This window comes from Odocoileus virginianus, chromosome 4 (assembly GCF_023699985.2).
Source record: "Odocoileus virginianus isolate 20LAN1187 ecotype Illinois chromosome 4, Ovbor_1.2, whole genome shotgun sequence".
Taxonomy (NCBI): Eukaryota; Metazoa; Chordata; class Mammalia; order Artiodactyla; family Cervidae; genus Odocoileus; species Odocoileus virginianus.
Window position 1 is genome coordinate 93397662 of NC_069677.1, and position 144179 is coordinate 93541840.

Genomic DNA, 144179 nt, shown 5'->3' on the forward strand with positions numbered 1-144179 from the left:
TCTCTTGTATTTCTTGACTATATAAGTCCCTTTAACATTTGTTGTAAAGCTGGTTTGGTGGTGGTGAATTCTCCTAACTTTTGCTTGTCTGAAAAACTTTTGATTTCTCCATCAATTTGAATGTGATCTTTGCTGGGTACAGTAATCTTGGTTGCAGAGTTTTCCCTTTCAGTACTTTAAATATATCCTGCCATTCCCTTCTGGCCTGCAGAGTTTCTGCTGAAAGATCAGCTGGTAAACATATGGAGCTTCCCTTGTATGTTACTTTTTGCTTTTCCCTTGCTGCTTTTAATATTCTTTCTTTGTGTTTAGTCTTTGTTAGTTTGATTAGTATGTGTCTTGCCATGTTTCTCCTTAGGTTTATCCTGCTTGGGACTCTTTCTGCCTCTTGGACTTGATTGACTATTTCCTTTTCCATGTTGGGGAAATTTCCAACTATAATCTCTTCAAAAATTTTCTCATACCCTTTCTTTTTCTCTTCTTCTTCTGGAACTCCTATAATTCAAATGTTCGTGTGTTTGATATTGTCCCAGAGGTCTCTAAGACTATCTTCAGTTCTTTTCATTCTTTTTACTTTATTCTGCTCTTCAGAAGTTATTTCCACCATTTTATCTTCCAGCTCACAGATTCATTCTTCTGCTTCAGATATTCTGCTATTGATTCCTTCTAGAGTATTTTTAATTTCAGTAATTGCATTGTTTCTGTATGTTTATTCTTTAATTCTTCTAGGTCTTTGTTAATTGATTCTTGCATTTTCTCCATTCTGTTTTCAAGGTGGTTTTTTTTTATCATCTTTACTATCATTATTCTGAATTCTTTTTCAGGTAGTTTGCCTATTTCCTCTTCATTTATTTGGACTCTGTATTACTAGTTTGTTCCCTCATTTTTGTAGTATTTCTCTGCCTTTTCACTACTTTTTAAACTTACTGTGTTTGAGGTCTCCTTTTCCCAGGTTGCAAGGTTGCATTCTTTCTTCCTTTTGGCTTCTGCCCTTCTGAGGTTGGTGCAGTGGTTTGTATAAGCTTCGTATAGGGTGAGATGTGTGCTGAGTTTTTTGTTAGTTAGTTTTCCCTCTGATGGGCAGGGCTGAGTGAGGTGGTACTCCTGTCTGCTGATGACTGGGTTTGTATTTTTGTCTTGTTTGTTACTTAGATGACGTGTCCTGCACAGGGTGCTACTGGTGGCTGGGTGATGCTGGGTCTTGTATTCAGATGGTTTCCTTTGTGTGAGTTCTCACTGTGTGATGCTCCCTGGGGTTGGTTCTCTGGTTGTCTACAGTCTTGGAGTCAGCTCTCCCACTCCAAAGGCTCAGGCCTTGATCTCTCGTCAGGAATGAAGATTCCACAAGTGGTTTGTTATGGCATTGAGTGATATTAAAACAAATACCCAAAAATAAGAAACCAAAGATAAACCCCAGACAAGTGGCAGTTCCAAAATCAGGCAAATAATAATCAAAATAATGGAATATACACATATACATAGACATCCATAAGCAAAATCAAAACAGTCCAACAAAAATAAAGTACAATAGACCCAGTGAACACAAGAAACCAAAAATTGTATCTACCAGTTAAGACCAAAACTACCTAAACAACAAACTAAAAAACAAAACTAAAGCAAGGTGCCAAGTGCAGAATAAAGCAATGAAAACAAAACTAACAAATATGTTGAGAGGAAAGGAAACAAAGAAAAGAAAGAAAGGATATGCAAAGTTAAACAGAGGTAGATAAAGCAGATTTATATACATTATAGATTAACTGCAAGGGGAAAAGAACAACAGGAAAAGCAAAGAAAGGAAGAAATGTAGAAAAATAATAATTGCTTAAAAAAATAAAATTTTTAAAAAAAAATTTTTTTAAAGGAAAACTCCACAGAACTGCAAAAGCCCAATGCAGAGGCAGAGGTTTATAACAATAAAACATGTGACTTAGAAAAAAAAGCTCAATAGTTTAACTGGATTTCATAGTGCCAATAAAATCTATAACAACCACAACAGTGGAGGGGGAAAGGAAAAAAGTAAAAAAATAAAGTAAAATCCAAAAGAATCTACAGAACAAGTCAAAAGATAAGAATGTAAATGTTTTTCCCGAGTCGCTGCCGTCAGAGTCCTGTCCCTCGCCGGGAGTCACTGTCCACCTCGCCTCCCTGGATGCCCTCCGACACTGCTGCTCTCTGGACCTGCTGCGGGGGCAGCTCAGACTCTAACCTGGTCCCACTCCTGTGTGTTCTGGCCTCCAAGGTCCACAGCTATCAGAGCTGGTGTCTTTCTTTCGTGGGAGCTCTCAATGTCCTTTTATAGATACCATAGACACTGGGTCTGCCTAGTTGATCATGTGGATTTAATCTGCAGCTTGTGCAGCTGGTGGGAAGGTTTTGGTCTTCTTCCTTAGTCACACTGCCCCTGGGTTTCAGTTGTGGTTTTATTCCCAGCTCTGCATGTGGGTCGTCACTGGGGTTTGCTCCTGAGGCTTCCCTGGAGGACTCGGGTCTGCCCCAGTGAGGGCCAGGTGTGGAGGTGGGGCAGCTGCCTGGGTCGCAGGGGTTCTGGCAGCACCAGGTACTCAGAGGGGTTGGCAGATAGGGCAGCAGGAAATGTAGTGTCCTAGAAGGGTAATGCAACCAATACATTCCAGTATTCTTGCCTGGAAAACCCCTTCCCTGACAGAGAAGCCTGGCAGGCCACAGTCCACAGGGTCGCAGAGCTGGACATCACCAAAGGGGCCCTGCGTGCCCAGACGCAAGACTTCTTCCGCCTGCGGCAGCCCTGCCCCTCAAGGGTTGAGCGTGAAGGTGGCCCCGCTGCTTGGCTTGCAGGGACCCTGGCGGCTCCAAGCGAGCAGGGACACAGACTGCCTCCACCACAAGCTCTCTCAGCGTCTTTTCTTGAGCCTCTTGTAGCTGGCGATCAGAAGGCCTTTTCGGCCAGTTTCTCCGTGGCTCCGCCATCCAGGCGCGTAGAGGCTCCTTGCCCGGGGTCCTCCTCCTCAGAGCGGCGCATCAGTCCCTGGAAGGGGCACCCGGGTGTGGCCCTACTCTGTAGTGCAGGGCGTCAGCGTTTGAAGGGCCAGCCTCTCTACTGTTCAGCGGCCGCCGCTGCATGTGGGGAGAGAGACCTATGGTGACGGCTCCACCCCCCACGCGTGACTCAGCCTTGCCGCCTTGCTTCCGTGATTGCCTGGCTTTCCTCCAGGCATTTCCCACCACAGTCTGCTCCCTCACGTCCCCTCCATCCGTCCCTCCGCAGTCAGCAGCAGCCCTGGCCCTGGGACTGCTCCACAGTCCCTAAACCAGCTCCCAGCCACCGCGCTTCCAGGAGACCCGCGTTCCTGCCCATCGTGTGTATGGCTGCGGCACGGACTGTCTCATTCTCCTTCCACTCAGGCTGCCGCAGCGCAGCTGTTCCACTCTCAGCCTTAAATGTTTCTCCTCTGACTCAGACAGTTGCCCCGATGGGGGGATCAGACCCCTGCTTCCGTTCCCCCACCTGCCGAAGGCAGGCGCAGTCCTACCAACACTCCTGTGTTTCCCCCTAGCTCCTTTGTCCTACTGAGTTTTGCGTGGTTCTATATATTCTTTTCCGCTGGCCAGGTCCTCCTGTCCACTCTCAGCTGGTGTTCTGCATGCACTTCTGTGCCTGAAGATGTATTCCTGATGTATCCACAGAGAGAGAGGTACTCCATATCCACCTACTCCTTTGCCATCTTGTTCCTATTTCAGTTCTCTTTTGCTACCTAGTAAGTTGAGTGCGAAGAATTGCTGCTTTTGAGCTGTGGTGTTGGAGAAGACCCTTGAGAGTCCCTTGGACTGCAAGGGATCCAACCAGTCCATCCTAAAGGAGATCAGTCCTGGGTATTCATTGGAAGGACTGATGCTGAAGCTGAAACTCCAATACTTTGGCCACCTCATGCCAAGAGTTGACTCGTTGGAAAAGACCCTGATGCTGGGAGGGATTGGGGGCAGGAGGAGAAGGGGACGACAGAGGATGAGATGGCTGGATGGTATCACTGACTCGATGGACATGAGTTTAAGTAGACTCCAGGAGTTGGTGATGAACAGGGAGGCCTGGTGTGCTGCGATTCATGGGGTTGCAAAGAATCAGACACGACTGAGCGACTGAACTGAACTGAAGTTACTCAAAAACTTGGTTGGTAAAAAAAAAAATTAATGGTGCATTTTTCCTCAGGATTCAGTGGGCTGACTAAGCTCAGCTGGGAGGTTTCTCTGCTTCACGTGCTCTCAGCTGCATCACTCATGTGACTGCTTTCAGCTAGGAGCTGGGCTGGGCTGCCTTGACATTCCTCCACAAGCTTTATTGCTCGGTGAGGTTTCTCCTCCTCTGGGCATTCTCCAAATGCACTCTCAACTGCGGCAGTGTATCCTGGACATTCAGCTTGGCAGCTGGGTTTCAGAAGAGAGAAATGCAAACACTAATGGTAGCCACATGGTCAAACTCAGGCTCACTGCGGGAGGGGAAACAGAGAACACGAATGCTGGAGCTGGGGTTCATTTAAGCCACTGTGTGTCATCTACTCACTGGCTTACTTGCCTCCCCTTCTTATCTCTTTGAATGTGAACTAGTCCAAAAGCCTGTTGTTGTAAAAGTCAGGATACTTTTAATAGACATAAGAAAAACTTGACTCAGAGAAACTAAAGCAAAAGCGAAACAAACTGACTCCTGTGACTGTAATCAGGCATAGTTGGATCTAGGTGCTCAAATATTGTATTCAGGACTCTCTCTCTAACTCTCGGCTCTATTTGATTCCATGTTAGCTTTATTTCCCAAAAGGCAATCACTGTGTAATGAAAAAAATCACCAACAGTACGTAGTTAAGTCGTCTTCACACCTTACGAACTCAAGAGGTTAGAGCTCTCCCCTGACTTTAATTTCCCAAAAGAGACTATTTGCCCGGAGTCTCCAGACAGGAGACATCTCCAGACACATCCGTGGCTCTGTGGGAAGGATCCTTTTAGTCTTTTTCACTAAGAGAACGGCTGTCCAGTGTCATTAACACTGCATAACAAACGGCTAAATTTTAAGTGACTTAAAATAACATAAATGATCGTTTTATTATATCATGGTTTCTGTGGGTCAGAAACTTGAGGCTGGCTCTGTCGGGCGGATCTGACTCAGGAGGGCTCAAGAAGCTGGGGTGTCCAGTGACTGGAGCCGGAATGGGGAGGGGAAGGAGGAGCGGGCGGGCGCCAGGGTCCCTCTTGGTGCGGTTCCAGGGCCCCTGCCTGCGGTCCCTCCACCTGGGATAACTGGGCTGCTTCATAGCACGGTGCCTCAGGGCATGTGGCTTCCTTGGCAACAGGCCCCCAGTGAGAGTGCTCCCACAAACAGGTAAAAACGCATTCCATTTTCTGACCAAGACATGGAGAGCACGCAGCATCGCTTCCACGGGCCAATGTTCTCGGTTACAGGGGAGACAGAGAGGCCCAAGGAAGAGGAATCGGACTCTGCCTGTGACGGAGGAGGGGGCACGTCCACAAAGCCATGTAGACGGAGAGGTAGTCTTTCATTTATTTATTTTTAATTGAAGAGTAATTGCTTGACAATGTCGTGTTGGTCTGTGCCGCACGTCAACGTGGATCAGCCATAGGGAGCACACGTCCCCGCCTTCCTGGCCGTCCCTCTCCTCTCCCAGCTCAGCCCACCCCTCCGGCGCTCACCAAGCCCCAGTCCGAGCTCCCCGGGGCATACGGCAAACCCCCACTGGCCTCTGTCCCACACACGGTCGTGTGTGTGTCTCCCCTGACCCCTCCGAGCGTCCTGCCCTCTCCCCCCACCCCCAGCCCCAGCCCCCGTGGCCACAAGTCTGTTCTCTACGGGGAAATCCTTTTTGGCCATCTTTGGAAAACGCAATCTGTCACAGCAACCCTCACGGGGCCCGGGCTGGATGTATGAGCTTCATTTCTGACGTGTACCCTACAGAAGCCCAGGTCATCAGGATAGCATGCTGCAAACGTGTTTCTCTGACTTCAGATGACCTTTATGTGAAGCGCCCGTGGATCTCCATGTCTAGGCTGATTTAGTTCTGTTGCTGTTGTCGTATTTCATCCTTCAGGCCTATGTGCTAGCAGTGGGATGAAAAACACTGTCGGTCCATTCTTCATGCCCCACACCAGATTTCAGCCCTGTTCCTTATCTCTGAAACTGCAGTCTGATTTGGCAAAAATCTCCACCAAAATCTAAATCAGTTTATTCTTAATTTTGTAACTTGAGAGAATAAAGCTTAAGAAACTCTTGGGCTTTCTTTTTAGTTCGCTTGTCAAAAGTGAATCCAAACAAAAAGAATAGATAAGTTTTAAGCAAAATAGAGTCACAAAAACTAGGAGCAAGTCTAGAAAGCAAGAAGAGAGAAAAGACACGTGGCATACAGATAAACAGTAATTAGTCAGAAGGCAGTTGTTTCTAAAGTAACAGTGTAAACTGAAGTACAGAGAATACTGCCAACATGCTGAGTGACAATAATTATCAAACTGCCAAGAAAACGTCCACATCCAACTAAAACATATGACTGAAAATAAAATGTGATTGAGGGGATGCCCAAGACAGCAGAGTAGGAAGACCCCGAACTCATCTCCTCCCACGGGCACACAAAATTACAACTTACAGAGCAAGTGTCTATGAGAACAGCCTGAGTACTAGCAGAAAAGATTTTCCAAGACCAAAGATAGAATGGAGGAGCCTCACCCACCCGTGAGGTGACGGGTGGGGGGCTGACGCAGAGACACAGGGTAGTCAGGACGCACACCCCCTGAGCTGGTGACCCCGAAACAGGAGGAACAGCACAGTTGCGGAGGCTCGCCCCGAGAAGCAGGGAGCCACAGCCCCTCACTGGACTCCCTGGCTGGGGTCCTACACCAGGAGGACAAGCCCCCAGAAAATCTGGCTTTGAAAGCTAGTAGGGCTGAAGGAACTCCCCGGTTGCACAGTGGTTAAGGCTCTACATTTCACTGCAAGGGTTCAATTCCTGGTCAGGGAACTAAGATCCCACATGCTACTTGGAAAAAATATATTTAAAATAAAAGATCCTACATGCTTCTGCAGCCAGAAAATCATCTACTTTTGCAAACCAGCAGGGCTCATGTTTGGGAGCCAAGGGCTACAGGACCCACGTACAGAACCTCACATGCTCTGAGTCCCCAGGCGGAGGCGGTAACTGGGAAGGAGCCTGGGTCAGACCCACCAGCGGATCTCGGAGATCCCACTGGAGAGACGGGAGGCAACTGGGGCCTGCCCTGGGGATGACGACGCTGGGGGCAGGCACATCAGGGAGCTTATTCTACTGCGACACCAGCATCCGCACATGCCATTCTGGACGCCTCCATCCAACCTGTGAGCGCCAGAGGCATACTCGCCTACCCACGAACCAGCCTAGCCTCACGGCCCTCTGGGACAGGCAGACAGCCTCCTAGAAACCCACCCACCCATCCATAGGCCCTCAGTCACCGCACGGGGGACCTCGGCACCCGGGTTTTCACTGTGGCATGGGTGGTTACAAACAGGCAAGGAACAGAGTCAGAATGATCCATACAGTGATGGAATAGCATCAGAGACCTCAACACAAACTCAAGCTTAGCTTAACATAGACATGAATGTTTACACACAGAAATATTTGTAGATGTGTGTATATACGCAGGTTAATATGCATGCCTGCTCCGTCAGCTAAGAGGGCACAGAAGCAAAGGAACCCCCTGCAGCTCGCATAATTAGCGCCCAGAAGTTGGTTTCTGGAAGCGTTCTCTATCAGGAGGGCTTGTTAGGGCTCTTTGGAGAAATGGCTTATTCTATGACTAGGGCAAGAACAGACAAGACGAGGGACTTCCTTGGTGGTCCGGTGGTTAAGACCGCCTGCCATCGGCGGGGACGTGGGTCTGAGCCCCGGTCTGGGAAGATCCCACGTGCCGAGGGGGCGCCTGAGCCCGCACGGCACGGCCTGGGAGCCACAGCGCTGGAGCCGGTGAGCCTGGAGCCCACGCTCCGCAAGAGAAGCCGCCGCAGTGGGAATCCGCTCACCACGACCAGAGGAGCCCCCACCCCCGCAACTAGACAAAGCCGAGCCCCACAGCGAAGACCCAGGGCATCCAAAAGTGAATGACTAAAAAAAAAAAAGAAAACATACCAGATGAGCCCAGAGCATCTTATAGTGCCAGAAAACTTAAAAGTGCTAAAAAAAAAGACACAAAACACTTGGAAAACTTGAATGACAGAATTAAGTAGTATGAGGTTATAACCCAGAGTATAAAATAAATATGATATAAATAAATAACGAAATAGACATATAAATGGGGGAAATATGCAAATCTCCCATGCAGAACTGCAAATAATTTATGGAGGCACCCCACCCTCAGAGAGGTAGAATATAAGTTTTAAGTGTGGGCTTCACATGGTGCCTGCCTGCCATAGACAAGTAATCCTGGCCAACAACAACAGTGATCAGTAATCTTAACAGCATGGTCCTTAGATGTGATGAGGATAAACTTTTACCTCCTGTGGTCTTCCCACCCAGAACATATAACTCCCAGAACATTTAATCACAAGGGGAAAAAAATCAGACAATTCTCAACTGAGGGATAGTCTACAAAATACCTGACCAGCACTCCTCAAAACTGTCGTTTTCAGAAACAAGGTCCTGTCTGGGAAACTATCTTAGCCAAGCAGACCCTAAGGGTACGTGACAGCTGAATGGAGCTGGTGTCCCGGGTGGGGAAAGGGTATTAGGTGAAGACTAAGGAGACACGGGGAGGCAGAAAGTCCCACACAACTGAGCGACTGAACAAGGACATCTGAGCAAAGTGGGGACTTTGGTTAATAATAATGTACCAGTATTGGTTCATTCCTTGTAACTGTTGTTGCTGTTGTTCGGGTGCTAAGTCGTGTCCCACTCTTTCTGACCCCGTGAACTGCAGCACGCCAGGCTTCCCTGTCCTTCACTATCTCCTAGAGTTTGCTCAGATTCATGTCCATTGAGTCAGTGATGCTATCCAACCATCTCATCCTCTGTCATCCCCTTCTCCTCCTGCCTTCAATCTTTCCCAGCATCAGGGTCTTTTCCAACGAGTCAGGTCTTCGCATCAGGAGGCCAAAGTATTAGGGCTTCAGCTTTAGCATCAGTCCTTCCAAGGAATATGCAGGGTTGATTTCCTTTAGGATGGACTGGTTTGATCTCCTTGCAGTCCAAGGGACTCTCAAGAATCTACTCCAGCACCACAATTCAAAGCATCAATTCTTTGGCCTTTTATTGTTCAACTCGTACATTTGTAAATGACTACCAGAAAAAGCATGGCTTTGACTATGGACCTTTGTCAGCAAAGTGCTGTCTCTTCTCTTTTAATACGCTGTCTAGGTTTGTCAGATCTTGTAATTTCTTGTAATGGTTTTTAATTTTTAAAAGTTAATACTAAGGGAAACAGTGTGGAGGGACTATCTTCACAATTTTTCTGTAAACCTAAAACGGTTCTAAACTTAAAATGTTATTTTTAAAACTGAAGTGGATGCTACCCAGAGAGAGGGAATGCGTGCACGCCTGATAAGAGAGCAGGTGGGTGAACAGTCAGAGCGATACCAACCAGCAGGGTGACTAACGGAAGAACTGGCCTGCATCGAGCCACGAATTACCGGAAAGCTTAAAGCTTTGTCATTCCAAGAGGGATCGCTAACAAGCAACATTGTATCACCTGGAAACATTAGAAATGCAGAGTCTCAAGCCCACCCCAACCTACCTACAAAAAGAATTTGCATTTTAACAAGCTCTATATAGGTGATGCATATGCATCAAATATGCATTGCCTATTCATCTTCTGTCCTCCCCAACTCCACCCCAGCAAAATTCTTCTACCTATAAATCTCAGTAATTCAGTTTTTCTTTTTTAATTTTATTTTTATCTTTTTAACTTTGTCAAGATTTTTAGGGATGTCCCTGGTGGTCCAGTGGTGAAGAATCCACCAAAGGTGAAGGACACAGGTTCGATCCCTGGTCTGAGGAGACCCCACAGGTCCCAGGGCAGCGAAGCCTGCACACCACTGCAAGGGAACCCCCCACACCGGAGATCAGCCCTGCTCCCTGCCGCTGGAGAGAGCCCGTGTAGCAGCAAAGACCCAGGGGGCCATAAACTAACTAATTAATTTAAAATGAAATACATGTTATACAATTTTTAAAGACTACTTCTCATATATTGTTATTACAGAATATTGATTACACCCTCTCCCATGTTGCATGAAGCTTGACTGACACCCGAGAGTTTGCACACCACCCCCCACTCTGATACTGCCCCCACGCACTGGTGACCACTAGCTTGTTCTCTCCATATATGAGTCTGCCTCTTTCTTGTTACGTTCACTAGCTTGTGGTCTTTTTTAGATTCTACATATAAGTGCTCTCACACAGTTCAATAATTCAGTTTTTCTGATAGACATCACTTAACTACGAAAGCTGATGAGCTCCCGAGAAGCTCACACCCGCGCTCTGTGACAAGCTAGAGATGAGATGGGGTGGGAGGTAAGCCTTCAAGAGGGAGGGGACATACATGCCCCCACAGCTGATTCATGCCGATGTGTGGCAGAAACCGACACAATATTGTAAAGCAAGCATCCTCTAATTAGAAATATATATTTTTTAAAAACCTGATGAACTTACCAGGGATTCTAATTGTGAAAATGTTTCTAACGGGACAAATTACAGGCTGGATTTCTGGACAGCACTTTCAGACTTAATTTAAATTTTGTACTAGTTAACTATCCCTCAAATGGTTGGGAGAGTTAGTGTGGGGAGCTCTCCTTTTAAAAGGTAAGTGTTTATTGATCAGTTTGAAGTACTGGTATTAATAAATGTAAACTTACTCCCCTGGTGGCTCCGTGGTAGAGAATCCACCTGCTAATGCAGGAGATGCAGGTTCGATCCCTGGGTCTGGAAGATCCCCTGGAGAAGGAAATGGCAACCCACTCCAGTGTTCTTGCCTAGGATATCCCACGGACAGAGGAGCCTGGTGGGCTATAGTCCATGGGGTCACAAAGAGTCTGAAATGACTTAGCTGCTAAAACAAAGAAACCCAGGAGAGAAAGAAAAAAACTTTCCTGCTGCCCAGATGAAGGTGTATTCACCTCTATCTACAGAGTGGAAAATCAGGTAATTACAAATGGAATAAGGACTGTAAGCTCTAGATTACTCCCAGGAAACATTTTCTGAGTCTAAATGCACTTTTTAATTAGCTCTTCCAATAGCATCATGCTAATTGGCTAATTTGGAAATGATATGAGACCCCATGTGCTTTAAAGAAAATCTGTTTGTTGATGTATTTATTTGCACCTGAGACTGTCTTATTGCTGGCAGGACAGATATTATTAAAACAGAATCACCTGCTTATTTTAACCAGATTTTTTTCCTCAAACAAACATGAATTGGATTATCCCTAGTGTTTCAGGAGTAAGTATTAGCATTTTGAGTGATGGGAAATTGCCACTTAGCCAGGAAATAAATGAGCTTTAAAAAGATCCCATTATTTTTTACAAGGTTATTATTGTAAATGTTTCATAATAGAAGGAACGCCCTTCAGGTTTACCCTCATTGTTGGTTTATGACCAGGGTGCTAACCTCCGAGCAGCCCAGCTCTTCACATCAAGCCACAGTGAGTTTTCATCAGTGGTTATTACATAAAACAAAATCACCTTTGATTGGTCCACACAATATTTTCAACAAGTTTCACCGTGTGTCATTAACAGCTATTTTGGGAGGAAATCTATTGAGTTTACCTGGGCTAGGAAACTGGCTTTTTAAAGCTTTTACGAGTTAAACATACTGTACTATTAACAAGAGCATCCTGAACTCCGCAGAAACATGACTTAGGTGAGAACGTGGTGATATATTTGGGTTTATGCATACCTCACCCGAGTGTTTCATCCTGCTGCACCTGTCTCACGGAGAGATGGCACTCACTCCAAACAGACCTCCCCGCTAGCTTACTATTGAAAATGTTCCTTTACAGTCTGATTGCTGCCACTAAATAAGTAGAGGAGACACTACGGATCACCCCGGATTTCACAAAGTGCGGGAGTCACCGTCTGCCCCGTCCAACGAACCGCCTTTTCCCTGCAAGCGTAGCCGAGCGTCGGCGCCAGGTTTGGAGATGCTCGGGCGCCCCCTGCCGCTGCCGGCGCGGAAGCACGCGTCTCGGCTCTGCCGTTCGAGGACAGGACTCTCAAAGGGACTGAAGCCAAGTTCAGAGGCGTTAGCCAGGCGGAAGGAAGCAGCGAAGGGACAAAGGCAGACAAGATGGAGGGAGGGGGGTGATCCCCCTGTCTGAGGGTAAGTTTAAGGTTTTGGAGCAGAGCCACTTTCATCTTCAGCCTGGTCCAGGTACCCCTCATGAGGGGTTGGGTACACAACCAAAAGTATGTGTGTCTGCACTTTCCTAAAATGCTATGTACCCCCGTTCACTGCAGCACTATTTACAATAGCCAAGACATGGAAGCAGCCTCGGTGACAGCCGACAGATGAATGGGAAAAGATGTGGCATATATATATGTATATCATGGGTATTATTACACATAATGGAATATTAGCCATTAAAATGAATGAGATAATTCCATTTGCAGCAACATGGATGGACGTACAGATTGTCATACTGAGTGAAGTAAGCCAGACAAAGAAAGAGAAATATCATATGGCATCCCTTATATGCGGACTCTAAAAAGAAATAATACAAATGAACTTAGAGGCTCACGGGCTTAGAAAACGAGCTTATGGTTGTTGCGGGGGGCGCGGAGAATAGTCAGGGAGTCTGGGAAAGTCAAGTTAGGGTTAGGGTTTGAAAAACGGATAACCAACAAGGACCTGTTGTATACCACATGGAACTCCGCTCAATATGTGCCAGCCTGGATGGAAGGGGGTTTGTGGGAGAATGGATACATGTGTATGTATGCCTGCGTCCCTTTGCTGTCCATCTGAAATTATCACATTTTTAATTGGCTATACTCCAATACAGAATAAAATGAGAGTGTGTAGCTTTCATCATGATTTCAAAGGTACATGTAACCAGTATCTCTCTCTCTGCCACCTTCCATGTTCCTTTTTTGGTAACATCAACATTCCTGAAGGCGGTCCTCCTCCTTAACTCCAGACTTCCCACATTTTGAGCGCCTCTCCTTCAATAATCTTATTATCCGCCAATTTCAGTCACCCATGCCCACTATCACATACCAAACATCATTACCAACTCCACCACCTCCAGGATCTCAGATGCAAGCGTTCCACTCTCAGATCCCCACCTCCTATCTTTCTAGATTTTGTGTGTGTGTGATACTTCTCCACAACTCTTTGACCCACTAGAATGGTCCAATCCATTGACTCTGCCATTTTTCACCACTCTTTCATTTCTGAACATCCTCTTTACTCATCTTAGTTTGCATGGTAGTCACTACAATCACATCCTTGCATGCACTCAGCTCATTTCTTCTAGCACCATCTTATTCACCAGGTGAAATTCCTACCCTCGCTAAATCCAGAGCTCCACTTACTCCAGATCTGAAGTTCAGTGCCTACATATAAAGAAACTAATTGAACATAAACACAAAACCAAGTGATCTCACCTTACATTTGTAATCTCCAAATTCAAGAAGGCTGGCAACTTTAGTATATTATTGATAAAACTGGACCTCATCAAAATTTAAAACTTCTTTTTTAAATTTAAAAATATAAAAACACAAAACTGATAAGGAGCTTATATCCAGAATGCATTTTAAAAACTCTCAAAATTAATAATAAGAAAATAAGTCAATTTTTAAAGAAAAATAAAGACAACATATTAGAATAGACACTTCACCAAAGAAGGTATTGGCGTGAACAATGAGGATGAAAGATGCTTAATATCATTAAGTTATCACAGAAATGTAAGCTAAAACCACAATGTGCTATTACTGTGCACCAAATTGGATGACTAAAACTTACAAAGAAAAAAACTGACACTACAGGATGCACTAAAAGTCCTTAAACTGCTGGTGATAACACACAATGACACAGCCATTCTGGAAAACAGAGTTTCAGTTTCTCATAAAATTAAACATGTACTTACCATATGGCCCAGCAACCTGACCCACAGGTATTTCTCCAAGAGAAATGAAAACTTATCTCTGGGAAAAACCTATACATGATTATTCATGGCAGCTTTTTTCAGACTTGCCAAAAACTGGAAACAACTCAAGCCATGTCTTTAACTGGTGAATGGATAGACAAATTGTGGTCTATTCACACAGTGGGAACCCACTCAGGACTGAGAAGAATGCAGTGCTGATCCACGCAGCGACGCGGATGGATCTCAGAAGCATTTTACTAAGTGAAGCAAGCTGGTCTCAAAGGGCTAGCTACAATCTCCATGATTCCACCGATAGGACATTTTGAAAAAGGTGAAACTACAGGACAGAAAGCAGATGAGCTGTTGTCGGAGCCAGAGTAAGAAGGGAAAGTGACAAAATTCTGGGAAGCGGCACAACATTCTTACGATTTGTTTGTGATGGCGGTTACACACCTGCATGCCTTTGCCAACACTCACAGATTCTCACACTTTAACAGAATAGATTTTAATGTATGAAATATATGTCAACAAGTCTATTTAAAAGTTGATAGAATTTATCACAGTATTAAAACAAAAAATACAGAAACAAATCTGACAGAAGATGTGAACTATCTCAACATGGAAGGTTGGAATTTGTTGCTTTCATTGCCAGGGTCTGGGTTCAATTCCTGGTTGGGGAACTAAGATCCCACAATTTCACAGTGTGTCCCCCCAAAATATATATGAAAAACTAAAAACTGTTTACTGAGACAAAGAAAAGCTAAGTAAATGCATGGATATACTGTATTTATTGTTTGGGAGTCACAACATTATCATGAAAAACTAAAACTAAAACCATGAAATGATAGGGGGAATAGATGGAATAAAACTAGCAAAGTGTTAAAAATATTTTAATCTACGAAATAGGTATATAGGGTTTTTACAATTTTTTTACTTTTATAAATTCTTGAAAATTTTAATAAAAAATTAAAAAATCTTTAAAAATGGAAAACTAGAAAGTGTTTACTGAAATAAACAAAAGCTAAATAAATGCATGGATGGATCATATTTATTGTTTGGAAGTCACAACATTATCAAAATGTCAGTTCCCCCAGTTAATCTTTAGAGTCAATATGATCACAACAAAAAAATCCCAGCAGATTGTGTGGATGTGCATATTAAAAAAAAAAAAAATAGAATGAGGAGCTCTGCTCAAAGCATATAGAAAAGTGATAGACTGGCCATGATAGGTACTCTGAATTACCTAGAGCAGTAGGCCAAGAGGAATTGTTGAATCTGCCAAAATCAAATCATCCTTCAATAAAAAATAAATTAATAAAAAAACAAAAAATACAAAAAGTAAAGCATGGACGCCTAGTTAAGGAAAACAAGAACCAGGAGGATGTACACAGAGCCGAGAGGCCGCCATAAGGAGCCCGTGAACAGGTGGGGAACAGAGGCTGCTTACAAGTGGATGAGATGAGCTACAACCGAAACGCAGGCCTTTTGATGATACTTCCTGAGCTAAGACCGTGCCTAAGATCTGCATAACCATCGAAACCAGCTGACAGGCTGATAGGGAAGCCCTTGGAATTTCCCTTCTGTAAGTAAGAACACGACAGCTTTGTAAGGGTAGGTAGCTGTCTTTCCCAGGCACAGATGTAGTGGATGACAGACTTATTATTCACACCAATCATGTCTAACGCTCCCAATTTGCTCCTCAGAAGGGGAATGATTGATGAACCAAAATTGCTAAGCTTTAAAACACTTTTCAGGGGCTTCCCCGGTGGCTCAGTGGTAAAGAATCTGCCTGCCAAGGAAGAAGACCCGGGTTTCATCCCTCCTCCAGGAAGATTCCACGTGTTGCGGAGGCCTGCACTCTAGATCCCAGGGGCTGCAACTACTGAGGCCTGCACTCTAGGGCCCAGGGGCTGCAACTACTGAGGCCTGCACTCTAGGCCCAGGGGCTGCAACTACTGAGGCCTGCACTCTAGGCCCAGGCCTGCAACTACTGAGGCCTGCACTCTAGGCCCAGGCCTGCAACTACTGAGGCCTGCACTCTAGGCCCAGGCCTGCAACTACTGAGGCCTGCACTCTAGGCCCAGGGGCTGCAACTACTGAGGCCTGCACTCTAGGCCCAGGCCTGCAAGTACTGAGGCCTGCACTCTAGGCCCAGGGGCTGCAACTACTGAGGCCTGCACTCTAGGCCCAGGCCTGCAAGTACTGAGGCCTGCACTCTAGGCCCAGGGGCTGCAACTACTGAGGCCTGCACTCTAGGCCCAGGGGCTGCAACTACTGAGGCCTGCACTCTAGGGCCCAGGCCTGCAACTACTGAGGCCTGCACTCTAGGCCCAGGGGCTGCAACTACTGAGGCCTGCACTCTAGGCCCAGGCCTGCAACTACTGAGGCCTGCACGTACTGAGGCCTGCACTCTAGGCCCAGGCCTGCAACTACTGAGGCCTGCATGTACTGAGGCCTGCACTCTAGGCCCAGGCCTGCAACTACTGAGGCCTGCACGTACTGAGGCCTGCACTCTAGGCCCAGGCCTGCAACTACTGAGGCCTGCATGTACTGAGGCCTGCACTCTAGGCCCAGGCCTGCAACTACTGAGGCCTGCACGTACTGAGGCCTGCACTCTAGGCCCAGGCCTGCAACTACTGAGGCCTGCATTCTAGGCCCAGGGGCTGCAACTACTGAGGCCTGCACTCTAGGCCCAGGCCTGCAACTACTGAGGCCTGCACTCTAGGCCCAGGGGCTGCAACTACTGAGGCCTGCACTCTAGGCCCAGGGGCTGCAACTACTGAGGCCTGCACTCTAGGCCCAGGCCTGCAACTACTGAGGCCTGCACTCTAGGCCCAGGCCTGCAACTACTGAGGCCTGCACTCTAGGCCCAGGCCTGCAACTACTGAGGCCCAAGCACCTAGAGCCTGCGCTCTGCAACAAGAGAAGCCCCCGCAATGAGAAGCCCGCTCACCACGACAAAGAGTAGCCCCCGCTCAGCAATGGAGACCCAGCACAGACAAAAATAAATATATACATAAAAAATAAAACATGTAAATCCATGGCTAATTCATTTCAATGTATGACAAAAACTACTGCAATGTTGTAAAGTAATTAGCCTCCAACTAATAAAAATAAATGGAAAAAATAAAAAAATTAAAAAAATAAAAATAAAAATAAAACGCTTTGTAGTCAGAGAAGCGTAAGGGCGTGAAGAGTATGTCATACTAGGGACCACAATCTCTGCAAATGGGAATCAAGAAATCAGCTCTCAATACCCGATGCAATACAATTTAGGAAATGTGTCACTGTAGCAAAAGGCAGAAAAGACATTAACAATGAATTAGAAATCATGAAGGCATGAAACTTGATTGAGGTTACAGTTCTTCATACCTTCTTATTCTAGCCAAAGATAAGAAATGTAACTTACCATCACTGCGCATGGTGACTGCAGCCATGAAATTAGAAGACAATTGCTCCTTGAAAGAAAAGCTATGAACAAACGTAGACAGGGTGTTAAAAAGCAAAGACATCACTTTGCTGACAAAGGTCTGTATAGTCAAAGCTATGGTTTTCCAGGAGTCACATACGGATGTGAGAGCTGGACAATAAAGAAGGCTGAGTGCTGAAGAATTGATGTTTTTGAACTAGAGAAGACTCTTCAGAGCCCCTTGAACTGCAAGGAGATCAAACCAGTCAGTTGTAAAAGAAACCAACCCTGAATATGCATTGGAAGGACTGATGCTGAAGCTGAAGCTCCACTACTTCCGTCACCTGGTGTGAAGAGCTGACTCACTGGAAAAGACCCTGATGCTGGGAAAGATTGAGGGCAGAATGAGAAGAGGGTGACAGAGGATGAGATGGTCAGGTAGCATCACCAACTCAATGGACAAGAATTTGAGCAAACTCCAGGAGATAGGGGAGGACAGGGAAGCCTGGCGTGCACACACAGTCCGTGGGGCTGCAAAGAGTCCAACGTGACTGAGCAACGGAACAGCACCGCAGACTACAGCATGAGCACAAGGTCTGAGTTAGAGAGTGAGGGTTCAGACTAACAGACAAAGCAGCAAGCGACACAGGTCAAGGCAGACCACGTTATTGATCATTCAACTCATCAAGTGATATTACTGAGAGAGCCTCTGTCATGGGTTCCACCCACCTGACGCAGAGGGCACACCCAGCCCGGGTCACACCCATCCCCACCTGGAGCTCATCCAGGCTCCCGCATCACACCTGCGTATCAGAGAGCCAAAGCGAACAGCTCTGGTGGCGCCAGTGCAGGGGACACGGGTTCAACCCCTGGCCCAGGAAGATTCGATACGCCAGTAGCAGCTAAGCCCCTGGGCCACCACCCCGAAGCACGCACTCTGGGACCCACAGCCGCAACGACAGAGCCCCCAAGTGCACTCTAGATCCCTCTCACTGCACAGAGGCCACACGCACCCAACTAGAGGGCAGCCCATGATCACAGCTGGAGAAACTCGTGCAGAGCGAGGAAGACTCAGCATCGCCAAACACTAATTAACCAATAAAAACTGAAAAAATAGATGAGGCATAAGGGAGGGAATGATTCTGCGCAGTTTGCTACTAACAATTCTCTAGAGCTACATATCTAACACTGTGGTCAGCTGTGTCCTCTTCAGATACTTCAAGGACAATATGCTTTTCTAGACATAGATGTGAAAAGCCACCAGCCATTGTCTTTGCTGAAGTCAAGTTTTTTCTCCCTGAATCCACTCCTTGTAATTAAATCTGTTTTCCTTAGATGCTGACAGAGACATAAAAGCCCATCAAGCTTCAGCTGTGTCATAGTGACGCCTACAGAGAAAAATAACAAAATGCTGAGGGCAAAATTTTGTGAACCTGGTATCACAAACAAGACTTTGAATCTCAGACCACCCACTAAAATGCTGAGAATTCTTAACCATACTAAACATGGACAAACTTCCAATATATTCTGAGCTACACCTCGGGTGCGTTAAAGGTTAACTCCTAGTGCTTGTCAAGTTGTTTGGTGCTTTATAGGAAACAAGAAAATAAACTTTAAAATTCAAAATCGAATTTATTAGCAATGCATCCAGGCATATGAGCCCTACCACAGTGATTGCTGAATTATAATATCTAAAACCAGAATGGACTGAACATATTAGGTGAACACAGATTTAGCAATTCTTCAATCTAGATGAATGAACTCCACAAAGATCATGTGGCCGTTTTACACTTGGTTCGATCTGCATGTTTTAACTCATCCAGAACATTTCTGACGCTCTCAACACAAACTTCTCCTCTGTGGTGTTTTTTTGATGCAAGATTCCATACATTTTCAAATTCATCCTCAGAAAGCTTGACACCAATGTTACATAATATCTCTGAAATCTGGGGGGAAAAAACACTGAAGTCAGACCAAGATTTATGGGTATTTTTGTCTGTATTTTTTAAAACATCTTTGAAATATCTAAGACTATGAACGTTTATCCCTTAAGAAGTGTGTGAATGTGTGTGTGGATATGTGTCTGTGTGTGCTCTTATTGCATATAATAAGCACATACCAAAATTCCAGGCCTCTCAGTTTAGGAGTCATTTGGTAAACGTGAATGAATATGAGGGTGTTCAGCTGTACTAGCCAATACACAAAGCTCCTTTCGACTCTAAGTGTTTATGATTAAAAGGAGGCAGCCAGGGACTTCTCTGACATCCCAGTGGTTAAGACTCTGAGCTTCCAATGCAGGGGATGTGGGTTCAATCCACAGGGAAAATTAGATAAATAAACAACAAATTTAAAAAATGTTAAATAAAGAGAGACAGCCAAATTCAAGGAGAAAGAGTAAGAGTTGAAGACGGCAGCCTCGCTAGGTTTGACTTCTATCCCGGTGAGACAGCCAAATTCCAGGAGAAAGAGTAAAAGAGTTGAAGACGGCAGCCTCGCTAGATTTGACTTCTATCCCGGCCACCCTTTATGTGTGTTATCTAAACCCCTAGCATATTAGTTTCTCTTCTTTAAAATAACATTTATGAAACATCTCTAACTGTCCTGTTGTAAACTTTAACCACACTTGTGGGTATGCAAATGTCAGAGAGACAGTGTCAGCTTGAGCAAGTGAGCGGACTCAAACCTGAGCATGTTGGAACTCCCTGGCAGTCCAGTAGTTAGGACTCAGGCCTGGGTTCCATCCCTGGTCTGCGGACTAAGACCCTACAAGCCAAGGAGCATGGCCAAAAAAAAAAAAAAAAAAACCTGAGTAAGCTGAAAACCAGCAAACTTTATTAGTCATCTCTCTGCAGTGATAAATAGTAAAAGAGAGAAGGGAGGGGGAGAAACATGGTTTATATGTCCCAGGGAAAATAAAGAAGGGAGAGAGAAGAACAAGTAGTGGGAAGAAACATTAGGATGAGTGGAGAGGAGAAAAGATCTGGGGGGGAAATGAAACCAAAAGAGGAAAAGCATTTATATAAAGTCAACAGGAGGGAAGCAAAGAAGGAAACGGAAAGAACGGTTAGACGGTGAACAGGAAAACCAAAGAAGTGGCACAGCTGCCAAACACACCTCCTGAACGGAACCCTAACAACTGAAGGCCCCCTGGACGTGATGTGTCTTGTGGGAAACTAGCAGTAAAATCGACCAGCCTCGAGACTCGGAAGAGCAGGGCTGCCGGCAGCGGCGGCTACAGCAGAGGCGACTCGAGGCCCGGCACAGCCTCTGTGCCCGCCCAGTGTCGGGAGAGGATGTCCCTGCAGAGTGCACCCAGGAGGGGGCCTCGGGCTTCCTCCCCTGCTCCTTGGGAGGCATTTCTACTCCATCCTGTGTACTGACAAGCGAACAGAAACAGAAACCCATCCATTCTAAGGGCTTCCCAGGTGGCGCTAGTGGTCAAGAATCTGCCTGCCCATGCAGGAGATGCAGCAGACTCAGGTTCGATCCCTGGGTCGGGAAGATCCCCTGGAGAAGGAAATGGCAACCGGTTCCAGTATTCTTGCTTGGAGAATCCCATGGACACAGGAGTCTGGCAGGCTACAGTCCAGGGGTCACAGAGAGTCAGACATGACTGAGCTGAGTGACTGAGCACACACATCTATTCTCAGGGTGATGTTCTCCAACCAGGCCTCGAGGTCCTTTTTTTTTTTAAATAAACTTTTCTTAGAGCAGTTTTAGGTTTCTAGAAAAACTGAGCAGAAATTACAGAGAGCTCCCATATGCTCTATCACTTGCACCCCCATTTCCCTTATTACTGATTCTTCTTAAAAGTTGGTTTGAGGCCGTGCTGGGTCTTCATTGCTGTGCAAGGGCTTTCTCTGCTTGCGGTGTGCTGGCTTCTCAGCGAGGGGATCTCTCTTGTGGTGGAGGTCGGGCTGCAGGGTGCGTGGGCTTCAGTAGCTGTGACACGTGAGTCCAGTAGGTGCAGCCCCAGCCTCCGGGGCACAGGCTCAGGAGCCGTGGCTCTCGGGCTCCGGGGCACAGGCTCAGGGGCCGTGGCTCTCGGGCTCCGGGGCCCAGGCTCAGGAGCCGTGGCTCTCGGGCTCCGGGCACAGGCTCAGGGGCCGTGGCTCTCGGGCTCCGGGGCACAGGCTCAGGGGCCGTGGCTCTCGGGCTCCGGGGCACAGGCTCAGGGGCCGTGGCTCTCGGGCTCCGGGGCACAGGCTCAGTAGTTGTGGCCGAGGCTCCGGGGCACAGGCTCAGGAGCCATGGCTCTCAGGCTCCGGGCCCAGGCTCAGGGGCCGTGGCTCTCGGGCTCCGGGCCCAGGCTCAGGGGCCGTGGCTCTCGGGCTCCGGGGCACAGGCTCAGGGGCCGTGGCTCTCGGGCTCCGGGGCACAGGCTCAGTAGTTGTGGCCGAGGCTCCGGGGCACAGGCTCAGGAGCCATGGCTCTCAGGCTCCGGGCCCAGGCTCAGGGGCCGTGGCTCTCGGGCTCCGGGGCACAGGCTCAGGAGCCGTGGCTCTCGGGCTCCGGGGCACAGGCTCAGGGGCCGTGGCTCTCGGGCTCCGGGGCCCAGGCTCAGGAGCCGTGGCTCTCGGGCTCCGGGCACAGGCTCAGGGGCCGTGGCTCTCGGGCTCCGGGGCACAGGCTCAGGGGCCGTGGCTCTCGGGCTCCGGGGCACAGGCTCAGGGGCCGTGGCTCTCGGGCTCCGGGGCACAGGCTCAGTAGTTGTGGCCGAGGCTCCGGGGCACAGGCTCAGGAGCCATGGCTCTCAGGCTCCGGGCCCAGGCTCAGGGGCCGTGGCTCTCGGGCTCCGGGGCACAGGCTCAGGAGCCGTGGCTCTCGGGCTCCGGGGCACAGGCTCAGGGGCCGTGGCTCTCGGGCTCCGGGGCCCAGGCTCAGGAGCCGTGGCTCTCGGGCTCCGGGCACAGGCTCAGGGGCCGTGGCTCTCGGGCTCCGGGGCACAGGCTCAGGGGCCGTGGCTCTCGGGCTCCGGGGCACAGGCTCAGGGGCCGTGGCTCTCGGGCTCCGGGGCACAGGCTCAGTAGTTGTGGCCGAGGCTCCGGGGCACAGGCTCAGGAGCCATGGCTCTCAGGCTCCGGGCCCAGGCTCAGGGGCCGTGGCTCTCGGGCTCCGGGGCACAGGCTCAGGGGCCGTGGCTCTCGGGCTCCGGGGCACAGGCTCAGGGGCCGTGGCTCTCGGGCTCCGGGGCACAGGCTCAGTAGTTGTGGCCGAGGCTCCGGGGCACAGGCTCAGGAGCCATGGCTCTCAGGCTCCGGGCACAGGCTCAGGGGCCGTGGCTCTCGGGCTCCGGGGCACAGGCTCAGGAGCCGTGGCTCTCGGGCTCCGGGGCACAGGCTCAGGGGCCGTGGCTCTCGGGCTCCGGGGCCCAGGCTCAGGAGCCGTGGCTCTCGGGCTCCGGGCACAGGCTCAGGGGCCGTGGCTCTCGGGCTCCGGGGCACAGGCTCAGGGGCCGTGGCTCTCGGGCTCCGGGGCACAGGCTCAGGGGCCGTGGCTCTCGGGCTCCGGGGCACAGGCTCAGTAGTTGTGGCCGAGGCTCCGGGGCACAGGCTCAGGAGCCATGGCTCTCAGGCTCCGGGCCCAGGCTCAGGGGCCGTGGCTCTCGGGCTCCGGGGCACAGGCTCAGGGGCCGTGGCTCTCGGGCTCCGGGGCACAGGCTCAGGGGCCGTGGCTCTCGGGCTCCGGGGCACAGGCTCAGTAGTTGTGGCCGAGGCTCCGGGGCACAGGCTCAGGAGCCATGGCTCTCAGGCTCCGGGCACAGGCTCAGGAGCCGTGGCTCTCAGGCTCCGGGCACAGGCTCAGTAGTCGTAGCCCTTGGGCTTAGCTGCTCGCCACATGTGGGATCTTCCTGAACCAGGAATTGAATCCCTGTCCTCTGCGTTGGCAGGTGGATTCTTAACCACTGGAACACTAGGGAAGCCCCTTTTAATATCTCTTTCTTTTTTTGGCTGTGCCACAGGACATGTGGGATTTTATTTCCCAGAGATCAAACCCCTGGTGCATTGAAAGTGCAGAGTCTTAACCACTGGACTACCAGAAACGTTGCATTAAGTGTAGTATATCTGTTACAAGCAATGAGCCAGGATTGATACAGTATTATTAACTGAAGTCCACAGTTCATGTCAAGGTTCACTCTCTGTGTTGCATAAGCCATGGATTTTGACAAATGTATAATGATGTGCATCCACCATTAGGTGGCGGTAGTGTAAAGAACTCGCCAGCCAATGCAGGAGACATAAGAGGTGAGAGTTCGATCCCTGGGTCCTGAAGATCCCCTGGAGAAGGGAATGGGAACCCACTCCAGGATATTGCTTGGAGAATCCCATGGACAGAGGAGTCTGGCGAACAGCAGTGCATAGAGTTGCAGAGTGGGACACAGCTGAAGCGATGGAGCACACACCGTTACGGTATCACACAGGACGGTTTCACGGCCTCAGAGACCCTCTGTGCTACAGCTATTTATCCCCATCTTCCCGCCAAGCCTCTGGCACACCGGCCTGTCTCCATGGCTCTGCCTTTTCTAGAATATCGTTTGGTTGGAATACTATATGTGCAAGCCTCTGGGTTCTTTCTACCCAGAATCATGAGATAAACAATGACTTACTGGTTAAAAGAATTTTGGGGTTTTTTTAGTTAAAAGAATTTTAAGCATCAGGAAACAAGCAGGAGATTTTAATTTCTTTTATCAGCCCCACCAGCCTATTTCATAGGCCCTTTGGAGTGACTGAGGGAAGAGAAAAATACAGTCTGGGGGTGTCTCCTCTCCACCTGCTCTGTGATGGATCGAGGGTCCCTTCTTTGGGACCAGCCAGCAGGCATCGTCCTCTGTCTTTCTGCCCACCCCCATGCAGTGAGGATGAATCGCTGCAATGAATCTGTGACTAAGTCTGCAAGTTTGTAAGTGAGGGACTCTTTGTCTGAAGTCCTGGAAAGCATCCTAGGTCTGTTCACATCATTCCCAGCTCTGGATCTGAGAGTTCAAAGAAAGAGTTGCTCCCTAGATCACAACTTGCCTTCCACAATGGCAGATTCAGACAGGCTGCTCTGACCCAGACCTACTATTTCTTCTCAGCCCTCAGAACCCCAGCGGCTATTCTGGCCTAGCCGGTTGCACCTGCTTGAAACACAACATAGGAAGAAAATCACCTGGGGTGTGACGACCGAGTTTTCCAAGTGAAAAAACGAGACACGTGTGGGGCTGACACATGAAAACAGGGCAGAACATTTTACATCAGGGCTTGCTGCCATCACCTGAGCTAACAGCTCACGGAGAAGGCAGAGGGGCCCTCCTCACACGTACTCTGTGGTTTTGGGGATGACCACAGGGAGACTCACACAAGGAAGGAACTGAGCATGTTGGCTTTTATAAAAACATTATCTTCAGCTGTGCTGGGTCTTTGCTGCTGCATGCGGGCTTTCTCCAGGTGTGGTGAGCAGGTCTTCTCTCCAGTCGCGGTGGGGGCTTCTGACTGCAGGGGCTTCTCTCGTCACGGAGCGTGGGCTCCAGAGCACAGGCGGTAGCTGCAGTGTGCGGGCTTAGATGCCTCCTGGCATGTGGACTCTCCCCACCAGGGACCGAACCCATGTCCCCTGCATTGGCGGGCGGATTCTTAACCACTGGGCCACCAGGGAAGTCCTGAGCCTCTTTGCTTTTACTCAGCAAAGAAGAGTGTTGAATGTTAGGAAAACATTTTTCTTTTTAGACATAGGTCATGGTGAATATATGACATGAGTGAAATGCCTCTTATCAGAGTAAGCTCTACTTGAAGAATTGTACCAAATATCACAACCAAATTGCACATGATCCTCGGGAATCCTAATTTGAGGGGCTCCTGATGACTTCTGTAATGTAAGAGCTCAAGTAAATAAACCTTTCCATCTTTGTGTGCCAATGTGAAGTTGGCCTCTCTTTCAACACTTTTGAGATCCCATGCGGTACCTCTTGTTTGGATCTGGTCTTGAAGAAGTCCCTTTCAAACACCCCTTTCTGGGCAAAGATGGTAGGATGCAGCAGCGAGTAGGCATTTCCCTCCTCACCGTAACTGGTCCTGTTACTGACTCGGCGAATTTGGGGGGCAGGAATATCGGACCGAATGGTTGGAACACCACACGTGGGGTAACCTAGGACATCAATCAAGGGGGAAAACAGACATTCTAAATATAGCAGCTGCCAGCCACAGGGCCACTGAGCACCAGAAATGTGGCCACTCCAAACTGAGATGTGCTGTGAGTGTGGTATACACAATTTCAAAGATTTAGTTAGTACCCAAAGAAAGAATGTGAAACATTTAATGAGTCATCTTATATTGATTCCTTGTTGAGATGACAATGCTTTGGAGATGCATATTGTGTATTATATATACATACAATAGTACAAATATGTACTATTTAAAAGAAAACTTTTGGCTGCCCCATGTGGCTCTCAGGATCTTAGTTCCCTAACCAGGTATTGAATCTGGGCCACAGCTGTGAAAGCACGGAGTCCTAGCCACTGGACTGCCAGGGAATTCCCAATATACTATTCAAGTTAATTGCACTTGTTTCTTCTTCTTAACGTGACTACTAAAAAAATGTTAAATACATATGAAAACGACTGTATTTCTGTTGGACAGGACTATTCCACAGAGAACAGCAAGATCTCATCACAACAGAATATTAAGTGTGTCTATGAAATCCAGTAAAGAAAAACATGTAAATCCTTAATCATGGCCTTACTCCAAAAAAGGGATCTTGACCAACATAAAAGAGCCTTTCTAAATAACGAGCATTCCTCATGATTGGTACTGAGATTTTGGGGTCTATGAGTTGAATTGTATCGTCCCCAGACTCTTTATGTTAAAGTCCTAACCCTAGTACCTCAAGAGGTGGACTTATTTGGAAATAGGGTCATTGCAGGAATAATTAAAATGTCGTCATACTGGAGAAGGATGGACCCTCAGTCCAATACGCCTGGAGTTCTTATAAATAGGGGACACGGGGGCATGAACACTCACACGGGAGAAAACCACATGAAGGTGAAGGCAGAGATCGGGCTGATGCAGCAGAAAGCGGGCAGCACCAAAGACTGCCAACAAACACCCAGAAGCCAGGATGGGCCTGGGGAAAAGTCCCCCTCACAGCCTCAGAAGGAAGCCAGCCTGCCAACACCCTGATCTCAGACTTCCAGCCATTGTGGAATCATCAATTTCTTTTTTTCAAATTTTATTTGTTTTAGTTTTTATTGCAATACAGTTGCTTTACAACGCTCTGTTAGTTTCTACTGCAACAGCAAAGTGAATCTGAGTGGTGACCTAAATAGGAAGGAAATCCAAAAAAGAGATGATCAATTTCCGCTGTTTAACCATTCAGTTTGTGGTATTTGTTGCGACAGCTCTAGCAGACTAACAGATGGAGAATGAAACTGAAGGCGCTCTTCTCTAACAGCTCCTCAAATATTTGAGGGAAAATCTATTTCTAGCTAAGAATCACTTGATTTAAGTCTCCTACCACTTGGGACTTCCCTGGTGGTCCAGGGGTTAAAACTCCAGGCTCTCAATGCAGGGGGCATCAGTTTGATCCCTAGTCGGGAAACTAAGATCCCAAATGCTTCATGGTGCAGCCAAAAGGAGTCTCCTACCACTTGGTGAATTCTGAATTATGACAATATCTAACATTCGGGGTTCTGAGCTATAGTGGTTTCAATTTCATTAACACACAGAGAATCCTTTTACTTGGGTCACCATGAACACTAGCTCAATTCAGCCTCTATCAAGTAAGCCCCCCTGGCCGCTCAGAACACAAGGTTGAACGAAAGGTCCTAGGCTTTGAGAACGCTAAGGGTCTAATGGAGGCTGGGTACAATACAAGGGCACTCCCCTTCTGCGTTTGCTGCTCCTTTTAAAGCTCAGCATATAAGGTGACAAACTTACAAGTAGAAGGAACAGCGCCTACAACCGCACTGATCTCGGAAGAAGTCGTCTTGTAGTGATTAGAAACTTTATCGCTTGGCCTCAGAAGTGTCCGCAGAGTCTTTTCTGAGCTCCCTGGTTCTTTTAAGACAATATCTTCAGGCTTTAACAGGAGAGCTGGTTCAGATTCTTCTACATTAGCCTCATCAGGGTTTGCACAATCCGGTTTTCTACCTTCAAACAAAGAGGGAAACGGGAGGGGTTGGGGGTAGTACAGGACAAAGTTACAACCCAGAGCTCGCCCTGTGGCAAGGTGAGTTTTCGCAGCTGGTCTCTTCTTGCTGGTGGAACGGGAGCCTGAGCTGGTGCAGACGCGTCACTGACACCAAAACTCGCTGCGGAAGCCCAAGTTCATACATCAGGAAATGGGAACAACGTCTACTATTTCTAGTCACCACTCTGCTCACTTCACTCTAGAATAAAGCTTTTCAGCCTGAAACACCAAAAGAAAACAGAAAACTTGCTTTTTCCTTCTTCTCTTTTAAAATTGGAGCTCATTTTCACATGTGACTTGAATACAGGATTACCAGAGCTGTTCCTAGGGCTATGCCCTGGGGAAGGTAAGAGAAGATGTATTTGGAGTTACAAACCACACAAACCCTGGATCGCGGCGGGGGGGCGCCACGCACTGCGACATTTGGAGAAGTGAGGAGACTCGCTGGGCGCGCCCAGTTCCATAAATAGCCCCCTCCAAGTCAGCGTACAAAAGAAAACCCTGAGGGGCGGCTGCCTTGCTTCGACTCGGCCCTCCCCCGCAGCCGCGCTTCGCCGAGGCAGCCGCGCGGCCGAGGACTCAGCCCTGCCGCAGCGTCTCCCGCACCGGAAGTGCGCCGCCTGCGCTAGGGGGCGCGCGGCCGCCCGCGCCGGGAGCCGAGGGGCGGGGCGCGAAGGCGGGCGGCGCCCGGCGGCCGCCGGGACCGGAAGACACCTGAGCCCCGCCCCTCCCTCAGCTCCTGCGGCCGTGGCCCCGAAAGCGTCAGGCCCGGGGTCCCAGATCCTCTCATCCCCTCCGCGCGCCCCTCCTCCTAAAGGCAGAAATCCGGAACAAGGATGAAAAAGGTTTTAGAAAACTTCCAGAAAGCCAGCTCCTTGAAGAACGCAGCCCCTCTTCTCTAGCCGACAACACCGGGACAGACCATTCCTGAGCCCCTGCTGACTGACCCACCTTAGAAGAAAAGGAAAGAGGAAAAACCCCAAAACTGAAAAGGGCTGCTGAAGTCAGGACCGCAAAACCAGGAACAATTTGAAGAACCATCTGGTTTGAAAACAGGCTTCTGCTTTCCCTACTACTTCATGAGCTGTGCCAAGAAGAATACTGTCACCCTCTGCTTATTTCCGAGAGGGTTAGGGTAGAGCTGTTTTCTATAAGAAGCTTCATTAGGTAAAAAAAAGAGCTTCCTGCTCTCCTTCTAGTGGATAGAGTAGAAAAGCTGTCCCAGAAACTTGTAAGGGCGCCCATCCTCAATAAAGCCCAAAATGTGGCATTGGTTTTGCAGGAATAAAAGTGAAAACTTTTTAAAGGGAGAGATATTCCAAGAGGAGATAAAAATGCAAACAACCTTTTAAAAGATAATCATCTCTAATAATCCAGACTTGAAAATTAAAGCAAATGAGGTATCATTATATAACAACTAAATTACCAGAATGTTTGAAATAACACTCAATGGTAACTAGATTGGAGTAAAACCTTCTCACAGTCTTGACTGATAAAACTGCAAATTGGTACCATCATTGAAAAAGGCAAAATGAAAACAGTTACTTCTGGAACAAAAATGACATTCTTAAGAAATGAGATATTAAAAAAAAAGAAATGAGATATAATTAGAAACAGAAAGCTTTCTGAAAGATGGTAATCGTTAGACAGTCACTCATATTACTCTTGAAATATCTGGAAATAACCTAAGTTCTAGAGAGTGAGGAAATGGTTTAGTAATTTACAATACATCAGTGTGAAGGAACTGAAAATGAAGTTTACAGAAATCGTGAAAGTATCTCTTCGTTCCATAGAAATTTGAGACCTAAGTTTTTTTTAAGCCAAATAAAAATGGTACATTCACTGTGATTTTAGCTATTTTAAAGTATTTCTATACACACATGCACACATGTATTTCTACATATGTATATATGTATAGCTATATGTGGTTAGTGACACAGGAAGATAATGTGTAAACATGAAAATATTTGAATAAAGTCAAGATTATGGTTGTCCTTTTCTTAAAAAATGTAAAAGATCAAGTTCTATTTTACAATTGACTTTTCCAGGGAAGAGAAGCTAATTTCTCTAAGAATATGGTTTTCAAACATCTTTCTTAGGAACTCTCTTTCATATTTTGGGCTTCTGTGTAAATTGCTTCGCTCATACCTGTTTTGAGTAAGTAATATATCGTTCCAAACTCAAGAGATACCAAAACACAGACTGTCCCTTAGCAACCTATCCCTACCTCACCTCCCCAGAAATAATAAATGTTATCAAATTCTTTCCTGTTCTTCCACAGATATTCTATGCATGAAAAAGAAAATATGTATATATGTGCATATTTCTAAATACATGATATTAAAGATGACAAGAGTTGAACTCCCAGGACAAAGAAAACATGAAAGTACATTTAAGAAGTTAGCAAACCTTCAAAAATTAATTACCTTTAATGAGGACCCTCTCTTCATATTCTTTAAGGGGGGTTTTATCTTTCCAGGTAAGAAAATTCGCAAATTCGAGGTAGTTAATCAGCCCATCATTATCCACATCACAGTATTCAAATAGCTGGTCCAGGAGCTTCTCGTCTAAGTGCAAGCTGGCCTGGTCACACGCCTCCTGAAGCTCAGCTTTGTCTATCACCCCATCTCCCTTCTGTTAGACACAAAGCAAGAAAATGTGACATGAGCATTGTCTTCAAGAGCAGAATGGGCAACATCTGTTATTTCCCTTGAGAAAAAAAAAAAAAGTCTGTCACATAAATTCCAAGAATCTGTCTTATTTTTCATGTAAGAAGAGTCAAACTTTAAGCGAGATTGGTCCTCATTGTGTCCATCAACGTACCCAGTAATTTCAACACTTTGCTCGCTTTAGTATCTTTGTCTTTAAATCATACTGCCTACACGCTGGTGGAACAGGCCCAAGCATGATCCATGCTAGACATTTCATTTGACCAGCATTGCATATATACTTCCCACAACTTCCTACAACTTTCCATGCTTCCAAAGCTTTGAACACCTCTGGTGTTCCAACTGGGCAGCCCATGGTCCTCCACGCCACTGCCTGATAAAGAGGAGAAAGTGGGAAGTGGCTGCAGGCCCAGCACAGAGAGGTGGGTTCAAAGACAGCTGCCTCTGGGGAACTCCCTGGCAGTACAGTGAGCAGTTAAGACTCCACGCTTCTTCCTCTGAAGGAATATGGGTTCAATTCCTGGTCAAGGATCTAAGATCCCGCTGCACTCTAGCTATTAACACTCCCCTGAGCAAGAGGGGAAGTTTCCAACATTTCAGGCAACAGTTAAAGACGGAAGCACTTAAGACGAGCTGCAAAGCAGGAAAGGGAAATTTAGAAAGGCTGTGGACAGAACTGGCTGATTCACTTGGAGGGGTGAGGACCTGGAGCACAGAATGCTTGTTAAGGAGGAATGGCCAAAGCAGACGTCTTGCCACTCAGCCCTGTGGCAGCCTGTCAAGCCCACCTTAAATCCACCCAAGCTGACTGTGAAAGGTCCAAGCCTCCCCGCCAGCTGCCACAAAGGAGCTTTGCCCTCTAGAGAGACTTCCCTGAGACAGATAAACTCCCAAGGGAAACCATGAATGGCTCACTGGCTAGTATTCGGCTCCTAGGCCCAGAGTTGGAGTCACAACGCTGACAAAGGCAATCCCTTGGAAAATGAGAAACTGACCTATGAATTCCAGATGAATTCTAGATAAATTCCTGCAGCCAGACCCACAGGCCTGGAGAACGTTCCTAACCCTCCTGTTGAAACAGAATTAGAATGTAAAATATATTATCTTGGCACGGAGCTGCAATGTCCTGGATAAAGCAGACTGCTTTATGAAATTCTCTGCTGCGTGCCCAAGTCAACAAAAAATGCAGACCCCACAGTCCTAACAGAAAAGCAATGGGGGACGAGGGGGGTGGCTGTTGAATCAAGGGTCCCCCAAACTAAAACAGATGGTGGCAATAATGAAAATAAATGCTTCTTACTCACCAGGGACAGAGCCACTTCTGCCTCTGCATCCTTTATTTCTCCCTCCCCCGCACACAAAACCCAGCTGTTGTGAGGACGACGTTGACTAGGTGCAAGCCCAAGTCCCCTCGTCCCCAGGGCGCCTACAGGCCGCAGGTATCCGTGCACCTTCGGGAAGCAGGGAGTCGAACGGCTCTGGCTTCATAGGCTGTGGGGGCCAACGCCGCCATCCCACCCGGGCTGTGACCAGCAGAGACGTCAGGAAGCCGCTGGTGGGGCTCGGGCAGGGTTTGTTCACAGGAGAGAAGGAAGGTTCACGGTGGATTATTCCCGCGGCTTCCACTGCTGGACATGTAACTGCGTTGCTGCTCTCCATACCCGCCTGGGGAATATTCCGGCACTTCTGACCAGAAGCCACATGGAGACAAGCTAGGACCTTTGGGGCCTCACAAGCCTCGTGGCCCCTTTGAACAGCAAGTCTCCATGAATATCGGTTTCACGAACTTGAAACCCAGGGTCCTCACTGGTCTGCTGTGGCTTTCAACCTCAGTGAGAGCTATGAAGGACAAAAATAAGGAGTCACTCTCCTCGGTGGGTGGAACTTGCTTACTTTCATGGTTCCAGCCAGCACTCCCCATGGTGAACCTGTATATTTTTACCGACTCTTGGACTGCTGCCAGTGGCCTGTCAGTCTCGTTGCCACATGGAAAACTACTGATTGGAAGATTAAAGATACCTCTTTTCACATCAGATAGGTGGATAAACAGAGGAATGGATAAAGAAGCTGTGGTACATATATTTGGTGGAATATTACTCAGCAACAAAAAAGAGCAAAAAATGCTATATTTGCAGCAACAGGGATGGACCTAGAGACTGTCATGCTGAGTGAAGTGAATCAGACACAGAAAGACAAATATCATATGACATCACTTATTCAGGAGGTCCAAATGAACTCATTTACAAAGCAGAAGTCGAGTCATGGATGTAGAAAGCAAACATGGTTACCAGGGGATGGAGGCACAGCGACAAGCTGGGGACTGAGAATGCCATGTACACACTCTGCGTGTGCTAAGTCACTTCTGTCGTGTCTGACTCATTGTGACCCTGTGGACTGCAGCCCACCAGGCTCCACTGTCCACGGGATTCTCCAGGCAAGAACACTGGAGGGGGTTGCCATGCCCTCCTCCAGGGGCCTTCCCGACCCAGGGATCGAACCTGCATTTACTACTATTATAAAATAGATAACTAATAAAGACCTACTGTATAGCACAGGGAACTCTACTCAGTCCTCTGAAATGGTCTATGTGGAAAAGAATCTAAAAACAAGTGGACATGTGTGTATGTATGACTGATTCACTTTGCTGGACACCTGAAACTAAGACATTATAAATAACTCTACTCCAATAAAAGTTTTTAAAAAAGAAAACCCTGGAAACAAATCACAGCTGCTGAGTGAACCATCCAAGTAATTCATACAGCTGCCCATGATAAGGGTCCATCCTCCAATAAGGATGGCTGGGATAAAGCTTCAGAGGGAGCCTGAACGACCCAGGGGGCCACCGTCACTGCGGGGATCCGTCCTTGCACCAGACATGGCGGTACAGTTACCATCAGACCAGGCGCCAAGAAAAGCCACTGGCCTGAGCAGAGGCTCCACCACAGGCCGAACTCGCGACTCCTGCCTCCAGCCAAGCCGTTTGTCTTGCGGTGAGAGACTCACCACGCACGAGGCATTGCCCCACACTCCGGCCACACTGACGACGTGAACCTGTGTCCCCTCCCAGAGCTGCTGGCGGCGCCTGTCGCTGCTGACACGTCTTCAAGTTACGGAGTCTCGAGCTCAGGCCAGTGAGCCGGCTCCAGTCACAGAAGCGTGGCCTTGGAGTGCATCTGAGTCATGCACTCAGCCTGGCGGAGGCACGACTTACGGCACAGAGGCTTCTCAGCAATGAGCTGTCAGTCCAGGCCCTCAATGCGCCCTCCCTGCCCCCAGGCACCCTGGGTCCCTCTAGCCGCCTGGCTACTGAGCTTTCCTCCCCAGCTCCTGGCTCACGCATCTGAGTAAACCAGTGTTGTCACTGACGGAACTGTCCCCTAAAAGGAATCTTCCCACCTCAGCTACTTCCTGGATAATAATTAGAATAAAAGGAGTTGGAATTACACATACGAATTTTGAAAATCTAAGATGCTGCTGTGACCATTCTTGGACGTGATGAGTCTTTTTCTTTTTTATCCCTTCTAGATTTTACATTCCCTGAGTAAAAAGGCTGCACATTATCTGGAATCATATTTGATGCACTATGAGTGTTCAGCAAATAACAGAATTAATCCTCTAAGCCAAGAAGATTCATTTAGGAAATCACAGTTTATTTGTTCTGTTTTGTTTTGCTTTTCAGTTAAATCAAATCTGGGCACTCAACAGTGTAAGATTCAAAGCATCAAAAACCATCCTAGAGCTGTGCCAGGAAGACCCCCATCTTATTGTCCTCGCAGAAAAAGCTCCTCAAGGACCCTGAGCGCCATGCTGTACGTATTAAGTTAACTATCTAAAAGGTGTATCAGCATTAAATAATTCTCAGTAATTTTCTCCCTGCTTAATTTAATTTTATCGTAAGGAATGTGCCTGGTGGTTCACTAAGATAATCAACAGCTATTAAGATGATCGTCTTGCCTATAATTACATCTGAAATGAAGAATTTTCGGAAAGGAGAGCACTGTGCATCCTGCTAGTCTCCTTAGTCACATCACTACCGTGTGAATTTCTCCAGTGTCATCTCTGTAGATACTCAGAATTGAATGAATTTGAAAATATACTTGTTCAGAAATGAAACAGTGCCATTTGCAAAGATGTGGATGGACCTAGAGATGTCATACAGAGCGAAGTAAGTCAGAAAGAGAAAAACAAATACTCTATAATGTTGCTTTTATGTGAAATCTACAAAAATGGTGCAGATGAACTTATCTGCAAAGCAGACATATAGACACAGAGGACAAACGTATCGATACCAAGAGGGGAAGGGGGGGATGAATTGGGAGATTAAGACTGACACATTTACACTATTGAGACCATGGATAAAATAGATAACTAATGAGAACCTACTGTACAGCACAGGGAACTCTCCTCAGTGCTTTGCGGCGACCTAAATGGGAAAGAAATCCAAAAAAGAAGGGATATATATATACATATTATATTAATAGCTGATTCACTTTGCTATAGAGCAGAAACTAACACAATATTGTAAAACAACTATACTTCAATAAAAATTAAAAATAAATAAAATATAAAATACTTGTTTTCACTTATGTATTTAATTCTAAAGAATACTTTTCAAGTTACCTGTAAATAGCAATCAGACTTTATTAAAAATCAGAGAAACAGTTGAATACTTTCTTTAAACACAACTTTAAGGGCTGGTGCACTGGGAAGACCCAGGGGGATGGGATGGGGAGGGAGGTGGGAGGGGGGATCGGGATGAGGAACACATGTAAATCCATGGCTGATTCATGTCAATGTATAGCAAAAACCACTACAATATTGTAAAGAAATTAGCCTCCAACTAATAAAAATAAATGAAAAAAAATTTTTTTAAATAAACACAACTTTGTGAGAAATGTTGTTGATGACTGGCATTTGTCCCAACATAATTAGTATAAACTTAGATGAGATATTTAACCCATGTTTTATTCATCAGTACATCACAGACATACAGACCCCCTAATCTAAAATAAAATGAACGAGCTTAAAATGAATTAGCCAATGAGGGATCAAGATTTTTTTATAAGATAAAAAGTGTGAAGTGTCACTTTTCTAAAACTGTACTCAACATCAGAAGGGAGATAAGAATATCATCTTTTCCCTTTGAGATAAACTAAAATCATTCTGTTCTTTCTTTTCTTCTGTCAAGATGATGTGTTACATCATCACAGGTTTCTTTATGAGCTTTTATTTGTCTGTTTTAGACTCATTCTAAAATGGTTTTGAGGCTGCCTAGAAAAATAAGTATAAAGAGAGCCAAAAAAAAAAAAAGTGAGGAAATCAGGGCAAAGAGAAAAATGAAGTTGGAATGAAATAAGATGAAACCTGAAGCAAAAAGAGCATACAGAATGTATGCTGTCAGACCATGTTCACAAACTAGACATGTTTCCCTGGGTTGGCTGTACACTTGCTGGTGGCCAAGTCAAAAAGTTATGTACGATTGGTACAAAATTCATGCTGCACAAGAGGTAAGAACGAACCAGATATTTAGACAAAGCACGGTTATTTGTCTCTAGAAAGACTGGGTTTCAAAAAAAAAAAAAAAAGACTGGGTTTCCTTATAAGGAGGATGTATGTGACGAAAATAACAGCTGCATGAGCGTACTAATAAAAAGTCTGCCACATTTCACATTTGTGTAGTAGGACTCCTAAGTGCAAGCCAAAGGCAGTGCAGCTTGGTAAATCCTGCAATGGCCTAAAATGATGTCAGGTAATTACACAGCCCCACATTGATCTGATTTGATCAAAGCATAAAATGTTTATAGTAGCTTGAAAATGGAATGACCTTGCTCTCTCAAAAACTGAAACCACACTTGCTCCCCCATGGGGAGAAGAGTTCTAAGCTTGACTTAGACCAGACTGACAGTACCATGTGTGTAAGTTCAGAGTGAGGCAGAGACTGTCCATCCCCCAGGTTCCCAGCACACTCCAGTTTAATGATCTATAAGAGTGGTTCTCAAACCTGAACACACAGCAGAATCACTGAGGACTGTTAGAACACAATCGCTCGACCCCAATCCCAAATTCCTAATTCAGTAGGTGTGAGGTGGGCCTTGAAAAGTGCATTTCTAATATATCCCCAAGGAACAATGCTGGTGGTTAAAGAGCCATATTTTGACAACACAGATCAATCCCAGGGGTCAGCAAACTTTTCTGACAAGGGCCAGAAAGTCCGTTCAGTTTCTGACGCACTGCTCTGCGTGTGTGATTGCACAATCAGCCACAGACGACACTTAAAATCCATGGGCGCATGCATGTACTCTAGCAATCCCATTCCTGGGCACATACCAGAGAAAACTCTAATTCAAAAAGGAACATGTACCCCGGCGTTCACTACAGCACTATTTACAACAGCCAGGACACGGAAATGACCTAAACGCCCATCAACAGAGGAATGGATAAAGAAGATGTGGTGCACATATACGACGCAATACCACTCAGCCATAAAGAAAAGAATGGCATAGTGCCATTTGCAGCAACATGGATGGACCTAGAGATGATTATACTAACTAAAGTAAGTCAGGCAGAGAAAGACAAATACAATATGATATCACTTATGTGTGGAATTAAAATACAACACAAATGAGCTTATCCACCAAAGAGAAACAGACTCACAGACAAAGAGAACACACTCATGGCTACCAAAGGGGAGAGGAGGTGGGGGAGGGAGAAATTAGGAGTTTAGGATTAACAAATTACTACATAGAAAGTATATAAACAACAAGGACTTATTGTACAGCACAGCGAACTATGTTCTATAAATATTTATGTGTGTGTGTGTGTGTGTGTGTGTATGTTAGTTACTCAGTCGTGTCCAACTCTTTGCAAACTCATGGACTGTAGTCCACCAGTCTCCTCTGTCCATAGAATTCTCCCAGCAAAAATACTGAAGTGGGAGGCCATTCCTTTCTCCAGGGGATCTTCCTGACTAGGGATCAAACCTGGGTCTCCCACACTGCAGGCAGATTCTCTGCCATCTGAGCCACCAAGAAAGCCAGGATCAAATCCAGTCCACCACCACCTGTTTTAGTAAACAGTTTTACACACCCATGTAAATAGTTGATTTATGATGTTGTGTTAGTTTCTGGTGTACGGCAAATTTGATCCTGATCTACACCAGCTCGCTGGACCTGTAAGCCCATGAATAGACCAAAAACCTCCCCTTCACTACTGGCCTTGTCATAGTGCCTGAAGGCTGCCAGCAGAGTGTCAAAGTTTTGGTAGTTAACTTTCTTCAAGTGATGCCGCACTGCCGAAACCAGGGCTCGCTGTCTGTCCTTGCCTCGGAGATACTCCCCTGGAAGCCTTCTGTGGATGAGATCACCAACTCCTATTGAAGAGGGAAAGAAAAGTCGTTTATCTGAATTTAAAGTCTGTCACTATTATTCACATCCTAAAAGAGAGACAGACCTAGCAACTTCTGTGAATGAAAAAACCTAATGCCAAGACTATTAAGCAGCATGACAGAAAACCCTTTGGTATATAAGAAAAAAATACACAGTAATTGATGAAAATGAATACTTCTGCTATATGCCACTTCTCCGTTCAATGAAAAAAGTCTGAATAAATGAATTTTATGAGAGAATCATGAGCCCACTCAGCTATCAAATCCTCTCCTAAGACAGTAAGGCTGTTGCCTGTCTAAAGAGACAGGCAGACATTTGTCTTAGCAGACATTTGTCTACAAGGCCGAGGACCTGAAAGCTGGGGCTGATTCCATGGGGGGGGGGGTCACTCTGTGTGCCTTAGGGCCACTAGACCTCTGGGAAACCTTGAAGAAACTGGACACGAGTTCCCCATTCCTTCCTAGTGTGAGTTTCCATTCTGCCTTCACTCTGCACATCAAGTCTCCATTTCTCTGTCCTGCTTCCCTTATACTGTGACCAGCATGGGAGACCTGCCTCCATTCACAGTCCATTAACTGAGTCCTGACCCACACCCCAGTAACAACCCCTCCAATCCACCAGTGGCAGCCCCCCAGACCTCACCCTTGCTTTCACTTTTCTTTCATGACTTAAAGGAACTTTGTTGAATTATGACACAAAGTATATGCACACTGCCTCTAGACCTCATTCCTTGGATGTTTATGGTGACAGAGATCAGACCAGAGGTGACCATGGTGCTTCAGATGTGAGAGTCTGGTGGATGTCACCAGAAGAAACCTCTCCCTCTGTTCTTTACCCCACCCTTCCTGCTTTTACTGGCAACTGGCTGTGATAGCCTGAGTAGGTTAATTTAAATTGCAACACTGATGGATGCAACCAGAGATTATCATACTAAGTGAAGTAAGTCAGAAGAAGAAAGACAAACCCCACCTGATATCATATGTATGAGGAGTCTAAAATATGACACAAAAGAATCTAACCATGAAACAGAATCACAAACATAGAGAACAGACTGGCAGTTGCCCAAGGGGGAGGTGGGGAGGGGTGGATTGGGATTGGCAGATGCAAACTATTATATATAGGATGGACAAACAACAAGGTCCTACTATACAGCACGGGGAAGTATAATCAATACCCTATGATAAACCATAATGGAGAATTTTAAACACATGTTTAAACACATACACATCTTTGTATCACTGTGCTATACAGCGGAAATTAATACATTTTAAATCATCTCTACTTCAATGTTTAAAAACTGAAAAAAATTGCAAATTTGCCTGCACTTCAAAGCAACTAATATTTACACTTACTTTGTGCAAGGCTCTATATTATTAGGGTCTCTCAAGGGTCTCTTTTAATAGGTATTATTAGCACCTCTAAGTTTATTATAAAACCAGGAGTTAATCCTGCATATTCTGATAAAAGCCTTCTTTCTAAGGGTAGACCCTTACTCGTATGCGTGAAAAGCCTACAACCAGTGCTGCTTCCAGGAACAAGGCAAGTGCTCAGCCTAAGATAATCTGAAATGGAGTCAGCGTCCATCTGACCATCCTAAAGTGGGCAAAACCTGAGTAAGGCTCTTTGAGAGGCAATCGAAGTGGTTGGGTGAGGGGTGATTTCTGACAAAGCATGGCTGCCCTTCCTCTCCACATTTCTTCCCGTGCCGTCAACCCCCTGGGGGCTGTTCTGTATAAGGAAGCCCTGCCTCCACCCCCCCACCCCCGGCTCTTCCACAAGCCGGCCCTTGGTAGAGTTGGCTTTGTTCTTTGTTTTTATCTTGAGAGGCCTTCCATCTCCATTAACATCCAAAAATAACGACTGAATGGTCAGCCTGTGGGTAAGATGCAGGCTGTCACCCTCTTCCAGCCCGGCCCTAAGAGAATACTTATGAAGCTCATGGCAAATCACTGACGACTACTCAAGACCCATCACTGAAGAGCTGAAATCGGGAGTACTAGCTCCGGCCCTCGGAGACACTCCCGCCCTCACCACCACACCCATGACGTGAGAGAAGCCAAGCCAGCTCCGCGGCGGCCCCCTGCCCACCACCAGCTCCCGTGATGCCCCGCTGCCCACGACCAGCTCCCGTGATGCCCCGCGGCCCGCCTGCCCTGGGTGCCCCCTCAGTCACCCCTGCCCGGGTGCATTCTGGGAGCTGGACACAGCCTGGGCCCTCTTCCCAGAGGCTCATTAACAGAACCAACAACTCCCAGCCCGGGGATGAGGCGTCCTTTGTGTCGTTGCCTTTATTTCCCCAAGCAAGAGGAAGGGAGTAATCCAGACCCAGTAGAAAACCCTGTGTCCTCAGAAGCAGGCAGACCCTGAAGCTTTCCGCAGAACAGACAACGTGAATTAACCCTAACAGTAGTCACAAGGGACAGTTAGGGTTATCTCTGCATCCGTGAGCTCCTTGAAAAGCCTAGAGAGGACTGAGAGTCCCCTTCCCCCGTTACACCCTATGCTGCCAAGGCTGCTACTGACACATACACACTTTGTAAACTATTAATGGCAATGTTCTTCCTTTTCATTTTATGACACTGTCTTGTCACTCAATTTATAAGGATAACATAACTCAACTGCATTAAAATCACCCATAGAGTTTATTAAATATGCCGGTTCCTGGGACCCATGCCCAGATAATTCTGATTCAGTAGGCTCTCATGTACACTAAATTTTAGGAACCTCCCAGGTGGCCCTCGTGGAAAAGAACCCACGTGCTAATGCAGGAGATGGAAGAGACATGGGTTGATCCCTGGAGGGGGGCATTAGAAAATTTGTCTGTGTTTCACTATCAACATGAAAACTATGTGTTGGATTCATTGATTCATGCTATAAATACCTGGAAAACCATGTACTGTGCACAAGACCCCACAAATCCAACAGACCGCAAGTTGGGGCACCCACCAGCATGAAACTGCCCTCAAGTAGGCAGTTGACCATGATTACCTACTTGTTTTTCAGACTAACTGATGGATTTCCTAAATCACTCCTTACCCACTCCGAGGAGTATGAAGAGCCTCTGAGATGGGCAGACATCCATTAAACACATAACAGTTGATCTAAAACAAAAGTATGATCTCCTAACGTGGTGACTCACAATGCTCTAGAACATCATGTTGCATTAGCAAATAAGTATTTTATTTGTTAGTGAGTAGACTTTAGCTAACACCCTTTCAATGTGTGTTCTAAGTCATTTCAGTTGTGTCCGATTCTTTGCCACACTATGGGCTGCATAGCCCGCCAGGCTCCTCTGTCCATGGGATTCTCCACGCAGGAGTACTGGAGTGGATTGCCATGCCCTCCTCCAGGGATCAAACCCATGTCTCTTCCGTCTCCTGAACTGGCACGTGGGTTCTTCACCACTAAGGCCACCTGGGAGGTTCCTAAAATTTAGTGTACATGGGAGCCTACTGAATCAGAATTATCTGGGCATGGGTCCCGGAACCCATATTTAATAAACTCTGTAATTCTATGGGTGATTAGAATGCAGGTAGACTGCAGACTATATTTTCAAAACCACTAATACACAGCTCAATCCTAATAAGCTTTCAAATAGTTTTCCCTGGGGAAGGTTGCTACTTGATCACTTAGCATCAAAGACAAGATCCTGGTAAGTTTCTTCGGCTAACTTCATAGATTGGTTCATTGATCTACTGGTGGGAAGAGTGGTTCTTCAGTGTATAGTTGCACAGTGCTTTCTGGAAGCTGAATGCCCCTACGGTCCATCTGGGAATGTTGTGAAAATGCCGTATCTGATTCAGGAGGTCTGAGGGTAGAACCCAAGAGTCTGCTTCTCTAAGAGCCTTGCAGGGTCACCAACACTGCCTGTCTGCAACCACATTTTGAGTGCAAGGACCCGGTACAATATTTGAAATCATTAAAAAGTTGCTTCAGTTCAATTTTCCTTGTTTAATATAGGCCTTATTTATATTCTAAATAAAATTCTAAGCCGTAACTACACTTAAGGAATTCATTACCAGAGCTTTAAACTGTACCTGTTTCAAATATAATATGAAAATGTTGCTTCTTTCTTGTGCTACAAATTGTTCTCATCAATGTTAACATAATATTTTAAGCCTTTAAAATTGGAAGCTTTGAGAAAAGGAGATGGTGAACTTCACTGCATAATTGGGGGGGAGGGCAGGATTTTGTCTTTGTTTGCTTTTTTAAAAGAAACTGTATATTTACCGTAGTCCTCAGGACGGAGACAAGCCCCAAATGTGTGGTCTGGGGGAACATTCATTGTTTCCGCAATTCTATCAAAGAAAAAAGTTCCTTTAGTGAAAACTCCCACCACATGGCATCCCTGGAATCTAAAATATGTTTTCCATACATTTTTAATCACCTATATATTCTCCTATAACCAAACTATAAAGATCAAACAGAAGTTCTCCAACAGATCTTTTCTCTAATCTCCAACTCACATTAGCAACAGCTGAATGCTTTCACTGGCTTTCAGTAAAAAGGCCCAAATGGAAAAAGAAAAAATAGAACATGGTCCCAAAGTAGAATTATGGAAGTATCCATGTATACAAACATACTCTATCTATAGAGAGAGAGGAGAGGAAAATGTAACACAATAAGTTAAATTTCTGAGATCCTTGAAATAAAGTTTTACATAAAATTCTTCCTCTTTCTTTCCCAAATGCCCTCTCCCTTTTGGAGACTCAGTACTTTACTAGAGCCCCAAGCTGTTAGGTGGCTAACAGGGTTCCCTGATTAACACAAAAGGATGATTCTTATTTAATAGATAGACTCCAATAGAACACAAAGCAACATTTATGACAGGAGTACTTTGTAAATTTGATCCAAAAACATTATCAATTTTAAGTTACTCATGAACTTACGGATCTAAAACTCTTCCAAGTCTATGTTGAAACTTTTCTTTGAAATCATCAACTCTCTTGGATACAATCTTAGCTCCTCTTTTCCTATAAAATTAGAAAATTGTCAGGTGTTTGTATTACCCAAAGTATTCTTGGCTACCAAATATACATATAGTGAAGAATACCATAGCATCATTTGGGTCAGTTCAGCTCATTTCAGTCACTCAGTCGTGTCTGACTCTGCGACCCCATGGACTCCAGCACACCAGGCTTCCCTGTCCATCACCAACTCCCGGAGCTTACTCAAACTCATGTCCATGGAGTCGGTGATGCCATCCAACCATCTCATCCTCTGTCATCCCCTGCTCCTCCCGCCTTCAATCTTTCCCAGCATCAGGGTCTTTTCCAATGAGTCAGTTCTTTGCAGCACGTGGCCAAAGTATTGGAGTTTCAGCTTCAACATCGGTCCTTCCGATGAATAAGTCAGGACTGATTTCCCTTAGCATGGACTGGTTGGATCTCCTTGCAGTCCAAGGGACTCTCAAGAGTCTTCTCCAACACCACAATTCAAAAGCATCAATTCTTCAGCACTCAGCTTTCTTTATAGTCCAGCTCTCACATCCATACATGACTATTGGAAAAACCATAGCTTTGACTAGATGGACCTTTGTTGGCAAAATAGTGTTTCTGTTTTTTAATGTGCTGTCTAGGTTGGTCATAGCTTTTCTTCCAAGGAGCAGGCGTCTTTTAATTTCATGGCTAAAGTCACTATCTGCAGTGAATTTGGAGCCCCCAAAATTAAAGTCTCTCACTGTTTCCACTGTTTCCCCATCTATTTGCCATGAAGTGATGGGACTGGATGCCATGATCTTAGTTTTCTGAATGTTTAGTCTTAAGCCAACTTACTCTTCTCATTCACTTTCATCAAGAGGCTCTTCAGTTCTTCACTTTCTGCCAGAAGGGTGGCGTCATCTGCATATCTGAGGTTACTGATATTTCTCCCGGCAGTCTTGATCCTAGCTTGTGCTCCATCCAGCCTGGCTTTATCCACTCTCTGAAGAGTGAAACTGGTCATTTTAGGAGAGTGAGTCGGAATGCTGCGCAGCTCGGTCTCCTGGCGCGGTGCGTTCAGCCCGGCGCGGCCCTCCCCAGCGGCACTGATCCGGCCGGAGCCCCGCTCCCCCGGCGCCCGCGGACCCCACGCCCACCCGCTCAGCCTAGTGCTCCTCTGCGGGCTCCTCCCGGGCCAGCCAGAGACACAGAACCAGGGCTGGGTCCAACCTGAGCGGCAAACTCCAGCTTGCCAGCAGCAAGGAGCAGCATGGTGTGGCGGAGGAAGATGGCGGAGAAGAAGGACGTGTAGTCATCTTCTCCTGCGAGAACTCCAGAATTACAACTCACTGCTGAACAACCATGGACAGGAGAATGTTGGACCCGGCAAAAAAAGATACCACACATCCAAGAACAAATGAGAAGCCCCAGCAAGACAGTGTAATTGAAGTCACTCATTCGTGTCTGACTCTTGGTGACCCCATGGACTGTAGCCTACCGGGTTCCTCCATCCAAGAATACTGGAGTGGGTTGCCATTTCCTTCTCCAGGAGACCTTCCCAACCCAGGGACCGAACCCGGGTCTCCCGCATTGCAGGCACACGCTTTACCCTCTAAGCCACGAGGGAAGCTCACAAAGGGGACGCTGTGGCTGCGTGGGCAGGGAGACGACCGGGGCCCACGCGTGGCAGGCGAGAGTTCTACTGCTGGACACCCAAGCAAGGCAGGAGGAGAGGTGAGATCACGTTTCGAATCAAACCCCAAACCCAACAGAGTCACCTGGAGGACTCAAACAAACCTTGTGGGTACCAGCACCCAGAGACTGAGACAGAATTGTGTTTGAGATCTCAAGAAAACTAGAGACAGCAAGGGAACATTTCACACAAAGATGGGCACAGCAAAGGACAGAAATGGTATGGACCTAACTGAAGCAGAAGATATTAAGAAGAGATGGCAAGAATACACAGAAGAACTATACAAAAAAGATCCTCATGACCAAGATAATCACGATGGTGTGATCACTCACCTAGAGCCAGACATCCTGGAATGTGAAGTCAGGTGGGCCTTAGGAAGCATCACTATGAACAAAGCTAGAGGAGGTGTTGAAATTCCACCTGAGCTATTTCAAATCCTAAAAGATGATGCTGTGAAAGTGCTGCACTCAATATGTCAGCAAGTTGGGAAAACTCAGCAGTGGCCACAGGACTGTAAAAGGTCAGTTTTCATTCCAATCCCTAAGAAAGGTAGTGCCAAAGAATGCTCAAGGTACCACACAATTGCAGTCATCTCACATGCTAGCAAAGTAATGCTCAGAATTCTCCCAGCCAGGCTTCAGCAGTGCATGAACTGTGAACTTCCAGATGTTCAAATTAGAAAAGACAGAGGAACCAGAGATCAAATTGCCAACATCAGTTGGGTCATTGAAAAAGCACGAGAGTTCCAGAGAAATATTTGCGTCTGCTTAATTGACTATGCCAAAGGCTTTGACTGTATGGATCACAACAAACTATGGAAAATTCTTAGAGATGGGAATACCAGACCACCTGACCTGCCTCCTGGGAAATCTCTATGCAGGTCAAAAAACAACAGTTAGAACTTGACATGGAACAACAGACTCGTTCCAAATTGGGAAAGGAGTACTGTATATTGTTAAGGCTGTATATTGTCACCCTGCTTATTTAACTCATATGCAGAGTACATCATGCAAAATGCCGTGATTATTTGGATCATCAAAAACTAAATTCAATTTCAAAAGAGATTATATGCTAAAAAGAAAGCTTTATGTGTTCAATCTTCTATCATGTATATTCTTTTATAAAGATAAGTAACAGAATACAAAATTTTGATTTAAAAGTAAGACAAAAATTTTTCAGTAAACAAAACCTAGGTGTTAATGTCATTCATATAACTCCTAAGATTTATAACAGAAAAGTGAGCATTAAAGAAATAACCAAAGGATATAAATAATTTACAACTAGTAAGCAAATATATGGAGAAATTATAATATTCTACAGTAACAAAAGAAATAAAAAGAACAAAATAATATCATTTTTAACATAGTACATATTTAAGTACATAACTATATAGATAGAGAGAAAGAAAGAAATCTAACATTGGCAAATAGTATGGCAAAGCACTTGCAGTTGCTAGTGCAAATGATGATAATTCTTTTAGAAATAATTTGGCAATATGATTCAAACAGCATAAAAACATTCACCCTTTTATCCAATTGGAAAACCAATCATAAGGAGATAATCCACATAATTAAAAGTCTGAGAAAATTATATTGATAAAAATGCTTGTAGTCTCACTGACTGTAACGGAAAAAAAAGAAAAGAATCTAAGTATTCAGTCCTGGAGGGTGATTAATCACATCACATTAACAAGAACACACTCTGCGTGCATTCTAAATGTTAGTTATTAAGAATACACAGCCATATAAAATTATTTTAAGTTAAGTGCCAAAACAGGATATACAGTGGAATTGCACTCTGATTAAAGTTATGCAAAAACAAAAGGTATGCAAAAATCGACACAGGAAGCCACAGTAGAAAGAAATAAATGAAAAAGATAATAAAGGTTGAATTAAGGTGACAGGATTATGGGTGATTTGATTTTATTTTGCCAATTTTCTGTAATATAATTTCATTACTTCCACCACTGTGATTGAGTAAGAATTTCTTTTGAGAACTGTAAAATTACAATACCACTATTTAATAACATTAAAATTAATAGACCTCTATTGTTTTGCTAAGACTAAAAACAGGGAACTTAAAATTCTTAAACTCCTTTTGCTTTTAAAACTCTTCCCTGTACTGGAGAAATACAGAGCTGAATAAAATTTAGGAGAAGAGTGACACTCTGTGGAGAAACAAAAGATGAAAGATTAAGTAATTCATCTCATTTCTTTATTTACTTCCCATTAGTTCAAACAGAGAGAAAAAGAACAATGGGGTAAAGTCAGAATAAATTAAAGGCAGTTTGAAGGCCATAATTTGAACATATAAAGTTGACAGTCTGAAACCAGCTCCAAGGGGCTTAATTAGGAACATGTCCGGACGGCAAAAAGGAGGATTCTAAGCCACATAGCCCTCGCTTCTCAGCCTAACACCTCCTAGGATGTGTTGGTGGGAGAATCGGGAACTATTTGTGAGCAGCCGTGTATGTCAGAGAATCAACAGCTGAGATCATTACACACCTCACCTCATTCACTCACCAATCAAGTCTTCTGCGTGCCAGTCACACAGTCACACACACACAGTCTATCATTTCTAGATTCTAACTGATTCTTCTGACCAGGTCATAAGCATAATATAGATACAGGTAATTTTATGAAGGAAATATATTCCTTCATAGTATATATCCCCAAGTATATATCCCCAATAACTCTTGAACCGTGAACTTCCAGATGTTCAAGCTAGTTTTAGAAAAGGCTGAGGAACCAGAGATCAAACTGCCAACATCCACTGAATCATAGAAAAAGCAAAAGAGTTCCAGAAAAACATCTATTTCTGCTTTACTGACTATGCCAAAGTCTTTGACTGTGTGGATCACAACGAACTGTGGAAAATTCTGAAAGAGATGGGAAAACCAGACCACCTGACCTGTCTCTTGAGAAATCTGTATGCAGGTCAGGAAGCAACAGTTAGAACTGGACATGGAACAACAGACTGGTTCCAAGTAGGAAAAGGAGTACGTCAAGGCTGTATATTGTCACCCTGCTTATTTAACTTATATGCAGAGTACATCATGAGAAATGCTGGGCTGGAGGAAGCACAAAGTGGAATCAAGATTGCCGGGAGAAATATCAATAACCTCAGATATGCAGACGACATCACCCTTATGGCAGAAAGTGAAGATGAACTAAAAAACCTCTTGATGAAAGTAAAGGACGAGAGTGGAAAAGTTGGCTTAAAGCTCAACATTAAGAAAACTAGGATCATGGCATCTGGTCCTATCACTTCATGGGAAATAGATGGGTAAACAGTGGAAACAGTGTCAGACTATTTTTTGGGGCTCCAAAATCACTGCAGATGGTGACTGCAGCCATGAAATTAAAAGACGCTTACTCCTTAGAAGGAAAGTTATGACCAACCTGGATAGCATATTTAAAAGCAAAGACATTACTTTGCCAACAAAGGTCCAACTAGTCAAGGCTATGGTTTTTCCAGTAGGCATGTATGGATGTGAGAGCTGGACTGGAAAGAAAGCTGAATGCTAAAGAATTGATGCTTTTGAACTGTGGTGTTGGAGAAGACTCTTGAGAGTCTCTTGGACTGCAAGAAGATCCAACCAGTGCATCCTAAAGGAGATCAGTCCTGGGTGTTCATTGGAAGGACTGATGCTGAAGCTGAAACTCCAATACTTTGGCCACCTGATGTGAAGAGCTGACTCATTGGAAAAGACCCTAATGCTAGGAAGGATCGAAGGCAGGAGGAGAAGGGGATGACAGAGAATGAGATGGCTGGATGGCATCACCGACTTGACGGACATGGGTTTGGGTGGACTCCAGGAGTTTGTGATGGACAGGGAGGCCTGGTATGCTGCGGTTCATGGGCCTCAAAGAGTCAGACACAACTGAGTGACTGAACTGAACTGAACTGAACTGAACTGGAGGCAAATATACATTGAATAGTGCATATCACATTAAAAATGTAAGCAAAATAGAATAGACTCACAGACATAGAAGACAAGCTTAACAGTTGCCAAAGGGGAACGGAGGTATAAATTAGGAATTTGGGATTGACATATACATACTACATACTATATATAAAATAGATAACCAGTATATATAACAGGTAATATAGTTCCCTTTGCTATACAGTAGGCCCTGTTTAGCACAGGGAACTATATATTCCATATCTTCTAATAACTGACAATGGAAAAGAATCTGAAAAACTATATATTTTATATATATATATTTATGTATAACTGAACCCCTTGTTGAGTACCTGAAATTAACACAACATCATAAACCAACCAGACTTCAGCTGCACTTCCCCGGTGGCTGTGCCTGCATTGCAGGAGACCCAGGCTCGATCCCTGGGTCAGGAAGCTCCCCTGGAGAAGGAAATGGCAACCCACTCCAGTATCCTTGCCTGGAGAACCCCATGGACGGAGAAGCCGGTGGGGTGGTCCACGGGGTCGCAAAGAGTCAGACACGACTGAGTGCCTTCACTTATTTTCTTTCTATACTTCAATTAAAAATAAATAAGACAAAAAAGAAGAAAATAGAAACCAAAAAAATGAGCTGTAAATGAATATGCTTAATTCCAAGCACAAGCTGGAATCAAGATTGCTGGGAGAAATAGCAATAACTTCAGATATGCAAATGACACCACCCTTATGGCACAAAGCAAAGAAGAATTAAAGAGCCTCTTGATGAAAGTGAAAGAGGAGAGTGAAAAAGCTGGCTTAAAGCTCAGCATTCAGGTAGAACGCTTTACCGCCTGAACTACCGGAGAAGCCTAAAGCTCAACATTCAGAAAACTAGATGATGACATCCGGTCCCATTACTTCATGGCAAATAGATGGGGAAACAATGTGAGAGACTTTATTTTCTTGGGCTCCAAAATCAGATGGTGACTGCAGCCATGAAATTAAAAGACACTTACTCCTTGCAAGAAAAGCTATGACCAACCTAGACAGCATATTAAAAAGCAGAGACATTACTTTACAGACAAAGGTCCATATAGCCAAAATTATCATTTTTCCAGTACTCATGTATGGATGTGAGAGTTGGACCATAAAGAAAGCTGAGCGCCAAAGAATTGATGCTTTGGAACTGGTGTTGGAGAAGACTCTTGAGAATCCCTTGGACTGCAAGGAGATCCAACCAGTCCATCCTAAAGGAGATCAGTCCTGGGTGTTCATTGGAAGGACTGATGCTGAAGCTGAAACTCCAATACTTTGGCCACCTGATGCAAAGAACTGACTCACTGAAAAGACCCTGATGCTGGGAAAGATTGAAGGCAGGAGGAGAAGGGGACAACAGAGGAAGAGATGGTTGGATGGCATCACTGACTCAATGGACATGAGTTTGGGTAAACTCCAGGAGGTGGTGATAGACAGGGAGGCCTGGCGTGCTGCAGTTCATGGGGTTGCAGAGTCAGACACAACTGAGTGACTGAACTGAACTGACTGAACTGATCTAGTCAAGTATTTAAATAATTTCTTCATGTTTTCCTTTACGTATGTTTTCACCACTTTAATAGTGATAAATTAATGAATGTTTGTTTTAGGAGCTCTTCTATATCCTAAAGAAAAAAAAAAACAAAAAAAACACTGTCTCCTATAGTTTTTCTAAAATATGGAAGGGCTTCCCTGGTGGTTCAGGTGGTAAAGAAGGCCTGCCATGCGGGAGACCAGGGTTCGATCTGTGGCTCAGGAAGATCCCCTGGAGAAGGGAAACGCTACCCAGGAAAGGATTTCTTCTCTTTGTGCTCTACCATTATTGCTTTGAATAATTCAAATATCAAAAATTCATATATTAAATAATAAGGGAGTGGAAGAAGAGTGGAAATCCCGGTTTCAGCCTGTGATCACAGAGTCAGTGCCTACAGCCTTGGTGCAGTGCTAAGGGCGGCCTCTGGAGAGACACTGCTGGGTTTCAGCCCGACCCCTAGCACTGACCTGTGTGATCTCAGGCACAGGGCTTAACTTCTCTGTACCTCAGTTTCTTCATGTGTAAAATGGAAAGGCTAAGAATTACAGTACGGCTACCTCCTAGAGTTGCTGTAGGCAGGATCAAATTAATCATATATAAAGTACTTAGCACTTTGCCTCTATAACTGGGAGCTGCCATCTCAGCTCTCAGACAAGCAAGTGAGCGAGGCATATTGGGTGCCTGGGGGAAGCAAACATGTATGCCTGATGCGGCACGTGGAAATTTGGAGGAGGGCAGTGTATTCTTTAAAGAGGGCAGAGAGGCTCGAAACCTGGTACAAATGAACTTATTCACAAAACAGAAGCGGCGTCACAGATGTAGCTTGTGTGCTAGCTTACCTCAGTCGTGTCTGACTCTTCGTGACCCCATGGACGGCAGCTCGCTGGATCCTGTGTCCATGGGATTCTCCAGGCAAGAATACTGGAGTGGGTTGCCAGGGCTTCCTCCAGGGGATCTTCCTGATCCAGGGATCGAGGCCATGTTTCTTACGTCTCCTGCATTTGTAGGCAGGTTCTATACCCACTCCAGTGTTCTGGCCTGGAGAATTCCATGGACTGTATAGTCCATGGGGTTGCAAAGAGTCGGACAGACTGAGTGACTTTCATTTTCACTTTCTTCACCACTGGCGCCACCTGGGAAGCAGATGGAGAAAACAAACTGAAGGTCACCAGGGGGAAAGCAGCGGGTAAACTGGAAAACTGGGACTGGCATCCAGACACCACCGTCTATAAACCAGATGATTAAGAAGGCCTACTCTTCAGCACAGGGAGCTCCGCCCGGTCCTCGCTGATGACCTGTTCGGGAAAAGGACCTCGCAGAAACAGGAATCTACATGTGCGTGGGTCTATAACGGATTCACCCTGCTGTTCACCCGAAACTCACACAACACTGTACGTCAACAATGCACTGCTAAAAATTAATCTTAAAAAATTACAAATGAAAAAACTTTTTAAAAACAGAGGGTAGAGGGCAAAACAAATCCACTCCCACCACTGAATGTATAGAAATGCAGGTCCCATATGTTCATTTCCTGGGGTTGCAAGGACAAATTAGCACAAGCTTGTGGCTTAAAACAGTAGAAACGTATTCTCCCACAGAATACATTTAGAGACCAGAAGTCTGAGACCGCGGTGACAGCCAGGCCACATGCCCCCTGAAGTCTCTGGGGAGACCCTGTTCATCGCTTCCTCCAACATCTGGAGGCCGCTGCATATCTGGCCTTCCTTGCTCGACACCACATCATTCCCGCCTCTGCCATCTTCACCTGATGGCCTTCTCCACATGTCTTCTCTTCTTCTGTCTTACATCTCCCTCAGCCTTTCCCTTATTAGGACACTCGCTACTGGATTTTGGCCCCACCCAGATCATCCAGGGGCTTCCCAGGTGGTGCCAGTGGCACAGAAGCCGCCTGCCAATGCAGGAGACAGGAGACATGGGTTCCGTCCCTGGGTGGGGAAGAGCCCCTGGAAGAGGGCACGGCAGCCCACTCCAATATTCTTGCCTGGAGAACCTCACGGACACAGGAGCCTGGAGGGCTGCAGTATGCAAAGAGTCAGACACGACTGAAGCGACTTAGCACACATGCACGGATCATCCACAATGATCTCTTCATCTCAAGATCTTGCACTGCGCTGCATTTACAAGGACCCTCTTCCCATATAAGATAACCGTCACAGGTTCTTGGAATTAGAACGTGGACATCTTTGAAGGCCACTATTCAACCCACTACACCAGCATTTTCAATCCTCTGATTTTTTTCAGCATAGTAGGAAATAGAGGATTTTACTTTGTTTGTTGCCTTAGATATAAGACAAGAAATGAAAAACTAAGGAAACTTATTTTAATATCTTAGGAAAGTAGTCAAGTGTAGAATGCAGGTGTAAACAGGTCACAGTTTGTAAGAGTTAAGTCAGGTGCTCAGGTGCCCAACTAACTACTAAAGAAAGTTGAATGATAGATGACACGTGAATTGCACGATGTCATCATTGTAGAGACAATCTACCCAAAAGTCCACGATCTTTAAGGAACGCACCAGGGTGGGTCCCATGGATAAAAAACAATTCATGTATGTCTTCTGATCGGCTGAAAGTATAAGTGAAGTCACTGAGTCATGTCCAGCTCTTTGTGACCCCATGGACTGTAGCCTATCAGACTCCTCCATCCATGGGATTCTCTAGGCAGGAATACTGGAGTGGGCTGCCATTTCCTTCTCCAGGAGATCTTCCCAACTCAGGGATTGAACCCGGGTCTCCCTCATTGCAGGCACACGCTTTACCATCTGAGCCACCAAGGAAGTCCTCGATCAGATGAAAAGACATGAAATAACTTCAGAATCACACACAAGGAATTCTCTGCCTGTTCAGTGGTTAGAACTCTGTGCTTCCACAGCAAGGGGCCTAGGTTCAATCCCTGGTGGGGGAATCAGGTCCTGCAAGCCACATGGTCAAAAACAAACAAACGAAAAACCAGTATCATGGTGATCTCTGGGGGAACTGGATAGTTTAGAAGACATATCACTGTGTATCTTTTTATATTATTTTTATGTTTGAACCATGTCAATGCATTCCCTCTTAAAAAAAAAACAAATTTAATTAACTTTTAAGTCTGTATGCCATTTATCTAACACTTGTTCCAAGACACAACATACTTACATTTGTAGTTCATGAAGCCAATGTAAAGTTTTTGCCATGTTTCGTCCATCATTAAAATGTGGTGTTGGGATCCCATACAAGTTAAATCTATGAAAACTTGATGGGTTATACTTCCGGTTCTTTGCTTCTCCTAAGAAAAGAAAAGGGAAGACTTCTGACTTAAGCAACACAGCTTTATGCAAGAGGCACATGATGTTCTCAGTAACAAGGAATATGCCAGTGGGAGAAAGAGTGACATTGTAACAGTGCCGGAAACTCCAGATTTGGCGACAGATGACAGAGGCACTCTCCCATGAGAGCTGGGAGACGGTGGAGCAAGAGTTCCTCTTGTAGATACTCAGGAAGTAGAAAAATGATGTAGAGAAAGACATACAAATGAAAAATTCAGGCCCCATCAATGTTAAAGAGATTCTGAAGATCAGGGGAAGTGCTGCGGGGCTTTGGGCCTCCAGTGGTGCTTTGCGCTCTGCTAAGATCTGAGAGGTTGGTCTTTTACTTTTACTGTTTCCCTCCCCATCCCCCCACCCCCCCAGCTCCTGCAGAGGGAGCCCCAAGTCTTAGCCTGGACCACCGTGGAAGACCTGAGAGGCTGGTATTTTAGAGTCGCTCTCAGTGAGATTTGTATAACAACCCTCACATTTCATTATAATCGCTTACCGCAGACATTCTAAGGGTGATTGAGGGCTGAGAACCCAGCAGGGAGGTCTTCAAGACCTAATGCTGTATTTTTTTCAAGTATGATCTGGTATTAGTTCTCTATTTATAGGTAAGAAAGTAAGACTGAAACTAGAGGTGAGCTAAAAGGTTACTGGACAGAGGAGCTTGGCAGGCTACAGTCCACGGAGTTGCAAAGAGTCAGACATGACTGAGCATGCATGCACACAAGAGGTTATGAAATGATAAGGAAAAAGCTGTTCAGTCTCACTCGTAACACAAATGAGGTAAGCAAAAGCAATAGCATGCAGTCACAATTCGTCTCTCAGCTGAGCAAAACCTAAAGACAGGCAAAGCTCGTCAGTGCGGAGGATGCCGGGGATGGCAGTCTCACACACAGCGGGCACAAGGGCAGGCTGGGCGCGGTTCAGGGGGGCAGCCCGGCTCAAGAGTGAGAGCTACAGAGATCGAGGGCTGGGTCCTAAAGAAGCAAACTGTGTTCATAAAGACAGATAACCAGTGCACTTCTCTAACGCTGAAAATACAAGATTGGCAAGTGACCTGAAGAGACAAGCATGAACACATTAACTCCCCTCTAAACGGCAAAGAAAAACATAAATCAAAGTATCATCTGTGACTGCGGATTTTAGATTTTCTTTGTATTTTATGTATTTCTATGTAGCCTGTATTTTTTTTTTTAATTTTTTTGGCCACTCTTCGAGGTATGTGGGATCTTAGCCCCCTGAGATGGGCTCAAACCCACACCCCTTGCAGTGGAATCTTAACCACTGGACTGAAAAGGAAGTCCGTATGCAGCCTGCATTTTATAAAAGAAAATATAACTTTAGTAGTAATCTAAATTAAGTATATTTAAAGAGGTTGTTATTGAATGGTGTCCTTGACACATTATTTTAAATAAAAAATTTTAAATGCATATGGCAGCTTCCCCAAAAGAATGGAGATTATTATCACATTTAACTGAAGACAACAGCTCAGTGGATGGGCTTAGAAACATGTTCAGTATATCAAGTGTGGTGACCTCTGGCTAATGGGATTTCAGGGTTACATTTAGTTTTTCTCCATTTTTCCATGATATTTACATTCTCGACAATTATTTTTTTTTACAGTCTCGACAATTATTATATATTTTATTAAAAAAATAAAATGCTATGGGATGGGGAAGGAGGTGGGAGGGGGGTTCAGAATGGGGAACACATGTAAATCCATGGCTGATTCATGTCAATGTATGGCAAAAACCACTACAATACTGTAAAGTAATTAGCCTCCAACTAATAAAAATAAATGAAAAAAATAAAAATAAAGCAGATTGTAAAAAAAAATTTAATTTAAAAAAATAAAAAATAAAATGCTTTCATTAATGGGAAAAAGTAAAAACAGATATTTAAAGGATTGTATTCTATTTCTTTTCAAGAGGCTAGTGAAACTTTTACAAAAATCAAAAAATAAAAATAATTTCAGCCATCTTATAGTCCATGAGAGCTTTGCTAAATATAAGAAAAAAAAGTTGGAGAGCATGGGACTAGCAGATGAAAATAATATATATATTATGGATAAACAAAAAGGCCCTACTGTACAGCACTGGGAAGAATACTCAATATCCTATAATAAGACATAATGGAAAAGAACACGCATGTGTATAACTGAGTCACTTGCTGTACGCCAGAAACTAAACATAAGCAAACTTATAGACATTATAAGTAAATAATTAAATATTTTTAAAACTAGACTCATTTTCCTCCAACTGCTAAAGGTATTTTAGATGTCTCCGAAAAGGTTGTCTCTATATATATTCATTGATACGGTTCTTTTTAAAACAGTTAAACGGCATTGGATTAGACTGTGCTATCCATGCTAAACTTTTTCCAAAAAGGAATAAAATATTTTCACAAGAAATGGAGAGAGGGAAGACAAAAAGACAGAAAGACACAAGGCCTAGCGGGCGGAAAAGGAGCGAGGGCGGGGGAGCAGGGGCGCAGCAGGCGGGAGAGAAGCCTTCGGAGGCCGGGAGGCGGGGCGGGCGGAGCCCACCCAGGATCCGGGTCCGGGGCGCCTGACGGCGGAGCCCACCCAGGGCCCGGGTCCGGGGCGCCTGACGGCGGAGCCCACCCAGGGCCCGGGTCCGGGGCGCGTGACGGGGGAGCCCACCCAGGATCCGGGTCCGGGGCGCGTGACGGGGGAGCCCACCCAGGATCCGGGTCCGGGGCGCGTGACGGGGGAGCCCCCCCAGGGCCGGGATCCGGGGCGCCTGACGGGGGAGCCCCCCCAGGGCCGGGATCCGGGGCGCCTGACGGGGGAGCCCACCCAGGGCCCGGGTCCAGGGCCCCTGACGGGGGAGCCCACCCAGGATCCGGGTCCGGGGCGCGTGACGGCGGAGCCCACCCAGGATCCGGGTCCGGGGCGCGTGACGGCGGAGCCCACCCAGGGCCCGGGTCCGGAGCGCGTGAAGATAGAGCCCACCAGGGGCCCGGATCCGGGGCGGCTGATGGCGGAGCCCACCCAGGGCCGGGATCCGGGGCGCGTGACGGCGGAGCCCCCCCAGGGCTCGGGTCCGGGGCGCGTGACGGGGGAGCCCACCCAGGGCCCGGGTCCGGGGCGCGTGACGGCGGAGCCCACCCAGGGCCCGGGTCCGGGGCGCCTGACGGGGGAGCCCACCCAGGGCCCGGGTCCGGAGCGCGTGAAGATAGAGCCCACCAGGGGCCCGGGTCCGGGGCGCCTGACGGGGGAGCCCACCCAGGGCCCGGGTCCGGAGCGCGTGAAGATAGAGCCCACCAGGGGCCCGGGTCCGGGGCGCCTGACGGGGGAGCCCACCCAGGGCCCGGGTCTGGAGCGTGTGAAGATAGAGCCCACCAGGGGCCCGGATCCGGGGCGGCTGATGGCGGAGCCCACCCAGGGCCGGGATCCGGGGCGCGTGACGGCGGAGCCCCCCCAGGGCTCGGGTCCGGGGCGCGTGACGGGGGAGCCCACCCAGGATCCGGGTCCGGGGCGCGTGACGGGGGAGCCCCCCCAGGGCCGGGATCCGGGGCGCCTGACGGGGGAGCCCCCCCAGGGCCGGGATCCGGGGCGCCTGACGGGGGAGCCCACCCAGGGCCCGGGTCCAGGGCCCCTGACGGGGGAGCCCACCCAGGATCCGGGTCCGGGGCGCGTGACGGCGGAGCCCACCCAGGATCCGGGTCCCGGGCGCCTGACGGGGGAGCCCACCCAGGATCCGGGTCCGGGGCGTGTGACGGCGGAGCCCACCCAGGGCCGGGATCCGGGGTGCGTGACGGGGGAGCCCACCCAGGATCCGGGTCCGGGGCGCGTGACGGGGGAGCCCCCCCAGGGCCGGGATCCGGGGCGCCTGACGGGGGAGCCCACCCAGGGCCCGGGTCCAGGGCCCCCGATGGGGGAGCCCACCCAGGATCCGGGTCCGGGGCGCGTGACAGGGGAGCCCACCCAGGATCCGGGTCCGGGGCGCGTGACAGCGGAGCCCACCCAGGGCCGGAATCCGGGGCGCCTGACGGGGGAGCCCACCCGGGGCCGGGAGGCGGGGCGGCCGGGAGGGTGGAGCCCACCCAGGGCCGGGATCCGGGGCGCCTGACGGGGGAGCCCACCCAGGGCCGGAATCTGGGGCGCCTGACGGGGGAGCCCACCCAGGGCCCAGGTCCGGGGCGCGTGACGGCGGAGCCCACCCAGGGCCGGAATCCGGGGCGCCTGACGGGGGAGCCCACCCAGGGCCCGGGTCCGGAGCGCGTGAAGATAGAGCCCACCAGGGGCCCGGCTCCGGGGCGCGTGACGGGGGAGCCCACCCAGGGCCCGGGTCCGGAGCGTGTGAAGATAGAGCCCACCAGGGGCCCGGGTCCGGGGCGCGTGACGGGGGAGCCCCCCCAGGGTCGGGATCCGGGGCGCGTGACGGGGGAGCCCACCCAGGGCCCGGGGTCCATGTAACGACCCGCAGAGACCAAGAGAAGCCGCGCGTGGAGTGGAGCGCCTGGGAGACAGCCCCGGCTGTCGGCGGGGTTCAGGAGGAAGGGGACCGGAGGGCCGGGACCGGAGGGGCGGTGAGGAGAAAAGTAAGACGGAGCTGGGGGAGGCTGACCAGCTAGTGAATCGGGCGCAACCCAGCCGCTCTCTCAGGAGACTGTGCCCAGTCGCTCAGTCGTGTTCCCCTCTTTGCAGACCCTTGGACTGGAGCCCACCACGCTCCTCTGTCCATGGGATTTCCCAGGCAGGAATACTGGACTGGGTAGCCATGCCCTTATCCATTCTCAGGACGTGTATTAGAGTCTAATTCTCAATCCTCTGTTAAAATTCTACTTAGCTCACACAGGCCAACAATTAAGTTGTACTTCACAGCACTTAAACATCCAATGCCTTTTGGTTATGCTATAGAATAATTCTCCTAATGCAAGCTAAGTCGCTTCAGTCGTGTCTGCCTCTTTGTGACCATGTGGACTGGGGCCCACCAGGCTCCTCCATCCATGGGATTCTCCAGGCAAGAATACTGGAGTGGGTTGCCATTTCCTCCTCCAGGGGATCTTCCCGACCCAGGGATCAAACCCACGTCTCTTATGTCTCCAGCACTGGCAGGCAGGTTCTTTACCAGTATTGCCACCTGGGAAGCCCCAGTTCTAATAATAAGCTACTTTTAGTCACATTACTTAATACTAACACTACTATTACTACTAATAATAATAGTTACTGGGCCCTAACTATGTTCCAGACACCATGCTTGGCATTTTGCAGGCACTCACTTCATCCACACAATATTATTATCCCTACCTATTTAAGAAATTTAAAATAGATGATGATAAGTAAAATATTCAAGGTCTAAAAGATAATAGATGGTAAGCAATACCTTAAACTTGATGATTCGAAAATTACTGCACTTGACGAGTAACTAATATTCCTTATATGAAGTGAAGCACTTAGAATAATCTTGATATTAAAAATGGTATTTTTTAAGCCTAAATCCACTCACACAAGATTAGACTACCTAGCATTTAATCTTAACTTCTTCTTTTTGTTGTTTTAATGATATATACTTTCATACATTTTATAAGGGTATATGTTCCCAGATATCAGGGTTTGTAACCTTGTAAGCTGGGCTTCCCAGATGTCAATATAGGTCAAGTACTCACCTGCCAATGCAGGAGACATAATGAGATGCGGGTTTGATCCCTGGGTCGGAAGATTCCCTAGAGGGGGGCAAGGCATCTCACTCCGGTCTTCTTGCCTGGAGAATCTCCATGGACAGAGGAGCTTGGCAGGCCCCAGTCCATAGGGTCACAGAGTCGGACAGGACTGAAGTGACTTAGCATGCATTACTAGAATTAGTCTATAGCATAACCAGGCATTTCATCTTTAAGTTCATCATCTCCCTATCCCTCTTCACAAGTCTGAATGTCATATTCGCAGGCCTGTTTTACACTGGAGGAGACTTACCCGCAAAATAATCATTGTGAGATACAATATACAGATCGTGGCCTGCCTGTGCTGCTTCAAATACCTCTTTATAGGGTTTTGGTGGATTCACCATATCTCGAGCGGACATTTCTGAAGAAAGAATGAATGAAATCAGTTTTAAGATACTTTTCCTCTCTTTGTAACATTTAAATTGACTAGAGCAAATGACCAACTAGGTATGCTGACTGCATAAGCTCCAGGGGCACAAAGCCAGCACACATGGAGACTGACCACCAGAGACAGGAATAGCCCAGGTGTGATGGTCTCAGGGACCCCCACTTGAATAGGCTCCCTCCCTAGAGTTCTGAAGAATGGTAACCACTTTGGTCATCCTGAGCCACATGCCAAGCCCAATTAAATGCCCAATTTTAAGGATCTCAGGATAATTTTTATTTCAGTTTGCTCCAGACTTCCAAGATGATCTAGGCAAATTTGAATCACAAATCAGCGTCATAAGCCCTGGTGCCCTGTGGGGATGCCTTGATATAAATTTTGGCAGTTATAGACTACAGTGCACATCCTGAATCTGTAGATTCGAATATCCATCTTCGAACAGGCCCAAGGTGCCAGGGAAATCATTGGCATCAGGAAGAAACTCTTCCTTCTGGCCCCAAACCTAGAGCTAGGTCTTTGTTGAATAGCTGCTTTCCCAGGACTGGTAGTTCCTGGCCATATATACAGCGAATTATTTTGTCTTTATTATTTTCTATAATGATTTTTAAATATAATTCCATTTGCAGTTTTCTCTTTGTACCTAAGAACATACATTGAGGTGTTTTCTTTCTTTTGGACTGTCTGCCAAGAATTAGGGTCTGTAAACAAACCGTTAAGAATCTGTAAGGTGGTCCTGTGCAGAATAATCCTGTAAAGCAGTGCTTCTCTTTTGATGTAGGAACCATTACACCTATTAATACACATACACGTGTTCTGGAGCATTCCTTCTATTACATATATAAATGAGTACTTTTCATATTAAATGAGCTAATCCTAGATAGCAGTTATGATATAACTACGGTAATTCTGTAATGTTCTATCTGCTTAAATACAATTCTTTAATCCTATTTAAAAGGAAAAAAAGATATTTTACCTCTTCTAAAATACAATTTTAATATTTCAAATATTAACAAATTTTAACTTTATATGTGATACAATGAAGTACAAGTGAAGATTTTGCCTTCTAAGACAAAGGCATAATTTATCTCCAGAACAGATACTACAATGTGAACGAAAAAACACCCTAATGGACCTTTTGGTAAGAAAGATAAGGTTCCCGGAGCAAAGCCTCAGCGGTGCAGAAAGACACAGAGAAGCACATTTCTCAGCAGGATGATAAAGAGACAGAATGTGAGGTCCCCTGTAATGATAGCACTGGAGGGGGAGGGTAAGGGACCTAAAAACGCAGGATGTGAGAAGGTATTTAAAGGAAAGTACCCAAGGGGGCAGGAGGCAGGGAGGCAGAGGGGAAAAAATGGCCTGTAGCTAATGGTAAGTCACTTGTTGAAATACATGCGCCACCCCCTCTCCAGATGAGAGAGGAGTCTGCCCTGACACTGCCTGTTCGCTTAATAAGCAGGTACACATCGTGGACCGGTATGAATGAGTGCTGTATGCAGCATTTGCCAAACTTATCTGTTCCGTGGTCTATTGTATGAAACCGAGTTTCATAAAGAGTTGAGAGTTACACACTGACCCAGGGAACAGACAAGGGCGAGGGGTCTGGGGGAGGGAAGCACTGGGAGTTTCAGATTAGCAGAGGGAAGCTGTTACATACAGGATAGGTAAGGGACAAAGTCCTTGGTATGGCACAGGCAACTATATCCAATCTCCTGGGATAAACCACAGTGGTAAAGAATACAAAAAATGTATATATAAAGAATGCATATATACAGCAGGAATCAACAGAACATTTGTACATCAACTGCTCTTCAATTTAAAAAGAAATTTTTTAAAAAGAGTTGAGAGTTACAAGCACATCAGAGACATTGGTGGAAATAAAACCCATCAGTAGATGCCCAGGAGGAAGGGATGGCAGCCCTCAGAGCTGGTCTCAGCGTTCCTGAGTCCCTTTCCTGTAACTGCAGCGTCTCTGCTCTGCGCCCTGAACCTCTTCTCCAAACCCTGAACCCACGGCCTTGACACACATCAGCTCTAAGGCCTCTGGGCCTGAGAGTAACTTTCTTGCTATGATCCTGTCTTTCATTCCTGACATCATCTGCACCAGCACTAAATAAATCCCAACAGGATACTGAATCCCATTTTCTAAGAAAACATTTTATCACTCCCTCCCACCCCTTATTTTCACTACCTCTGACGATTGCCGTCCCAAATGTTGTATTGAGTGAGTCCAGGCCTTTAGGCAATCCTGGCGTCTGATCATGAGATTTTCCTAATGGTGCCCGTCGATTGCTAGAATATACTGATTCTTTTTTATCTTTCATTTTCTGTTGAAATGTTGTTATAGGCTGTGGGTTGATCAATACCTTTGCCTAAAGAAGTCATACAAAGCAAAGATGTAACAACAAAAAAAGAAAGAAAGAAATCTGAACGTTGAAACTCAACAGCCAGGGAGAAGAGAATATGATAGTGGGAAAACATTTCATGATCGTTGCCTTGATTCACCTTCAAACCCACCATCGGATTGGGACTGTGGAGCTTAGACGTGTTGAAACAGGACTTTTCACTGAGGCTAAAGTGTTTACGAGGGCAGCTCCCTGGTTCCGCAGCTCGAATATTCCAGAGGAGCGGGAATGAGGAGCACAAGAGCCACGACAGCCCCACAGGTTCCCTGCAGGTGCGAGAGCCGGCATCTGCCCCGGGGCTGTCCGCTCAGTCAGAGGCAGGAGACACGGAGGCCCCGCGCACCCAGAGCGCACACAGCGCACCAGCACGCACACAGCGCACACAGCGCACCAGCACGCACACAGTGCACACAGTGCACATCACAAACAGCACACAGAGCGCACACAGCGCACACAGTGCACATCACAAACAGCACACAGCGCACCAGCGCACACAGCACACACAGCACACACAGCACACACACACACACAGCACACAGCACACACAGCACACACACAGCACACACACACACAGCACACACAGCACACACACACACACACACACAGCACACACAGCGCACACAGCACACACAGTGCACACACACACACAGCACACACACACACACAGCACACACAGCGCACACAGAGCACACACAGCGCACCAGCACGCACATAGCGCACACAGTGCACATCACAAACAGCACACAAAGCACACACAGCGCACACAGCACACACAGCACACACAGCACACACAGCACACACACAGCACACACACACACACACACACACACACAGCACACACACACACACACACACACACACACACACACACACACACACACACACACACAGCACACACACACACACACAGCACACACAGTGCACACACAGCACACACAGCACACACAGCACAAACATAGCACACACACAGCACACACACAGCACACACAGCACACACAGTGCACACACAGCACACACAGCACACACAGCACACACAGCGCACACAGCGCACCAGCACGCACACAGTGCACACAGTGCACATCACAAACAGCACACAAAGCGCACACAGCGCACACAGCACACACAGCACACACAGCACACACACACACAGCACACACAGCACACACACAGCACACACACAGCACACACACAGCACACACACAGCACACACAGCACACACACACACACACAGCACACACAGCACACACACAGCACACACAGCACACACAGCACACACAGCACACACAGCACACACACACACACACACACACACAGCACACACAGCACACACACAGCACACACACAGCACACACAGCACACACACACACAGCACACACAGCACACACAGCACACACAGCACACACAGCACACACAGCACACACAGCACACACAGCACACAGCACACACAGCACACACAGCACACAGAGCACACAGAGCACACACAGAGCACACACAGCACACACAGAGCACACAGCACACACAGAGCACACACAGCACACACAGCACACAGCAGCACACACAGCACACACAGCACACACAGAGCACACAGCACACACAGAGCACACAGAGCACACACAGCACACACAGCACACAGCACACACAGCACACACAGCACACACAGCACACACAGAGCACACACAGCACACACACCACACAGCACACACAGTGCACACAGCACACAGCACACACACACAGCACACACAGTGCACACAGCGCACACAGCGCACACAGTGCACACAGCGCACCAGTGCACACACACACAGCACACACAGTGCACACAGCACACACAGCACACACACACACACAGCGCACACAGCGCACACAGCGCACACAGTGCACACACAGCACACACAGAGCACACAGCACACACAGAGCACACACAGCACACACAGCACACAGCACACAGAGCACACACAGCACACACAGCACACACAGAGCACACACAGCGCACACACCACACAGCACACACAGTGCACACAGCACACAGCACACACACACAGCACACACAGTGCACACAGCGCACACAGCGCACACAGTGCACACAGCGCACCAGTGCACACACACACAGCACACACAGTGCACACAGCACACACAGCACACACACACACACACACAGCACACAGCACACACACACACACAGCACACACAGCACACACACACACACACACACACACACACACACACACACACACACACACAGCACACACACACACACACACACACACACACACAGCACACACAGCACACACAGCACACACAGCACACACACACACACAGCACACACACAGCGCACACAGCGCACACACAGCACACACAGCACACAGCACACACAGCACACACAGTGCACACACAGCACACAGAGCACACACAGCACACACAGCGCACACAGTGCACACACAGCGCACACAGTGCACACAGCGCACCAGTGCACACAGCACACTGACGTCTCAGCCTCTGTCGTCGCCGCGCTTTACCGAACCTTGACAGCACCTCTCTTTCTGAGTGAGTGAAAGTCGCTCAGTTTTGTCCGACTCTTTGCCACCCCATGGACTATACAGTCCATGGGCTTCTCCAGGCCAGAATACTGGAGTGGGTAGCCTTTCCCTTCTCCAGGGGACCTTCCTGACCCAGGGGTGGAACTAGGGTCTCCTGCATTGCAGGCGGATTCTTTACCAGCTGAGCTATCTTGGGGAAGCCCACCCCTTTTTACCGTGGGAAAATGAAATGTGGCTCGGCTTTTATCATCCAAGGGAACTATACGCAGTTTGGGGCTTAAGCCGTTGACTTTCCCGCACTCGCTCTTGCCTACGGCTGCTTGGATTTTTTCATTAAGAGCAGGAAGGAGGTTGGGACTGATGATTTCACTAACACTCCATTTGTGCATTTTCCCCTTGGAAGTGAATAACATACAGGGAAAAACAGAAAAGAAGTTACCGGTATCGAAGTTTTCGATCTTATTCCGTGTGTCAAGGAAGGTGCGATTTGGGGATCATTTGCTCTGCCGTAAAATACTCTTTCGGCTCCAGCAGGTGGATATCTGAAGTTGAAAAATTTTTTTGCCTCAGGTGGGGTCATTAGCTGCCAACAGTGAGAAGAAAATAGAATCATCAAGTACAGTTGACTGATATCAGCAAGGCTGATCTATACCAATCAATGAACTTGTTATACATGAGTGTAACAAGCACCTGGGGAACTCCAGCACCCAATAATAAAACATCCTGAAAGGTTTTAATGAAAATAAGCAACATATTTTTAAAGTTATATTTAGCTGCAGCAGCATGGATAGACCTAGAGATTATCACACTGAGTAAGCCAGACAGAAAAAGACATATCATGATATGCCTTATATCTAGAAAATATCATACTAGATTATCACACTAAGTCAGACAGAGAAAGACAGATATCATGATATGCCTTATATCTGAAATCTATAAAGATGATACAAATGAACTTATCTACAAAGCAGAAATGGAGTCACAGATGTAGAATTATGATTACCAAAGGGGAAAGGAGGTGGGGGATAAATTAGGAGTTTGGGATTAACATATACACACTACTATATATAAAATAGGTAACTAGTAAGAACCTATTGTATAGCACAGGGAACTCTACCTACATGGGAAAAGAATCTAAAAAAGAGTGGAGATATATATACATATATATATATATATATATATATATATATATATGATTCACTTTGCTGTATTTATGAAACTAACAGAACATCATAAATCATCATGAATCAACTATACTCCAATAAAAATGAGTTGTATTTAGAAAACAACCAGGAAGTATTTAGGTTAGGAAGCATACCATTAAAGACTATTTCCTATCTAAATAAATGGAAATATCCAGTAGTTTTCATAGAGCTGGAAATCGTAAGCCTTGGATTTTCACTTCCTCATTCAAACTCTACAGAAGGTCTTCAGTTCAGTTCAGTTCAGTTCAGTCACTCAGTCATGTCCGACTCTTTGCGACCCCATGAATCACAGTATGCCAGGCCTCCCTGTCCATCACAAATTCCCGGAGTTTACTCAAACTCATGCCCATCGAGTCGGTAATGCCATCCAGCCATCTCATCCTCTGTCGTCCCCTTCTCCTCCTGCCCCCAATCCCTCCAAGCATCAGGGTCTTTTCCAATGAGTCAACTCTTTGCATCAGGTGGCCAAAGTATTGGAGTTTCAGCTTCAGCATCAGTCCTTCCAATGAACACCCAGGACTGATCTCCTTTAGGATGGACTGGTTGGATCTCCTTGCAGACTCTCAAGAGTCTTCTTGAACACCATAGCTCAAAAGCATCTATTTTTCAGCGCTCAGCTTTCTTTCCAGTCCAACTCTCACATCCACACATGACCAGTGGAAAAATCATAGCCTTGACCAGACGGACCTTTGTTGGCAAAGTAATATCTCTGCTTTTTAATATGCTGTCTAGGTTGGTCGTAACTTTCCTTCCAAGGAGTAAGCGTCTTTTAATTTCATGGCTGCAATCACCATCTGCAGTGATTTTGGAGCCCCAAAAAATAAGTCTGACACTGTTTCCACTGTCTCTCCATCTATTTCCCATGAAGTGATGGGACCAGATACCATGATCTTAGTTTTCTGAATGTTGAGCTTTAAGCCAACATTTTCACTCTCCTCTTTCACTTTCATCAAGAAGCTTTTTAGGTCATCTTCACTTTCTGCCATAAGGATGGTGTCATCTGCATATCTGAGGTTATTAAAATACAGTAAAACAAAAATCCAAATGGACCACATTAAAGTTATGCAACTCACATAAGGAATGTTGAATATTGTTTACCTTAGGTTCAGACAAATGCATATTGAAAACACTCACCCTGGGAAATTTTTCAGTCAAGCAGGTTGCAACTCTGTATCCAATCGGAAGAACTTTCCCTGCCTAAGAGGAGAAAAGCAGTAATTGGTCATTGTGAGGGTACAGGGAATGTATATCCAATTTGGCCTATGCTTCTAACACTTCAACTACTTAACACAAGAAAAAATAGGAATAGCAAATAGCAAATCTAAAACCATCCTGATGTATAATACAAACATTATATGCTATGTATATTTTAAGTTTACCTTTATTTATTTATTTATTTATTTTACAGTTTAGGAACTCTGCAAGTTGCTATGGGATTTCGCTTTCAGAAATATCTTGTCATAGTTCACAGGTTAATTATCAGCTATCCTATTAATATCAGTTCAGTGGGACTGTGACTGAACTCAAGCTAAATACAAACTATAAGTATTTCTGAGTGTGCATGCGTGTGTTTGCATTATGGGTGTACTTCCGCCAACACCCTAGCTTTTGATATATGCCAACATGTGCCCCCTGGCCAGCTCCTTCTGTGAATGGTCCAAACCTCACTTGGCTTTGTTCACTTATTTCTAATCTGGGTCTTATCTGTCCTTCTCTTGCCCAAGCAAAGATTATAACTGCTCATTCCCAGCCCTTTATCATTTCCCCTTTATCATTTCAAGGCAGCTGATAGCTGTTTTTGCAAAGCATAAGTTTCTCTTTAAAAAACAAAGAGAAAGAAATCCTGTAAGAGTGTTCTAGGTCTCTGGAGGGGGCAGGGGAGAATCGGTGAAAAGCAGAGAGGCTGAGAGTTGGGTGGAGGGATGACTCTTCAGGCGTTGGCAGGGGGTAGACGGATTAGATGAATGAGGGATGGCTGGATGACAATACAGACAGATGGATACAGACGAATAGGTGGAAGTTTTTTATTATGATGAACGTTAACTGCAGAATTCCCCTTAGAGGGAGAACCAACAAAGATTAAGAGAGCATCTTGATGACATCTGAGTACAAAAGAGGATGCCCACAGACATGCTCAGACAGAGAGTTTAGTTCGTTTGCCAAAGAGTGGGGCTTCCCTCCTGGCTCAGTGGTTAAGAATTTGACTGCCAATGCAGGAGACGAAGATTCGATCCCTGGGTCAGGAAGATCCCCTGGAGAAGGAAATGGCAACCCACTCCAGTATTCTTGCCTGGTGGGCTACAGTCCATGGGGTTGCAAAAGGGTTGGACACAGCTGAGTGACTAAACCAACAACAGCAACAAATGGAAGAAAATTAGGAACTCCTGATGGGACAGAGTAAGGAAGGATTGAGGGAGGTGATTAGTAAGATTGAGAGGAGACTTGCCTGATGGTCCACTGGGCAGGGCTCTGTGCTCCCGATGCAGGGGCACAAGTGTGATCCCTTTTTGGGACACTAAGATCCTTCATGCTGCATGGTATGACCAAAAAAAAAAATAGAATAAAATAGGAAGAAAGAAAAGGAAAAGTGAGCGAAGGGAAAGATGAAACAATAAGGTCAGAGGCCAGAGACCCAGGATGAGAACTGGCCAATGACACGCAGCCCAGCCTTTACGCCAAATCTTGAGTAAATTCTACTTATAATTACACAAAGGGAGAAGAATCCAGTATAAAAAAGGAAAGGGACTGTGTTCTAACTTGAGCTGAAGAGAGTGAGGAAAAGAGAGGAGAGATATGTGACCTTTTCCATTTCCTTTAATTTTGATAGACAAGTAATTCTTTAATTCAGCTGGAAATTAGAAGAAATCTCAGGGGTATCAGGGAACATAAAGTTTCTCTTACCATGCATGTTATATAAGCACCAACCATTCTTTTAAATATTTAATGGGAAGATTACTTCCTAAAGCTGGGGACACCCAGAGCAGTTACTCTCCAGATGACAGATGATTAGAGAGATGGAAGGAAGGATGGGTAGACTGACAGGTCCATCAGTCCACAGCCTGATGTCCCTCATCCACTTCCCTTCGAGTGTTTGACAGTAGATATTCCAGGTTTCCATCATGCAAACATTTTATTGGACAGAAATACCCTCGATATTCCTCCCAGAGTTGCCCACTTGGAAAGCAGTTTGACTCCAAACCAGTAGCTATAATCAGGTTTGGATGTCCTCAGGTTGTTTGATGCGGGGCACAAAGATGGAAGCCATCATATCTGATTTCCGTCTGTGGCGTCATCATAATACATGTGTTCATCGCCTCAGTCACGGAGCTCTTCTCAAGGATGCCTGCTCATCAGCTTGAGGTATGAAGGATGCAGAACTCGCCACCCCCAAACGTGCCTCTTGGGCATAAGGACTATGTTGAACTGATTGCTTTAATAAGTAGCAGACATGAGCACAGCTCTGAAAACGGAGTAGAAGCTGCCCTTCTGTAAGGACTGCATGCTTTTCACAAAAGAGGTTACTTGTAAACGTGTCTCCTTCTCTGTATGAGGAAGAGAAGTTTGGATCTAAATGTCCAGAAACTTATCAATGGAGAATTTACCAATTTAAACTGTGTAATAAACCTTATCCTTGCTTACCATGCTTCCCCTGGTAACCTGCCATAGCTGGCCTTCTTTTTGCACCAATTGGTTTTTTTTTTTTTCATGGTTACATGAGCTTTTTTTAAACATTGAAGTATAGTTGATTTACCATGTGTTAATTTCTGCTGTCCAGCAAAATGATTGAGTTATACATATATATTAAAATATTCTTTTCCATTATGCTTTATCACAGGATACTGAATATAGTTCTCTGGTAACATCTTTTTTTGTCTTTAGCTAAATGGTACTTATAGTGGTGGCTTGAGCCATCTTGGAGTTACTCAGTTTCCCTGGATTTTTTCTGTGTACATATGAGGTATACATGTTAATAAATAGGTTTGTTTTTCTCTTGTTAATGTCTTTCGTCACATAAGGTTCTAGTCTAAAACTCAGAAAGGTAGAAGGAAAGTTATTTTCCCTTCCCTATCATTTCTCTGTCAAGTTCCAAGACATGAATATACTCTCTTCTTCATAGCCTACACTTTGAATCTATGTATTTGAATGAATACCAAACATAATCCCCCAGTTTGGTGAAAATCTGTTGTGTAATTTTTCATGTGGTGCAGCAACAGACAAGCAAAATGAACTTTTGTCTTAGTTATATAAACTACTAAGTACGCAACAATAGGCAAATGGTCAAATAAAATACATTACCTTCAAATGATATGCTATCACGGAATTGTTTAAAATCATGTATATAAACCGTTTTTAAATGTTCATGAAACAACATGAATTTAAAACAGAGATATAAATTTGTATCGTACAAATTCACAGAACCTCATGTCTGTTGGCAATACGCACAGAACAGACACAAAGAGGTGTGAGCTGATTGCCATTTCTGAGTGGTGCATTTTTTGTTGTTGTTCAGGCACTAAGTCATGTCTCACTTCGAGACCCCGTGGACTGCGGTGCACCAGGCCGCTCTGCCCTTCACTGTCTCCCAGAGTTTTCGCCAGTTCATGTCCATTGAGTTGGTGATGCTATCTAACCACCTCATCCTCTGTCGCCCCCTTCTCCTTCTGCCTTCAATCTTTCCCACCATCAGGGTCATTTCCAATGGGCCAGTTCTTCGAATCAGTTGGCCAAAATATTGGAGCTTCAGCTTCAGCATCAGTGCTTCCAATGATTATTCAGGGTTGATTTCCTTTAGGACTGACTGACTTGATCTCCTTGCAGTCCAAGGTACTATCAAGAGTCTTCTCCAGCACCACCGTTTGAAAGTATCAGTTCTTCGCTGCTCAGCCTCCTTTCTGGTCCAACTCTCACATCCATACATGACCACTGGGAAAACCAGAGCTTTGACTATAAGGACCTTTGTCAGCAAAGTGAGGTCTCTGTTTTTTAATACACTGTCTAGATTTGACATAGCTTTCCTTCCAAGGAGCAAGTGTCTTCATTTCATGGCTGCAGTGGTGAACGTACACGTGCTTTTGTTTTCTTCTGTGTTGTTTTCTCAATATTGTACTACATATTGTTTGATTAAGCAAAAGAAAGCAATGAAGGGTTATCTATAAACAACAGATGGAAGTCTGTAAACAATATCTAATAGAAGGGAAACAGCTGCAAGAGCACTGGAAGTAAAAATGAGCATCAAGTGCAAGCAGACCCAGGACAGAACGCGGGAGCAGGGGTTTCCCTGGTGGCTCCGTGTTTGCGAATCCATGTGCCAATGCCGGGACACGGACTGGAGCCCTGGCTCAGGAAGATCCCACGCGCCTGGGAGCAGCTGAGCCGGGCGCCTCAGCCATGCAGCCGCACGCCCAGGGCCCCGTGCTCCCAGCGAGGAGCTGCACCGCGGCCAGAGAGCAGCCCCGTCACTGCAGGCAGAGAATGCCATCATGTAGGCATGGACACCTGGGGCAGCCAAAAACAGACCGAAGAAAAGCAGCTGTGATGGCCACCCTAAGTTCTCCTCCTCAGCTCTGAACGGGGGGCCTCAGCTGATCCTAGTGACCCCCTAACCTGAGAAATGGGACAATGATCCACTTTGAGACTTTCCCTTTTGCCTCAAGAGCATTTGCTTTCACGTCTAGGATATGTCTTTGATTGCATCCTCCAATCCTCCGCTGAATTTTCATTTAGACTATCCAAATACCTTATATTTATGTTCTTCCTTCTTCCTTGGCTGTTCTTTTAAAAGTTCCAATCTTGTCTTACAAATGCAACCTCTTTTATCTCTCAAGTAACTTTCCTATGGGCTTACCTTTTCCCTGTTCTGTCTGGGTTTTCTGTTTGCTTGTTTGGGCCCCTCCCTTCAAGCCGGCCTCTGATCCTCACCCAGTTTACGGCTCCCCAGAGATGGCTGTATTACAGGGCTTGTTGAGTCTTGGACTTTCCTGTAAAGTGATCAGATGATGAAGCTGCCTTTATCTCAGGAGAGTCCCCAGTATCTTTTTCTCCCTCTAGGTTGTTCAGAATTTCCAGAGAATAGTGCCAGTGGTAATCTTATTGTAAAGCACAGCATCTATGTTGGACGCTGTTCTCAGGACCCCCTGTGTGTTGGTTCACATCTGGGAGATCCCCGGGAGGTAGGCGCAATCGTCATCCCCCTCGGGAGCAAGCGGAGGCACAGCCAGCCCGTGACGGGGCTACACGGCTCACATGCCGGCAGGTGTCTGAACCCAAGCAGGCTGCTTCCGCGTCTCCTCTGATCCGTGATGCTCCCTGTCTCTCTGCCCTGCCTGCTCTGAGAGGGTGGGCTGCACCCTGCCTCTGGCTCTCGGGGGCTGCGCTGGGGAAACCGCAGGACAGAAGGCGCACACTTCCTTTCCAGCCCCTGCCTTATCTTCAGCTTGGTGTCTTTTATTCCAAAAGCCACTTTGGGAGAATGAATCCATGGTTCCCGTAGAAGGGAGCACGAGCTGGTGCGGAGGTGGGAATGTGGGAGACGGGGGAGGAGGGGGCCCGAAACCCAGCCACACTGAATTCGGACCTCCATCCAGTCCTCCTCCAGTGTTCAGATCCGAGCTTTACTACATTTGATCCTGCGGGCTGAGCTTCTCGGGGATTTTTCCGGGCAAATGGGATCATTTCAGGTAGAAATGACTACCCGATTTCCCTCAGATTTCACCTCCACATGCAAAATCAGTGGCCATATCGCCATCTTCCTATTTTCCAAAACTTGTTGATAGTTTTAAAAGTGCTGTCTCCTCTTTTATTTTCTTTTTCCTCATGGTTTATTATCTTTAAAAAAAAAAAAACTTAAAAGAAAACCAACTACTACAAGCCACAAAACTCAGAAAAGTATTTACTATAAAGACCTCATTCAAACACCAGGGGCCCCAGTGCTGTCCTTCCCAGCAAAGGGGGCAAACCCGGGGTCGCAGGGCAATGACTGGCTGGCTCCTCTGAGACACAGACGCCCCGGAGGCCGTGCCAGAGGCTTCTGAAGGGGAGCGTCTGTGACAGATGGAGGTGGGGGGGGCGCCGGGTGGGCAGGGAGGCGTCAGACTGTCCCCGATGAAGGGAGGGCAGGGGGCGGCGTTAGGAAGGAAGAGCCCGGGACCACAGCACGGCTCTGGGAACACTCGGGCAAGGCCAGGGCGCGGTCCCTGAGTCGGTGCCAGGGGTCTGCGCTGGGCACACTAGCTCGGATCTGGGGTCCCTGCTGTGTCACGGGGAGTGTTGCTGCAGAAGGAGCGCCGCAGGCCCCCCCGGGCAGCGGGCGAGGCGGTCAGCCGGCCCCCTGCCCCTGCGCCCCCCGCCCGGCGGGCCCCCAGGGGTCAGGCCCCGGTGGCTGTGCCCAGCACACACGCACGGCCTTCACTGCTCACGTCTCCTCTGCCTTCTCTGGTTGCGAACGGTTCCTAATGTTCTCTGGTCTTTTGTGACCTCCACATTGTTTGAGTGTAGGCCAGTGATTTTGTTCGCTGTGCCTCAGTTTGGGTTTGACCGGTGTTCCCTCATGACTAAAGTTACACGTGTTTGTCAGGGACACCACAGAGGCAACGCTGTGTTTTTCATCGGGGAGCAAACACGGTAGATTTGTCTGCTTACTGGTGGGGTCAGCTTTGCTCCCTAAACAAAGGGAAGCTATCCAGGTTTCCCCTCGGTAAAGTTTGTAATCAATAATTATCCCATAGAATGGATAAACAACAAGGCCCTATTGTATGGCACAGGGAACTGTATTCAATATCCTGTGATAAACCACAATGGAAGAGAATATAAAGAAGATTGCATACGTATTTATAACTGAATAACTTTGCGAAAAGCAGAAATTAACACACTGTGAATCAACTATCAGTCAGTTCAGTTCAGTTCAGTCACTCAGTCATGTCCGACTCTTTGCAACCCCATGAATCACAGCATGCCAGGCCTCCCCGTCCATCACAAACTCCCGGAGTTTACTCCAACTCATGCCTATCGAGTCGGTGATGCCATCCAGCCATCTCATCCTCTGTCGTCCCCTTCTCCTCCTGTCCCCAATCCCTCCCAAGCATCAGGGTCTTTTCCAATGAGTCAACTCTTCGCATGAGGTGGCCAAAGTATTGGACTTTCAGCTTCAGCATCAGTCCTTCCAATGCACACCCAGGACTGATCTCCTTCAGAATGGACTAGCTGGATCTCCTTGCAGTCCAAGGGACTCTCAAGAATCTTCTCCAACACCACAGTTCAAAAGCATCAATTTTTTGGCACTCAGCTTTCTTCACAGTCCAACTCTCACATCCATACATGACCACTGGAAAAACCACAGCCGTGACCAGACGGACCTTTGTTGGCAAAGTAATGTCTCTGCTTTTTAATATGCTGTCTAGGTTGGTCATAACTTTCCTTCCAGGGAGTAAGCGTCTTTTAATTTCATGGCTGCAGTCACCATCTGCAGTGATTTTGGAGCTCAAAAAAATAAAATCTGTGAATCAACTATACTACAAATAAAAAGAAAATATTCTGTGTAAATATCCGGTCCCTCACTAAACTTGGCCACACCACACGGCACACAGGATCTTAGTTCCCCAACCAGGGACCAAACCTGCACCCTCACCAGCCCCACCCCCCACCCCTGCAGTGGAAGGGCAGCTTCTTAACCACTGGATTGCCCTAAGGATCCCTAAACATTTACCTACTGTTTAAAGAAGTCCCTAAACATTTACCTACTGTTCTAACATCCACTGATGATTCTTGTCTAAACCATCACTACTGTGATGGTTGCAAAATTGTGATTTTTTTTTAATTCCATCATTTCATCTACGTTTATTCATTGGAATTAAACTGAAAGGAAACTCTCCTTACTATTTACTTGATCATTCATGTTTTTATATCAGTATTAAGTGTATGGATTTCGATTTTATTCAATGGCAATTTTTAATTGAAGTAGCTGATTTACAATATTGTGTTTCAGGTATACAGCAAAGTGATTCAGTTTATATATATATTCATTCTTTTCAATTCATAAAATGCTTATGAACTTTCAATTCATAAAGGAATTTTCAATAAATTCTTTTTTATATAAAAATTTCACTTCATTGTTTTCCATAATAGGTTATTACAGGGTGTTGACTACAGTTCCATGTGCTATCAGCAGGTCCTTGTTTACCTGTTTTATGCATGGCACTGTGTGTATCTGAATCCATACTCTGAAGTTATCCCTCCCCCATTCCCCTTTATTCAACGGCAATGGTACTGAATGCTCAAAGTATAATAGTTTGGTGGAACCCCTCCAGGAGCCCTTTCAGACTTGTTTCTGCACCACTTTGACATATCTGCAATATTCTCTGAGCATTTTCTTACTTTTTGGCTCTCAAAAGTGTTCCAAGTTCATATTATAATACACCAGCCCTAGAGTCCTGATTCCCCCAGAGTCCTGATTCCCTTTAATTAGAAATCAAGATCCAGGTTCTGGTGTGCTCATTGCTATGAAATAAATGTTACTTCTAGATCCTCTTAGAGGATGAAGTTAGGAAGTGTGTGATATATACACACCCCCACACACGTGCAGCTATATCAGTTCTATAATATTCTATTTAGCTCAATGTATCTAGTTTAGATATCGACAAGGATATAGACATAGATACAGACATAACCATAGTGTGTACTTAGTCGCTCAGTCATGACCGATTCTGCAACCCCAGGGACTGCAGCCCACCAGGCTCCTCTGTCCATGGGATTCTCCAGGCAAGAGCACTGGAGTGGGTTGCCATGCCCTCCTCCAGGGGCTCTTCCCGACCCAGGGGTCAAACCCAGATCTTCCACATTGCAGGCGGATTCTTCACCATCTGAGCCACCAGGGAAGTCCACGAACACTGGAGCTGGTAGCCTATCGTTTCTCCAGGGGAACTTCCTGACCCAGGAATCGAACCAGGGTCTCCTGCATTGCAGGCGGATTCTTTACCAGCTGAGCTACCAGGGAAGCCCTATAAATAAATAAAGCTCTATAAATGTAGAGCTATCTAGATATAGATATGCAGATATACCATGAGTTTCCACTAACATGTCCAGTTACAATTCACACAGCAGGATTCCTTCCACCTTCTCCTCTTTGTAACTTTCTTCTCTGCCAGTGAGAAGCCTGGCAGCCTCCTCCCATCCTGTCTTTACTTGCCTGCTCAGGCCCTCTGTGCGCAAACAAACTCCCAGGCGGCTGACCAGCTCCGCGCTCCCTCCTCACCACACCCGGGCCACCTCACTTGGCCACCTCGTCAGTCAGCCCTCAAAACACAGGGTTCAGGGACCAAGTCCCCCTCTCACTTCACATCATTGGTTCCCAAGATTTAAGTCCACTCAGGAAGGTTGATACAAGACCATTTTCAGCTGTGAAAGATCCACCAGCCCATAACTGTCCAGTCTCCGAATGCAGGGTAGGCTAACACAAAGGTTCCATCCCCCCCTTGGTCAAGATCACTGTTTTACACATAGATGTCCTTAACCTGGAGCATCTCATCAAAAGAGGAGTGATAGCATCAGTCTCTCTGCCCATTAGACCCTGAAGCCATAATGCAAATAAAACCACCCGCTTCTGAGAATTTTGCCCAAGTTGGTTCTTTGCAAATTCAGACAAAAAGTGGGAGTTTTTTAAAAAAATTGTATTTATGTATTTATTTTTGGCTGTGCTGGGCTCTTCTCTAGGTGCAGTGAGCAGGGGTTACTCCCTAGCGCGGTGCAGACTTGTTACCGCAGAGGCTTCTCCTCGGCAGTGCGTGACCTCTAGGCTGGGGGCTTCAGTGGCCGCTGGGGGCTTCAGTGGTCGCAGCGCATGGGTTCGGTAGCTGCAGTTTCTGGGCTCCAGAGCACAGGCCCAATAGTTGTGGCTCATGGGCTTACTTGCTCCGTGGCATATGGGATCCTCCCAGACCAGGAATCAAACCTGTGTCTCCCGCATTGGCAGGCAGACTCTTTTACCACTGAGCCGCCAGAGAAGCCCTGTGACTCTTTTGAGTACCAGGGTTTGCACGATTATCAGGGTCTCATAAAACTTACAAATGGGTGACCCGTTTGCCTCTACCCACTCCCTGAATAGCCATCAGGGGCTTCCCTTGTGGCTCAGATGGTAAAGAATCTGCCTACAACACATGAGACCCGGGTTCAATCTCTGGGTCAGGAAGATTCCCTGGAGAAGGGCAAGGCTACCCCCTCCAGTATTCTTGCCTGAAGAATTCTATGGACAGAGGAGCCTGGCAGGCTATAACCCATGGGATCACAAAGAGTCAGATGTGACTAAGCAAGTCACACTTTCAGTTTCACTTTATCTTAGTGTAGAATAAGGAGGGAAAAAAAGGCATCTCTCTGCATGACATTCACCACAGTGTAAAATCATTGGTCTGTTGGTCACAAGTCTCTGGATTATAAGAGCGTTTTGAAAGCGGGTACTGAATCATTTCTCGTCTTTGCACAGCCCTAGCACCTTCCCTGGTAGCTCAGACGGTAAAGCGTCTGCCCACAATGCAGGAGACCTGGGTTCGATCCCTGGGTCGAGAAGATCCCCTGGAGAAGGAAATGGCAACCCATCCCAGTATTCATGCCTGGAAAATCCCATGGACCAAGGAGCCTGGTGGGCTACAGTCCATGGGGTCGCAAAGAGTCAGACACAACTGAGCGACTTCACTTCACTTCAGCACCTAACATACTGTCTAGTCATCATAGACAGCAGAATCTTCTTAAACTTTTCTTTGACATGTTCCTTTCTTTCTCTTCTTTGTGCTTCGGGCTCAGTGCACTAGTCACTCAGGACAGGAAGGCCCCGGGTGTCTTGTAACCGGTCAGGGCAGACCTTCGCCTGCAGCCACAGGACGGGAGTCCTTAAAGAGACGTGTTCATCCCCCGGACGCTGGAATGCCCTGATGGAAAGCAGGTGTCCTCAGGGGGTGGTTTCAGCAGGTTCAGTGCTAGATATTTCCATCTGAGGTGTCCTCACTGCCAAACTTGAACATGGGTTTTGACCCCACCCACATGCACCTCCTCCCTCCTCTGAGGCTGGATGAACTCAAGGGCATAAAATGCTTCACCATCCCACCCCTTGGGGGAGCACACTGGGGATCCTTTCTTTTCCTTTCAGCTACATGAGTTCTACAAAGTCTACAAGAAGTAGACAATACACATAATCTCTAAACTGTTGCAAGTATAAAGAAAAACTATGGAAGGCTTCCCAATCCTTTTCACATATTAGCATTACCTTAACACCAAACTTAGAGAAAGATAACACAAAAAGGAAAACCCTGTCCAATTGGACTGCAAGGAGATCAAACCAGTCCCTCCTAAAGGAAATCAACCTTGGATTTTCATTGGAAGGACTGATGCTGAAGCTGAAGCTCCAAAACTTTGGCCACCTGATGCAAAGAACTGACTCATTAGAAAAGACCCTGATGGTGGAAAAGATTGTGGGCAGGAGGAGAAGGGGATGACAGAGGATGACACGGCTGAATGGCATCACCAACTCAATGGACATGAGTTTGAGTAAACTCCAGGAGTTGGTGATGGACAGGGAGGCCTGGAGTGCTGCAGTCCATGGGGTCACAAAATCAGACATGACTTAGCAACTGAACAACAATTGATACAAAAATCCTAGTAAATATCTGGGAAATAAAATCCAAGAGTATATTATAATAATAATATATCACAACCAAGTAGAGCTTAGCCCAAATATATGAAGATGGTTCACTATTAGAAAACTGACCACGCTAATTCAGAAAAGATGTATTTCAACAAACTCAGAGAAAGCTCTTCGTAGCTCAAGCTCTATTCCTGATTTTATACTTAGCAAACCGGGAATGGATATTACAAATGTAATACTTAATGGTGAACCATTAGAATCATTCCCATTAAAGTCTGAAAAGAGACTTTCTATATTGTCTTATTGATCATAGGCAATGCGGTGAGATAGGAAATTAAAGTGAGAATTGCAAACATCAGAGACGGAAAGACCATAGGGTCAATACAATTGTCTACCGAGTAAATCCAAGAGAAACAGTAAGCGATAAAGACTAATCAGAGTTTTCAGCAAGATGACCAGATATAAGAATTTTTTTAAAAAATGAAAACAACCATATGAAACAGCTTTTAGTCTCATTATAAATCAAATAAATGTGAATTAAAACAATGCCTTACAAATCATTATTAATTTTTAAAATTCAGTGGTACAATCTTACAGGAAGTGATTTGGCAATAAGAACTAGAAAAAGATTCATCCTTTGACTTCTCCTGAAACTCTATCCTAAGGAAATATTCTAAGACATATAATACATGAAGAAGTTTACAGACTATTTTTACAGAAAATTAGTGGGGAAATAATCTTTTGTCCAAAAAGAGAGGGAAGGGATTAGCTAAAGAATCACATATCAACTTAAACAAATGTTGTTTTTATCACTAAAAAATTCTTTGAGTTCTTTATAACAACTCTGAAAATGTATGAAATAGTAATAAGTGAAAATAAAGACAGTTTTAATGCTTGCTGTCACAACTACATGAAAATGAATTTGGAGAAAAATGTTCCAGGAAGTAAAGTACAGTCAAGAGCTCAGATTCTTTTTTTCTACCCATGCCACATGGCATGTGGGACTTTAGTTCCCTGACCAGGAATTGAACCTTCACTCCCTACACTGAAAGGGTAGAGTCTTAACCACTGGACTGCCAGGGAAGCCACAAGAACTTATACTCTTAAATTGGACACGTGACTTCAAATCCTGGGGTTACCACTTCTTAGCTGAAAGACTTTGTCCAGATTATCTAATTTGCCTCATTTTTATCACCTGTAAAGAGTTAATCCCTGCAAAGCAACAGGGGTATCGATATAGATACAGTAAAACCACCAACAACTGTTAACTGATGTGAATGCAATGAAGTGCCAGTAGGCACAGTGTTAGGGTAATGAGATTATGTGTTGTTTTCATTCCTGATTTCTCAATTTTCCATGTTATTATCTTTGTTTTATAACGAAAGTAGATATTTAAATTTTTTTAAGATTTTTTTTGTGTGAACCATTTTTTAAGTCTTTATTGAATTTATTACAATATTCCTTCTGTTTTGTTTTGGTTTTTTGGGCGCAAAGCATGTGAGATCTCAGCTCCCTGCCCAGGGATGGAACCCACATGCCCTATATTGGAAGGCAGCATATTAACCACCGGAACACCAAGCAAGTTCCAGATATTTTAATATTTACATGTGTATTTTAAAAAGAGCCTCATTTCTAGTCTTAGCTCATCACTTGTCTTGCCTGTGATCCCATTTCCACTCCCTCCTGCCTATCTAGGGTCTGGTTCCGCTCATCACCTCGTTGGAGTTATCTCAAGCTCCCCTCCTGATTCACTAAATAAAGGTGTCCCTAAATGAATCTTTACTCCATTCCCTTCACTGTCACATTTCTTCAGGGGAAAAAAAAAATCACAATACTTTTCTCTAATTCTAATTTCACTCTTCAGTATATTGGAATCTGAATTCTAACAATGTCGCTAGTTCCCTTAACATCCAAAGCAGGTTTATCTTTATTCTATTTCCCCTATCGAAGACATTTTTAACACTGCTGGTCACTTTCTCCTTGAAGTTCTCTTCCCTATCCTTTCACATTTAGAAAGGAGGATGTGAAAGGCAGGAGGAAGCAGGGGTTTTAGAATTGCCTGTATCGGAAACCAGAAGCTGGTCTCGGCTCCTACGTGAAGTCGGGTCTGAGGCCATAGACTGCAGAACCCATCCAGAAAGGAGAAGCAGGCACGGTCAAGTGAGAAGAGAGTGGCTGGGGAAACCCAACAAGGGAACCGGAGAGTAAGGGGGTCAGAGGCAAAAGAACGCCCTGAGCCCCAAGAGGAACAAAAGTCTGCAGACGCAAAAAGAGAAAATTCTGCAGAATCCCTGTGACCAGTTCAGCGAAACTCTGTTCTCCGATCTCTCCTTTATTCCCGGAACATTTTAATGATGCTCCCTTTCTGTTCCTCAATACCACCCTCTTCAACTCACCTTTTCATTCTATCCCACTCACTCATCCAGCCGTCCTTCTATTTATCAAACATATGTTTAGTGAATGGCCACTGTAAGCTGGGCATTGTGATATGCTTTGAAGCTATGCGATAAATAAGAGAAAATCCTTGTCCTCAAGAACTCACATAGTTGGGACATCTCTGGTGATTCAGTGGTTAAGACGCCACGCTTCCACTGGAGGAGGAGCAGGTTCAATTCCTGGTAGGGGAACTAAGATCCCACATGCCACACGGCAAGGCCAAAATGTTTAAAAAATTGAAAAATAAAATAATTCTAGCTCACATTTCTTTTTCTGACCATCTCACGTGTTCCCCAAGGTTCCTGCCTAGACCTTCTCGTCCCACCTGCACCCAGAGCTCCAGCTGTCTACCTGGCTGTTTCATCTGGTACCCTGCAGACATATCACACTCAGGAGGCCAAGCTCCAGGTGTTCATCAGATACTCATGGGCCTCCAAACCAGAAGATGTCTCATTATCAACGGAGAAACTCCTAAGTCGTCCATCACCTTCCCTGTCTTTCACCACATAGATCCACAACCGGATGGCAATTCTTAACAATACCATCTCCTAAAAACTTCTCAGAATGGCTCTCTCCTATCTGTTCTTTCTAACTCTGCATTAATTTCAGGCCATCATTACCCTGAAATAGCCTTCTAACTATCCAATATCTTCCCCTTCCAGTCCACCATTATTATTGATAACATATATATCTTTTCAAAAGGCAAATTGTATTTATTTCCTCCCTCATGAAGATCCACCATTGCTCTCTACCCATACGTTTTACTCCCGCGTTGTGGACCTTTCGATTTCCTCTTCATCTCCTACCGCTATGCTGGCTAAACAGAATTCTTATACCTCCCAACTCAAGAAGTTTTGGCCATGCTGTATGCCGTTCTTGGCCCAAGATGCCTCAACCCTTTTTTCCATCTGACAAATACTGACACATTTTTTAAGGCATCAGTTCAGCTACTCAGTCATGTTCAACTGACCCCATGGACTGCAGCACACCAGGCTTCCTGGTCCATCGCCAACTCCTGGAGCTTGCTCAAACTCATGTCCATCAAGTCAGTGATGCCATCCAACCAACTCAACCTCTGTTGTCCCTTCTCCTCCACCTTCTGTCTTTCCCAGCATCAGGGTCTTTTCCAGTGAGTCAGTTCTTCGCATCAGGTGGCCAAACTATTGGAGCTTCAGCTTCAGCATCAGTCTCTCCAATGAATATTCAGGACTGATTTCCTTCAGGATGGACAGGTTTGATCTCCTTGCAGTCCATGCAGGATCTTAATTCTCCAACCTGGGATTGAACCCATGCCCCCCGCACTGGGATCGCAGAGTCTTAACCACTGGAGTGCCAGGGATGTCCCCGACACCTTTCTAAATAAGCTCAAGCACTACTGGCTCTGTAAAGACTTTCCCGTCTCCTCCAAACAAAACTGTCTCAATTTTCCACTGAGCTCCATGTTTACAGTGTGCCTCTATTAAGGAAGAATCACATCTGTTTTCTATTCACTTAGACATCTATATAATATTTGTTTAGTTATCGTCTTCAACATTGGAGTGACAACCTAAACCCACAGAGTTAGGAACCATGCGCTTTTCATTTGTCAGTGCCCGGGACCCAGCATAATGGTCACAAGTCTTAACTGAAAGAATAAATAAGTCACAGAATAATAAATGGAAAAAGAAAAATGTTTCTGAAAAAAGTTACATGAATACTAGGATACAACATGTGCTGCAGAAAGAAGGTTGAAAGGATGCAGACTGAGGGATGGAATGTAAGTCAAAGAAGAAAGGGGAAGGTGTTAGGAAAAGACTTACACTTGGCCAGCAAGGCATCCGATCAAAAAATTTCCCAGAGTATATGGGTCTGACGAGATCTGGAGGTTCTACTCCTGGTTCAGCGTCCCTTTGCTCCTCAGGTTGTCGGGCCAGCTGGCACTCAGAAGGTTCTATCACCAAGCCCATTGGAGGCTCTGGAGGCTCCGTTTCAGCCAGCTCCCCTGGGCGGGCGAGCCCCATGTCCACCTCCACAGGACGCTCCGTCTCTGCACTGGGCTTCATCACCACACAGGTGGACTCTCCTCCCAGTTCCCCTCTACCCTCCATCCCCAGAGCCGGCAGCTTGCCCACTGACGCCCCGAACCCTTCAGGGTCACCAGTCACAGGACATCTCCTGCCCCCTGAAGCCTGTGGACTTCCACACTCCCGGCCCAGCGGAGGCTGTGTTACCCTTCCAGGACAAGACCCTGCCAGAAAACGCTCCTTTTCTAAACCCACTCTTCCGGGCAAGGCACCCAGAGGAGGTTTTGTTTCCTTTGAGGCTGAGATCCTGTTGCCTCCTAAATTACTCCCATCCATGAAAGTCCTAGAAATATTCTGTCTTTTCAATCTCAGTTCAAGCCCCTTGCTCGAAGGAGATCTTATTTCTGGTGATGCCATCCTCTCCTCATATGTCTTACTACATGGGAAATCTTTTCCTAAGCCCACTCTGAGCCCCAGCTCCGTGGGAGATGTTGTTCCCGTGATGACTCTCCTCTCTTCCAAGTCATTCTTTCCTTCCGGGGCGAGTTCCACCTCCATGCTCAGGGGAGATTTCCTCCCAGACACCGCCATTCCCGGTCCAAGGGCACTCATCTCTGAGGGGTAAGCTGTACCGGGCTGAAGGGGAGCCCCTAACCTCTTGGAGGGCCCCAACCCTTTGGGGGACGGCACTCTCAGAAAAGAGCACATCTCCACCCTGAGTCCCTGCCCCTTCAACACCTAGCGGGGTTCACAGGAAAGAGGAGACGAGGTCTGTTTACCCGGTTACCTGGGAAACGGGGGCGGGGCTTGGAGCGGAGCGCTGCGCGCGAGCCACGCCCATCTCTTCCCTCCTCTCTCTTCCCCATCTCCTCTTTCTTCCTCCCTTATCCTTGCCTGCTCTCTTACCCTCTCCTTCCACCCCTCTTTAGTAGGCTGGAGGGCAAGAAAATTACTTGAAATACATGGTTCTGGGCTCTAGAGCAAATGATGCCCAACTTCTCTTTAGTTTCCCAAACAAGGCGGGCCACTCAGAGTGTGTTCGGCCAGGGGCCTCCTCCCTGCTGTGGGCCTGTTAACTTCACTGGTGTTAGAGGAATAAATAACCCTCTCTCTGGTGGTGAGCACCAGTTTTTCGTCCTGGCTTGTGAAAGTACCTGCAAACTGCATTTCTTTCAGTGCTTAAGAACTCCTTTTAAAAAATCTGTGAAGTTAGGTTTGGCAGCTGCGGTAAGGACCATCTTAAAAGTGTGACTTACACGTCAGTAACTATACTTTAAAGAGCATGTCAAGTAAATATATTAAAGCTTGGAATGAGTTATACAGTAGCGCCTGATGGATTTTTACATTTCTTTAGCGATCTTTGGCTGTGCTGGGTCTCCGTCGAGCACGGCCTTTCTCCAGGTGCAGTGAGCGGGGTCTACTGTCCAGTGGCGATGCGAGGGCATCTCACTGCGAGGGCGTCTCTTGCAGCAGAGCACGGGCTCCAGGGCTCAGCACTTGCGGCTCAGGCTCAGCCTCCCAGAGGCACGTAGGATCTTCCCGGATCGGGGATCGAACCGGTGTCATCTGCAATGGCAGATGGACTCCCAACCACTGGACCACCAGAGAAGCCCCAAATATTGGATTTTTAAAATAATGCGGCAGACTCAAACTTACGTATGGGATTTTCTTTAAACTTTTTCAAGTTTTAATGAATGTGTATTTGAATATTTGTCATGTTCTACATAAATTGGGGGCTTCCCTGGTGGCTCTGCTGGTAAGAATCTGCCCACAATTCAAGAGACCTGGGTTCAATCCTTGGGTCGAGAAGATCCTCTGGAGAAGGAAATGGCAACCTACTCCAGTACTTTTGCCTGGGAAATCCGATGGACAGAGGAGCCTGGTGCACTACAGTCCATGGGGTCCCAAAGGAATCGAACATGACTTTTCAACTAAACAACCACAATTCAGTTCAGTTCAGTTCAGTCCATCAGTTGTGTCCTACTGTTTGCAACCCCATGAACCGCAGCACGCCAGGCCTCCCTGTCCATCACCAACTCCTGGAATTTACCCAGACTCATGTCCATTGAGTCGGTGATGCCATCCAACCATCTCATCCTCTGTCGTCCTCTTCCCCCCCTGCCCTCAATCTTTCCCAGCATCAGGGTCTTTTCCAATGAGTTAGCTCTTCACATCAGGTGGCCAAAGTGTTGGAGTTTCAGCTTCAGCATCATTCCTTCCAATGAACACCCAGGACTGATCTCCTTTAGGATGGACTGGTTGGATCTCCTTGCAGTCCAAGGGACTCTCAGGAGTCTTCTCCAACACCACAGTTCAAAAGCATCAATTCTTTGGCACTCAGCTTAATCTATACTCCAACTCTCACATCCATACATGACCACTGGAAAACCATAGCCTTGACTAGACAGACCTTTGTTGACAAAGTGATGTCTCTGCTTTTTAATATGCTGTCTAGGTTGGTCATAACTTTCCTTCCAAGGAGTAAGCATCTTTTAATTTCATGGCTGCAATCACCATCTGCAGTGAATTTGGAGCCCAAAAAAATAAAGTCAGCCACCATTTCCACTGTTTCCCCATCTATTTGCCATGAAGTGATAGGACCAGATGCCATGATCTTAGTTTTCTGAACACTGAGTCTTAAGCCAACTCTTTCACTCTCCTCTCTCACTTTCATCAAGTGGTCCTTTAGTTCCTCTTCACTTTCTGCCATAAGGGTGGTGTCATCTGCATATCTGAAATTATTGATATTTCTCCTGGCAATCTTGATTCCAGCTTGTGCTTCCTCCAGCCCAACGTTTCTCATGTACTCTGCATATAAGTTAAATAAGCAGGGTGACAATACACAGCCTTGACTTACTCCTTTTCCTATTTGGAACCACTCTGTGTTCCATGTCCAGTTCTAACTGTTGCTTCCTGACCTGCATACAGGTTTCTCAAGAGGCAGGTCAGGTGGTCTGGTATTCCCATCTCTTTCAGAATTTTCCACAGTACAATAAGGGATAGATAACCATCAAGTAAACCAATGAATGAGGTCATTTCACAAGATGAGTGAAGAGTGTTATGAAGAAAATGGAACACTGTGATATAGAGGGAAGCTCCTTTAGAATCAGCAGGTTTAGCAATCCCTTTGGCAGGTGACATTGAGCTGAGAGGCTGCAGGATGCCCTGAAAACACACGAGCTTTTGAAACCTGACCAGCTCAGGTTCCCGCTTTTTCTCACTGCCTTGCCACCAGGCCTACAATTCCTTCTGTCAGAATTACCTTTCGTTTTTTCTCCAAACTGTCCCAGTTAAAAGCAAACGTTACCATTCATCACTATGCAAAGAGTCATTCTTCAGCTACACAATCAAGGGAAGACAGATTTCCTGGAGAAGAAGGAAGAAGACATGGAGTATTGTGGGTGGTTGAGAGATGCAAGGTACCCGGGAATTCTCCAGTCCATGCTTACAAGATTTGGGGGCAAAGGCAGCCCTTGAATGCTGTGCTGAGTTCTGTATGACTGTATTTAGGCTTCATCCATTTTGTAGCTTCCTTAAGAAATTTTGTCAACTGATAGGATCTTACATTTGATACAAAAATGTATCCAATTATCTGTCCTCCTCAGGTATCCTGAGTTAGGAAAAGACACAGCACACTGTGAGTGGAAGTACAAGGGCAAAGCTTTACTCTGGCATTTCCAGCTCTCCAAAATTACCACTGCATCTTAGAAGTACCAGCCACTGAGCAGCACTTCCCCAGTCAAACATTGTGGCTCAACTATAAAATACTATGGAATGTATTCATGAATGAAGTGAGGTGTTCTTTGTTTTTTTTTTGGCCGTGGCCTGTGGCTTGCTAGTCTTAGTTCCCAGACCATTGAACATGGGCCCCAGTAGTGACTGGATGACTGGAAATGCCAGGAAATTCCCTCATGAAGGAGGTGAGTTAATAGACAAAATCAGTAAAAAGAAATGAATAAGGAAGCTATAGCATAGAACAATGATGGGGAATTCCTTATCAATGAATAAATCTCGGCGTCCATGTATTACCTTCGAGGTCTTCTTAAGTCAGATGTTCACCATTCTAAAGGAGCTCCTTGGCGGTCCAGTGGTTAGGACTTGGTGCTTTCACTGTCAACGGCCAGGTTTGATTTCTGGTTGGGGAACTAAGATCCCACAAGCCACATGGCACTGCCAAAAAAAAGTAATGAAGTTCACAAATATTTTGGTGGTCCCTATTATATCAATCAAAGTTCCTCTGGGAGGAATTGAAATCACAAATAAATTATGGCCCTGGCCCTTAAGAACCTTAAAATCCTAATGGGAATGAAAGCCTAAGGAGGAAAGGCTAGGCAGACACTTTCTAACTATAAAATAAGGCAGATAGATATCAGAACTATTATAGAGAGTAAAGTATCATGAAATTACAGGAATAAGATCACTCCAGTAGAAGAGTCCTCAGATGCCATCCAGAGGAGCCTGCAACCTGGCCAAGATGAGACCTTCAGTGATGAGAGGGCATGGTGTTCCAGACGCAGAGAAAAAAGTGATCAAAGACGCCAAAATGAAAAATGGCGACACTGTGGATCACAGAGTAGATTGCTATGATCAGGGCACAAGGCAAGTAGTGGGTGGGGGGCAGGACTTAGAAATAGAATGAAAGAAACATGGGCTGGGACCAGAGTTGAAGAACTTTGCTAAACTCTGTTTAGCAACTGAATGTTTCTGAGTAGGGGCAACTGGCCAAGGGGTAAAGAATGGATTGAAAAGGCAGGAGTGTGCATTAACACCAGTTTATATGAATACTATCATGGCCAAGTCTTTGGGAATATAGTTCAGACTTGGGGATTAGAGAATTTTGGGTGATAGAATGGACAATGAAGCGCTGAAAATGATTCTGCTTTTTCAGGTCTAGGTGACTGAGAGACTGTGAATACCAGTCATCAAGCAGAAGCAGGTTTGGGATGCATAGCTCTCGTTTTAGACATACTGTTGACTTGCCAAAATTAATATGACATATCCTATTTCCTGATTCTTCCCGGGACTGTTCAACAGGTATCACCATGACTAATGCACCATATTGGAACCACCCCTGGGGATAAAGTGCCAGAGACACCATTTACACGTGACACATAATGCTCTCAGGGTTAGTAACTGGGGAGCTGATCTGAGAGACTGGCTGCTCAAGGATTCAAATTACCTTCATTGCAAAATGTTGCCTGAGATCCCACAGGATACCTTAGCCCAAGTACATGCGTGCGTGTGAGCACGCTTAGTCAGTCAGTCGTTTGTGACTCTTTGTGATCTCATGGACTGTAGCCCACCAGGCTCCTCTGTCCATGGAATTTTCTAGGCAAGAATATTGGAGTGAGTTACCATTTCCTACTCCAGGGGATCTCTAAAATAAATATGAATACAATCCAGAGAGTTTATCATTAATAAATGAAACAAATACAATAGTATGATTACTGCAAATGATTCTAAATGAAAATACCATGAAGTTATAGTTCACAGAAAATGGAAACAATGATTGACCTTACCCCTATTATGTGAAAAATGTACCCCCAAAAATGCAGAGATCAATGTATGTAAGAATGGCAAAGATCTACAAGTAGGACACTACCTTGAGTTAGTAAAATAGAGTAACAGACATATCATGCATTTGTGGTTGGAGGGCAGTGTGGAAAAATGTATCAGAATTACAAAGTATGTAACTTTTAACAGCAATCAACTTGGAGAAATTTGTTACAGAAATACATGAGAAATGACTATATATTAAATTATTCACTTCAGCAGTTTGTTGTTCAGTTATTCAGTAGTGTCTGACTCTTTGTGACCCCATGGACCACAGCATGCCAGGCCTCCCTGTCCTTCAACATCTCTCGGAGCTTGCTCAAGCTCATGCCCATCAAGTCAGTGATGCCATCCAGCCATCTCATCCTCTGTCGTTCCCTTCTCCTCCTGCCTTCAATCTTTCCCAGCATCAGGGTCTTTCCCAATGAGTTGCCTCTTCACATCAGGTGGCCAGAGTACTGGAGCTCAGCTTCAGCATCAGTCCTTCCAATAAATATTCAGGGTTGCTTTCCTTTAGGATGGACTGGTTTGATCTCCTTGCAGTCCAAGGGACTCTCAAGAGTCTTCTCCAACACCACAGTTCAAAAGCATCAATTCTTTGGCATTCATCCTCTTTTATGGTCCAACCCTCACATCCATACATGACTACTGGAAAAACCATAGGTTTGGCTATGTGGACCTGCCAGCAAAGCGATGTCTCTGCTTTTTAATACACTGTCTAGGTATTAGATTGTCTTCCAAGGAGCTTCCAAGAAGCAAGCATCTTTGGTTTCATGGCTTCTGTCACAATCCTCGGTGATTTTGGAGCATAAGAAAATAAAATCTGTCACTGTTTACCCTGTTTCCCCATCTATTTGCCATGAAGTGATGGAACCAGATGCCATGATCTTATTTTTTGAACGTTGAGCTTTAAGCCAACTTTTTCACTCTCCTCTTTGACTTTCATCAAGAGGTTCTTTAGTTCCTATTCGCTTTCTGCTGTATGGGTGGTGTCATCTGCTTATCTGAGGTTATTGATACTTCTCCAGGTAATCTTGATTCCAATTTGTGCTTCATCATTCACTGCGGCACTAACACCCAAAAATATAAAATTCTGCAAATCTGAAACTAGAATTGATAAAACTATTGATATGTTTCATTCAAGAGACTGCTGATATAGCCAATAAAAATGAGGACTTTTCATAAAATGATTTGAAAAATCAGTGTATTTTCCAAGATGGCCACAATATTTCACACATATTCTTGTTAAAACATGACACTGGCTTTCTTTCCTCAAATCTGTACAAGCCTATGACTTGAGCATCACTGATACTATCTCTGTGAAATTCTGGGGGTAGGTCATAAAAAGCCACCCAGCCTCTGCCTGGTATCTTGGGGACATTCATGCTTGAACGCAGCGCCATGCTGTGAGGAACCCAGACCAGGAGGCAGGCCACATGCAGGTATTCTGGCCGACAGCCCCAGCTGAGCACCCAGATATGCTGAGGTGACTCGAGCCCCAGGGCTGACCCCCTGCCCTGACCTCAGAAAATCACTTAAGCCCACTCAATCCCCAGAACCAAGAGACAATAATTGTTTTAAGTGACTTAAGCTTTGGAGTCATCTGTTTCTGAACAATAGATAACTGGGACAGTAATAAAGAGAAAAAAGTATATAACAGTGAGTCTGATATATTTTAAATTGCATGAAATGGAGAAAATATATAAAGTTGAATATAACAGTAACTTTGCAAAAACAAAGTTAACCGCTACCTCTGGGGAAAAGAACTGGAAAAAGAACTAAGTCAGAAGATAGGAGTGAGGCTTTTCAACATAAATCATTCGAATTTTGATTCACAAGAACTAATGACAAAATAAAAATGTGAAACGTGTGGATGGCATAAAAATGAACACAGTGGTGCTAACTTTGGAACGTGACTTGAACTTTTATTTAAAAATACTTTCATCTTATTTTCCTTAAAAATCAATACATAAGGGAGTACTGTATCTGTCAAGTACCACACATTTTATAATAGAATGCTTACATCATACATATCCTAACCCTAAACTACCAATTCCAGAATACAGGTGGCACTGAAGCAAGATTTGTCCTTAATCCCAGCTGTCAGGCAATCAATAGTGATGACCTCACAACAGGGCTATAAATAATAAACAGCAAACTGAAAAACACATCCCTCAGCCTGTGGAAAAATCGATTTAACACTCTACCAAATTCCAAAAGGATTTTTGTTTGGTTTCAGATGCCCAGACTGCCTGGTGTCTGAGATTGTAGTGAAACAGTTTTTAACTTTTTATTTTATATTGGAGTACAGCCAATTAACATTGTTTGTGACAGTTTCAAGTGGGACTCAGCCATACATATATGTGTATCCATTCTCCCCAGAGGGGCTCCTCAGGCGTCACAGTGGGGAAGAATCCACCTGCCAATGCAGGAGACGCAAGAAACTCGTATTTGATCCCCGGGTCCAGAAGAGGCCCTGGAGTAGGAAATGGCAACCTACTCCAGTATCCTTGCCTGGAACATTCCATGGAGAGAGAAGCCTGGCAGGTTACAGCCCCTGGAGTTTCAAAAAGCCTGACAGGACTCAATGGCGAACACGCATTCTCCTCCAAACTGCCCTCCCAGCGGGGCTGCATTTTACATTGAGCAGAGCTCCCTGGACTACACAGCAGGTGCTTGTTGGTTACGCGTTTAAAAGACAGCAGTGTGTACATGTCCATTCCAAACTCCCTATCCCCTCCCTCCAACCTTCCCTCCTGGCAAACATGTTAGTTCTCTAACTAACTTCCTGCAAAGGAAGCTAATGAATGTCTTGGGTTCTTTAACCGAACTGTGCTTAAGAACTCAGGTTCCGAGCCAGTCTGCAATTTAAAGACGATTTCAGCACCTACTCCGCCGCGATTCTGGACGAGTTACACAATCTCCGTGCCTCGAATTCTTTACCAGTTAAACAGGCAGGGCACATTCACGAATTCCACACATGACTTAAGACTTCCAGGCTGTCAGTCACTGCGCTAGACAGCAAGACCACTCTGTGGCGGTCATATTCCAACGGAGGAAGTCGGAATAGTCTCAGAGTGAAAGCCTCCTAGCGTAGGAAGAAAAATGGATTGATTCCTGTGAAGAATTTAGTACAAACAGTAACCCATGACAGGAAATTCTTTGTAAAGCTACCTTTTATTTCATAACGTGCCCTTTCCACCCCAAACTGGTAAAACTCTCGGGAGAAGCAGGTTATTATAGAAGACCTCCCCGCCTAAAGACACCTCTGGGTCACACCCTCCTCCCCGGAGTAAACGCCCCTCACCAGCTTCACCCACCCATCCACCCCCAAGGTCGCGCGTCAGGAGCCTCTCTCTGCCAGAAAAGTCTGCCGAGCTAGCAGAGTCGGTGGTGCAGGGTAAGGGACGGGGGACACCGCGCCAACAGTGACAGCCCTACGTCTGCCCGAGCTCTCCCGGGTGCCCCCGAGAGCAGAGCAGCTAAAGAACCCCTCGCTGCCGTTCCCAGCCCTCAGCGTGAAGGCGCCCCTAACCGCCAGACGGACAACAATGGCGCAGGCGCGGGGGGGGCTGCGCGCGCAGGGGCCGCCGGGGGTAGGAGGCGGCCTGCGGCTGGACCCGCCCCGCGGTGGCGGGGTCACGTGACCCCCAGCGGCCCCGCCCCGCCAGGAAGGGCTCTGGGAGCCGGCGGGGGCGCGGACGGAGCGGGCGGGCGGGCGACGGCGGAAGTGACGGAGGGGCGCGCCTCGCTACGTGCGGCGACGTGGCGGCGAGGCCGGCGCCCGGCGGCGGAAGTGGCTCTCGCGCTGGGACTGGAGTGTTTGTGTTTTGGTTTGCGGAGGAGCCGGCGGCGGGCCTGAGGGGAGGAGGGAGGAGGAGGAAGAATCAGTGGGAGCTCGAGCGCCGGGCGGCGGCTGCGGAGGAGGAGGAGGAGGAGAAAGCAAAGAGGAAGGCGGAGCGGAGAGAGGCGGGGACGGAGCCCGACGGGGGCGGCACCGCGGCGCGATCCCCGCACCGTCCAGCCTGAGGGGAGCGGGGCGACTGGAGGACGCGCCGCCGCCGCTTCAGGCCCCGCTTGGGCTACGCCTGGAACCTGCAGCAGGAACTTCGGCGCCGCCGCTCCGCGCGCTGCGAGCCCAGGTAGCCTCGCCGGCCTTCCGCCCGCGAAGCGGGTCAGAGCCCCGGTGGTCCGCGGGCCCCGCCGTCACAGGGGCCCCCAGCCTTCCTGCTCGCGCCGGGGCCCCGAACCGGAGAGCCGCCGGACGTGGTATCTCGGCCCGGCGGCTCCGGTGGCCCTCTGAAGGGGCCCCGGAGGCCAGGGTTTGAGGACCGGCCGAGGGAACGGCGGGTGTCACCCCGTTCCCTTCTCAAGATGGCGCCGCGAGAGCGGCCCGGAGGCCGCGGCGCCGCTGCCCTGTCCCGGCAGCTGGTTGGGGGGTCAGCAGCCGGAGTCGGGCCGGGTTCGGGGAAGAGGCAGGAGGGATGCGCGCGGGCCGGCGGGCCTGCCTGCTGGCCGATCGGAGCTGCTGCCTGTGGCTCATGTGTTCCCCGAGGAGGGACCTGGGCCTCTGGCAGGTGTGAATTCGGGGAGCTCCGCCCACCCCGGCTCCCCAAGCCGGGTAATGGAGGGAGGCGGCGGCCCGGGGAGCCCGGCTGTCTAGGGACTCTTGTCTCCGCTCTGGAAGGTGGTGAACCGCGGCCTGAAAACAACCCGACACAGCTAGGCCGCCGAAGCCCTCAGACGGTAGAGCCCTTCGAGCGTGCTCTGCTGTTCGCCTCCTGCAGACTGGCTGCTCTCTGAAGACTTGCAGACTTGTTAAGCTCTGAACGTCATAATTCACATTGGTTTTTGTCTTTCGCTGAAGTGGAGCCTAAGTGTCCAATCAGTTGCCTTTCATATAACTAGTGGGGGAAAACAACCACATGGACACCACTGCGATAATTCTTGGCAGTTCAGAAACTTAATTCTTAATATAAAATGGGGATCATAAGAGCTTCTTAAGGTTGCTGTAAGCCTAATTCGTGGAATGGTGATTGGCATAAAATAAATGCCTAATAAATGTTAGCTTCTGTTATGAATTCAATTTTAATCAAAGAGCACCCAGAAGGACTTTTAACTACAGAATAGCAGTTATTTTCAAAAGATTTAAAATGCATTTTCTGCAAAATCTTTGGTTTTGGAAAACAAAAGTTTGTAATGAATACAAATGAATATTATAGAATATGACCTTTAACTTCAATGTAATGCTAACTATATTCATAATTAGATTTAGTTAATATTTTTGTTTGAGGCCTTTGGAGGGAACTATAACCAAAGCTAAATTTTCTTTTTCCCTTTAATGAGCATCTGATGTTTTCCCTGAACTTTCGGGAGCGCTATAGGAATTCAGAGGATGTTGTCCTTGATGAGTAACTCTGTTTGCTGTTTTGTAGGTAATAGTTGGGAAGTGTATCAGTTGCTGTTGTGTGTAATGTGTGAAGGTTTGTTGGTACATTTTCAGTTTACATGACATTTTGTTGATATTTGGTCATTATTTCATCAAAGGGGCGCTTTAATTGCCTATTTTCAATCACTGCTATGTTGACCACTGTATCAGAAATACTTTACGTATATATTCTCTTAATTCTCACAGCCGTTATGAAAATTGGATATTCTGGAGTAGAGAGCTTGAAATGAAAGCACTTGTTCCAACAGAAATTAGTATAGCTATATCGAGTTAGATCCCCAAATGTAGTATGTTTGGAAGTGGTGGGAGGATAGATGTGAGATTGGAGCATTTTTTTAATCACAGAAAATTCTTTATGCAGAAGTAGGAAGAATAATGAACCCATCAACTAGCTTCAGTTATCTTGTTTTATTTATACCCCCATTCTTTGGGAGCAACTCAGATCTATTATTTCATTTGTAAATATTTTAGGTACAGTATGTATTGCTGAAAGATAAGAGGTCTTCAACACTGCCGTTTAGATAAAGTAGAGGTGATTTTATTGTCTTGGATGTATGGTCTCATGGATACGTTTATTAATGAGTTCACTGTTAAGAGAGATTCTTGTATAAACTCATTTCATGGGCAAGACAAATTTCTTATGAGGTACCTAAATGAAATCCAACAGTGACTTGAGAAGGAGAATCATCATATTTAATGTTACTAGCACGTGGTCAGATTTTGATTAAAAGTAGAAGAAAGCTATTATAATTGATTTGTGAGTAGCTTGGAAAATAATTTTTTAAAAGTTTGCTGATTACTTTGAGAATTATCATTATTAAATGATAAAAGAAGACTTAGAAGTTTCGCTTTAGGCTAGTTTTTTGTAAGTGTGTTAAATAGAAAATAATGACACATTTAATTGTTAGCCCCAAGATTACAGAAGAGTATAAGTAAATAAGACACTAATTCACTCACCATCCGGAGAACCGCTGTTGACACTTCTGTGAATGATGTATTTTAGAACATGAGAATACAGTATTAAATCCTTTAGCCACCAGAAATAGATCTACTTAAAATATTTGTTGCTCCAAAGATAACCATTCAATAAAAAGCATGTGCCATTTAAAAGGAGCCTTCAAATAATAATGGCTGACTTTTATTGAACTTGCTGTTTTAAGCTCTGTTCTAAGATTTTTCCCTTAATTGACTTAATTTTACTCAAAACCGTTTTAACCTAAGTAATTGAGTTCCAGAACCAGAACTAGTCACCTTTCAGGTTGCATGGGTTGAAACTCAGCTCTGTTGAAGCTCTGTCACAGTAACTGAGTGACCTCAGTCAAGTTACCTAACCTTTCTGTGCCTGTTTCCTTATTTTTTAAGGATTGGAATAGGCAACTTTATAAGATTGTTGAGTGGCTATGTTAAATAATTAAAACCATCTGGCACAAAATTGAGTCTTTAATAAAGGTTAGGTTTAAAATGTTTACAGAGCCTTAAAAATTACAGCATGATTTTAGGCTCAGAGCTCGTGTCTTTACTTATTAATCAAGGCAGTGAATTAAATGACAGTCAGTGTCCAATAGAGGTTATAATTGTCATGTATTAATGTGTTGCAGGCAAAATTTTAAAGTGATAATATGAAGTTTGCTTTGTTTTGCTGATTTGTATCCTTAATTACTTCATATTGGTTTTTTTTTAATAGGTTTCTTTACCTCCAGAAAGAAAAGAATTGACACCTTACATCCTGGAAGTTCATTTAAGAAACTGAAATTAGGGACTTCTTTCAAATTTGGACATGGCTAATCGAGGAGCAACAAGACCCAACGGGCCAAATACTGGAAATAAAATATGCCAGTTCAAACTAGTACTTCTGGGAGAGTCTGCTGTTGGCAAATCGAGCCTTGTGCTTCGTTTTGTGAAGGGCCAGTTTCATGAATTTCAAGAGAGTACCATCGGGGGTGAGATTTTCTTTTACCCTTTCTTCATTTAATTGACTCATACATTGACAAATAAGGTTTTGCAGTTCTGATTGTATGATGATGGGTACCTAAATAGGTCATAGAGTGAATAAAAGAGCTGAGCTGCAGACTCGAGCTTTATAGCTTAATTTTTGATAAGATAATGTGTTTTAATATTTTGACTCCCTGGTTATCTCCAAGATGATAAAATACAGATGCAAATATAAGTAGAATCAGTGTCCCAAGTCTCAGATTTGATTGGTATCTTTCTTGATAATGTTTAAAACCATTTTCAAATTATCACGTCTGCTGGATTGTGTTGGCTTTAGAATGAATGGTGAAAATAGTAAAAGTAAAGAGTAAAAGAGTTACCATTAAAATTCTAAATAACTGGACTATTTACAAATTACACTGATTTGCAAAGTTAGTTACATTTTATTAAACATGTTTAAGAATGTTGCTAGCGTGAAGGAAGAGAAGAAGTGAGTGATTAATGAAGAGGGACATGAAAGGGAAATGGGACCTGGAGAGAAAGCGAAAGGAAAGGGGAAGAGGTGGCACCAAGACTGCTTACTGGGACGGTGTTCAGACAGAGGGGAAGGAAGGGGCGGGGCCAAGAGGAGACAGCCAGCAGTGCCATGCTGCGAAAAGAAGATAAGTGAGATCCCTGAACTTAGATCTGTAGCTGGGTGTAGCAGTGGGGCAAAGCCCTTTTGGTTCTGCTTAATGTGTCAAATGAAGCTTTTGAGTTAGGTAATGTCAGAGGAATCACACAGTTTTAAGATTCACACACTTTAAGATTTAACACACTGCTTTGCAAGAGGTGTGTTATAAGCAGGACCATATTTTTTCAGGTGTTCACGAATATATTTTTAACCTCATGTTTTAAAAAGTCAAATACTTTTTTTTTTACTTTTGAAATACATAAGGCAGATACTCTTTGGCATGTAGCAACTTCTTGGGAGTCCAGCTTTCAGAAGCACAACTTATGCTGTGCATTGAGTATATGATGTCAAATAAATACACTGAGAATTATATTTATGATTTCAGATTATCCCTTTAACATAAATTACAGAACTCTGCTATCTCCTGACTTTTCTATAGGAAATATAGTAGATAAGTGATATTTCCTATTTAATAGACTAGCAATATAACAAGTGACAGCCAACCCCCAGTGTTTGTATATCATGTTACAGTGTGATCCCATTTTAGTGTTAACACTTTATGTTTTTTATAATGAATGAGCATCAGAAATACAGCCCTTTACATGAGTTTTTTATTTTGATTCAGAAATCTTCATATCTTTAAAAATTGTGATGAACAGTGTATCTCATTGTTTGTTGTTGCCTTGTTAATATATCTGTGTATATGTGGTTTAGTAGTGAAATATTATCTCTCAAGCTTTAGCCTCCTTCAGAAAACAAATTGGACCAAAGGTAAGTCCACATAGTATATTAGTCACTCAGCTGTGTCCGGCTCTTTGTGTTCCCATGGGCTGTACCCCACCAGGCTTCTCTATCAGTGGAATTCTCCAGGCAAGAATCAAGAGTGGGTAGCCATTTCTTCCTTCAGGAGGTCTTCCCGACCCAGGCATTGAACCCAGGTCTCCTGAATTGCAGGCAGATTCTTTACCAACTGAGCCACCAGGGATGCCCAGCCCATATGGTAGGAAAAATTTTAAAGACTTTCGAGATTGTGGCCACCCAACTTAACCTGATGCAAAAGGTTAATTATTATAACTACTTTTGGCAAGTGACTGTTGCTTGCAGCGTTTGCCACAATACAGGTGCATTGTAGGCTAAACACCTGGGCCAAAATACGTTTGGGACTTGCTATATTCTTACCCTCCCTGCCTTCACAGTACATATTAAAATAACAAAAGCAGTGAAGTACTATAGTAAAGAACTTAATTCCCAGGAACTGTAACCCAAGAGTAGAATTGTTGTTTTTGTTATGGATGCTCCCAATTACCTTCTAAGAGTAGTTTTTCCTCATGACCTCTCAAGAAGGGCATTCAAAAGAAAAGTTTAACCGCACGTCAATGCATCGTAAATAGACATATCCTCTGATATGTGTGTGTGAGTGTGTGTATATAATCTCCATTTCCATTTAATACCAATTAGATTGTTTACATTTCATTATTGAAGCTGTCAAAAGGTTTTCATTCTAACACGTAAAACTTCTAATACTTTGCGCTTGTACAAATTGAGTCTGGCTTTTTTAACCACCTTTAGAAGGAATTTACATCCAAGTTTCTGTCTTAATGATTATTGAATACCTTTTTCAGTATGTTGACCATATATTAGTCCTGGTTTTTTGTTTGTTTTTGAAAGATAATTAACATATGTGTTTAAGGCATAAGATGTATTAACTTGTTTACAGAGTGAGCACTGTTCTTTTATGCTCTTTGCTAAACAGCTCTTCACTGTTAAGGACTAGAATAGATGGTGAGCATTTCAGGATTTCAAGGTTTGAGTCGTTTAAGATCTATAACTTGTAGGTAGTATGTATTTTTGTTTGGCTGATGTGTGGGAAGAGTTATCTAAAAATGAACCTGACCAGATGTTTTATGTTTCTTCTTTGTTTATTTTAGACTTAATTATTTATGTTTAGTAACATTAGTTATGGTCTGAAGAGCTCACTTAAAATTTCCATCTGTGATTGCATTGTAAGGTGGAAATCATATACTGTACTCTTGAATTTGTGTATTCTAGAACCTTATAGTGATCGAGAACATCAAAATGTCTTCAGTTTTTGTGGTTCTTCTTAAACATGATGGCTTGATTTAAGAAAACAAGAATCCATATTATCTCCCTATATCCCCAGCCCCTGCCCCTTGATTTTATAGCTCTCATAGTGAGATGGGTAGTTAGGTGCTGGGTTTAGTGCTTTGGGGAGGTCTAGCTTATGGTAGGAGTTAAAGACTGCATGACAGTTGTGTTCCTGCTGTTTGTCTAAGACTAGCCCATGCGGTTCGCGGGGAGCTTTAGGCTCAGGTGGTTGCCTCCCTTCTTGTTATCTCATCTGGAGGCTCAGAGGTTCTTCAGTCAATACTCGTTGGGCGATAGGGCTGGCCATCTTCCGTTTAACAATTTGAACACCTAAAGACTTCAAAGATTTCTGGGGAATTCCTTGTATCAAAAAAATACTTGTTTTTAAAAAGACTTTTATATGATATTTATAAGCAAGTGGATCCTCAGAGTAGATTGGAGCAAGTTTATAATGTACAATGAAAGAGCATGGTCTCTCGACGCTTCTCTCTGAGAGAGAAATGTTTGATGTCACGGTCAGTAAATGGAAAAATTCCTTTTTTTTTAACTGATTTTTGTAGGATTTAAAAACATGCTGTTCGTCAGCTACTCCAGTTTGAGAATTACAAGTGTTGTATGCTGGTTACATTAATCTACCAAGGCCTCTTTCAAAACCCATAGTCTTTCTCTGTTCCATCAAGGGTACCCTGCCTTGTCTTTACTCAGAGGAGTTAAATAACTCGCATCTTCAGTCGTCTGTGCTGAGGCTGCTCCCCTTTGTTGCCATTGGCAGTCAAGGACTGGTTATTCACGAAATGGACGAAATAAGTGCCCTCTTTTTAAAGCTATTTGAAGCAGTTATTAACCCTAAGAAGAATGTTTACATATTTATTTCAGGACTTTTTTTTACTAGAAGGACAAAGTTTATACTTTATTTAACATCTGTCCAATTTCCTCTACTGGGCTACCAGGACTTGTTTTTCTTTTCAGATTCAAAACATCTAGTGGGGCAAAAGTTATTATTAAAAATTAAGAAACACAAAGTTAGTTTCAAAGATACTGTTATTGGTTTTACCTTACCTTACCAGTTTATGGCCAGGACTTTCTTAAGAGTCAAGCATTGTGGTTAAGAAAGGGGTGTGGCCTGGGGACAGACTCCATGTCCACATTGTTTGATTTAAAATTCTAGCTCCAGCACGTACCAGCTACATCATCTTACACAAGTCATACACAGCTTTATTTACTCTTAATATGGAATGAAAATAATAGTACCTAAATTTGACAGGTTTTTTTTATTATTATTAAATGAAAGTACATATACATTTTTTGGCACAATGCCTAGCACAGAGTAAAATGCTTATTAAATGTTAGCTATTACCTTTATTGTCACTACCATTACTTTTTGCTGAGTCATTTTTATTACTGTTATTTTTCTGGTATTGTCATGACATGGCATTATTTTAGAATTGTGACTGTTCTACCAAGTGCATAGCATTTTAGGATTTGACAATGTTAACAAATTTTATGTCCAGATTGTCTTCTCTTGGAAATGTCTTATTAAAGATTTTAAGAGCAAATAAGATGTAAAAAACCGTTATGAGTAACTGCTTCCTAAATTTGAGCCTTCCTAAAAATGGACTTCAAGTAGATAGCATTTATTAATACAGTTACATTTCTTTAAATTCTATATGGTAAATTCTTGCTTAACTACCCCAGCATTTGCTGGTTTTCATACAAGTGGTTAGTCATGTACATTAGGTTAAATGCCTGCTCTCCATGTCAACTAAGTTATTTATGGACATTTTCTCAGTGAGAGAAATTACACAGTTAAATAGAGTACTACATGTATGTAGATTAACTAAACTTGCTTGCTAAACTGAGAAATAAAAGGCAGCTAGACAATGTGAATCGAAATAACTCATGTTTTTCCTGTAGTAAGCTTTCTACTATTGCCCTACCCTTATGAGCCTTAAGAAAGACTTGTTTGTGTAATTGTAATCTGTATATTTGTTTACTTCCTTTATCTTTTTGCATCTGCATTATATTAAGTTGCCAAATCGTGTCTGACTCCATGGACTGTAGCACGCCAGGCTTCCCTGTTCTTTACGGTCTCCTAGAGTTTGCTTAAACTAATGTCATTGAGTCGGTGATGCCATCCAACCATCTCATCCTCTGTCGTCCCCTTCTCCTCCTGCCCTCAATCTTTCCCAACATCAGACTTTTCCAGTGAGTCGGCTCTTCACATCAGGTGGCCAAAGTATTGGAGTTTCAGCTTCAACCTCAGTCCTTCCAATGAACACCCAGGACTGATTTCCTCTAAGATGGACTGGTTGGATCCCCTTGCAATCCAAGGGACTCTTAAGAATCTTTTCCAACACTACAGTTGAAAAACATCAATTCTTCGGCGCTCAACTTTCTTTATAGTCCAACTCTCACATCCATACCTGACGACTAGAAAAACCATAGCCTTGACTAGATGGACCTTTGTCGGCAAGGTGATGTCTGCTTTTTAGTACGCTGTCTAGGTTTGTCATAACTTTTCTTCCAAGGAGCAAGTATCTTTTAATTTTGTGGCTGCAATCACTGTCCACAGTGATTTTTCCACAGGAAAAAAAATATGTCACAGTTTCTACTTTTTACCTATTTGCCATGAAGTGATAAGACAAGATGCCATGATCTTAGTTTTTTTAATGTTGAGTTTTTAGCCAGCCCTTTCACTCTCCTCTTTCACCCTCATCAAGAGGCTCTTTAGTTCCTCTTCATTTTCTGCCATAAGGGTGGTGTCATCTGCATATCTGAGGTTATTGATATTTCTCCCAGCAATCTTGATTCCAGCTTGTGCTTCGTCCAGCCCAGGGTTTCTCTTGATGTACTCTGCATATAAGTGAAATAAGCAGGGTGACAATATACAGCCTTGACATACTCCTTTTCCTGTTTGGAACCAGTCTGTTGTTCTATGTCCACTTCTGACCGTTGCTTCTTGACCTGCATACAGGTTTCTCAGGAGGCAGGTAAGGTGGTCTGGTATTCCCAACTCTTTAAGAATGTTCCACAGTTTGTTGTGACCCACACATTCAGAGGCTAAATTTAGCGTAGTCACTGAAGCAAAAGTAGATGTTTTTCTGGAATTCTCTTGCTTTTTCTGTGATCCAGTAGATGTTGGCAATATGATCTCTGATTCCTCTGCCTTTTCTAAATCCAGCTTGCACACTGGGAAGTTCTCAATTCATGTACTGTTGAAGCCTAGCTTGGAGAATTTTGAGCATTACTTTGCTAGTGTGTGAGATGAGTGCAATTGTGCAGTAGTTCGAACATTCTTTGCATTGCCTTTCTTTCGGATTGGAATGAAAACTGAACTTTTCCAGTCCTGTGGCCACTGCTGAGTTTTCCAAATTTGCTGATATTGAGTGCAGCACTTTACCAGCATCATCTTTTAGGATTTAAAATTGCTTGACTAAAATTCTGTCAGCTTCACTAGCTTTGTTCATAGTAAAGCTTCCTAAGGCCCACCTGACTTCCCACGTCAGGATGTGGCTCTTGGTGAGTGACCACATCATCATGGTTATCCACGCAAAGGCATCTGCATATTGTTTTCAATTAAACAATACTTTTGAGAAAGGATAGAAGACCTGGGGACAAACCACCAGTGTATCATTTTCAATTCATGAGAAAATGATTTTTGAAATATACATTATTCTTTCTGTTACAGTGAGAGTTGAAATTTTTTGAAAATCTTTTGGCTTCAAGTGAAAGAATATTGTCTTTATGTGTAATAATGTTTCCTTATAAAAAGTACATGTTCAGCATTTGAGATAGGTTGTATTACTTGAAGAAGTTAGTAAACGTGATATTTTTTATATGTTTGTACCAGTTCTGACCAAAAATATTTTAATAGTCTTAACTTCAGTTATTCTCCAGTGCCCTGGTTTTGGATGTTATCATATGTGGCTACTTAAACATTGCATTAGGAGCCAATAAGAACAGGAGTTAGTCCAGGGACTTTTGGAATTTGATCATTGGCTGTTTTGATTTAAACATGAACTCTGGCTACCAAATTACTAAATCTCGCAGGATGAGAATGAATTCACATCCTGGATTTTGAAAGTAAGAAATAATCCTTAATGTTTTACAAGTGTTGCAAAACAATATTTGAGGTAAGTGTTGGTAAACAGCATTCACCCTTTTCTTTTTTTTGGTAATATAGATGAGGAAGGGTAACAACAGAATGAGGAACCAGTCATTCGTGGTTCTTTATCCTGTTTGCGAAGTTGAAGGTATTACTAGCAGGCACTCTTTGGATTCACAAAGAAGAGAGTTATGTGATGATAGGGGACTTCAGTCACTCTGTAGTGATCAGACATGGTCAGCATTTCTCAGTCAAATAAAATAGTTATTCGGGGACTTCCTGGTGGTTCAGTGCTTAAGATTTCCTGCCTCCACTGCCGGGGCACAGGTTCAGTCCCTGGTTAAGGAACTAAGATCCCGTATCCCATGTGGTGCGACCAAGAAATTTTTAAAAATATTTTTAACTTATTTATTCTTGTATATTAGAACCTAGAGAATCCTAACTTTTTTATCTATTTTTATTTTTATCTATTTTTTACCTATTGTATTCATAAATAATTTGTAAATTTTAGAAAAATGTGACTTCTGTGAAATACAGGGTGATTTTTAGGATCGCTTGTAAGGTAATTTTAAAGTTGGTTACATGTTATATGATGCACTCATAGAATTGGCATTCCCATAGCATCATCTAGACCTTACTGTGGCTTTGTGAGGAGATACTAATTTTATAGATGAGGAAACTAAGGCAACAAAAGCGATGTGGCTGAGGTTTTGCAACTGAGTGACAGTTGGGATTAAAGAGAGGTCTTCTTCAGTGCGTCTGTATTCTGGGATTCATGGCATCTAGGGTCAGGATATGCAAGATGTAAGCATTCTGTTACAATTAAATGTGTGCCTACTTGACAGATGCAGGACCCCCCCCCCCCCATATGTATCGATTTACAAGGAAAATAATGTGAAAGTATTTTAAATAAAAATTTAGATCACTCATGTTCCATAGTTCGTGCCCCGGTGTTCATCTTTGTCATCCACATGTGTCACATTTTTATTTCATTAATTTGTTCTTGTGAGTCAAAATTCAAATGGTTTCTGTTGAAAAGTTTCCTTCCTATCTTCTGCCTACTTAGTTCTTTTTTTCCAGAGATTCCCTGTTTGCTCAGCGGGTGAAGAACCCACCTGCAGTGCAGGAGGTACAGAAGTGGGTTCGATCCCTGGTTTGGGAAGACCCCCTTGAGGAGTGAAACGGCAGACTGCTCCAGCATCCTTGCCTGGAGCATCTCAGGGATACGGTAGCCTGGTAGGCCGCAGCCCAGAGGGCCAGAGAGTCAGACGGCCTGAGCGACCACACACGGGGCGGCCCTCATGTTCCTTTTCCTTGGAAAGTTACTGTTATATTCATATCTATGTGTTTTCTCCATTTTATGCAATCTAAAACGTATCAGACTCTCTGTAACATACTTTTATTTTTCTCTTTATTACTGTCCCAGTTATCTATTGTGCAGAAACAAATGACTGCAAAGCTCAGTCATCTAAAACAATTATTGTCTCTTGGTTCTGGGGGTTGAGTGGGCTTGGGTGATTTTCTGATGTCAGGGCAGGGGGTTGGTCAGTCCTGGGGCTTGTGTCACCTCAGCATGTCTGGGCGCTCAACTGGGGCTGTTGGCCAGAATACCTGCATGTGGCCTGCCTCCTGGTCTGGGTTCCTCACAGCATGGCGCTGCGTTCAAGCATGAAAGTCCCCAAGATACCAGGCAGAGGCTGGGTGGCTTTTTATGACCTACCCCCAGGAGTTCAGAGATAGCATCAGTGATGCTCAAATCACAGGCTTGTACAGATTTGAGGAAAGAAAGCCAGTGTCATGTTTTAACAAGAATATGTGTGAAATATTGTGGCCATCTTGGAAAATACACTGATTTTTTTGTATCATTTTATGAAGAGTGTCCTCATTTTTCTTGGCTATATCAACATTCCATTGAATGGATCCTGTCAATATTTTTTATCAATTCTAGTTTCAGATTTGCACAGTAGTTTTATACTTTGGAGTATTAACACTGCTGCAGTGAATAACATCGTAGTCATTTCTTATGTATTCCAAGTATTTTTGTAACAAATTTCTTGACGTTGATTGCTGTGTCAAAAGTTATATACTTTTGTAATTCTGATACATTTTTCCCCACTGCCCTCCCCAGCAATGCACAGAATGCCTGTTACCCTATTTTACTAACTCAAGATAGTGTCATACTTGTAGATCTTTGCCTTTCTTACATACATTGATCTCTACATTTTTTAGTGTACATTTTTCTCATAATAGGGATGAGGTCAAGCATCTTTTCATATTTTAGAGTCCATTATGTTTCCATTTTCTGTAAACTATAACTTCATGGTATTTCTATATAGGATTATTTGTAGTAATCATACTATTGTACTCTGTTCCCTTTATTAGTGATAATACTCTATATCTCTAAATTCATATTTATTTTAGTAACTGGTGATCTATTGTTTAACCATACCATTATTGTTAGACATTTAGTGTTTACATTTTTGTTTGCTGTTTTGGGTAATCATCTAATATTGAATATATTCTTGGAAATTTTTCCCCTCTGGACTTATTTCTGTAAGATCAATTTCTAGTTGTGGTTACTGAATGAAAGTAATTTTATTTAATGATTATGGTATCAAAGGAATTTTAATCATTTCATCACTTTTTTCTTCCCTTGGAGATAGATATTCCCAACTTGGTTGGGCCTTGCTTAGCATAGATAGTTTTATCTGGGTCTATAGGTTTCTGAACTTTGACTCTGGGGTTTAGTCTTCTCTGCCTCTTTTCGCTTTCTTTAGCTTGCCTTTTTCCAATCTTCTATTACAAAATTCTCAGATACTAGAACTTTTATTTTAAACTCACTTAGATAGGATTATTGCTAAGCATTAAAGGTCACTTTCAAGGCCAGTAATGTTTTAAAAGTCTGGTAGATTTCTTTCAGGCCTGGGAACTATGAAGTGCTAGATTCTTCAACCAAATGGAGTAGGAATATCACTAAAGAGAAGGGGGAAGAAGCCTCCTTTGCAAAGTAGCCTGGGCCCTGTCCTGCGTATTACCTTTGATGTCCTGCCGTTGGAAAGTGATATGTCTGAGTATGAAGTTCTCAGCAGTCATCTTTCTCTGTGTTCTCTGAGCTCCCTGTATATGTAACTTGGTGTTTCACATTATTTGGGGGAGATTCTGTCTTGCCTCACATGTTCTGGTCCTTCCTTCTTGTGATTCCCATTGTGAGCTGTAATACACCTTCTGTAGTTGTCCCAAAACTCTTGGATATTGTGTTCTATGTTTTTTGGTCTTGATTCTCTTTATATTTCAACTTTGGAGGGTTCTGTTGACAGACCTCAAGGTCTGAGGTTCTTGGCTCAGCCGTGTCCAGTCATCTAATAAGTCCATCAGAGGCATTCTTTATTTCTGTTACAGTATTTTTGATCTTGGCACTTTTGGGGGTTCTTAATATTTTCATCTCTCTGCTGACATTGCCCATCTGTTCTTGCATTCTGTCTTTACATTAGGGTTCTTGGCTCATTAATCCTAGTCGTTTCCAGTTCTCAGTCTTTTAATTCCAACATTGTTGCTGCTGATCTGGTTCTGATACTTTTTCTGTCTCTTGAACTGTTTTTTGCGTTTTAGTATGCCTTATAATTTTTCCTGCTGTCTGGATATGACAACAGTAAGTAAAAGCAGCTGCTGTTAAGTACGCTTTTAGTAGTGTGGTAGAGCTGTTGGGCAAGTGGTCATCAGTGTTTTTTTCTCCCCTGCCTTAGACAGGACAGGATGGCTAGAACGGGCTGGGATTGGAAATTTCCTTTCTCCCACGTGGAAGGATAGAACTTGTTTAAGTTGGATATTTCTTTCTCCAGGTCCGCTAAAGTGAAGTCGCTCAGTTGTGTCCGACTCTTTGCGACCCCATGGACTGTAGCCTGCCAGGCTCATTCGTCCATGGTATTTTCCAGGCAAGGAACTGCAGTGGGTTGCCATTTCCTTCTCCAGGTCTGTTAAGAGTCTGATAATACTCCCAACAGGTTATGCTCAGATCAGCTAGTTTCTTATGTGGACTGTCTTTGTTAAGAACATGATGATCTCGTTTATTTCAGAATGGTTCCTTTCCCCTCACCTTGCCAGAAGCAGGAGAGCATTTCTCTCTGATATTTACTGTGAGAGCCTAATCTGGTTCCTGGTTGTCAATCCCACAGAAGTGTGGTGCCTCCCTTCCTGCTGGCTTCTCCCGGCGTTGGTCTGTTTACGGTCGCTCTGGGTCTCTGCTGCTTCTTGCAGGCTTTTCCAGGTTCCATGATAGGGGGCTGCTCCCCAGTTGTGGTGCTGGGCTTCTCACTGCGGTGGCACCTCTTGTTGCTGAGCATGGGCCCCAGACACACAGGCTTAGTTGCTCCGTGGCATATGGGATCTTCCCAGACCAGGGATCGAACCCGTGTACCGTGCGTCAGCAGGCGTATTCTCAGCCGCTGGCCTGCCAAGGACATCCTCCTGGAGTTTTAACTCAGACTTATCCATAACTAGCCTCCAGCAGTTTAACCAGTTAGTTTCCTGCAGTAGCACTGGTTTCCTCAGGTGACTGTTCTCAGACGCTGTGGTTTTCTGTACCAACCTGTCTTGTTTCTCCAATTTGGGAGTGGTAGATTGCCTTGTAACCTCACTTTTTCAGATTGAAGGACAGTTAATAATTTTTCAGCTTGTGTAGTTTCTCCTTTGCCAGGTTGGCATGATGAACTCTGAGTTCCTGATGTGCAGAACCAGGCCGCTTTATGCAGCATGTGGAATCTCACTTCCCCGACCAGGGATCGAACCTGTGCCCCCTGCACTGGGGACACGTAGTCTTAACCACTGGATTGCCACGGAAGTCCTTGCAGGGATTTTTTTTAAAGTACTGTTTAAACTATTCAGCAGCGTATCTGTTGTCCATAAATAAAATGTCCTTTATAGGGACCTGCCTGGCTGTCCAACAGTTAAGACTCCAGACTTCACTGCAAGAAGTGTGGGTTCCATCCCTGGTTGGGGAACCGAGATCCCAAAGCCATGCAATGCAGCCAAAAAGTAAAAAAAAAAAATGTCTTTCATAGACATATATCCCTTCAAGCTAAGTTAATTTTATTAACTTTTTCTTTTGATGTTTGTTGGGGAGCATTTGTCTGACACTGGTTACTAGATTATAACAACCTTTCCCCTTTTCTCCCGTTTGTCACATTTCTTCCATTTCTTCCCCGTTCCTCTTTGTATTCTGTGCCTTCATTCTGCTCCCCAGTTTAGTATTTGGTGCATCATTGTTACATAAACCCAATCTGCTGAGTCCCCTTGGTGTGGTGACCATAGACCAGTGTTTGAGGGTTCAAACACTGGTTTTATCTCGGGCAGTCAGGTTTGGTGCACTAGCTTGATACTAACCAAATTCAAACTCCCGCGACTAATTTTAAAACAGTATGCATTAGGGTACTATTAGATGTACTAATATGATCCTGTTCAGCTGAACATGTGACTAGCTTAGTCCTGGCTAGTAGATTCCCTTAGAAGAGTAGTGTCCTTTAAGAATAACCATCAAGCTGTGATTGTGAAATAAAAAAAAACACCTTGGCTTCTTTCACTCTTTTGTTATTTCTGAAAAAAATTACATGAATTAGTCTTTTTAATAAGTGTATCTTCCTCCTAGACAGTGTTAGAGAAAAAGTGATGATTGTTTTTTACCTCATTTTGCATGACTTCATGCATACTCTTCCCTGTGTATCATTATGTACTCTAGGATTGTATTCATTTGGCAACAATTATCTTCAGATGTTGCTTGAATGATTTTTGTTATGTTAAGATATGCATAATAAAGTTTTTATAATTCTAAACATTTTAAATGTACAGTTCTGTGGCATTAGGTACATTCACATTGTTGTGCAGGCATCATGTCCAACCCTAATCATTCAACAATAACTCCCTATTTCCCACCCCCACCCACCCCTGTCAAATACCATCCTACTGTTTATGAATTTGACTGCTCTAGGAACCTCACTCATATATGAGAAACTATATGATAGTGTCCTTTTATGACTGACTTAGTTCACTTGGTATGTGATCAAGGTTCATCCCTCTTGTGAATGTGTCAAATTTTCCTGATTTTTAAAGGGAAAATAATATTCCACGTACCACATTTTGCTTTTTCATTCATCCTATGATGAACTCTTCAGTCTCTTCCACCTTTTGGCTATTGTGAATAACTCTGCTGTGAATATTGGTGTACAAATACCTTTCATGTCTTTTGAGCATATACCTGGAAGTAGAATTGCTGGATCATATGGTGATTCTGTGTTTAATATTTTTGAAGAATTTCTATACCATTTTCTCCAGTGGCTGCACTACTTAACATACCCACTTTAGTGCATAAGGGTTTCAGTTTCTCTCCATCTTTGTGAACTCTTGTTTTTTGCCGTTTTGATGGCTGTTCTAACGGGTGTGAAGTGGTATCTTATATTGATCTGCATTTTTCTAGTGGTGATGTTGAGCATCTCCGTGTGCTGCTTGGTCATATGTGTGTGTATTTTCCCCCCTTGGCCATGCCCCATGGCTTGTGGAATCTTAGTTCCCTGATCTGGGATCCAACCTGGGCCCCAGCAGTGAGCACCCTGAGTTCTAACCACTGGACTGCCAGGAAATTCCTGGCCATTTGTATATCTCTGGAGAAATGTATATTAAAGTCTTTGTCCATTTTTTTAACTGAGTAGTTTGGATTTTTTTTTGTGTTGCTAAGTTGTAGGAGTTCTATGTGTATTCTGGATACCAACCCCTTGAAAGTGAAAGTGTTAGTCGCTCAGTCATATCCAACTGCTCGTGACCCCGTGGACTGTAGCCCGCCAGGTTCCTCTGGCCATGAAATTCTCCAGGCAAGAATACTGGAGTGGTTGCCATGCCCTCCTCCAGGGGATCTTTCTGACCCAGGGTTCAAACCCAGGTCTCCTGCACCGCAGGCAAGTTGTTTACATCCGAGCCGCCAGGGAAGCCCCAGTCCCTGGTCAGTCTCTTATCAGATGTTAAGGCAGGAGCTCCATGTGCTGCGTGTTGGACAGATGGGCTCGTGGAATGGACTTGCCTTGGGGCACGTTGCCGTCTTTTGGCCTCACGGGGTCTGTGCTGTGCCTTGCGGGCTGAGTTGCCCCAGAGCGTGTGGAGTCCTACTTCCCTGAACAGGGGTCCAGCTCATGTGCCCTGCATTGGGAGGCAGAGTCTTAACCGCTGGACCACCAGGGTAGTCCCTGCCGTAGTTTTAATATATGATCTATATACTAAGTTTTACCTTGCCATTCTTTTGCAGTGTTTTCTCTTTGAGTTTAATCACTGTGTATGCTTTTCTCTTTGTCTCAGTCTGGTTTTACCCCCTTTGCTAAGTTCTTCTTTGGATTAGTCCAACTGTAACTCTTCTGTGAATGCTTTGTCTTCATCTTTGCTCTGTAATCTAGTGCTCCATAGTCTAATCTCCCATACACACATGCAGTTTTAATGGAAACTAAAAATGGCCTCAGCTTTTATTTTTTTTGTTGTTGGCTTTAGACCATCCATACATTCCTGTTGGTGTGCAATTTTATCATCTGAAGTCAGTGCTCATCTGTCTGATAAAATTCATTCTATTAATACTATGATACTGTTGCTCCTGCTGCTAAGTCGCTTCAGTTGTGTCCGGCTCTGTACGACCCCACAGATGGCAGCCCACCAGGCTCCGTCGTCCCTGGGATTCTCCAGGCAAGAACACTGGAGTGGGTTGCCATTTCCTTCTCCAGTGCATGAAAGTGAAAGGTGAAAGTGAAGTCGCTCAGTTGTGTCCATTCTTCAAGACCCCATGGACTGCATGCAGCCTACCAGGCTCCTCGGTCCATGGGATTTTCCAGGCAAGAGTACTAGTGGCCATTGATTCCCTTTTTCTCAGCAAACCAGTGTCTGCCTTCATGGATAACTCTGATGCCTCTTTCTTGGTCAGTTTCCGCCATCTCTCTCCCTGGAGTTTGGTCCAGATCCATCAGACTCCACCGTCGACTCGCTGAGCTCTGAGACTCCTCGGGCTGCCCCTGCACGCCACTCCCAGACAGCCTTCAGCCTGGGTTTCAGGATCCCGAGTCCCTGATCCACGTCTGAGATCCTGACAAAGCCCTTCCCGCCTCTCACTACTATACCCTTTTAGTTTTAATAGGGCATCAAGTCCACCACTTGGGTGAAAGCTTACGTAAGGGAGGACATTTACATATGTATGTATATTTAGATATGTAAAACGTTTATATAATTTTCGTTTTTTGACAATTAAGAGGTCATTTTGTAAATTTTAAATTTAATTCCTTCTTAGTACTTACCAAGTCATCAGTGCCTTTCATTTATATGTTATTTTTTTAAATTAATTTACTTATTTTAATTGGAAGAATTCTTTCCAATATTGTGGTGGTTTTGGCCATACATCTACATGAATCAGCCATGGGTGCACGTGTGTCCCCCATCCTGAAGCTCCCTCCCACCCCATCCCTCTGGGTTGTCCCAGAGCACCTGTTTCATGCATCAAACTTGTACTGGTCATCTGTTTCACATATGGTAACATACATGTTACAGTGCTATTCTCTCAAATCATTCTACCCTCCCCTTCTCCCACAGAGTCCTAAAGTCTGTGCTTTATATCTGTGTCTCTTTTGCTGTGTCGCATATAGGGGGGTTGTTAACCATCTTTCTAAATTCCATATATATGCATTAATATACTGTATTGGTATTTAGTTTTGTATTGGTATTGTATTTAGTTTCTCTGACTTAGTTCACTCTGTATAATGGGCCCCAGTTTCATCTACCTCATGAGAAATGACTCAGATGTGGGTTTTTTTTTAATTGCTGAGTAATATTCCATTGTGTATATGTACCATGACTTCCTCACCCACTCGTCTGCCGATGGGCGTCTAGGTTCGCTTCCATGTCCTGGCTGTTGTAAACAGTGCTGCGATGAACACTGGGTTACATGTGACTCTTTCAGTTCTGGTGTCCTCGGTATGTATGCCCAGCAGTGGGATTGCTTGGTCGTATGGCAGTTCTGTTTACAGTTTTTTAAGGAATCTCCACTTTCCACCAGCAGTGTAAGAGCATTCCCTTCTCTCCGAACCCTCTCCAGCACTTATTGTTTGTAGACTTTTTGATAGCAGCCATTCGGACTGGGGTGAGATGGTACCTCACTGTGGTTTTGATTTGCATTTCTCTGATAATGAGTGATCTTGAGCATCTTTTCATGTGTTGCTAGCCATCTTATACATTGGGTTATTTCTTACTGTTAAATACAAAAATACTTCAAACTTAAAAGGTGTGTTCTCCCTACCCTCCTTGCTGTCATGCCATCTTTAGAGATTCCATGAGATGTTACGATAACAAATAAGTTTTTGTGGCTCTGCCACATGTTGGCAGAATTATTTCCAAAACAGTTACATAGTGTCTCTACCAGAGCATGAGTTTTTGCTATGCTCTGTTTTAGTTTCATTTTTCAATTTTGCTTAGTTAAGGGATAAAATTTAACTATTTTTTTCTCTGAGAATGATTTTGTTGATTACTAGTGGTGTTGATTTTCTTCTATGTTATATGGCTTTTGTGAATTTTGTTACACATTTATCTTTGATGTAAAAGTTTTCTTAAGATTTACATGAGGTTTCTACATATTAAAAATCAAGCTCATAGCATCCACTGTAGAAATTTTTCTAGATGTTTACCCCTGTGTTTTGAATGTGTGACACATGTTCTAATTACAAACCTGAAGACCTTAATTTTTATATAATCAAATCTGATAGGATTTGGTCAGTTAAGGATTTTTGGTCAGTTCTAATAAAGTAATTCTTTCCTATCAATTTGGTAAAACAGTAAGTTGAGGGCTGGGGTGACAACCGGGTCTGTGCTTTCTCTGTTTTGCTCTCCTGTTCAGTCCGTGTGGACTCACAGTAGCTGTTTGAATTTTCTTTTTCACGATGACCTTTGGCTGACGCTGCTGATGGCCGCGGTCTCCCCTCACCCAGTGTTCCGCAGTGCCCCCTCCTTGCTTATTGTCTGTCGGGGTCTGACACATTACAGGCTTTGGGCTTCTGCAGATTTAGCATTCACAGTTCGAGCTACTCTCAGCCGGCCCCAGGGTCTGTCACTCAGTAATCTGCAGTGTGGCTGAGATGGCAGTGTTACCTGCTGCCAAGCTTGCTGTAGAAGCTGACGTGTCAGCTCAGAGGGGGCCTGGTCGGTAGGCCGGCACCTGCATCTCCACGCGGCTTTGTTTTTCTCTACCTGTCGTCGCGTACACAGTAACTCTCGAAGTGATAAAAGCTGTTTCTTTGTGAAATATGGGCCCGAAAAGAAAACCAACTGCTAGTGCTGGTGATTGAAGTGAAGAGAAAACTGAAGAGGTCTAAGAAAGTGATGGTTCTTAGCGAGAAAATAGACGTTTTGGATAAATTAAAGTGGTTTTGCAGATTCAGGGAAGTTGGTGGTTGGTTAATGTTGCTACAGTATTGATGTAGTAGTTTATGTTTTGAGTGCTAGAATTATTTTTACAACTTTATAAATGACTAGTAATGTCCTTTTAGAAGCACTGAGGATTTGAAATTATCAGCTCTACTTGACTGACTTATGGGAAAAGTTAAATCCTTCAGTAGTCCTTGAAAACTCGAGGATTTGGGGAAACCTTGATGGCCATGCAGCATTTAATGTTCGTAACACCGGGCTGCTTTAGTCCTGTATTTCTGCTCTTGGGGCACTACAGCGCTTTTAAATGGTTCTCACATGTGTGGTTGTGCTCATACTGTTCCACTGGCCTCTAACATTGGCCTTTCCTCCCCCCAAATCACGCTCTTTTTAACATACCGGGTTAACAATATGGTGTTACTAAGTTAAAAAGATCTTGTTGGCAGTTTGAAGCTGTATTAGTTACATAATAACTTGAGAGAGGCCTTTTAAAAATACCTATTTTTTCCTATTTGGAACCTGTAATTAGTCAAAATAGTCCAGAATAATTGTACATATCTGTTATGAACTTCAGCAAACTTTCTGAATATTTACATGAACTGGGATTTCTATTAAGATACTGGATATGGACAAGAACAGATTGTTTCTTAAGGAACTCTTAAGACTAGGAGAAAAAAAACACTGTAAACCAGTAATTACAGCAAGTGTGAAACATGTCCTTGCCCAGGGAGCTCTGGGAGCGCACAGACAGGACCTGCTGGGAGGGTGCGATAGAGGAAGCTTCTCAGAGCCGCGAGGAGCGGACCTGATTGTCCTTGTTCTTTGCTAGCTTGATAAGGGATCGAGTCTTCTCCCAGGATACCACTGAAAATCTGGTCGTTGCTTGTGTATTGTAAGGCCAATTTAAAGGACTTAACTATCTGCTTTGTTTTAGCTGGTGTCTTTGGATTTTCATTTTAGTCTTCTTGCTTCTTCCAAATAATGTCTCTTTCTAATAATTTGTTCCTTTAATTATTATAAGAATATCTGAAGTGGTATTACATAATTGTGATGTTGACTTTCATATCTGGTTTCTACGTTTAGAGAGATTGCCCAAGAGCTTTGTGTAAAATGCTGGTTTCAGGCTTAAGGATGAAATTGACACTTGATCTGTTTTAAGGAAGAATTCTGTGTGTATATTAGGAATATTGACTCAACTGCCTTTATTTAAATAATATATGATTTTTCTTTTTTGGCCTATGGGTGTAATAGCTTTGTATTTTCAAAAGAATCTACTTGGTCACGGGGTTGTTGTTATTTTAGTGTGTTGGTTGAAATTTCTCTTTCCTGTGTTTTGTCATTTTGTACCTGCATTTATAAAAAAAAAAAATTGGTAGCCTTTTGTGGTATCTTTAACTGGTTTGAGAATCAGATTATATTTCCTTTAAGGCAGCATAATTTCATAATTCTTTACCTGAGCCTAGGGTTGATTTATGAAAGTGTAAATGAATCTGCTTGTGACCAGTGTACTTTGTGGTTATGGAACAGAGAAAACAAAAGTCTGAATGCAAATTATAACCCAGTTTTTTCAAATTGCATCAAACCATACTTGAGAAAGGGATTGTATTTTGTGATCCATTCCTTACCTTTTATCCCTTTCATTTAAAAAGGAGTACTTAATTTTTTTCAAGTGTTTAAAAATACTGATTCTGCATGAGAACTTTTCATCTCTGAAAAAGTGACATAGTACTTTTTTGGTATCCTTTATTGTACATACAGAATTTTTAAAAATATTATTGCTGATTTTGTATGGTAAAAGAAGTTTTCATTGGTGTATATTTTAAATATGACTAGCCACTTGTGAGAATTCACAGAACTATTAATAGAATTTGACTGAAAGTACATTTCTATTATGGTTGCAAAATTGAGAAGATTATAGTTATTGATACTAAAGCCATCACAGCAGTCAGTTGACCTAATAAAAATAGCATGAAAAATGTATGTAATGTTTAATATAAGCGATGTAAATCAAATTAAACTTGACTTATTCAGCATAGTGATATTAACTAGTAAATTGCTTAAGATTGACATCACTAGATAAACTGCTACAGTTTATAGGAATAAATAATAATTCTCTTACATGGGAGGACAGAGTATTTGAAATTTTATAACTTAAATCTATGCCAGTTTCAGAGAAGGAATGGAATACACCTTGAGCTAAAAGAAAAAGGAAGGAGCATGCCAACCGGTGTGAATGGTGGAGCAGCAGGGTTCAGTTAGCGCAGTCACGAAGGAGGGGCGCTGTAGGGGTGCCGACTGCGCTGGGGGCGCAGCCGGGCGTCGGTCTTGTTGACGTCTCCTGAAAGGTTGCCGTACTTTAAAGTGCAGTTCACTCCTTTATAACTTACCTCGTACAAATCAGTTTCTTATTTTTCATAAATATACATGTCTTTCCTGATGCTTATTTCTAGAGCCAGGAGAATCTTGCTTATAAAAGACATTTTACTTCATATTATTCTCAGAAAACAAGTGAGAAAATAAGTGATACAGTAATTCTTTGTGAGATATGACGGTCCTCTTTTTAAGAGCAAAAATATCATTGTAAAATGTTACTTTCTTATTAAAATCTGAGAAAAGAACAGATGAAAAAGTACAAATCAAAAAATCCATAAGGCAAGGGATGAAAGCTAGGAATTGATACTGAATCTCTGTTAATAAATTAAGTCTAGGTTGAGGTAATAACGGTTACAGAAATTAAGGTCTCATGATACTTTGATGGAATAATATAAGAAATATACTGATGTAGTGATGATGGACGGGCCCTGAACTCCGGAGCGTGCCAGTAAACCCCAGGGAGCGGGGCAGGTTGGTGTGCTGCTGTCAGTGTAGATGGGAGTTGCAGGTCTGCTCATCCCTCCACCCCATTTTTTCAACAATATCAGCATATGTATTTCTTAAGTCATTTTACAATTAAACTTTTTAAATTCACTTTGTAAAAATAGCTTAAGAACTGTATTAAAGTTATTTAATATTACAACATACTTTTTAAGAATATAAGAAACAAAAAAAAAGAATAAGAAGCACTTTCAATCTGTGATTTTATTACAAAGCTTTTATATGTAAGCGTTTTTAATCTAGCTTTGAAGCATAGATCTTGCAGGTATTTAAAGCCACTATTAACTGTGAGTATGCAGTAAATAAGGTTTCCAGGTGTTTTCTATAACATTAAAATATTTGGAGGAAAATGATAACTTACTGTAGACATTTTCTTCTTTCAGCTGCTTTTCTAACTCAAACGGTGTGTCTTGATGACACAACAGTAAAGTTTGAAATATGGGATACGGCTGGTCAAGAACGGTACCATAGCCTAGCGCCCATGTACTACAGAGGAGCCCAGGCAGCCATAGTTGTCTACGATATCACGAACGAGGTGAGTAGAGATGCATGCTGCATGGAGACTTGCCTGAATATCCGTTTCTAGTATTCAGAATTTCAGTTACATAAGAGATTTTTAAAAATCTGTTTGTTAGCCAAGTATGACATTTCTGCCAAAGCTTTTATGAAATAGAAAAGCTGATTTTAAAAAACATAAAAGTGTCTCAAATAATACAGTAGTCCTAAGAATGTCTTTCCAAGAGTCACATTGGACAGTCTTCAAAGCCTCATCTCACAAAGACGTTCCTTATTTTTTGAGCCTGTGCCAAATAGCTGTTTCTTTGTTCCCAGGAGTCCTTTGCCAGGGCCAAAAACTGGGTTAAAGAACTTCAGAGGCAAGCCAGTCCTAACATTGTAATAGCTTTATCAGGAAACAAGGCCGATCTGGCAAATAAAAGAGCTGTTGACTTCCAGGTATGTTGAATTTAACTTGTGGGTGCATATTTTTCTTCTTTGTCCACACTTGAATTTTAAAACTATACAAATGATAGAAAATTTTTAGATAAATGGTATGTGGTAGGCTTGTAATTAAACCTGTGGTATACTATGTAATTAAATCTTATGATGATAAGATCTCAGGCTCACAGACTGACTTAAAGAATGACTTAATGGTTACGGGGCAGTGGGGGGAGGAATAGGTAGTGAGTTTGGGATGGACATGTACGCACTGCTGTGTCTAAAAATGGATAACCAAAAACATAATAAAAATAGATAACCAACAAGGACCTACTGGATGGCATACACTGCTCAATATAACAACTTAAATGGGAAAAGAACCTGAAAAAGAACAGATATATGTATATACATGTAGCTGAATCACTTTGCTGTCTACCTGAAACTAACACAGCATTTTTAATCAGCTATATTCCAGTATAAAATTTAAGAAAATTTTTTTAAGAAAGAAAATTTATTTATATCCATCAGAGAATCTCACACGTATGTGTAAAGAAACTCACAATAAAGAATTTTAAAATATCTTTATTTAATTGTAATATATAAGTTGATTCAAAGAGTTTGTTGAGCTAAACAGTTAACAAAAGAAGTAGTTTGTTCACAAACAGTATGCAAGTATATAAAGCAAAAGTGATTACCTCCTACCCTAATCCCTCCAACCCTGATCACATACTCTTCATTATCCTTCCTTTTTAAAAATTTACCTATATACTATATATATCAGCACACTTGTGCATGCCCACATATTCACATGCACTTGTGTAGTTGTTCTTAAAAGAGTCTTCAGAAATGAAGGGTTTTAAAAATCCAGTTTGCATGTTTTCTAATATAGCTAATTAAGAATGTTCCTTGCTGCAAAGCAGTCATTTAAAATAAAGCAGCTGTCTAGTTAGACGCTTTTGGAATCTCGCGTCCTCTTGCTCTTCCGCTTCTCTACCCGAGCAGTCTGCCTGTGGCCCCGAGCGTGTTGTCAGTGACGGGGTGACTTTCTCCCCTGCAGACGGGGTGTGCCCGCGGGAGGGCGGCGCTCGGGGCTCTGCGCTGCAGGTAGTGCCCGAGCACGCGCACGCGTGTTCCCTGTGACTCCGCCCCGGCCCTGGGAGGCGCGGTGTCATCTGCTGCTCTTCCTGAGGTCCTTGCCTCGGCGCAGAGGCGCAGGCAGAGCAGCCCCATTCTAGTCAGAAGTGGCCGTCACAGAACATTTCTAAGGAACTTCAGGTTTTTGTTCTCTTGATCAAATTGGAAAGATCACTGACGATTCTTCACAACAGCTGTGAGGCTCAAAAACAGTAACACACGTAAACTGTAAAGTATGGCTCTGCAAAGCGGTGATAGCATTTTCACAGAAATGACTCACGACACACTCAGTACTGCTTGTGGAAGCCGCTCAGGATTAGATAAATGGAGGGCGCCATTTAGTGGTGGGCGTCGGGGTTCGGTATTTGGTTTCCCGTTGTCCTCGTCGCACATAGTGAGCATAAGGAAAAGTAAATTGCCATAGAGATCAGAGAGGTTTATAGTATTTAGAAGAAAATGGCTTCCCCCTTCTCCCAGAGAAGGAAGCGGCGGCCCACTCCATGTCCTTGCCTGGAAAGTCCCACGGACGGAGGAGCCCGGCGGGTACGGTCCAGGGGGTCGAGAGAGCCCCGCGCCGCCGCCACCTCTCTCAGGCTCGCCGTCTGAGAGCGGATTTCACGGGAGACCAGATGCAGCAGGCTGGGATGGTGCGAGAAGTTAGGGCAGGAAAAGGAAATGACGACTGCAGTACCCTTACCTTTGTTTCAGCGATAAGGAATTGCTGATTATACAGTTGTTGGTTAGAGGTGATCAGCTTGGGATAGTACTAAGGAAGCCTCTTTTAATAACAAAAATAAGGGAGGTGTAGTAATTGTATAAAAGTATCTCATTTATCATTTTTTGTTATGCAAACAGGAGGCACAGTCCTATGCGGATGATAACAGTTTATTGTTTATGGAGACATCAGCTAAAACATCAATGAATGTAAATGAAATATTCATGGCAATAGGTAAGATTCGCTTTTTTGCACACAGGAAATATAGTTAAAACAAGTTATACTGGGGGCATATTTTGTTTAAAAAAAAATCTTGGTTTGTTTTTTTTTAATGATTGTACTGCTACCCTAGATTTCTTCCATGAAGCGTTACTTTGTTAGGCGTATTGTTGCCCATTATTAGGTCACAGTGCTTTCAGTTTAGTTAAGTTTTCTTCTAGGTGAGATGAAAGCCTGAACTTTGAGCTAATGGTTCAAGCAGGTAGATGTTCTGAAGATTTCACTGAAAATTTTGGATAAATACATTTTTGTATTCGGTTATATTATAGCTTTTATATAAAAGAGGGATAAGTTCAGTAATGTTTTTTGGTGCAACATAAAGTCTTAATGAGGTTTTTCTCACTGATCATTAACTCATCTCTCCTTTGCCCTAATAGAGCACTTTTTATTTTTCAAGTTCTTTTTAAATCATTGATTACTGACAAGTATAACACTGATAAGTACATTGTACCTACAGACTGACAAATTGTTTTAATGCAAATATTGTAACAGAGAACATTTCAAAGCTTTGAGGCACAGAAGAAAGAAAGGAAAGCAAAACTGTCCAGTTTGTTGTCTTGGCGGTTGTTTGATCCTACTGTATGCTCTGACCTTTCCTCTCAGAACTGCCAGTAATGATGAGTGCCCTTGTGCGGTTGTTGACTAGGTAATGAAGTTTAGTAGTAATAAGGAAGCTTCCCTTTTTTGTAACAACAATTAAAATATTTTTATTGACCCTTGCCATCTGGTGTGGGGCTTCCCTGGTAGCTCAGCTGGTAAAAGAATCTGCCTGCAGTGCAGGAGACCCGGGTTCGATCCTCTGGCGAAGGGAATGACAACCCACTCCAGCATTCTTGCCTGGAGACTCCCATGGACAGAGGAGCCTGGCGGGCTGCGGCCGTGGGGTCACAGTCGGACACTCCATTCCACCACCGCCCCCTGGTGGTGTGAAGGCGCAGGCCCTCCGGGAAGGCGCTCGGTCTCCGGCCGGAGCGGTCTCGTGCCGCCCGCGCGTGGCATCCCCGGCAGCTCTGTACACGGCAGTGATTGTCACCTGGGGTGTCTACATCCTGGATCCCTAATAAATTTTCTCTGATATTGAAGTCATAAAGTAACCAGTTCACAGCTGGTTGAGGCTAAAGAAAACCGAGTGAGAGCGGCTAGCGCGGTCATACCGTCTCTCCCTAGATGAGGGAGTTTAATGGTGGCTTCATGTAGTAAAACTTTGCCTGTTCGCTGTGTAAAATATTTTCCTGAGAAATTCAGGCTTGCAGGTTATTAGGGATATACTAGCATAGTTAAGAGGGATTATGCGACAGTATATACTTTTTTCTTTTTTAATAAATGGAACAAATCACATCCAAAACCACATCTGAAAAGTTAATAACAGGAAATTAAGAGATGATGGGCCTCTCCAATCAGGCTGAACTTTAAGCCTTTCTTTCTGACACTATTAAAACTCCACCAGATGGGCTTTATTTCATTTGTACCTTTTATTCAGGCTTGCTAATAAGGTTTTTTTTTTTTTCCAGTCAGAAAGTAGTCTGTGTATTAGAGCTTTTGTTTACATTTCTGAAAGTAGAATGTTTTTTCCCTTGAAAGAAGCTCCAAGTGTAAATTGAATTGTGACCTCTCCATTAGTACCTGAAATAAATCACACACTGAACTATATTTGCACTTTTGATGACTTCCCAAGTAGAGTACACTTGTTTAGTGGGAGAATCTACAATAAATTTATCATCTGCTTTTAATTTGATAAGGTCTTCAGTGGATTTTTTCATTACACATCTTTCTTAACTTGATTCAGGATTTTTAGCTTCTTACAATCCTAATCAGTTCAGGGTCAGATTGATAAAACCACAGCTATCTATATACAAAACAGATACTACCAGCTTCACTTTGGTAGCACTCAATAAGATAGGAGACTACTACTTTTGAGACTCCCTAAAGATATGTTGTAGATTATCTTAACACAATAAAAATTAACCAGTATAAGTTAAAGGTTCCTCATTCCAGCTTATGTCTTTCAGCCCCTGCTTCACTTAGATCTAATTACAAAAGACCCTTGCAGAAGTACGCTAAAGGGAGAGATGGTCCCTCAGTCTGAAACAATTTGTTAATTATGTAGAGTTTGTGATGTTAGCCTACTGTTTGTCCTTGCGGGGCTTTGTTTGTAAATACATTTGACTGCAAATGCTGCCTTCTGTTACCGTTCGCCCTGCCACTGCTGGAGCCACTGCTGGAGAAGGGGCCCAGTGACGCTTTGCTCCCAAACCTCAGTGCTCCTGGCGCCCAGATCCAGCGTCCAGCCCGGCCTCTGGGACTCTAAAGATGATTAGTGCTGCTGTGGAATATTACAACAAAGAGTAAAAGGTCCAGGACACACCTAGGTATTTACATTTCAAAGTAGAGCCTGTTTGGCTTTTGTGTAACCCAGGCCCTGGCTCAGGCCGAGCTGGATTCTTGCCAAAGTGGGCCATCCCTGAGGCGACAGGAACAGTGCTCTTAGAGATGCTTCATAAATCCCAGCATGCAAAGATCTTTGAGATCCAAGCAGACTGCATCTAGCTGGTAGTTTTCTCACCAGTGGGAGCCACACTGCAGAGAATTAGCAAAGCTGAAGCCGTTAGCTGCAGTCGTGGGGCTTTGTCCAAATGTGGCCAGCCATGCCTATCTAGCTCAGCATTGGAAAATGGTTTTTTGAGATAGCACCTTCAGGATCAAGTCCATTTATATCAGGCAGAGCTATTGGTGAATCAGATTCGGATTCTTTATGAGCCACAAGAGAGGACACCCATTTGAAGGTAGAGGTGTATAAGCGAGGAGGAAAATAGGAGATTGAGGGTTATGATTTAGGGTAATAACTTGCTCAGTAGAGGACACATTGTACTGGGGGGATGGTGTTTTATGTCCTGACTTGTTCCAGAAAGTGCGTGGCCATCCAGAGGGTGCTGACAGGCGGAGCTGAGGGGATAGTGTTTTATGTCCTGACTTGTTCCAGAAAGTGTGTGGCCGTCCAGAGGGCGCTGACAGGCGGAGCTGAGCTTGTTGGGTTTGGTTTTTGGCTGGGTCAGGCGGCTTGGGCGATCTTAGTTCTGCAGCCAGGAATCGAATCCGTGCCCCCGCGTTGGGAGCTTGGAGTCTTAACCACTGGACCCCCAAGGAAGTCCTGGAGCCGAGCTTCTTGGTTCTAAACATTCTGGCTGCTATTATCTTTAGGACTTCAGATTTCCTTTAAATAGTAGGAGTACGAGTGATTAGGAAATAAAGTATACCCTTTTCTGGAATCGTGCAGTGCGTCTGTATCAACAGTTAATGCAGCTATTCTGACTGTGTTTGTTTTGATAATTTATCCCTCAGCTAAAAAGTTGCCAAAGAATGAACCACAGAATCCAGGAGCAAATTCTCCCAGAGGCAGAGGAGTAGACCTGTCTGAGCCCACACAGCCCAGCAGGAGTCAGTGCTGCAGTAACTAGCCCTCCACGGAGATGCCGGGGCGGCCTCCTGCCTCCTGATGTCAGCAACAGTGGAACTGGAGCATTTAACCAGCCCAGTATGACTTCCAAAAGGAAGAGACTTAACAATAGTCAAGTTTCTAATACAGAATCATTTTAAGTGTTTTGAACTTAATTTTTAATGACATGCATGTGGCCCTCTGACTAGTGTTTCGGCGGTGGGAGGGGAAGTGAGAGCTGTGCGCACACTTGTTTCCTTGGAAGGTTAGCGGGACTCATTTCTCTTCTCCAGGGATGTAGACAAATGACTCTGAACCCACAGTGAACCAGCCAGTTCTGTGAAAAAAATTTGGAACTTACTCATTTGGGGTTTTCAGAAAAAACTTCTTGCTTTGGAAGGAGGTTCTAAAGATATTTATGCTTAGCTGCCATATCCAGGCAACCTGTAATTTCTCTTCATGTCCTTATTTAAAGTATACATTCCACATTTTAACAAATTCGCCACAAGGAAACTCCCATATCTTCAGTGGGAAAAGATGAACATTAGTGGCATCTAAATTATAGCTAATCCTGTTGTTTTATAAAATGGGGTAAAATGCATCTTAAAGGATAGTGTTCCCCTCAAACATGTGAGTTCTTCAGCAAAAATGAAGCAAACCAGGTGTCTGTGATTTACGTGTAATCACTGCTGGCCATTACACAGGTTTTGTTTGGGTGTAGGGAGGGGCCTTTGTGCCCTTTGGACATAAGTATAGTCAATGCACTAACAATTATGTACATTCAAACTTGGTTATTTTAAATTTGATCTTCAGCTGTACTGTAAATAGGGTACTGCACTGTAGTCTCCATATATGTTTATTACTTTTCTGTGATATTTAAGAGTTGCTTAAAAGTATACAAAATGTACAGTTACTAAAACAGCTAATTTTTTCCTTTTCTCCCCCTTTGAAAGGAAGGGGCTTCAATTGTTCCTCCCTGGCTAGAACCATAATAAAAAATGTACCAGTAATTTGTAACATGAGTATTGGATATGTTAGTAACAATCTTACAACCTTGTTTTCCAAAGTTCATTTAATTTTGATCAGTATATTGCACTAACTGTTTTAGGCATTTTCATTATATGAAATCTACCATGTGTCAGAGATGATTTAATCTATTTAAGTGTTGAACTGCTAGCAGAACTTGTACATTTACAGTAACTCAAAATTAGTAAGGAAAACAGTTCACCAGTGTTTAGTTTTATATTGAGGTGCTCAGGTTGGAATAAAGTGGTATTAAAAAGCAAGTACTGATTCTTCTCTTTTTTCACATGAACATGTATAAATGGCATTGTGTAACCTGAAATCTGCTTTTATATTTTCTTTACTGCATTCTTAACAATTATGTGGTATTGATGTGATGTCGTGGTACCTGGTTCATTGCCGCACTGTCTCCGTACTTCTCTTCTCTGGATAACCAGAGCCTTTATGTCAGCAGCTGATGCTCGGTCCCGCTGAGAAGTATCACCATGACGGTGATGTTGTCCCTGGAGCCAGCCGCCAGAGCAGCGTTGACGAGCTCGTGGCTGATGGACGCGGCGGCGCCTTCATAGAAGTGCGGAGAGCCTAGTCCTGTCTGATTTTCTCTTGAGTCTCTCGGCTCTCTTTCCACACTGGTCAGTCCGTCGGCTCCTTCCTCACTGCAGGCATCACGAGTGGTCATTTTCGGTGGAAACAGCCCTGAACTTTCAGGGTCACAAATAGGATGTTTTGAAACTGACAGGTTTTCTTCTGAGTGGACAGTTGACACGCACTCTGCAGATTTGCACTGAAACACTGTGTGGATGTTAGGCTCCGATTTCGATGTGGTTCGTTCACCGACGGGGCGGAGCAGAGACCCCCTGGGCGGTGACGGTTCGTTCCCCGCGGCGGGACCCCGCGTGTCTCTGTGCGCTTGGAAGGCGGACATGGTGAGTGCGGTGACCTCCTCTGTGTCCAGAACGTCCCAGAGCCCATCCGTGCCCAGGATGAGGAACTGGCACAAGTCATCTATGGGCACAGAAATCGTCTGAGGGGCTGGAATGATGGATTTTTTCAGCTTGAGGTCCCCATGGAAGCCAAGCCCGCGCGTGGTGGGCCTTCGCCCCTGGAGGAGGCCGTGCGGCGCGTTGGCGCTGATAGCCGCTCCCTGCCGGAGCACCCGCCGCCTCTCGTCCGGGTTCCGGGTGCTGTGCTCTCTGGTTAAGCAGAAGCCTTTCCCGTTTCTGCATAAGACTGCTTGCACGTTACCTAGAAGATTATTTTAAAAGATTGGTCCTAGAGGTTTATAACCAGTTGTATCAAAGCATGCTGTTAACTTCATTAATTTGTTCCAGAGCATAGACAGAAAGCAGGCCATTTAAAAAATTTTTAAAATATATGTAATACTCATATCATTATTAGATTTATAGTAATTCAGATTTCAAACTGGCAGGCTCATTTATTCCTCTTAGCAACTTAGTGTTTAAAATATATTTAGTATTGATAATGAAAAATAATCTTTATGAAGCGGCTTCTGAGTATTATATATAGAGTCAAGAATTAAACTTTTTTCTAATGTATAATTCCATAGAGCAGGTATTTTTTTAATGTTTTGATAAATGCCTTTTCAATTAAAATCAAGCTGAATTTTTTCTAGGAGTGGAGTTTGATAATTTTTTAACTGGTTAAAGTTAAAACCTGAATATATTATAGGTGTGGATGATTAAAAAATTATAATGCCACTGTTAGTATCCATCTTACTGAGTTTGTTATGTATGTTACAATTCAGTCAGCCAGCCCTGGGAAGAGAAAATAACGTGGCATTAGTGTGTGAAGTGGATAATATTTAGCCAACATTAAACCCTTTGATTGAAACTGGGGTCTTAGAGTTTGTTCATGGTTCAGACAAACCTGTGATGTGTGCTTTATTGAAATCCTAAGAAAATTTAAATGTCATCCTTTGAAACAGTTTGAAGGATGGTTGTATTACCAAACTTTTCTTTGGTATACAAAAGAAAGAATTTTTTTTTTTCATTTGTTAGGAAAAACTGATCTTCCTAAAGTTTTTAGGAACATAATTGTATGTTTATAATACCTACGAGAATTAATACTCCTGGAATCATAGGCAAAATTTACATTAGAATATTCTGATTTCAAGCATGGTACTGTGCCTGGAATCAGAATTTTGTTGTTGCGGCCCTTAGTTCCGAATCCCCTCATACTTCAGGTGGAGGGACTTAGGTGTCAGAGGGTGAGTTTCACACCCCTAATCCGGACAGAACCTGAGTTGGTAAAGCATTAGCTCGGGCAGAGAGTGAGCCTGTTGGCTTATTTACATAATGGAAACTGCCAGTATCTTCTGGGCATTAGATTAATAATAGTATCTAATAATAATAGCTACTGGATGGGATCAAAAGATGATTATGTGGACAGTTTTGGAAACTTGATAACTGTGTAAATGATAGTCTTCAAAACTGCATGACCTCTTTTATTTATTTGTGGTTTGGTTATTAACAATTTCTGTTAACTTTTCTGCTGGTCATTCTGTTCACAGAAGATAAATCAGTAAAATAATTCTTGGCTTTTGCTAGTTGTAAACTATGATTGTGCCAACAGTAAACTGAATTGTTCTGTTAGCAGAACACATGGTTCAGTTCCTCTTTTAAATTAGAAAACTTCTTTGTGTGTACCTACACATATAAATAGTGCGACCGTAGCTCTGAAAACAGGGGCTCACAATAGTGAAATCCACTGACTTCCTGAATGTTTTATTTGCATGTGGCATGCCAGAGCTCACTCAGCAAAAAGCACTGTCTCCTCTGTGGTTTGAAAAGAACTTAATACAATGATCTAGTTACAGCGAAAGGGAATAAGCTGGTATTTTGATTTTAGTTGCCTGTGCAGAGAGCTTGGTAAAGATACTACTGTTTGCCTTTTTGTTGTTGTTGTGCTACAGAGTAGGAAATGCCATTTTGGCTGATTTTATTTTTGTGAACATCCCTTGAGGTCAGCACAAATAAATTTCCAGAAATTGAGGACACTAAGTAATAGCTTCAGGTTTTGTCCTGCCATGGATTTGCATGAGTGAGTCATTACTTGGACAGTTTATTCATCCTGATACATGCTGCCTTCTGAATAGCTCACATCCTTACCTGTGTGAATTTGCATGAAGGAAGGAGGGGTACCCGGTGTTTTTCAACTGTTCATGTGTAACTCAGGAAATACGGGATGATAAGGAAGACTACTCAGGCCCTGGAAGAGTATTCCTGGCACACAGGATGAAAAGTGGATGTGCAGCTGGTGGTTGCATCTCCTGAACCTTGGGCTGCTAAGCTGTCAGCTGCAAACGGAGTTCCTAAAAGCTATCAACTACACTGCTGACAGCTAGAGTGGAATGATGAACAAAAAGCTTCAAGGAAAACAGGAAACTGAAGGGAGATTTAAAAATAACCCTCAATGTCCACGTGCCTTGGGAGAACTGAGGCAAAAGAGAAGAGCAAGGTTTGGCAGTTTGAGAGCGCAATCGCCTTTCAGGGAGGGCCCCTGTGAAGCCTGGAGGAAAAGAGGAACGTGGTGAACTGCGACGACCCTCACCCAAGGCGCGGAGAGTTCACGTCCCTAGACACGAACTTAGCAGCTCTCAACAGCTGGAGAGACGGTGCTCTTCAGACGAAACGAGCAGGGGACCAGAAGGGCCGCGTGTGCACGGATGTGTGTGGAAGGGGAACTGAAGAGCTGCTCTGAGAGGACACGGGCGCCCTGAGAGCGGGCACATTCGTTAGCAAAGGGCGGAGAGGTAGCTCTCTCCGGCAGTTGCCGGGCTGTCTCCCGTTTGTGAAAAGGAAGTCTCCCTGGAACTTCACAGTGACCTCTGGAATCCCATACAAGGAATTCTAGGCCTGAATGGGCAAGGTCAATTTTCTTTTTCCTTCAGATAAGGCCACTAAGTTCAGTGTTAAAAATAACAGGAAAGTTTTAGGAAAGGACTGGAGGAAAGAGGAAGAGAAATGTTCTGTGGTGCTAAGAAAAGGAAGCATCCCTCGTATGCCTGAGGCCCCGGGATAAAGGCTTGGTTCAGAAGCAGGACTTGGGACCAGAACCTGACGTGGGACATCAGTCCCCATTTTGTCGGTGTGTCTTTCATTAAAGCATTTTATTTCTCTGAGTAACATTTAACTATTAAGTAGACAGTTTTCACTGTACATTCAAAAAGATTCCTTTGTTTTTGTAAGATGTGTAAGCATGAAACTCATCTGCACCATTTTCTGGCTGGAGTCTAAGGAGGACTTAAGAGTTATCCTCAGCTAGCTGCCCAGTATTTGTTGTGTATGTATGAATCCATCACCAACCCACCCCTTAAAGGTGGGGAAGGAAACGTCTACAAAAGGTGAATGTTTACGGGGTTTTTTTTTGTCTGCTTAAGATGACTCTGGAGTTGAATTGTGTTTTAGGGGAAAAGATGGGGCTGGAAATCATTTTAAAAGAAACTAAACTGTCTTTAAGGACAGTCATTTCTAGATAGAATCACAACAAATGAAAATACCTGCAAACACAGCGTCAGTCGTGAAATGAGAAAGGAGAGGACCTGGGAGTGGAGGGACGCCTCGGACACGGGAGGCTGCTGGCGAAGGAGCTGGGAGCAGAGGGGAGCGGCGGGTGCGGCCCGCGTGGGCGCGGCACCGCAGTGGGCTCCTGGGACGGAGCCCCAGACACAGGAAGCAGTCGTTTCTGAGGCCTCGCTAAAAGGAGCGATGAACAAGAATGCATCATCCAGACATAAAGACACTGAAATAGCAGATACGCTAAAACACTTCAATGTCACGAAGGAACAGAATCTGTAACGGCTGAACCCCCGAGTGTGCCAAGAGCACAAGTCGGCCTTTAGCTGAGAGCATTTACTGAGCTAAATGTGTGACCCTGGACTTTTCACAGGATTATGGAACAGGAAACGAAGCATAGGACTTGTTTAGCTTGGGGAGACTAGTGGTTCTCCCCAACAAAGCTAGGACCACAGACGACCGTGCCCTCACTGAAACACTGAACAGAAATATATGCCCCTCATCCACCCTCCTAGGCCACCAGAAAAATGAACTACTTTAAAAATTGATGCTGAACAGTGGAGGAAAGAAAGGGAACCACAAAGCATTTGGAAGCACAACCTTTGTGTATCTGTAGTCCAGAAAATCTCAAATTGATAGTTTTAAGTCAGATGGATAGTGTTAACAGGCAGGGATCAGGCGGTGGTCAGAGTGTAGTCAGGATGACGCAGGCCTCAGTTAAATGCTCCTAAGTATTAACATGGGGAACTCCTCTGCTTCCGGCCAAGATACATTAACAGGGACTGGACTTACCCTCTGATCTGTGTTGAGGAGACAGACCTGAGAGTCCAGGGAGACCAAGGCAGCGAGACTTCACTGGGGAAAGAACCAGAGGGAAGGGTGCTCAGAGACCGCCAGGGGTCTGCAGAGACGCATCCCCAGGTGTTCAGCAAGGTCCTGATCGAGAAGCCTCCCCGGGTGTTCTGTGAGGTCCTGATCCATGTGTGTGAGGAATCCCCCGACCCCAGCACTGGCAAAGAGCTATCAGGCCGATCAGCAGAGCGTGGCTGAGGACTCACACCAGTCAGACTAGAGACACGCAGCAGTGGGTCAGTGAGTAGTGTCCTGAGGACGGGCTTGCCTCAACCCGAATCAGACGCTGCTCTGAGTTTATCGGACAAATTGTAAAATCTGAAAGGATCAAATGTTTCTAACTCCAACCTAGAACACAGCTCAGGAAGTTAAGAAAAAAAAATCCATATACTACCCCCCTTATAAGACCTGTGAATACGATTTTATTTGGAAACGAATCTTTACAAGTGTAAGTTAGGGTTTTGAGATGGATTATCCAAGTTGATCCTAAACCCAAAAAGTATCATCATAGAGGAGACACACAGTGAAGTGAAGACAAGAGGGGTCTCCCCGGGAGTCTAGTGGTTAAGGCTGTGCTTCCAGATGTGGGGGGCGCAGGCTCGTTCCCTGGTGGGGGAACCAAGATCTCACCCCACATGCCAAGTGCCTGCCCCCCCCCCCCCAGAAAAAAACAGGAAGATACTGGGAGGGTTTTTAGCAACCATGGGGCTTTCCTACTGGCTCAGATGGTAAAGCATCTGCCTGCAATGCAGGAGACCCAGGTTTGATCCCTGGGTCGGGAAGATCCTGGAGAAGGAAATGGCAACCCACTCCAGTATTCTTGCCTGGAGAATCCCATGGACAGAGGAGCCAGGCAGGCTACAGTCCGTGGGGCCGTAAGAGTCAGACACAACTGAGCGACTCACTTTCACTTTTGCAACTACAGGCCAAGAAGTGCCTGGATCCACTGGAAGCTGAAAGAGGCAAGAATTCTTCCCTGAAGAATTCAGGGGAGCATGGCCTTGGAAACACTTAGATCGGGAGCATCTAGTCTCCAGAACTGTGAGAGAAGGGATTTTTGTTGTGTTAAGCTTCCAAGTTCAAAACAATTTGTTATGGCAGCCCTGAAAAACTAGAACACAAAGCATGCAAATAAGTCGGGAAATACTACACATAATAAAACAAAAAATCCATTGAAACCAATTCAGAACTGACACAGATACTGGAATGAGTAGGAAGAACTCTCAAAGTGGTTTAAGTGGAGTGCATTTGTTTAGGAAGTTAAATATAAGCATGGAAAGTGAAAGAAAGTAAAAGTGAAGGCACTCAGTCATGTCAGATTCTTTGTGACCCTATGAACTGGGTCCAGGCTCCTCCGTCCATGGGAATTTCCAGGCAAGAGTACTGGAGAGGGCAGCCGTCCCCTTCTCCAGGGATCTTCCCAACCCAGGGATGGAACTCAGGTCTCCTGTGTTGCAGGCAGACTCGACCATCTGAGCCACCAGGGCAGCCCATAGGCATGGAAGATAATTTTAAAAATCAAACTTCTGAAGACAAAAATGCAAAATATGAAATGTGGGTTTCCCTGGTGGCTGGCTCAGTGGTAAAGAATCTGCCTGCCAGTTCAGGAGACATGAACTTAACCCCTGGTCCCAGAAGACCCCACAGGCCATGGAGCAACCAAAGCCACGTGCCAGAACACGGGCTTGTTCTCTAGAGCCTGCAAGTGCAGCGACTGAAGCCCGCGTGCCAGGAACCCGTGGGCCACGAGAGCCGCCGCCACATGAGCAGCCTGTGTGGCAGCGAAGACGCAGCACAGCCAGAAATAAACAAATGAAAGATGCACTGGCTGTGATTAACAGCAGGTTCAACATCCCAGAAGAAAAGGTTAGATTCTTGCGGAGTAATGTGAGTCAGTGTGTGCTCGGTCACGCCCAACTCTTTGCAAACCCAAGGACTAGAACCCACCAGGCTCCTCTGTCCGTGAGATTTTCCAGGCAGGAGTACTGGAGTAGGTTGTCATTTCCTACTCCAGGGGATCTCCCCGACCCAGGGATCAGACCTGATCTCCTGCACTTCCTGCAATGACAGGTGGATACTTTACCACTGTGCCAACTGGGAAGCCCATGGCAGAGTAAGGATCTCTGAAAACCTGCTCCTCAGTAAAAGGAAGGGGAGCACTGTGAAAAGCTGGTAAAGTCAACTTTCCTAGAACGCTGGGAGTTGACCAAAGGTTTGCAAAAATCTGAGCATTATTGAAGAGAGACAGCTTAAAGTAGGTATTAATAAAAATAGAAGTGTTTGTGGCCTTGTAACTTGACCTACTCCAAACCTTTTCTCTTCAGCTCTGCAGTAGCCTTGAAAACCAAAAGTTTTATAATGAAAATCAACAGTCCAGTCTATAAGCCTCTGCAGGGAAAAGAATGGCTTTGGACCTCCCTAAAAATCTACCCTCAGAGAAATGTCACTATTCAGACTATATTGCAGTTACCTGAAGAAAGCTGCATTCTCAAATCTTGTTATCACTTGATCAGACTCAGAGCTTACTCTACAAATAACTGGCCCTCAGCGTGTTTGCCAGGCTTCCCAAATGATGTTAGTGGTAAAAAATCTGTCTGCCAATGCAGGAGATATAAGAGATGCAAGTTTGATCCCTGGGTTGGGAAGACCCCCTGGAGGAGGAAATGGCAACCCACCCCGGTATTCTTGCCTGGAGAATCCCTCGGACAGAGGAGCCTGGTGGGCTACAGTCCCTGGGGCCACAAAGAGTCGGACACGACTGAGCGACTGAGCAGTGTGCATGCTGAGAACAATCAGCTGCAACTGTTTCAGAGCACAGCTGCCTGAAGCAGTGATGACAAGAGATTGATCCCAGCATCCAGTGAAATGTGTAAGAAATAATAACGAATAATGAGCTGAATAACGAGATTCTGTAGAGGGTTTTGAAAAGCTCAAATATATTCCTGGGGAAACAGAAAAGGGTGCACACGTGGCAGACTGTGTACCTGCCGGGACGCGAAGAGGCCCGGACGACTCACCTGTGGGTTGTCTTCAGGACGGACCCAAATAGCAAGTAAAAGCTTAGGCAGCGTTGTAAACCGCCTGCTACTGTTTACAAGACAAGCTTCAGAAAGACTGGAAGACATATGTATTAGTACTAGGTGTTTAAGGGAATCATCTAGTTCTTAGCTGACCTCTAAGATAACCAACCAAGCAGAGACTTTGTGTCTACACATGACACAGCATATAGACTCTAGAAAATGAGTTCTTAAAAGTCACAAGACAGTAGCGACAACAAACCCTGGAGAGGAAGGACATCTGTATCATTTTAAATGTCCACTTTTCAACAACAACAGAAAAGAACAATGAAACAGGCAACGAGACATCAAAGTACAGACCATACGCAGGAGAGAAAGAGATCAGCAGAAACTGTCCCTGAGGAATTCCAGGCATTAGAATTACTGTCCCAAAAAAAGAAATGTTTTAGAAGTTATAAAATGTTTAAAGGGAAATAAGGCTGAAAGTGGAAGCATGAGAACGCTGATCCCCCGAGTTAGAAACTCTCAGTAAAGAGCCGGCAGTTGTAACAAGCAAACCAAATTCTGGAGTCGAAAACGACAGTGTCTTAAGTGAAAAATTCACTAAAATGAACTCAGAATCATATGTGAACTGGCGGAAGTATCAGCAAATTTGATTGATAAATTGAGATCATCCAGTCTGAAGAAGAGAAGAAATAGAAGGAAGTAACGCGAACAGTCTCAGAGGCCTGCGAGTTACCACCAGGTACACCAACATGCACACAGTGAACGAAGAGAGCGGGGAAAGAATGTTCGAAGAAATGATGGCCAGAAATGTCCCAAATTTCAATAAAAAGATCCAAGAAGCTCAAAAAACTCGAAATAGTATAAATTAGAGGTCAGTACTTAATCACGTCATAATCAAACTGTCTAAAAACAAAGGAAAAAAGAATACTGAAAACAGCATGAGAAAAGTGACTCGTTACCTACAGCCAAGGGAAATTCAATAAGATGATCATGTCTCATCAGAAACCACAGAGGCAGATGAAAGCACAAACAAATAAGAATAAAGTACATGTTTTATTCTTGAAAAAAAAAAAAAAAGAAAGAAACCACAGAGGCTAGATGGCAATGGCATGACATAGTCAAAAGGCAAACTGTCCTTTTAACTGAAGAAATTAACATGTTCCCAAGTAAACGAAGACTAAGAGAATTCATCACTAGCAGATCTGCCATACAAGAAATAAGAAGGGAGTCTTTCAGATTAAAACGAAAACACCAGACTGTAAGTTGAACCCACCCACAGAAAAGAAAGGTCACTACTGTTGTCTTTGAGTATCGGGGAGCGTTGGTTCTGGGACTCCCTGAAGATATCTGTGGGTATTCAAGTCCAGGCACGAAAGGTACCTGTGGGTATTCAAGATCCACCAAAATCTGTGGCTATTCAAGTCCAACAGCCAGCCCCGCCCCCATATCTGCACATCACAGATTCTGCCAACCATGGATTGTGTAATAGGCATTTACTATCGAAAAAGTTCTGCATACAAGTAAACCCACACAGTTCAAATTCATGTCATTCAAGGCACAACTCTATATAGGTAAATATAAAACAGTAAAAACTACTTTTTAACACTCTTCTTCTGTCCTGCATGAGACAAAAATTATAAAACTTTTTTAGGCTTGTACTGTGTAAAGATGTGATTCTATAAAGTACAAAGAAGGGTGGAGGAAATAGAGCTATACTGGAGCAAAGATGTTGTACACGTCTTTTTGAAGTTAAATTGGCATGAATCCAAGCCAAATTGTTTTTAAGATTTTATTATAATCTTCAGGATAGCCACTAAATTTTTTTTAATATATAGGAAGAGAAACACAGGAATCAAAATAGAAAACTAGACAATATCTAATACAAAAGAAAGCAGTAAAAAAAAAAAAAAAGAAAGAAAGAAAGAAAGCAGTAATGATAGAAAAAAGAGATAGAAAGCTAACAGCAAAATATCTGACATATATCCTACCCTATAATTAATTACATTAAATGTAAATGAATTCCTAACTTGAATCAAAAGGGAAAGATTAGCAAAATGGAACAACAAACTAACACACACAGTGGGAGGGTGAATAAAGTCCCCAGAGGTATCAGAACCTAACTTCTGGAGCCTGAAAGTGTTACTTTAAATGGCAAAGACTTTGAAGATGTGACTTTGACCCTGAGATGCTTACACGGGATTGTCTGGGTGGGCTCTGAATGCCATCACAGGCGGGAGGCTTGGCCTGTGGAGGCACACTTGACTGAGCAGCCTCAACCCAGCCGGACAGAAGCTAGAAACAGGAAACATCCCTCCCACCCCCTCCGGAGGGGCGCTGCCGTGAAGATGCTGGGCCAGTTATGCTGAGGCAGAAGGCTTTGAACTGAGACAGAAGACATTTCTGCAGTCTAAGCCACCAAGTTTATGATAAATTTGCTAAAAGCAGCCACAGGGAACGAAGAGAAGCAATGTCCAACTATAGCTAAGAAGACACTTGATTCAAAGACACATAAACTGAAAGCCCAGGGCCGGGGAGAAAGGACCATCCCAGTGACTGTATAAAGACCACGGAGACTCACGCTTCACCTGGGCACCTTGGTGCTTTGGGAGCTGTGTGTCAGAGGAGCTATTAAAGATGAAAGCACTGGGGAAAAGGATTTAAGAGATCAAATGAAAATCCCTTCTGTTTATAAGGACTAGTGTGGTTAATTAAAAACATAAAGTTTGTGGTTTACTTGATATTATGAAAAAAGTGTATGTTTCCATATTAATAGGTTTATTAGTATTCTAATCCTATGAGGATTAACTGAAGTAAAATAAGAGAGTGCCAAGAGAAATGATAAAATGCAATGTAAATGAGAAGTGCCAAGAACAAAAAACCAAGAATGTCTGTTTTGAAGAATCTTTTCCCACATGCACAAATTCAACATTTATTCAATGGCTTTACCACCACATTTGCATTTCATTATAAAGTGAGGTGGGTTTGGGTTTTTTTGGTTTGTTTTTTGTTTTAATTTCAGAGTTATGGTGATACTGGTATTTGATAAATTTCAAAGAAAAATGAATTTCCTTGCTAGTTTTATAGGTCTTATTTTATAAAATACAAAATATGCTTCTGATAAGTTTGTGTCCAATTTATTTTTTTGTAACTCACTTGAATTACTTTCTTTTAGGAGCACTTTTATATTATAAATCATGACCTCCCTTTCACAAGTTGAATTTTTTTCCTCTACTTATTTGTTTCTATTAAAATGAAAGATGCCCAAATGAAACCATTTTAACACAATTAACACATTTTAACACAATTATTTAACACAATTCCTGTAAGTTAGCTCCAACAAATGTTTGACCTGGAGATTAGAACCGGCCAAACAGCAGTGAAATGAGATTAGAAATAATGAATCAGAGTAAACTGAACATTTGATGATAGTATCTCCTTACTGAATATCTCATAAATTTTCTTTTCATTTTCCAAGAGCCCTGATATCAAATGACACATTCTAACGAGGTCTCAAGTCCAAGGATATGGGTCAGTTCCCAGGTTAGTCTGAAACCTGAAAATCCTCCACCCATGAAGGAGGCCTTCTCTGAAGCACTTTGGAACCTCAGGGTATAACCTGAGAAATGGCAAAGACCCTGAGGAAGCTGGCATTCCACTTGCCTCCTTGGTTTTGCTTAGTTTGGAGCCTGCATTTTGGGCTCACAGCCAGAGCTAATCAGAAACAGGCCCGCTTCCAGGGACCTTGACATTGTAATGGTCTCCGTGGGTCTACCTAGCCCTGCTCTGGAGTCAAAGTCCTCCTCCCTGAGGCCCAGACACTTCAGACTTGAGAACAATCCCCTTCAGAGGCAGCTTGATTTCCATCTCCAGTTCCTATTACCTCTGACACCTTAAACAGATAATTTCACCTCTCAAGTTTCCATTCTCTCATCTGGGAAATCGAGTCAACACCACTTAGAAATGGTGGCAGGGGTTGAGAAAGAGATAGAACAGATGTTGTTTAAGGATTCAGACTTACAATGATCAGTAAATCAGTCCTAGAGATGGAATGCACAGTATCGGGAAGAGAGAGCATATATATTTTAATCATCAAACTTGCGAAGAGACTAGAACTTCCAGCCACTGAAAATAAATTATAATTATGTAATGTGATAGAAGTGGTAATTATTGCTACTATGGCAGTCATGTTACAGTATAAGATTGTATCAAATTAACATGTACCTCTTAAACTGTCAGAATGTTACAAAATACAAATATGTACAAATAAAAATATGTACTTTTTAAAAGCGGTACTTAGATATCCTTAGATGTGAGAATTCTTGGAAGACTACGTGAGAAATCACTCTATATTTAATAGGTGGACATTGTCATTAGTAATAATTCTACCCAGGAAAGGGTGGTAGAACCCTGGTTAAGCATCTCAAGGAACTCAGGTTAACTTGGCTGAAACTTTTTGACCTCCAGGCTTTCCATTTTGGCAAGTTCCTTAGCTAGAACTTTAGAATGCAGGTGAAAAGAATTGCTTCTTGGACTTCTCTGGCGGTTGGGAATCCGCCTGCCAATGCAGGGGACACAGGTTCGGTCCCTGGTTGGGCAACTGAGATCCCTATATGCCAAGTGGTGCAGTAAAAAAGATGAAACCAGAAAAAACCCACACCGGTAACACAGTCCTGAACGACTGGTTCCTCTAAGGTGAAACTGACGCGGCTTGGCCAGTGAGCACAAGAATGACCTCTTGCAAGAGTGTTAGTTACCGGAATAACTGACCACTTTGAGCAGCTATATTAACGACACTCAAAGAACTTTCCTTTCTCCCAAAAGAGGGAAGTGTGGGAAATGTTTTGGTTCCATTCAGATCTGAGCAAATGCAATAGACTTGCTTTGCCTTTATCAACTGCTGTGACTACCCCATTGAGAAAACTTCATATTTGAATCACATTGTTTCATATACGCGCCTCTTTGAGAAATAATTACTATTCATTTTGTGTCTGCAATCTGAATCTAAACTGTGGTTGTTGATCATTTCTTAAACTGGTCAGTGTAATATCTAGGCATGAGTAAGTCACTAAAGAATAGATCAGTAGATAATTCTGGAAGCATGAGAGGTTTTGCTGCCAGGAATAAAACATACTAAAATGTAATCTGCCACCATTCAACATACATACCAGCATTTGCAACATGTAGCACTCCAGTGGTGAGTGTTGGCATCCCCGAGAAAAGACGCCTATCTGCCAAAGCACCAAGGTCACTGATTCCTCCCCAAGACTTCCTGGCTTCGGGACTTGCAGCATTGCTTTCCAGCATGCAAGTGACTGCGGAACAGCCACTCCATCGGACCCTGGACACTTCCCTCCTTCCAAGACGCAAAAGCCTGTCCATTCTCCAAAACGCTTTGGCGAAGGCTTTGTGAGTGTTCTCATACACGCTTTTCATTCCTTTTGTCCTTTTCTTTTTGGAAGAGAAGGAGTCTTCTATAGCTCTATAGTCCTCTCTAAACACTGTGTTAAAAGAACTGATTACTGTTTGCTCTTCAGGAGTCATTTGGTAAGAAGGATCAAGTCTGGAAAGTTGATGGAGAAGTAAAACTGGGAGTTCTGTTGAGGTCAAGTCGGCCGCTGAGGCTCCGTGATGTCCATCAAACAAACCAAAAAAACACACGTTGGGTTTACTGCCAAAATTATTCACAACAATGAATTTATCGTTCATGTCAACTCTCCATGTGGAATTCCTGTCATTGCAAATAGCTGCTCCTTTAATTAATAGGTGACTGATTTTTTGAGGGTGTATGGAACTCTCGCAAATGTTCTCCAAAATCCTATAGTATGCTGGTACCTGTCTCTTCCACAGTAGCTCAAAAGCATTATTAATGCTCTGCAAGGTTTTCTCATTGAACGCAAAAGACGACAGCAGCTTAGTAATGACGGACTGTCTCTGGTCTACGATCGCCGAGAGCCCGGGTCTCCTCCCCCCGGTCCACTGCAGGCCCAGTGTGCTCAGAGCCACGTGCCGCTTTTTGTGGAGGAAAACGCCAGGCAGGCCAACCTCACGCTTGCAAACGGAGCAGGGGAACGTGATCATCTCATCACAGTCCTGCACTGGAGAGTGTTTTTCAGAGACTTCTTCTGATGGTCTCTTCTTCTTCCTTTTAAAATGCTTCCTTTTCCATGGCAGTGGGACTTCATCCTCTGAATCAGCTGTTGGTTTTCTCGTGTACAATTGCCTTGATTTCCAAAACACTCTGCAAACAGGATGAAAGATATTTACATGCCAGAAATGAGGCAATTTGCAGTTTGCTTGGACTCCTCGAGATTTAATATTGCTCTAAAATATTCTGATTGCTCTTTCTGTGATTCCTCCTCCAAAATACAGAGTACCGACCCAAGAAAGTGGTGACTGACCTGTGTAGGCCTGAGTGAAATTAGGCAAAATCTCTAGGAAGCCAGATAGACCTCTAAGAACAAATAGAGAAATCAGCATAATACTTTATCTGGGCAAGTGAAGGTATACGCTTGAGCCTTAACAATGTGATTTCAAGTATGAGCATAATTATTTTTGTACTTAAATTTTCCTAATAATAAAATAATTTATTATATAATAATTAATAATTTATTATTTATTAAATGATATTGCACATTATATTATTATAAAATAATTTATTATATAATAATATATAGTGTAAAGAGATAGGATAATTTTTTAAAGCACTTTTGTCCTAATTAAAACATTCTCAAGGAAATGAATGGGAGATGAATCTGATGCGGGTGCATTTAATGTGCTGCTTTCCCTGGGTGTATTTAAATCCCTGCCATGCACAGCTTTGTTGGATGTGGCCACTCATCCCTACAGGAACATTTCATTCACCAATTTCCACTTCATAATGCTCGTTGATCTATTAGCCTATTAGCAAACTTTCCTGACTTTGCCTCACCAGCCAATTCTTGTTTCTCTTTTTTAATGGAAAATTTAAACAACACACAAGAATGGAAATATGTAATGAGCCCCCATCACCAGCTTCAACCACTATTAACATTTTTTCACTCTCATTTCCTCTGTGTCCTCAACCACATATTATTTCATTTTACTCATTTCTTTACTGGAGTATTTTAAAGCACATCCTCCAGTTCTGTCGCTCTCGCGCATCACTTCAGTGCTTAGTCAGCACACATTCACTTCTTCAGTATCTACCACAGGCCAGCTGCCGTGCAGTTACAGCGCCGCTTAGCAATCAAGCTGGTGCCTTGGCCTGGAAGCAACGAGGCGAGGAGTCTGTGGCCTCATCCGCACGCTCATACACAGAACCAGCCAGGTCCAATGGAGCCAGGCAGAGCCCCGTGACGAGGCCCGACCGAGGGCCCAGCCCTTCATCTGCGCAGGGAAGGGGCCCCGCGACAGCTGAGCCGACTCGAGAAACACTCAGCTGAGAGAAGGCAGCAAGAGCTCCAAGGCAAACACACGGGGCCACCAGTTAGCAGGCGGCGGGGAAGAGGGCCCGGCCAGGGAGCTGGACAGGCAAGCACAGATGTACGGGAAGATGGCAGCTTTTCTGACCAAAATGTATATCAAGTATCTTTTAACTGCTATTAATGCATAACATTCATGCAAAGGATGCAGTTTTTATGAGGCTTGTTGAACTGTTTAGACCAAATTTAATGAACACTAATTCTGTAGTTAGGCCTAGAGTCTTCAAATAAAAATCAAGCTGTATCAGCATTTTATTTTTCTGTCTATAGAGGATAGCCATAATATAACTCTCTCTCACATAGAGCCACTCTGGGAAAGTAACATGTCCATTCATTCATTCAACAAACACTAGGGGGGTCTGCCATTTGCCCGGGACTGTTTTATTTGCTTGAGACAGAGAGGTGAACAAAGGCATTGTCTGTGATGAAGTTTATAGCCTCATACGAAAACAGACAATAACTAAAGGAAACACGGAAACTGATGCCATAGACAGAGAACTACTAGCGTGAGAAACGGCAGGACAAGAGGAAGGACGTCCCCAGAGGTCCTATGCTTGAGAGTCTGCCGCTGAGGCAGCAGACACGGGTTCGATTCCTGGCCGGGGAAGACCGCCCGCCACTGGGCAGCTGAGCCAGCCGCTGAGCGCCTGGGGCCCGTGCTCCGCGGTGACAGAAGCCGCCTCGGTGGAAAGGAGCTCCCACTCCCGCAGCTGGGAAAGCCCACGGGTTGAAATGAGACCCAGTGCAGCCAACAGCAAGCTAAAAATAAATAAAGACACTGTTAGGGAAAAGAATAAAAGTGGACAAAGAGGGACTTCCGGGCGGTCCAGTGGTTCAGACCCTGCGTTTCCAATGCAGGGGCACCGGTTCAGTCACTGGTCAGAGAAGATCCCACATGTGTGTGGCATGGCCCAAAAAACAACAAAAAAAGGTAGAGAGACAGAAGCGCTTTTAGTATAAGGCAGTCAGACGACTATATCGCCTCTCCATGAACACAGTCTACCAGGAAATCACGGTTTCAGTTGACTGAGAAAGTGGAAGAAAAAGAAAACTGCAAATATAATTGTTTACAAACTACATTTGTTATCCGATACAAATGAAAAAAAAATTACCTGAAAGCACTGTTCGCCTCCATGCTCCTGTGGGATCGCCACCTTCCTTCGCCCTCTCTGCACCAGTGTCCCCCCGGCCCTGCCCCTCCAACCTGCCTGGCGACGGTGGCGGTAGGAGTGGGCTGAGGGGGACGGTGTTGATGGCCGGGGGAGGGTCCCCTGACCTGGTCACGGACCTCCCCATGCGGAAGGCTTGCCGCATCATCTGGAACCTCAGTCAGAACTGACTCTGATTCTGAAGGACTATGAAGCAATAAGGGCACAAATTGTTCTAAGTGACAAACTTGTCTTTGAAATTTCTGAAAGAAGTATCATTCATTGAATATACTGCTTTATGCCTGCATGATCAGATTAAGAAAATGAAAGGAGTGCCTATCAATTCATGTCAACTAATTGACTGTCAATTAAGTTGTGTCCCACTCAGGGGAAAGGTATCTAGGACATGCCTTCTTCCCTGTCCTGGAGAGCCTCTCTGCTCCAAATTTTTGCTTGAAAGTTATAGCTCCGGTCCCCGCCGTTTTTTCTGGACTTGTTGTTTCTTGAGGCTGACTTCTTTGTGGCTGATACCTTTAGTTCTTAGGCTCTTTGAAGCTGCCCTCCCTACAGTGGAAGCACACAGTCTTAACCGTTCGATCACCAGGAACATCTGGGTTCCTAGGTTCTTAATCCACAGCTGTATTCCACTTTCTCACCCTGGGCTGGATTAGAACTAGAGTCCAAGAGTAGCTTGTTTGCATATTGAAGATTGGACAAGCCTGGCTACTTACTTGCCATCACAGCAGGCACATATCCCAGTCAACCCAAAGTTATTCGTCCAAAATGGAACTCAATACCTTTCTTCTGGACTTCCCAGGTGGTGTCGGGGTAAAGAATCCACCGGCCAATGCAGGAGATGCAGGAGACTCGGGTTCAATCGCTGGGTCAGAAAGATCCCCTGGAGTAAGAAAAGGAAACCCACTCCAGCATTCTTGCCTGGAGAGTCCCATGGACGGAGGAGGCTGGCGGGCTGCAGGCCACGGGGTCGCAGAGGCAGACACCACTGAGCACTCACACACCCACCTTTCTTCCAGAATCTTCTCCCACCGTTCATGTGCTGAGGCTGGAGGCAGTGTTGGCCTGGGCCCCTTTCCCTGCGGTTCCAGACTGGGGTTGGCCAAGAAGGGAGCCTCGGGGCACCGCCTCTGAGAGCCGTCACGGCTCAGCGAGGGGACCTCGGGTGCAGGGGCGCTGGTCCGGCTCTCAGCACTGATGAAGACTCCCCGAATCCGCAGCAGCTCCTGCCCTCGGAGCCCCGAAGGCAGACGCTCCCTGCAGACTCGTCCGCCAGCGTCCCCGCATGGTGCTCCCTCCACGGCTGCGCCTTCTCAGCTTCTCAGGCTTCTCCTCTGCCCCTTCCCTGTCCCGGAGGTCCGCTTGCCCGGCTCCTTCCACAAACTGTGTAAGGTCAGATTTCAACAGTAAATCTTCACTCCATCACTCGTGGGCTTCAGCATTACTGACTGAACCCGAGCTGATCCAGGCGCCACCAGCATCACCGGTCCTCCCCTTCAGGACCGGCCGTCGCAACCCCGCCTCCCCCACGTGGCCCCGCCCCGCCGCGATCACCCCTCTCCGGACCAAAACACTCGGCCTGCAGGACCCCCCTGGGCGGGGGCCGCTTTTCCCCCTCCAGTCTGGCGGCTCCTCAGCGCGACCCCCTCGGAGCACGCAGAGCTGACCCTACTGCCTGAGCCTCGTGACCGATTTGCCCTTGTTCTTGGGATAAAACCTTCAAGCTCCACCTCGTTTCAGTTCAGTTCAGTCGCTCAGTCGAATCCGAGTCTTTGTGACCCCATGGACTGCAGCACACCAGGCCTCCCTGTCCATCACCAACTCCCAGAACTTGCTCAAACTCATGTCCATCGAGTCGGTGATGCCATCCAACCATCTCATCCTCTGTCATCCCCTTCTCCTCCTGCCTTCAATCTTTCTCAGCATCAGAGTCTTTTCCAATGAGTCAGCTCTTCGAATCAGGTGGCCAAAGTATTGGATTTTCAACTTCAACATCAGTCCTTCCAATGAACATCCAGGACTGATCTCCTTTAGGATGGACTGGTTGGATCTCCTTGGAGTCCAAGGGACTCTCAAGAGTCTTCTCCAACATCACAGTTCAAAGCGTCAATTCTTTGGCGCTCAGCTTTCTTCACAGTCCAACTCTCACATCCATACATGACCACTGGAAAAACCATAGCCTTGACTAGATGGACCTTTGTTGGCAAAGTAATGTCTCTGCTCTTTAATATGCTGTCTAGGTTTGGCTTCTGGTAACGCGTCTAACTTCCTCAGCATCATTACTGCCCTCACCCCCCACCCCGCCCCAACTCTTTCCTGGTTTGGTAAGAAATGGTATTTGGTTATTTCAATCTGAATTTCTTACTGTTCCATTAGGTTGTTTTAAGTGTTTTGGTGGTGGTGGTGGTGGGGGTTTTTTTTTTTTTTTTGATGTGGACATTTTAAAAGTCTTTACTGAATTTGTTCCAATACTGTTTCTGTTTCGGTTTTTTGTCTGCAAGGCACGTGGGATTTTAGCTCCCCAGCCAGGGATAGAACCTGTGCCCCCTGCACTGCAAGGAGAAATCTTAACCACTGGACCGCCAGGGAAGTCCCTTCAATTGTTTTTGGGGGGATTTTTTTAAAATCTGTTTTCAGTTGGGCCTTCAGTTGCTCTTTAACCTGCACCATCTGTGCAGGTGCCGTGCACACTCTCTCCCAGCCGCCGCCGCGGCGCCCTGTCCGGGTGGGAAGGTTTCTGGGGCGGTGCCTTCAGGCAAGTGCTGACTCCCCTGGGCTCCAGTCCCTGGACAGGGTCGGGTACCTCTCCGGTGGCTCTGTGTTCATATCTCCACATGCAGCCCTCAGGCCTGCTGGTGATTAGGGTTGTAGGAAAACCTCCTTGCAAAGGTGACTTAAGAGCAGCTGCTTTCCAGAGGCAAAACTAGAGAAAACATATTCCTGAAATACTCTGCAAGGGAAAAGATGGGTCTACATCCACGCGGATTCTTTGCTTCTTTTCTTCTGAAGTATATTTGCTGTCTGTTAATTCTGTTGTTGTTCAGTCACTAAGTCCTTTCTGACTCTTTGCAACCCCGTGAACTGCAACACGCCAGGCTTCCCTGTTCTTCACTGTCTGCTGGAGTTTGATCAAACTCATGTCCATTGCGTATAATAATCAATTGGTTATTTTGTGTTTTTTTTATTGAAAAATAAAAACAGGTACTTCTTTTTATAAGGTACATTAGTATGTAAAGGAAAAGCAGAGGTCTCTCTTTCCCCAAAGTTACTACTGCCAAAAATTAGGTGTGACTTGTTTCAGGCGGGTTTCTATGTATTTTCATATACGTGTACCTAAAAAGATAGACACGATCTATTTTGAAATTGGAGTTTAATTTGCATATGGTCAGTTGCAGAAATTCTAAATGTACAGCCTGATGAATTGTGTAAGAATACACTTGTAGACTCCATGAAGTCTTGTTTTCTGTATTTTAAAAAATAAGGTTGCAACATGATCACAGTATTAAACTAAAAATGTTTGCTGTCACTAGTGCGCACTGGTGACTTTTTTAGCTCAGTACCTAGCAACCTTTCCCATTTGGCCAAATGTCTTGTGGAATCAACAGTGAGAGCACGGAGCCCTAACCACTGGACCATCAGGGAATTCCCTCCACCGGACTATACAGTCCATGGGATTCTCCAGACCAAAATACTGGAACGGGAGGCATTTCCCTTCTCCAGGGGATCTTCCCACCGCAGGGATCAAACTGGGGTCTCCCGCATTGCAGGCAGATTCTTTACCAGCTGAGCCACAAAGGAAGCCCCATTCTTTTTAACCGCTGTATTACATTCCACAGCAAGTGTATAGATGCTACCTAGGTTAATTAACCATTTACCTCTAATGAGGGAAGTGGTTGTTTCTGTGTTTGCTGTAATAACATTACAGTGAACACGAACATGCAAGGTCAGGTCTCTTTGGTGGGTGCTGGTGCTGGCTGGATGTCCAGACGTGGAAAGTCGACAGGCGGAGCGGAAGGGGCAAGGGCTCAGGGGTGCACTCGGGTCCCAGCTTGCTGCTGGCTCGCTGGTCTCTGAGGTCGTCTTGCCATTCTGGATCCCAGTTTTGTCAGCGGTGAAACCGAGGTCCTTCTCA

At 44.8% G+C, this 144179-nt stretch overlaps 3 protein-coding genes across 5 annotated transcripts in view; 1 reads left to right on the top strand and 2 right to left on the bottom strand.

Annotated features, from left to right (window-relative positions):
* Positions 1–19104: 19104 nt before the first annotated feature.
* EFHB (EF-hand domain family member B) lies at positions 19105–83144 on the bottom strand. 2 transcript variants are annotated; one of them, XM_070467060.1, is made up of 13 exons: positions 82171–83144; positions 66445–66507; positions 64545–64688; positions 61358–61538; positions 59032–59142; positions 52936–53065; positions 42590–42673; positions 41931–41998; positions 37530–37684; positions 30073–30280; positions 27394–27606; positions 25425–25606; positions 19105–19428 (listed from the first exon to the last, which is right to left on the bottom strand). In XM_070467060.1, the coding sequence occupies exons 1-13, from the start codon at positions 83080–83082 to the stop codon at positions 19255–19257; spliced, it is 2625 nt and encodes an 874-aa protein (XP_070323161.1). In that variant the 5' UTR covers positions 83083–83144; the 3' UTR covers positions 19105–19254. The 2 variants fall into 2 exon arrangements, with proteins under 2 accessions (XP_070323161.1, XP_070323162.1); XM_070467061.1 differs by lacking the exons at positions 19105–19428; positions 25425–25606 and adding an exon at positions 26670–26775.
* An 8577-nt stretch (positions 83145–91721) lies between these two features.
* On the top strand, positions 91722–123001 carry RAB5A (RAB5A, member RAS oncogene family). The gene is made up of 6 exons (XM_070467064.1): positions 91722–92069; positions 95061–95316; positions 115878–116029; positions 116326–116448; positions 118420–118513; positions 121898–123001. Exons 2-6 carry the CDS (start codon positions 95154–95156, stop codon positions 122011–122013), a joined length of 648 nt encoding a protein of 215 aa, XP_070323165.1. The 5' UTR covers positions 91722–92069; positions 95061–95153; the 3' UTR covers positions 122014–123001.
* Positions 122182–144179, bottom strand: part of PP2D1 (protein phosphatase 2C like domain containing 1) — a 22081-nt gene continuing 83 nt past the window's right edge. Inside the window, exons 1-4 of one of the 2 annotated variants that reach the window (XM_070467062.1) lie at positions 143923–144179; positions 139997–140239; positions 136590–137662; positions 122182–124259 (exon numbers count right to left, since the gene is read on the bottom strand). The exon at positions 143923–144179 is cut by the window's right edge and continues 83 nt beyond it. In XM_070467062.1, coding sequence (XP_070323163.1) covers positions 123457–124259; positions 136590–137662; positions 139997–140019 — 1899 coding nt within the window. In that variant the 5' untranslated portion in view covers positions 140020–140239; positions 143923–144179 and the 3' untranslated portion in view covers positions 122182–123456. The remainder of the gene's footprint in view (positions 124260–136589; positions 137663–139996; positions 140240–143922) is intronic. The other variant, XM_070467063.1, reaches the window with a different exon arrangement.

Bases quoted from the DNA above. Each gene is read 5' to 3' on its own strand.
- EFHB (XM_070467060.1), bottom strand. From the start codon at position 83,082: ATGTGCTCTTTTCTGAGAGTGCCGTCCCCCAAAGGGTTGGGGCCCTCC. The intron at 37,685-41,930 runs GTAAATATACAG...CCTCTTCAATAG, and splicing joins TCTCCGTCCTGAGGACTACG to GAGTTGGTGATCTCATCCAC. The intron at 25,607-27,393 runs GTAAGTTTGTCA...TTGATGTCCTAG, and splicing joins AGGCGCTGTTCCTTCTACTT to GTTACCCCACGTGTGGTGTT.
- RAB5A (XM_070467064.1), top strand. From the start codon at position 95,154: ATGGCTAATCGAGGAGCAACAAGACCCAACGGGCCAAATACTGGAAAT. The intron at 116,449-118,419 runs GTATGTTGAATT...TTATGCAAACAG, and splicing joins AAAGAGCTGTTGACTTCCAG to GAGGCACAGTCCTATGCGGA. The intron at 118,514-121,897 runs GTAAGATTCGCT...TTTATCCCTCAG, and splicing joins TGAAATATTCATGGCAATAG to CTAAAAAGTTGCCAAAGAAT.